General features: G+C 42.2%; 1 protein-coding gene across 1 annotated transcript; it reads right to left on the bottom strand.

Annotated features, from left to right (window-relative positions):
* Window positions 1-2,675: 2,675 nt before the first annotated feature.
* Window positions 2,676-67,759, bottom strand: SDC2 (syndecan 2). The gene is made up of 5 exons (XM_067290337.1): window positions 67,585-67,759; window positions 14,606-14,717; window positions 6,792-6,925; window positions 5,250-5,385; window positions 2,676-3,887 (listed from the first exon to the last, which is right to left on the bottom strand). The coding sequence occupies exons 1-5, from the start codon at window positions 67,642-67,644 to the stop codon at window positions 3,724-3,726; spliced, it is 606 nt and encodes a 201-aa protein (XP_067146438.1). The 5' UTR covers window positions 67,645-67,759; the 3' UTR covers window positions 2,676-3,723.
* Window positions 67,760-121,896: the final 54,137 nt, after the last annotated feature.

Below are 121,896 nucleotides of genomic sequence, written 5' to 3'. Positions count from 1 at the left end.
TTGCTCTATTATTTCTCTGTAAAAATAAGCTTTCTATCTTAGAGAAGTTTTTTCCTCTCATTTTCCTTTTCCTTTCTCCCCGTTTGCTTACTTGAACAGAGGATATAATACTAAGTATACTGTTGTCATCCCCTTCACAGCAATACTTTAGATTTTATATTTATCTGGATACTTTCTTTCCTTACACAAAGGTTTCCTCTATTCCATATGTTGCTTAAAAATAGTTTTTGACATTTAAGACTGCACTCCTTAATCATTTCAATACACCAGTCTAGGGAAAAAAGGAACAAAATATAGCCAAAGTTATGAATGTACTATTCTCTTGTTAGGAAATCAGTTACTAACAAAAGGACAATTTACAGGGTTTTGTTCTTAATTTATCCAATTTCAATGAAGTGTAATGCTCAAAGAGAGAAAAACGAAGCTATGCAGCCTGTAAACATAGCTAATTTTAAAGCCAGAAAGCAGAAGAACCAGGATGTCAACTTCTGAAATTATTTTTCCATGAATAAAACAAAGGTGAGAGAGTTCTTTTAACATAAACTTTAGGTAACTTGCATTGGGCTTCATTTACAAAGAATCTAAAAGGAAGTAACCATTTATAACCCAGAGTAAATCAAAGCAAATGGCATTTAGATAACTACTGTAGCGTATCAGTCACAAGGAAATGCCGTATCGGGTTGCTCAGGAGTTTCACAGTTGCTCCAGCAGCTCCAGTGGAGAACAGCCAACAGTCTTTAGGAAAAGCCATCCCAAAGATGCAGATGCCGCTGCAGGCATGAGGGGGAGCACCCACCGCTTGGCACTGGGATTCACAGCTGCCCAGCAACATCTATTAGTAGCCAGAGTATTGCTAGAAACACATCCAGGAAGGCAACAACAAAGGGGAGCAAAACTGAAGCCCAACTAATGCTAGGAAGTCTCAGCGCAAGAGAAGGGCATTCAGCTGCTGCTTTCTTTTGAATAACATTGCTAGAAGATGGATATCTGCATCAGCCTGTTTTTCAAATTGATGAAAACTGAACCGATTGTTTATAATCAAGATGATAGCTCTGTTAGAATTTTACTCTAATAGTGTAGTTTGGCATTGAAAACAGAAAGGAAAAGAGATCAAAAGATAATGAATGTTATTAGCATGCCTACTGCATGTTAAAAATGTTTCAAGTTTCTGTTTGGGAGGGTGGGAGGAAGGGGAGGACTGAGATGCTTTGTGAAGTATGTGTACATAGCTGAAGTGTTACACCTCTTCTGCATATAACAGAGAAGGTAATGGATGTGTAGGGGAAAAAAACAATAACAGAGGTGAAATAGAGCTGAAACACTTTACCGTTGCTGCTTGTAAGCAGATGCAGGAGGAACCAGAAAAGCATAGTATTTGATAGCCAGGATAATTAGAACAGATGTCTATGGAGGGTAAAATGGCCTGTACATTAGGTATAGAGACAGTGTAAAATTCATAAAGAAAAAAGATCTTAATGTCAATTTGCTTTATGAAGGAGGAGGAGATAATTTATCTGGTATTTAATATTTATAACTATACTTACAGTGATATTCATTATACCCTTAAAGAAAATTCAGATCTACCTTAAGCAAAGTGGGCTTCAAAAAACTGGATGTCAGACTATACAAATAAAGTATTAGTTTAGGCATGGTAGACTTTATTTTGGCACTTTAACAAATGCTTTATTTTACAGCAGTGGCACAGCATTTGCCAGAAATTTTCTTTTCTTGGCACAGTTATTTCAAGCAGTTATTTTACTAATTGAATTTCACTAAATATTGCACAATAAGATATACCTGTTAAATTCTTACCCTGTTTTTACTTGTTGAACTTGTATGGCTCTGAAAAACTGCCAGTAAATGTAAGTAATTTAAAAAGCAATATATTAAATATTTTAGCGCAGGATAGCTTTCATTTTTCCTAAATGACCACTGAACTTGGGACAGCAACAAATACAAGTTATGCAACTTTTATCCAAAGAGCTACCAGATCTTATTTACAGTACATTGCTATTTCTGAGAACCAGTTCAATTCGACATTCTGAACAGCTATTCTGGAAATTTCAAAATCAGAAAAGTGAGAGTTAACAGACCAGAAGACGAAGCCATTTGTCTTACGAAGCATAATATAGGGAGGCAGACTATCGTCTTCTCCACATGTCCCTCTATCCAATACCTATCTGTGGTCTAAGCAACAGAGCCTTTTCTCTTCTACTTGGAATATTTCTTTCTTCTCTTATGAAGATACTCCACTTGTTTCAATTCTTCTGCTGGAGTCCGAGCAGAATAAAACAAAATTCTCCAAAAGGTAGGGGAAAACAAACCCAAACAACAAAATCAAGAACTGATATACATAATAAATGAAACTGGGTACTCCTTTGAATTTTACAGTACTGAAAACAACTTGCAGGAAGAACAGGTCTGTGTCAGTTCTGCCATTAAATATAATGCAAAGGTTGAATGACTCATAATTCATACACCAGATGTAACACTTAAACATCCCAGGTTTTCCCTGCCATTTCAGCAATAAATCTGGTCCAAGAATCAGCCTTATCAACAGCTTTTTTCTTTCTTTTGGTCTTGATTTCTAAGATCTAATAGATGTAATTTGTGACATTAAAACATAACCAAGTAGTCATAAAATGAAAAATGTACAAAAGTATATCACAATGGAATTCTCAGAATTAGGCCACATGATTTATTCAGTAGTGTTTATGTTCCCAAATTACAATTATGTCTATCCATGTAAGACTACAAAAGTTACCATTAGAATTGTCTGTGCTTATAAAATACCAACATTTTCTTTTACTGTTATATATTCATTAACACCAGTCTGCGACAAGTTACATATAATCATAGGCACTTCAAAGGCTTTAAAAGACGTTTACAACTTAAATGCATTTTTAAAGAACAAAAATTTAAACCCCTACTTGTACCTTCAAATTGCAAATAATTAACAAATACAGTGGCCATAGAAATCTGCAGCAACTTCTCAAAATACTGTTAGAGTCTTTGGGTTTGCTTAGGTTTGTCAGTAGCTTACTTCAAATCTTCCTTACAGAAGATTTGTTTAGTAAGAATACGACTATACAGTTTGTAGTAATAATCCAATTTTACACATTAATTTGCTGTTACAAATCTCACTGAAGCTACAGGTACGCTGAGGAACAATGCAAAGTGTAAAATTGATATTCTGACACTTAAATTCATACAAAGTGGAGGTTAAAGTTTACATAGCTGAAAAATTACATTTACACTAAAAGTTACTGTTATCTGAATTATCTGAAGACAAATTGCACCATGACAACTACAAAAGGCATTTTTTTTTGGAAACAGATAAATTAATGAAATAAAAACTAACTTGTAAGATCAATTTGAGACATGCTGACAAAAATTAAACAACTTTCATTGAACCATAGGATAAAACAATCATTTTCATTATTTTATATTTATGCATAAAGTTTTAAAAATGATTCAGTGAACATCAATGGTTTTATAAAATAATGCTTTGCCACTGTTATTCACAGAACACTGCAAATGTTAAGTCTTAATTTTACATTTTTAAAGGAATACATGAAAAGTTTTAAATACAATGGGATTTTTATCATAAAGGTGCCATAATGGCTCTTGAATGAAAAAACAAAAAAATCTTCATTATTCTATGCAAAAGCTTTATTTAAAAAAGTTCAGTGATCTCATAAATAGAGACACTAAATAGGAATTTTATGCATAAAACTCCTTAGTAGGTGCCTTTTGATAGGCAGCACTAGATGGTTTACGTTCACCAAGATCGTAGCTGCCTTCATCCTTCTTTCTCATGCGATATACCAGCAGCAGGATAAGGAAGATTGCAAAAAGAAAACCGATAACTCCACCAGCAATAACAGCTGTAATGAAAGAAACAGAGATTCACAATATGCCAGAAGAACAGGTTCAGCACCATGTTTCTTCAACTCACACAATGAGTTTACCATTATTTCCGAATTACAGAAAATGGCACCCATTGAGCAACTGTCTCGATTATTAGTACCCTGAAGTATGTTCTCAGAATGTCTGTTTGTTTTTCTGAAGGAAAACATTTAAAAGGACATTCCACCTAAGAGTTAGCAGTCCAGCAACCCACAGTTCTAAGAAAATAACAGGAACAGTTCAAAAACCTCAATTAATAGAGCTAACAATATTGCCAGAGCATGAAGTAGTCTTCATTTATAATAAAACCTAACTTCCTTTCAAACTGCTTTTTCAACAGTTAAGATGTAACCTTCTCAGCCTTAAGAGGACTATTTTGTTACACTAGCTAAAAAATGGATTATCCCATTTCTCCATCAGTTTTTACTCTGTGACTGTAGGCTAAAATGAATTTCCTAATGATGAGTAATAGGAGAGAACATTTCATGTAACTCTAGAAATAGAAGCAATACATTCATCACGTACTTGCTAGTAGAAAGTAACAACTCCAACTAAACTTCAAAAGCAAACCTGCATGCTTTCACTGATGTGGCTATTAATGCTATTTTTATCTCAACATTTCCATGCTCAGAGAAAGATCAGGTCCAAAACTGTGTGGCCTTTATTCCCTTTCTTGGTTCCCAACACCCCCTCCTGGGACAAAAGGGGAAAGTATGCCTATAAACACAGTTCTTAGGCCAAAAAAAATAAAAATAAATAAATAACATTTAGAAAAACCCACTGGAAAACAGAAAGAAAAAAAAAGCTACTGGCACACTCACTCAAGCCCAAGTGCTCTCTGTGAAACTGGTGGCCAGCCTGTGCCTGGGTTATGTATGGAAATGCATCCTCCGTATCCTGATGACAGTGATCTCCCTGCCGCTCCATCCCCTTGTCTCCCTCTCTGTCCATCGCTTCCTTTCCTCCCTCCCTCCCTGCAGTCGGCTCCTCCCAGGCAGTGCCCCTCTGTGCTCTTGGGAGTGGGAAACACATTTCTGCACCACAGGTATCAATCCAAATTGCAACTCCCTTTCTGAGCTGTGGAAGGTCCAGATACTCAGTAGGCAGTATTCAGCTTCCAGGTGTCAAAACAATTAGCTACCGACTTAGCTATTAAATAACTCCAAAAGATGCCCATCTCATTCTCCTCAAATAAACCACTGGCTACTCCACAGAAATGTTTGATGCTTTAAGAACCTACCAGCAAAACATAAATATTGACATTTGCATTATTTGATATGGATCACCACTCTATTTTCTGTCATTTCTGGTAAAAGGGACCTTGGCAAAGTACGCCTTACCTGCCAGAACTTCTGTTCTCTGAAAAAGGTTTTCTGAATGCTTCTCAGTGAACACATCAGTGTCATCTCCTGGCTCATCACTATTTTTCTTGGCATCTGTCTCAGACCTTTCCTCTTTATCAATTTCTTCAGGTGACTGTGGTATGAAAAGGAAAACAAGCATGTTTTATAGACCAAAAGCACCGCAAGTCTGCACAGTCACCACTAGCCATGGGCAGCCAGAAAGCTATGGCTCTACACGCATACTCCACCATATCAATGAACACAGCAAATGGGATGTTTTTTGACAGCAGAAAGCTGTACTAAACATTGTAAATGGATCCAGTGGTCATCATGATGTCAGAATGAAAATTTTCACCTTTGAGTTTTGTCTTTTAGGTTCTTTCCCCTGCCTTTTTTCTGTGTATATAAAACTGTGCTGGATTAAGTCCCAAGTCAATGCTCTGGGTAAGCAGAGTGACTGACTGTAAAGCTCCATGTGCATTTTGAACAACCATCAGCTCAGTGGACAAACCTTTAGGAAGGCATCACTTGGGAAACAACTTTTCTTCCCTAACTTTGAGTATCAACAACATTAGAGAATAATCTAATCTACACTATTTTAAGTATCTACTTTACAATCAATAAAAAGACATGACATGTCATTGTAAAGGGGATTAGGCCATCTACAATGCAAGTATGTAAACTTAAGTGAGATGACTCCCACTCTGAAATGCTACAATTCTCCTGCATCTTTCCTGTTCAAGTTAGTGCTAACAGACCCAATAAAAAATCCCATAGTTTTACCATAAACACAGTTGGAGGACACAACTGGCAGAGATATGAGGATTGGCAGAGATAATGCAGAGGTTAACAAAAAGTACAGTTTAATGTTAAAAAAAAAACAAAAACAGCAACCCCCCCCCCCAAACCACACTTTACGTGGGGAAAGAACACTATCTAACAGCTTAAAACCCCCCAAAGTATATTTAGCAAATAGCTGTTAAATGCTGCTAGTGTTTATAAGTATAATGGCCTTTAAATGAAATAACAATGCTGAAATTAACACATCAGAAACATTACGCTCAGAACACCCACGAGGGTAACTTAGAAATTGGTGGTAGAAGAAAATTCTGAAATATTACATGGAACCTGGGAAGTATTCAAAATACAGTTAAACCAAATAAAGTTTTCCTTTGAGAGGGAAAGTTTCACATAGAATTTTAGATTACCTCTTTGAGAGCTGTTAAAAAAAAAAAAAAGGTACATCGCTACAAGTTGAGGCAAAGGCAGCAGAAGTTGCTAATATAAACTGAAGAACAGCAAGAATAAATGTTTTCTTGTTTATGTATCTCTTTTTGTGCACGTGAAATCCAGATGTCACTATCCAGACTTTCTACTGGGAATGAAAGTGTCTGAGCAGCTCTGCATTCATTTAACTGGCTGTAATAACATTAAGTGAGGGCTTTTTTTTATAGATGTAAATCAAATACAGTTAACATCAAATCAACAACAGGGCACTGTAGAACCATTTTAAACGGTGTTGCTGCTTTACCCCCGCACCTTTGTTTGTGCTGGCATCTTAGTTTGCATTTTCATTGTGGTCGTCTCAGCTTTCGATGCATCACTAATTGTTGGTATCTTTGGAAGCGTTCTGGATGTTGTTATCACTGCACTTTCCTCCTCTTCTTCAGCACCTGAAGACAAAAAGGTTGACATGTCATTGAAGTTCAAAATTCTTCTGCAGCTATTATATTTTTTATTATAATATTGTTGTAGGAGTGCTTGCACAGCCCTTCTTTGGCAAATGGCCTAGATAACCACACCTATTAAGATGAAAATAGGAGTGCAAACTGTGTGCCCCAAACTGTCAGGAGGATTTGCTCTAACTGATCATATTGAAGAGGAAGATGACCATCAGCTGGTTTAAGCAGCAGCCAGGAAATTACAAAGATGCTTCTGAAATGAAAAATGAATCCGACTAAAAGAAGTATAAAAGAAATATGAAAATCTGCAATGAGGAGAGAGACTCTGGAAAGGAAACAGCAGCAGTCGGGGCTGGCATAACCCAGTCGGAAGGGGCCCCACAGCATCAGGGCTCTGCCTTGGCCCAGCAGTGCAGTGCCTGCAGGGTGCCACGGGCCACCACATCCAGCTCGCCCACGGACAGCATGGGCACACCGAGAGGACCCGTGCTCCCATGCGCAGGGACACCCCAGGGGCTCACTCACCAGTGTCCAGGGTGGCGTGGGATGGCACAGAGTGGGGCACCCGCATCTCCCATGGGAGGGGTGTGCAGGCAGGGGGTCCCACACACTCAGACAAGGGGTGCCTGTAACCCTCATGGCCTGCAAGGGGGATGTGCGTGTGCACATTAGTCCATGCACACACTCATGTTGAACTTGCTGGGATTAGCTACAGAAGCGAGTTTAGAAATGTGTAGTTCTATATTACCATTTTTTAAGTGGCTAGTATTGTGCTTTTTTGCTGTACTCCTGAGATTGATCCTGAACAACGTAGTTCAATGATTACCTCTTAATTACATATCATTAATAAAACCAATAAACCGCTGCAGTCCTGATTTGGTTTAAACTATGTGAACTGAACAGTTTTTCCCTTCAATACACTGCTTCAACAACAGTAACAACAAAAACTCTTCTGCCTGTTTATAGCAAACCTATTTTGCCTCTGAACATAAAAAGACAAGTAGTTGCTATCTACTACTCCTACAGAAAGATTGCTATTACTTTATGCTTTGGTCACTAGGAATTCACATCTTTTTTTTAAATTGCACATAATTCAAAAGCCTTTTTCTTTTGAAATAAAGGGTAAGGGGACAAAAAATTCCCTAAAGATGACCTTTAATTTAATTTCCTCCATGCTCAAAGCCCTCCTCAAGCATTAAGGCTCCTTTAGAATAAGATAATGGACATGACTAATAAATATCCTTTAGTGATATAAGAGGGAACGAGAGGCAGACAATAGACAAAATTATTGCAAGGGCTGAAAGAGGAAAAGATCTATTGGACCATTCCTCAGGAATCTCAATATCTGTTCTGTTCATTGCAGACACTGGTTACCCAAATAACTATTGGGTAATATGTCTAGCAAATACTCATGTAAGTAATTCCTAACAAATAAAAATATAGCCTCTTACAACAGAGTAGTGTGACTCAGTCATTCCAAATTGACTTTTATCTTATTTTCACATGAAAATAAAACAGGCTGAAAACCCAAATGTAATAACAAAATCTGGAACTCATGATTAAGAATTATACATGTTTGGCTTTGAAAGAAGGGGTGTTAACAAGAAAATAACTAAGACAACTCCTGCACTGTAGAAAAGCTCATTTGGAAGAATTAAGAAGGTAGTATATTAAAGCTACTAATACTGAATAATAGTAGAAGAGCCTTAAAAAATACTGAAATTACATGCAACCTTACATAATAAAGACCTCACACAACATGAATCAGACATCTTCTGAAATACTACTCAAAGATCGAAAAACAACATCCTGCTTCAAAACATAGATGGGGAAAGGCATCCAGTAGGAAAATTTTCCTGGCTATGCCTCAGTATTTTTCTTTGAGAAGCATGGGCCCAGTGCATAGCTCAGCCTACTTTACCTTCCAAAGTTCCTCCAAGTTACATCAGACTTTCACAGTCAAGGAAATTAAAACTGATAATCAGATCAGACCTGATAAAATACTCTTTGAGAGGAGAGAACTTTTTTTTTCCTTTCTACAGAATGATAAAATCCATTTAATCACAACCGATCCCTCAAATCCTTAAACGCCACCTCCAGTTTTGCCAATAGTTGTGTCTGCCACGTAAACCATTTTTTGTACTCAAAAAAAGGAAAATTACTTAAGAAAAAGCCATATTTTTCTGTGTTTTATGCTAAAGTACACAGGCAAGTTACAATGGGACCTTCATAGCAATGTATCTGCATAGGTGAGGATCTGGTTCCTCTTCTAAAAATAGGGATCCAAAATAAGACAGGTCTATTTTCTTCCCTATATAATATGAGATGCTATAAATTCTTCATCTTTCACATGGTACTGCTGCACAAACAAGTCTGGACTCTGGTCCCTGCTGCAGGGACTTTTTATACATTTTGCATCACAGATTCATTGACCAGGACCAGAGCTGGGACCAGAATTTGGGACTCTCAGCATCCTAGTAGCTGCCTACATTCAGTCTCCCCTGTGCTTGTTCCTCTTCCTCCTTCCATAAATCTTGCACTCCTGGGAAATGCAGCCTGTACAGAGGAGACAAGACATAGCCTCATCCCAGCCTGTTGCTTGGAACATTCTTCCAGACAGTGAGAGTTATAGGTCTGAACCTCCGGCTAAGGAGGATACAGATCTCAAGTCTCAACATTTGGGTGACTAATCTAACCCCTGGACTAGTCACTGGACTTCCAGCAAAGGTACCAAACTCTTCCATACGGCTTCAGAGGAGGTCTGACAACCCAAAGAACACTGAGGCACCTATCATTTAGATGTGCCTAAGGTATCTGCTCAGACACATCCCTACAGCTACTGCTTCTAATTAGCTTTATCTAGATAGGTTTCTGCTTGGCATGAAGTAGGTCTAATAGGAGAAAGCCATTTCCCTTCCTAAAGGGATGGGAATCTTCTCAGAATTGTCCATAAATAGGACTGAGGGATCAGAAAAAGCTCTCTAGCTCTCCCTATAACATAGCAATAGAATTTTACACAGTATCATGTTCTCTACAAGGTAAAAACAAAACCAAAAAACCCTGTGTCCAAAGTATGAGAGGAAAGATAAAAATTCTGCAGAGTGGTATGGACATAGCTTCTAACTAGGTTGTTAGGAGGAATACTAGGAAATGGTCAGAGTTCATTCCATCCTTTTGAAAATGCTGTTACATTTTTAGAAGGCTTCTGGAACCGGCCAGCTTGGCTGATGTTGCTGGGTATTAACTGCCTCCATCCTCTCTAAAAATAGATACTTCCCTCTTAGGGAGAACACCACAAGAACCCTGCAGCAAGTAGGTTCATATCCATCTTTGAGGTAAAGAGTTGAGAGTGCTCAACCATCACACATCTGTTTTCTATCTGCCACAGTTTCTTTAGGATGACCAGATACTATCTTCATGGTGGTCAAAATTACTCTAGATTGTGCTGCACTGTTGGAAATACCTAATACATCCCTCAGTGATGCGTCCTATTATCAGCTACCCCTTGGATAACAGGAACTCAAATCCTTCGTCAAACTCTTGCTGCTTGAGGAAACTTGTCAGCAAATCAAGACTGTGTGCCAGTTTAAATAACTGTACACTAACTACAAAGACAATTTAAGAAATTTTACACTACCAACTATGGTGGTAGTTAGCACTCTTACTTGCAAGGCAGCTAGTGAATAACTCTTCTTGCCAAACAAATCCAATCATTTCACCCTATCTTTTGTGTTTGGCATCACGTTTGCTTGCTATTGCATATCTCACTCTGGGAGAACTGCCACCACAAGAAAGCTTGTCATAAGGTGGGCACACAGTTACTCAGCATTTCTTTCATACCTTCCATCTCTAATCATCAATGTGACATGTACCAGAATGTGCTAGATATTTTCAGCTGGCTTACCTCACCCTCATTCCCACCAAAATCTTCCAACCCAACCCTTAGTCAGCGTAGTGTTAGTCAACCAGGGATAACACTGTGAACATACTACTAGTGTCCTATCAGAGAACTGAAGCTGAAAGGAATGGGGACTGTGCAAGGATGTTGTCTCTCTTGATATTCTCACTTGAGGAGAAAAAAAATCCTTGAAGAAATAAATAAAAGGATGAGCCCTAACTCTACTTAAGTATAGGATTCCGTCCAACACAATAAAAACAATTAAAACAGGATCATGATAGGTTTTTATGTTAAAGAAGCTGGAGAACTAGGCAGTCATATCATGAAGCATGGTTGGGGCTGGCATAGCAGGTGGACAGAAGAAGCCCTTGCTCCAAGCCAATCCGAAAGGCACACATGACTGAGGCTTTGGGAAGCAGAGAAATTAATATTTGCTCTGCTGCCTGCATTAAGTGAGGGAAAGTTAATGAGGAGAGCTGGTGTCCCCTGTGCAGGGCCTGGCAGCGCACACTCCTACCACGCCAGAAGCCCCAAGGTCCACTGCCTGCGGCTGCCCCCAGACCAGCGTTCAGCACCGTGGAGAGCACTGGGGCCAGGCCCCAGGGCCAGCCACCACCAGGGACCAGTGGCTCCCCCGCAGGGCCCAGGTGTCCCCCCCCAGTTCTGCACCGCACCACCCCTGGGAGCCAAAACACCCTTTCTGCTTTAGGACATGACTTTGGTTTCTGGTTAGGCCAGGAGACTTGCTTTTGCATTTCTTGGAGTTCTTCCCCTGTCATCATAACTTTCCTCAGATTTCTAAGTTTCCAATTACAACATCAGTCTAGACCTACTTTGTCCTAAGGTAACCAAGATAGTTCTGAACTTAGGCTCCAACTGACTGAGAAATAGTTGTTTTGGGGAACAGAAGAAGGGGAAGGAAAATCTTCACGGGATTCTGATATTTATTGCATAGACTTGTCTACCAGGAATAATTTAATATAAGATCCAAAAATTGGATACATTTCCAAGACACTTGTACATAAATCTAGTAGAGATGGTGCCTTTGCTGAACATAAGAGTAGTCATGCTGCTCAGCGGTTACTTCCCAAGTATCTGCAAGACCAGGGTTCCATTAAGATCTTTTATGACGGGGGAAAAAAAGTTAGTTATAAAAGCATTTCAAGTTGCCTATAGATAGGAAAACTTATGCTAACTCTTTTATTGTGCTATATACAAACTTCTACACTAAAAATAGTAACGACATGGAGACTGAGGAGTCTCTGCAGGGATAAAGGCTGTTAGACAGAAAAAAATGGACTAATAAATTCACTACAGCCTTTCTGCTGTCAATACAGGACAGTCAGGAAGCAGTCTTGACTTCTTCAAAAACTGTTGACCAAAGGATTCTGACTGAACACTTGGGCAAGTGAGCATCAGTAGATGAATGTACATGAAGGATAAAGAGACTATGAAAGAAAAGAGCACCTTTTTTGATCTTGAAAAAAGTCCTTGGCCAATTTTTAGCTTGAAATGTGTCATGCTTACAGTGACATTTGTCCCCGTTAATGCTGCTTGCAAACCTGCAAGGGCATTAATGGTGATCCTGAAAATCTGTGTTTATCTCCATAGGTCTGGTGGCAGCTAACAACTTCCACACCAGGGAAGGGAGTCTGCATGTTGTCATCTTGGATCTGTTCGCTTGGAGTGGAATTACATAGCAAGAAAACCACTCTTGAGTGAGAAGTCTCTTCCAGCTAGGAATATTGCATCCCTGAGCATCAAGCAGAGAGACAGACATTCAACACGATATGAGGGGAAAAAATAGCACTAGTACATGTGCAGGACATCTTCTGGATCATAAAATGAGAGAGCAGTAAATATATCTCGTCCCATCCTCACAGACAAATTCTGTGATGATGAGTATGGGGGAAGGGGATGACAATTTTCTTCCCTCTAGAAATTTGTCCTCAGGAGAATAAAACTGGGTTCACAGATTGCTCAGAAGATTATTTGAAGCTGGACTTCTTCCATTGTTCAAAAGGATTAGATTTTGGTACTGTCACAGGAGCCTCTCTCTAGAGTGGCATACAGGGAGCCTCAGTCTACAACAAGAATCCTCATAAGAAAGGAACAGAGGTTGCCAGAGGTAACACGAGGATGCCAGAGCACACAATTTCCTTAGTGCATGTTAGACACTCAAACTTCCATCTATGGCTCATGGCTGACCACAGGGAAAGAGAGAAGAGGAAGCCAAGATGTTACTGTTGGTCAGGTCTAAAGGCACTTTTTTGTCCTTCTGGTTCCACTTTTACAACTAAGATGGGTTAAGAAAGACTGATGCCAGTTCTTGTATAATGCTTTCCACTTAAAAGAATGGCTGCATTTTGAATCATCTGTATTAGAAAAAGTCAATTTCTGAAGAGAGAGGAAAAAAGAAAAGAGATCATTTTCCATACCTCTCTTTATTGTCAGCCTGTCTCCTTTCCTGAAGTTTACAAAGTCACCAGCCTCTGAAGACATGACAGAATGGGATGCTGACTAAAAGGGCAATTTTCTCAGAGATCAGAATTTTCCTTGGACAGTGCTGGGAACTGGACCAAATTACTGAATTGTTAAATTAAATTTTTTCATGTGAAATTTCCCTCAGAGAAGTCTAGGGGTCCAGCAAAGGGGTCCAGTCAAGCCACTGATAACACTGACATGTCAAATTCACACTCAGAGGATTCCAAAATGCAAGATATCACTCAGGTGCCAGTGCCCAGTGGGCCTGAATCTGCCCAGCAGCAGAATCAGACATCTGCAGAATTAATTTTAACATACCTTTGAATCTTTGCAAAAAGGAAAAGCCAAAATCCATACAAGAAATCTCAGTCATGGCTTACAAGAGTAACAAAGCTAAGGCCCTGCAAGAAGGACTTATACTTAAAAATTCACAAGTAGCTATAAACATCAAAAGACAGATTACAAAAAGTGCAATAACAAACAAATAAATAGTACACTTGGAAGATAAATGGGATTTCCACAACCACTCAGCAAATACTAACAGCAATAAGGAAATTTCTCTTTCAAAACTACAATAAAATCCCATACTTAACTTCTAATGATTGTAGTCTCCCAGCTACTCTAGAAGACATTTCGCAAAGAGGCTGTCAGAGAAATGACTGATGAGGTTTCACTGACAGATTTTTGAAAAATTATGAGCTAGCTACAAGCCTCTAATGAATGTTTAAATTTGAGAACTCAGTATGTTATGTTTATGAATTTCTTTATCCACGATACTGATGTAATTAACTCAGAGAAAACTCTCATGTTGTGGCAATATCTAGAATTCTAAATTTAAAAGAATAACAACAGCAGAGAAATCGACACTGACTATATTTATCTGAACCTGAATGCATATAAGAGAGAAGAAGATTGCTGCTGCAATGTTTTCATAAAGACTGCTAAATTAGGATTATGCTATGGGAGAAGTAAGCCTTCTATAATCCTTACTTCTAAACTCCAGGGAGAGCTGCACAGAAACAAGGAGGGGCAGCAGAAAGAAAATAACTGGGGGGAGGAGGGAAAGAGTGAAATGACGCAACTAAGGAGTAACAGAAAAGAGCAGAAAGCTAATATTTAAAAGCCAGCCCGCAGAGGTGCTTAGCAGTCTGTAAATGCAGAGCCAAGTACTCCAGATTCTCACCAAAAGAATCACCTCCAACTCATAAGGGAAAACCGCAGAGCTTTTACCCAAATTTTTAAATTACTTCTTACACTTTTTAAAATCAAATTGTGACATGTTGTCTCACCTGAACCTGACCCAGAAGAATAATCATCATCATCAATTGGATAGACGCCTGATGCTTCTTCAACAGAGCTGTTGTCAAGGTATAAATCTTTATCAGAGGTCAAATCTGCTCTCTGGAAAACAGATGAGAGTGAATGGTTAAAAAGATAACGGTTCTCCAGTCTAGCAGTCTCTTAATCTTCACTCCTATTTCAAAAGTTAATGTTGGCACACTGAACAGTTTATAGTTTCAGTTTATGCAACACATTTGTCTAAGGTGTTAAAGAATTTCATAAAAATTATAGCTTTAAGAAAAAAACCCAATCTGCACAATGAAAACTCAGGAACCACCCAATATGTAGGAAGCAATGCCCTTTCAAATCACACTTCATCTCATTAAATGCATGAATGAATAAATAGGATTTGCAATATACTTTGAAGAGCTTTTGTGACAAGAAAGAAGCAAATCCCAAGACTGAAACCCTTCTGTCAATATATCAAACATACAAAACTAAGGACTGCCATCTGAAGTCAGTCATTTGATCTCAAATGAGAAGCAACAGGAGTACATATCAAAAACCATCTTTGACGTACACCAGGCCAAACCTCAGTAAACTCTTTGTTAGTTACAATGAACAACTGGGACTATAGATTACAAATATTTAAAAGACAATGTTGTTGATTAAAGATTATGGCATTTCCAGCTGGATCAGAAAGCATGACTCTAAAATTATGCTCAGACAAGATGCTACAATTCTTAAGTTAATGTACCTCTCAAAAATTAGCTATAGCTTCAATAAGCTAAGAAGTTTGATTCTTCTGACCTGCACCACCTTTTTTAATGTCCAGAAGTATTCCCTCACTGAAGAGAGTTTCTGCTAAAATGAGCTGATAATAGAACAAAGTATCGGTAATTATTTTAGGCTGACTAAACACTTCAGGCTTTGAAAGACTAGAAACTATCTTTCTCCATAGCAACTTGCGCTTTCTCTACAGAGTATAAGCAACCTTATGGCAGCCATGTATCTTTGATTCTTTCGTAATAGAAGGAGTAGGGGCAGGTACTTTCGTTTACCAGCATTTCTGTGAAAGCCTGTTTGCCATGACTTGTTAAAAAAATGGAAAAGTGTGCCAATTGTAAATGGAGTTTTAAGTCAAAGAGCAGTACTATGCCAAAATGTGTCTACCGAATTCAATATAATCTCCAGAATCTCCTGCTCCATTCTGAGTCCCAAGGTTTCCCATCTGTGGTTTCTTTTTACTACAAGACATTGATTGGCCATTTTGTTCTACAGAACATTTGCTATTGCTTTCCTAAAGGGGCACCAAACTGTGGAGGGGGTAACACTTCTATGCAAAGACCCAAACCTGACTTTCTAAGGTAATTTTTTTTCCCCCAGAGGTCCTAAAAAATTGAGGACATTTGCATTTGTGACTTTTTTTTTTCAAGTAGACTTTTGATAACTGATTACTCTTCCAGCCTCCTAGAGTTCCTGTTGGCTGTCTCTATAGCAGAAAAGCATTCTTCAGTTTGATTTAAAATATAAAAATCTTCTTCTCAAGGAAAGCAGATAGGTCATCCTGATTAACAAATATATTTTAGAATAAGAGACTTTCGCACTGGAGATACCTAACACTTTTCTGAACAGCTCTGAAGTAAAGCAGCATTATCCTACTTTTCTTCTAAAGAGGAAAAAAAACCCAACATAATACTTGATCAAAGTCTGCTCTTGGTACTGCAACTTTTACCTGTGGGATATGTTGAAAAGAACTGCTGTTTTTAGTGGGGGGAACTGTTTGTTTTTGGCTTTGTTTTTGTTTTTTTTAAGACAGGTTAACAAAAATCTTGCTTTCAGCTGCTGCTTCTGGTTCACACGGTCTGTCTGAAACTGGCAATAGTCCAAAGCAGAAATTCAAGATGATGTCTGGCCACGACCAAATGACTTAATTCCTTTGCAAGATGTCTCCAAAGGAAGCACTGAAGTGCCTTGGTAGGTGCATAGTTGGTATTGTAATTAAGACTCGGCAGAGACTGTTTCCTTGTAGGAAAACAACTCCCTTTCACAAGACAAATATCCTGCTATTGATCACATTGCAACAATGGAACAGGCAGCTTCACCCTGTTTTAATTTCAGCTGCAATCATGATACAAAATAGCCCACTCCTCAATATCAGGAAGGAAAAAAATGAAACACATTTAAAAGGAAATGCAGGTGGCTGTCAGTGAGTATAGACAAGGCATACAATATTCAAAAGGTATCAGAGGTAGTAAATATTACCAAAAGCAAACTGGCAAAAATGCTTAAGATCTACCTGTAGAATTTACATAACAACAGAAATTGCCAGTAGAATTTGACATGTTCATAGAATGGCGACAGCTGAGAAACAGTCCAAGTTTGCAAACAAGTGTTAGAGGATGAAAATTAGTTTGTATGAGAATAGAAGCATCACAAATCTGTGGCCAGAATTTCTAGCGTTGAAGAAAAATATGAATTTACCAATCAATTTATTCCCTAGGCCATTTCTTAGTTCTATCTATATCAGAAGCAAACTTACTAGGAATCAAAAAAAAAAAAAAACCCACAACAACAACAAAAACACCCAAATCCTCCTCCCCCTCACCGAAAAAAACCAAAACAATGTTTTGTTGCTTTTTCCAAACTCACAGAATCAGAGACGACTGTGGTGATTCCTGCCAGTTCTTCCAAAGTTTCAATTTCTATAAGACAGCCGAGCAGCTACCCAGTCCAAACCAAGCTTCAAGTGCCCAGTCAGCCAGGCTCCCCACCATTCACATTTACTCCTTTCTTTCAATGAATTATGGCTTACTGGCTGCCAAAAGCTTTCATTTCTAGCTATGCTGAAATGTTCTCAAGATTTAAACCAGCTGAAAACAGAGGAAACAAAAATGGAGGAAAAATCTGGGTAGTTTTCAGCAGCAAATTTAGCTTTTGTTGCATTTTATTCTGGGGATGCAAAGGATACAATGTAAAACACATTATTTAGTATCTAGTATTGTGGATGGCACAACTACATCAGAATGAGAAAACTATTCCCTACAGAAAGAGTCTTATAAATCTAATATAATGTTTACTATATGGGGAACTATATGGTTCAGTGAACCCCAAATACATTCAGATTAGACATCCAGCTCCATCTGATGAACAAGTCCTGCAGCTTCTCTGGACAGAGAGCCTCTTCCTTCAGCCACTGTTTCCAGTACAAACAATTCTTATCTAGCAGAGCTTGGGCAAAACATGAGCCCACTCTCAAACTGGAGACACAAAGAAGCATGCCTTGACTCAAAAACCCACACACATTTGCACAGACAAGTGCATTGCACTGTTCCCAGATGGACTCTCTGGGAAAGCTGGCTAGTAGAATTGGGAAAGGAGCACCCACAATATACCCACAGCTCCTATCTCCTTTCCTAGTTGCTCAGAAGCATTTAGCTGTCTCAGTCCACTTGAAATAATAATTAAGTTTAAAAAAAAAATCCAACAGTTAACAAAAAGTGCACAGCCATTAAAAATAATTCTGTGAAGATTAAGCTTAGAAAAATCAGAGCCAGTTAATGAAAATAAAAGAATATTTCATGGTACTTAAGTGAGTATCAAGCACTGAGGCTTTTCTTTGCAATTTTATGCCACACAAGAATGCATTTGATTTAATGTTTGCTCTAGCAATGTTTTCTAGCTTGTCAGTTGGAAATCCATGGGGGCCCATGGACAACTTCCAAGGTATCCACAAAAGGTAAGTAGGAAAAACAAGTCTACTGCCAGCAAGCTTGTATAAAGGTCTACACTACCATTTTAAAATGTTTAGGAAGGAAAAAGAAGTTTGCAAACTCCAGCTCCGTAAGTCTTTTTTTTAGTTATTATGAAGGCCAAGTATCTAAGGGACTATTTCCCTTGGTTAACAATCGAACTGATGGTCCTCATGTCACTTTTATGTAACAGCATTATTTTCAGATCTGTTAAAACGGCAGGAACACCAGGCAAGGATGTCTCTGTTATCAGTCCTTTAATCTGGCCCTGAAGCCACAAAAACTGCTTATTACCTCTTGACAGAGACTGCATTCTCGTCCATCATTGTTACCCCACTTAGGTTTTTATTCCAAGAATATAATGCTGCAAAATCCTGTGACCTAAATACTTCACATACTACACACCAATGATCACTGATTCCTGTCTGGATATTGACTACACTGGCATAAGTCTAAATCTCATGGATGTACTGTAGATTAGCACCCATTAAGTACTAGCTAAAAGATATTCCCATACATGCTGAATTTGGAAATCTCCAAGCTTTTATTTTATTCAAGCTTACATTTTTAATGATTTGTAATTTAATAAAGTCTGATCATCCAGGACATATTTAATAAACTCTCAGTTTGACACAAAATGAGAGAAGGAAAAAAGAAACCCAAACCCTTTTTGTGATTCATCATTTCATGAAAGGCATAAATCATTGATCAAAATTAGGATGGCAAAAAATTGAAAACAAGATCTTCAGACAATAGGAGGTCTGGGAAAGGATGGAGCACTTCATAAAAAATAATAATTAAAAAATGTGTCCTGTAACAGCCATTCTGTTGTTACAGTCAGTCTTCCCATAATCTTTAATATCTTTCTCCTAAATCATCCACAGATATTTATGCCATTTGGGTAACCAAGAAGGCTGATGTGAGAAGAAGTGGAGAAGAAAGAGCAGGAAGTAATATGTACCATGCATGTAATGGCTGTTTGAAACTCAAATGGAATAGCGATGAGTAACCGACATATGGAAGGAAACATTTTATTACTTACAGATGCACTCAAATTTTGGTTCTCTGCCTTTTTTGGTATATCTACGGGACATAGAATTTGAGGTTTGCAGCAGAGTTATTAATGGTACATTGCTGCTCTTTTTTCCCAGCTGGAACTCTTTTATATGTAACTCGTTTAGAACGCACAGAACCAGAGACTAATATTTTTAAAGTGATGTTATATCACAAATCTCTAAGCCAGAAGGCTCTAAAAATTTGCAAGCATTACAGCTGTTGATTAGTCAGAGATCTTATACATAAGAAAGAGAAAGGAAAACAGATTTTCTTCTTCTATTAACAGATACTGCTGTTCTATTAGTGCTTGTAAAAAAGCATGTTTGGCAGGTGATTTTGAGTTCATAAAAGTGATGTTTTGTTCACATAAACTACATTTTGGGAAAGTTAGTCCTTGAATATATTCATCTAAAGCCCAAGGGGCATTGAAGAGATTCCCAGAGAAGACTGGAGAAAAGGCAGCTGTGTGAGCAAGAAACTGTATTTCTTTCGAGGCCTGCAGAAGGGATGATGATCTGCCACCAAATTAGAGCTAGGCCTAGCAGCCCTCAGTCACAGCACTGTAGATCCTCAAGCCAAGAAATGTCCTGCTAATACTGTTCACAATTTCATTGCCTTCCCTCATCCCACCAGGAAAGCTATTTCACTGGTGAGACTGTCTCCTTAGGAGTTCACTAACCTTGTCCACCTTCAAAGGACTGAGTCTCTTGATTTTATACAAACAAAATCCCGAAGTGCAGAGCCTGAAAATCAGATTTACATCACAAAGCATTAGGTTTTGTCCAGGTAAATACGCTGCCCAGAGAGGGCACTCCATCTGAAGTTTCCCATAATGTTAATTGTTCCCTGGGATGAGCTTCTGCTGGCCCTGACAGAGCTTTTCAATCTGCTTCAGTTTGTGGATCCCTAAACTGTTTGCATGTACCCTGAGACAAACATGTAATTTGGAAGGAGGATTGCATGTTATGAGGTATTACTCTTCAAGGCAGGTTTTCCACTAGATTTTGATAGATGCCTTTCTTGCCTTTCATTGATAGGTACTATAACCAGGAACAGAAGAAAAGGGAAGGAAACAGGCAGTCCCTACTACTTCTCTCAAGTTTGTGGTGGCCACTTCTAAGTGCTCACAGGCTAAACTCTGCCTGACAAAACCCCCCTCTGCAGTGGGCCGACCGCAATGGTGCCTTTAGCAGAAGTGGTGGCAGAAGGCACAGTGGAAGGCTCTTGTGGGATTTTTTGAAATAGATGTTAATAATTGGCAATGTAATTTAACTGCATCACTCCAAGGACTCCTCTGTTTTTTATCTTGGAGAAGTACTACTGTGTGCACAATTGTGATGTTAGTGGAGTGGATAACAGCCACAGGAAAGCTGCTCTATGTCATAGTCTGGATAATTGTAATCACAGCAAAAATATTCTTCCCATGACAACAGGCACAAGAGTGAATTTTGCTAGTCTTACAGCAATAGTTTCATACAGAAGCTAACATCTGCATTGCTCGTTTCCCCTGAATCATTTCTGACATGGTTACTATTCCCTAGTTTTACCTCATAACTGCATAAAACCCTTTAAGCATTCTCCAAGGCTTACTGACCTTCAGTGCCAGTCCTACTAGTTATCCGTATACACAATGTGAAAAACAGTCTTGTGATGGGAACTGCCTGTACTGAACTTATTACAACCACTGCTTCCCCTGTCATTGTTTTTGGCCAATTAAATGCCAAATTTTGATTTCAGTGACCAACCCTGAAGAGTTCATTTCAAAAGGTATCTCTAAAATCTTAGAGGATATTTGCTGCCCTTCTTCAGGTAGGAGTGAAACAATAAGTCAGCTTTGTACAAGCATGTATACTAAAATAGTAACTCTGGTATTTGCCTGCGGCAATGTACGCACTGCCCTGGTGCTGACAGCAGCGTGGCAGGCTGAAACCCTGTCTGGTGGAGTGCAGTGTTACTATAACATCTGGAGTACATGCCAGAAAGATTATTCACGTTCCTTGTATCTCATGTAGAAGAACTTCCTGATGTTGCACAAAACTATAGCTTTAGGCCTCGAATCTCTCATGACAGATAAAGAAAGGATTTGACTGTTTGTGGCTGCTGAGGAAAAGCGTAGAGCTCAAAACAAACACAAGTACTGAAAACTGCTTCTACCACAGCTAGCATACAACAATACAGGAGTCTACTGAAAGAGCTGATTTATAGAGATTGTCTAATGTCGAAGCCAAGAGTCAAAAATATGCTTGGTTTTAAGATGCACACAGTCTGTTATGCCAGGCTAATTACCAAAACAGAGGCATATTTAACAGCAACAGAATTAATAAAAACACTCTCACTGGTGTCAGACATTTCAGCAGCCTCATAGCTCACACTAAAGAAAATATACCACACGCTCAGTGCTTACAGGGAAATATTGAAAGTCAAAGAATACCCCAGGGTAAGGAGACAAGAACAAGCCACCACAAAGTGAGCTACTGTTCACTTATGGGTATACACCAGAGTAATTACTGTGCTGTAGTTGATAGATTTAAGTTCACACTCTAACAAAGTCACAAAAACTTGTGTGTCTGCTTCCTAACAGTCATCTGTGCCTTTAGAAATAGTCCCCAATGTGTAATTACATGCTGTATGGTACATTATGTGATAGTAGAACTTAAAACAGTAACAGGAGAACTTCTTCAAGCTTACTTGAAAATGTTGTTCTTCCCATTATAAAAGTTCATGGATCTGTATAGTGGGCCTTTGGCCTGCTTTCTGGTTTGGAGCCAAAACTTGTCCTGCCTTGAGGAGAAAGATAAAATAAAAAATCCTCTAAAGTTCTGACCTGTTTGAGATAAATTTCAATGGAAAAAGCTACTGTCTTTCCACTTCATTTCAGAGTTTGATCTCCAGTTGTGCATCATTTTGTTGTCTATTAAGATAATCTCTCACCCAAAAACTATGTTGCCTAGGGAGGCACAGAGGTTGCTGCATGAAGATGCAAGGCAGAGAAAAGTAAGCACTGCAGCAAGAGCAGGCAATTTTTCTATTCTTACACACAAATACCAACAAATTTGATTTGTGACAAAGGACAGATCAAAGAACTTGCTCCATTCTCTCCAGCTGCCACAGATATTTAGGAGATGAATAATAAGAGAGCCTCATCAGTTAACAAATGTGCATCCTAGTCCATCCAACTAGGTTCCAGCCCACGTGACGTGGTATTAAAGAGCCACTAGCTGAGTGAGACTGTAGGCAGGTCTGCCCAAAATGATGCCTTCATCTCCTATCCGCAGGAGATACCTCCATCTTCACAGACACATGCAGTTATGCAGAGTTTTCTGGAACAGCAAACCCCAACTCAGTGCACACAAACTACCAGCATTACAGCCTATGAAAACACAGCATTTTATTTTCTTACCACAGCAGTGAGAGTCTCCTGCTGTTCTACAGCAACTTATCCCAAAAGCCCATGCTCTGGAAGTGACCAAAACCAGTTGGTCCTTCCCAAGACCTGCAGGTGGGGAGCTGCAGGGGAGACATAGGTCTGATCACCTTCCCCAGGCTACCAGTTAAAACCAGTGACCCTCCTCATCCAATAACTGCATAAATCTACTCCGACCCAAAAAGGTTGCTTAGGAAGGATACAGGCATAAGGCAAATCTGATATTTAAACTCAAATGAACAGGGCTGCTGTGCTGTTTACATGAAGCGCCTGATTGCACATTCTTGCACGTTCCCTGACTCTGCACTGACAGGCCTTTCTCTTTGTACTTGTATCCTAGAATTGAGTACTACAGTCTAGTTGCCTCCTTCACCTTGAATATTTCAAGGCTGCTTAACAGTCAAGGTACACGGCAATTCTAGTTTTCCACATAAAAGCAAATGTTTAATATTAAAGTTTCTCTGGGAATCCCAAAATTAAAACATTCAAAGCCCTTGCAGCTTTCACGCCAAGGCATCAATCAGGGCAAAGAACAGCTTATTCTTCAACTCTGCCTTTGACGTAGGTGCGGTAGAACAGGGAAACTACTTTAGACGGGCTACAGCTGAATCAGCTTCCAAAGCCCTACTCTAGACTGAAATATTAAAGGGCAATGTGCAGGCAAACCAGCACCAGAAGCCAACCAGCCAGACAGCAATATTCATCACAGATTGATTTACCTCAATTAGCATAGCAATTTTCTGCACATTTTTCAAAAAGCACCAATCAGTTTCACCATAAATAGGATCAAAAATGCCACGCAAATTGTAATCACAGCTCAAAAATGCTAATCAGTTTCTTAAGGACGCATCAGTCCATGTGCAGACAGGTTAAATTTAAAGCATGGCCATGATCAAGAAGCTAAATGTGTTCATTTTAAAATGCTGAATGAAGAGGTTAGCATGTCTTTAATTGCCAACCATGAGCCTGACACTAACAAGAAATGCAGGTAACTTTTGCTCTGCAGGTCATAACTACACACACCTGCCTCAGTCAATGCTTTTAAATCTAACATGCACCAGCTTTTCCATGCACACCTCCCCTCTCCTTTTATGCTTTACTGATCCTGTTTTCTAATCAATCAGAAGAACTAACACATATTTTCCTCCCTCCTCTTGAGAACAGCAATGAATGATTAAAGCTGCCAGGGTAACCTCTTTGGCATGCATGCCAATAACTCCCCACCTAATAGCCTTTCCTCTGCCTCACTGCCCTGGCCCACTGGTGATTACTAAAATCCCTTGAAGTGGTCAAATTTCAGGGCAGCCCCCATGGAAACCTATTTGGAACTGTTCAAGCTCATACCAAAGAATGATGTTTTTAATACAGATTGTTCTTTTTAAAGCCTTACAAAAGCAGCTGTAATCAATCGTAGTGGGAGCACTGCAAACCTCCACCAGTTTCAAAAGCCCATATTGATTTCTTTCCAGTCCATGACTTCAACAAAATAACCCCATGTGACGAACCCAGAATCAACTAACATGAAATCATTTAAATTAAGATATTTTTGCAATTAGTAATAACAATTTGCAATAAATTATCTCAATCAATTACATTTCTTTAGCATAAGTAGGAAAATTACATATGAAACAAATATATTGAAGTAACATTGAACACCAATTAAGTATAACTATTCTCTGTTAAGGTTTTGTATGGCAACCTAAGTTTGTCAAAGGTGGAGGGGAATCAGGCTTCCAGTTTAAGACTGAGCATTTCCAATACTTGAATGCAGCACAGTAAGAAAGAAAATCTGTTCTTCAGTACACATATTCTTTGAACAACAAGGTCCACAAATTTTTTAGTGGACACTTCTGTCTGCCACCTGCAGTCAGCAGACCCTGGTAACCTCCCCCTAAAGCTCCTAGCAGGTGAAAAACATCCACTGGAATATCTGAATTCTGTCTGATCTTTCTTAAATTGTGTTACTGTAGTAATATGCTGAGGGAACCCCCCTCCCTCTAACACACACAACATACTTCAGAAGTTGGTCATAATCTGCTCTAAATAAAGAGAAATCCTAGGTCCTTGAGAACAGACATGCATGTTGGTGATAATACATTCATATCCCAGGTTCCCTAGATTCTTACTCAAGGAAAGTAAAGCTTGTGTAAGCTTTAAGAATGCTTAAATGAAGCATCTTTGTGCTAGGACTCACAGTTTTATTAGAATAGGATACACATGCCGTGTCTTCAACAGGCGACTCACTTCTCTCCCTTTAAGCAAATAGCTTAAAAAGCAAACAAACAAACAAACAACAAAAAACATGCAAATTACCATTTTTATACTACTTCTGGGTACTGACACACTTCTGCTCAAAAATGAAACTAAAGACTTAAAACATTAATTCAGCGGGGGTTCAATGCGAACTTTGCATTAACCAGCAGAACACGCAGTACAGGCTGATTTTCTCCTAGAGTCTGTGAGAATGATCATGACCTCATTCGGTCAGGTAACTACTTTGAACTTTTCTGGCGGTGGCTGAAAGCACAGAGCTAGGTGATCCAGGTGATCAGTTTGTTCTGTGGCAGAAAAAGTACTGGGAGGTCCAAAACTGGCTTAAGTTAGGCCAAAAGCCACAATCTCTGCAAAAAGATAAATGGTATCACTGTTACTCTTTCCAGTGGTACTGTCTTCCCAGAGAGACACAGCAAGCATAGGAAGCATGGAGAGACTAGGTATATCTTTGTGAGATACCACTTCAAATTCCCAAACAGTAAGAAAACAAAGATAATTTTCCTGCTGTTACTAGGTGCCAAGGAGTCTAACACTCACTCGTCCTGCCGGTCTGTGAGATTAAGTTGTTGGATTCTGCACTCTGATCCCATTTTACCTAACTGAATTTCTGCTACAAAGGCTTGGTGTTCATATTCCCTTTGATGCACACAAAGATAAGAAATGAGTTTACTTCAGATGGGATAAAACATCACTCTAATAACATCAATAAAAGCAGCCGAGTGAAATCAGAGATATGGTAGCTCATACAGGCCACACGGCTTCGGGTGCAGTTTTTTGTCTGGTATGTTGCCCTTCAGGCATGACTCCTCTTCTACAAAGAGAGAGAAGGAAACAGTTCGTCACTGATGCAAGCCTGCTTGACTCCTCCTCAACCGAAGATGACAGACAGCAAGGTTATCGTGTCCGGCCTGGGCTGTGAGAGGACACGACGTCCTGGAGCACCAGCCAGGCTCCCAGCCAGTTGGGGCTGGCTAAGAAAGGGGCTTCTTGCATCTCACTCCCTGTCCTCAACCTCCTTGGCCACCGTGTTGCCTGAGGCTTGCAGGGCAGCAGCAGACTGGGAAAGGGAACCAACAGCAAGTTTCTTCCAAAGTCAAACACAGCTCTGAGTTATATCTGGAAATTAGGCAGATGTACCAAGCAGAATTGCTAATAGAGAAGTTGAACTATATTGATAAGAGTTTTTCCAGCTCAGAGGCTGACCCCTTATCAACCACAGAACAAGAGAAAATCAGGCAACACCTCAGAGGAGTTACTCTGGCAGGAGCTTATGTACCTACTTTAAGACACTTCCAGACACGGTAACAATTAACATGCATTCATATTCCTAGGAAGGATGATCTATCCCATGTCTGCTCTTAAAAATATAGATATATCTAAAGCATCAAACCGAGACAGCATAGTGTAAGGTACACCAAAATAAAAGTTATTCCATGAGCGGTGGAACAGCTCACACCTAATTTCCTACCAAGCAACACCAGCTCCACTATGCCTAATTTCCCCTATGCTATTCCCTCCCTATGAACTTGCAGATGGAGGTGTCAGAACGTGACCAAGAAATTCTGAAGATGAATATATAGGAATTTCTCAAAGTAAAAGTTTTGACTGGAATTACATAGAGGGACCACCCTTCAAACAGTTTGCCACAAATTTTTGTTTTAAAGCATGGTCCAGAAAGCTGGTGCTTTAACTCAAGGATTAGTGAACTAATAGCAAAATTCTTTCCAGTTACTGTGACTGGCTACCATTAAGGAACACTTGCTCAGATAAGCTTATTCATATTGATTATCTTCACCTGATGTTTTAAAAATAATGCTACTTAAAACTAGAACAAAAAGAATCACATTCACTCATTGAAATAATAAAGGCAGGGATAAATTATGCTGCATTTGATAAATTGATTTTCCTTTATTTAAAGTAAAGCAAGCCAGGTAAGTTGTTTGACAGCTTTTTTGACAGTCATAGATCTGTCTGAAGAGTAAAACACAATAAATATTTTTAATTGTATCAAATATCTGTTAACAAAGACTAAAAACAATTCTCTAGCATTCATATTTTAAATCAGAGTTCTGCTGAAGTGAAGAAAGATTTCAGTAGTTCTACAGCCAAACTCTGAATCCTCATAAAAGTGTCTCAGCACCACCAACACAAAGTTAGTAGCATTCTACAATCCACACTACCTGATCAATGGTCTAATGCTTTTAAAAATCCATATGCCTACAAAACCTCCTGAAGCTGTTACACACGGAGGATTTCACAGCATTATTGACCCGGGCAGCCTCTTTATCCTCAGTAAGTTATTTTAAGCAACTTTCTGCTAGCAAGGAAATCTCTTTGTTAGACTTTGTCCATATTATTGCTAAAGCATTGCTTACAATGCAGCACAAAATGGGGAGGTATTAAGCAGAAACCAGAAAAAGGTCTGTCAAGTTTCATTTTCTTTCTTCTTTTTTCCTCATATGCTTCTAGTATCCTGCAGATCACTGTGCTGCTCTTAGGAATCTGGCTAACCACCCAAGCAGCCGCCTGCTCAGGGCCCAATTTTCTATGTATAGACAACATGAATGCACAATAGAAGAAACAGACCAAATCCACATATTTTCTTGGCCATACTATTTAATCTGCAGACTTTCTTTTATCTTTTGGACTGTTTTTAAATTTATATATTGTAGAGAAGCAGAAGCAATAGCTAGTAAATGCATTTACCCACTCAGTAAGAAAATATGTCACCTGGCCTGGGAGGCGAGGAAGGGAAGAGGAAGAGGAAAGGTAAATTTCTTGTACTTCAAACTCAAAAAATAAACACTACGCTTTATTCTTAAATCTCTTATCGGATAAAGGTCTCCCATTTGAGGAATATATTTCTGTGGAAAAGCAAACCCCAACCTGACACACATCAGCACGTGTCAAAAAGCAATCTCATGACCTTCTGCAGGCTTGTGCCTAGAGGTATCACCTCTAGGTGATACCAAGTGCTAGCACAGTATTCTTCCTTGAGTTGTAACCTATAAACAGGCACAATCAAGCAGGCCAGGCTCCTAGTCTATGCTTATCTAGTCTAGGCATGCCTTAAGAGCTTCTCTCTCTCTCCTCCCATCCCAGATTAGCCAGGCATATCCATGCTTCTTCCACCTTCCTACTTGTCAAAAATATTTACATGGTGTTTCTACTTGGGGAAGCAATTCTGGGCTCTAGATCACGATCACAGTGTGATCAAATGAATATTCTTCCCATGTGTCTGCCCACCAACCCCCTGCTGGAGGTTACACCCCACAGCCGAGACCGCCGAGCAGGACGTATGTCCACTGTGCCATGGCTGCAGCTTGCACGTGGCTGTACCAATGTAAACAGAAACCAACGGCACTTCACAGCATGGGATAATCATGCAAATTGTGATGGCTAAGGAGCACTTCTTGCTCTGTGACACCAATGTCCTCCAGCAAACATAGGAGTGGGGAAATGCCTGCAAAAAGAATAGCTGTAGTTGCCATGGCTTATTCTGCCTATTAGTCAGAGTGCTATCTACAAAAACCCACCCTTTTACTTAGAAGTTTCAGATGTTGAAAGCTCATGTGGCCAGTGACCCATACTACTTCTTGTCATCAGAACTGCATAAGACCTAGCTTGTTTTTATCAAAGGGCATATTTAAAAATGTACTCAGTTGACAGTCTAGCCTACGCAGGCACAGAGCGCTTTAGATTTGCTACCAACTTCTGTACCAGACTTGATAACTAGACTCTCAGCTGCAGGCCAGGACATACAGAGGAAGCTGCGCAGGGTGAAGGGTAACAGAAAAATTTAAAGTGAGTTAAATTTTGTCCACAAAATCCCTGCTAGTGATTTCTTTCAGGATTTTAGATCAAGTTCCATATTTCCTCATTAAATTTGTATCTTGCTGAGTGAAGGGAAGGAACAAATGTCTTCTAATTTGGTAAAGCTTGATAAAGTACCAGAAGAGCACCTTTTTGGCAATGTTTTAAGGAAAAACTGATTCAGCACTGGCATCTTTCTGCTACTTTACATAGCTAAGTGTCGGCAAAATAGTGGACATAACGGATAAGTAACCTGTCTGTCTTGGGTTACTCTAGATACAGCACGAATGTATTCCAGTTACCTGCACCTTCTTTTCTTTCCAACAGTCTTGCTTCAAAAATACAGCACATAATCTGTTCCTAATAGCTGTCAAACAAACGGGCAAGTTCTCTTAAGGATTCATTGTAGGTATGTCCAAAGCAATTGTGCTTTACAAGGCTATCCCTAGGTTTATAACAGAAATCTAATTCAAAACACGGGTTTCTCTCCACAAACAATAAAAAGGCTGCTACATGGATGGCATTAGAAAGCTTCTTAGTGCCTGTTTCTGTTTGCTCCAGTAAAAGGGTCACTTAGCACTTTGAAATGGAACCAACAATAAGGGGTTTCATTAGCCTAAGTGTTAAGGATGTCAGCTACTTAATAGACCTGCCCTCATGCAAACCTGTTCTCTCCTCTGGAGTCTGAAAGGTTAAAAAAAATCTGAGGACAAACAGTACAGAAATAAAGACTGCTTGGAGAAACAGTCTAGCAAGATATTCAGATCTGACCGAGCAAGACAACACAGAATAGTTTTGCGCAGACACTATATCACCAGTACACCTGCATAAGTATATCTGAGAGAATAAGACAGCCCAGGTACTGTGTTTCAAATGAAAGCAATACAATGTAAAGTACCATATTTTAACATATACATCCAACATCTCTAGATAGATAGAAAAATGCACCTATAGCATATTTTTACTAGAAGCTGTAGAGGAGAGTAATTTTCCATCATACAATAATATTGTATTTAAGTTCGTCTCAAATTAGACACCTCGACTTTCATCAAGAATAAATTTCCCCACAGAGCAAGTTTTCAAATCAGGTTTTTGATAAACATATATCAGCAAACTAGATCAAAACCTTGTTGAGAAATACAACAATTGTGCAAATAACAAAAATGGAGTGTTTTTTTACAGTATTTTGGGGAAGTTAACTGCAACAAGGCAATTGTAGTAAGTTATATCATGGCAAGCAGCATTTGTTTATTCACACTGAACAGGTACAGGAGATTAGAAAGATATTTTCATATGTCATTTTCAAGAATAATAACTGAATGAAGACAGAAGATAAGCAACAAGCATTTGAGACAGCAAATGAAGAATATTTTTTTGCTGAAAACAACTCATGTTAGTAGCTGAGTCTTTTCTTACAAGTCACTCAGTTCATTCAACTTCCTAATTACACGGTAAACAAAGATGATTAGACAGAAGAATGGAGGAGTCACAGACCTTTTGATAAAGCAGACTCATCAACTCAATTCATTTTTTTAAAAAAGAAATGAGTCCTCACTGAACTCATCCTATAAAAATTTGTGACACTAGTCTGATGAGATACATAGCTGCACTTCACTTACAGAGAAGTTAAGTTGGCTTGTCAAAATAAACTGACACCCTAAGAGCTTGCACTGCTGAGCCTGTTCATTTAACAGACAGAGAGAGCACTATCCCCTCTGGAGAATAAGGGTCCTCGTTCAACTCCTGGCAGTGATTTTCTTTTCTCCATTAATTACGTGTGCACACACATACACTCACGCTACAATCCCCAGGGGTAACGTGTGATGGTCTCAGGGAACAGATTACTGGCTTATGGCTCAAATACAGAAGGTTATGTAACCAAAAGGCTTAACAAGCTTCTATTTCATTTTTTTTCAAAATTAGTTTGAAGGGGAAAAAATGAACAGTTATGAGGAAGAACACTAAAAAGTAACATAAATCCAAAAAAGAATGCAGGAGAAAACAAGCTGCGGTATAATGCTTCAGTTTTCAATTAACGGAGTGAGGCAAGAGTCACAAGACTCTGTCAACAGTCCCATCTGCTCAGACTCTAAGTCTGTTGTGAAGTAAGAACTTGCTCTTTATTTTCTGCCCAAATACAATTTTCTTCATTAGATTGTTTACAATTTTAAAAAGAAAGAAAAGGCAATGTTCTGCAAGTCTAATATACTTCTCAGCTTGAAATCTGCCATGAAAGCTATTTCTGCTTCCAACACAGACCATGAAACAGTAGGGAAAAAGGTTAGGTGTAGTCAATCTGCTATGAAAACTAATGTTACAGGAGCCACCTGTCACCCTGGCAGAGCAAGGGCAGAGACTGCTGCTACCAACACCCCCAGGTCAGCAGCAACCAGCTTTAGGCAGGCAGCAAAATCACACTGGGATCCCAACACGATCCCCTGGGCAAGCCACGGCCTGCCTTTACAACACCGACAAATAATTCCTTCTCCTCATTTCTCTCCTACTAGAGCTGGTTTGAAGTCGTATACAATTTACATTCACAGCAAAAACCTCATTTTGCCATTAGAGAGCTGATGAGAATTTTCCAGCTAACTGTTCCTGTACACCCACGCGTGGGAAGTCGACTTCTCCTAATCCAGTTTATGTTGGCTGTGGAACAAGTCTAGCAAGCAGCCCAGCAAACGGGTCCCAAATTTTAGAAAACCCATTTTGTGGAGATGAAAAGGGGTTCCACTACTGCACTCTTTGCAGCTTTATTTTGCTTATTGCAGCTGCAATTCAAAGGTAACCAAAAAAAGGGAAGTGTTTTGGTTTGTAACAGCCAAGTGCAGTTCTTCAGTATTTGCTACGTAAATGTCTCAGCAAAGTATAAAAGCATCACTTAGAATTTGACCATCGAATCTCAGCATCTATATGCTAATGGCACATGCTGCAGTAGTATTGTTTTTTTTCTCTTTTTCTTTCTTTCTTTTTTTTTTTTTAATACACAAGGTTCAAGCAAAGGGATAAGTCTAGGACACCTCGCATCATTTCTCTACCTTTTACTGCCTTCGGAAATTGACTTCCTGTCCCATTACTGATTTACAATCAGCCCTATCATCATCATCATCTCTGAACTTGTCTTAAAGGAAAACTCACATTCATCAAGAGAGTCTCTAAGAAGGACAATCTTCTCATTCACTTCCAAACGTACTCCACCAGAACATGCAGCTGAAGGTTTCCATTTTACTGGAGTATGTTGTCAGTCGTGACATTATGCAGCACTGAAGGAGCCAAATGGATTAAATGGACATCTGCCTTCCTAGTCTGCTATAAAAAGTGGTTTAATAGCAAGTAGTGTTTAAATAGTAAAACTGTCTGCAATTGCTGCTCTATAATCTGTGAGTAATCAATCAATCTTGAAGCTGAATTTTCATTACTGCTTCTCTGCAAGCGGCTGGAAAAATTTCCAGGGCACGTATTCCCTTTTTATACTCTAACACTAGAGATGAATTAAATGCAGATCCACTTTGCATTCACAGTAATCCCAGCAAACATCAAGTCACAGGGTTATATTTTCAAAGCAAAGTGTAGAAGATACCATGAAAACCCCAGTTATGACAGCTATTTTCCATGTTATTTCCCTTTTGAATATATTATTCAAATAAATACACATTAGGTTTGCCAACGGAAAACAGAATCTTTTCTCAGAGGTCTCATCCTCCCTCCTTTTAAAACCTCAGCCCTTAGAAGAGAATGCAGAATAAGGCTGTGGTCTCCTGCTGTCTACAGAGCTAGGCTGCTCAAGCTTGAAGCAATCCCATGCAGTCGCATGGGATTCAAAATCTTTTTCAGACTTGTTGCTTGATGTTGTAATGACTCTGGGATTAAGACTGTCATGTTCCGGATTCAAAGGCTTTCTTTTTATTTCTTTTCTTTTAACAACCTAATCTGCGTTGACATGTTTTTGTTAAGATGTAAATGTCTCTCACTCTCAGAGCTATAGAGACATTTTTCGTCCCTGTTAGCAAAAGCTACACATACAAGCAGTTAATGTCTGTGCTGAAGAAAGCAAAAGGAGTTTTCCTTTAAGTGGGTTAAGGCCAAGGATGAGACATGCATGTTCTGGCCAAGTCATGGGATTCGGGTTGAAATCAGACCAGAGCTAAAGACAGGTAGGTCCCAGAGGACTTGAGGGACCTTGTGATGGGAGGCTGGACCTCGATTACCCTACTTCTGCAGCTGAACTTTGACACTGGTCCAAGCCAACCTTCTTACACAAGAGATGGCTTCTAGAGTGGATTAATACTGAACCTTTTAATATTTTTTATTCTGTTGTGCATAGGTTGTTACACAATGCTCTGATACAGTATCTGTCACGTATTTGTTCCTTCAGCCTCTTCCCAGAGGAAGAATTTAGTGTGGCAGAGCCCTTTGCTTTAGTTGGTTTTGGTAGACAGGTTGTCTTACAAATGCACAAAGTTATACCATTTAATTTAGATACAGCAAAAAAAATGAAATCAGTTCTCTATAACAGCGTTACCATTGGCTGATTTTACATATCTCAGTTGACAACTCCATTTAAAGACAGCTCCTGCCCCACAATATTTATTCATCAATGAATTCTGAGCTTCTGGAAAATGCTAGACATAGTGGCTGATCAGTACGAAGAGCCAAGCAGAAGGACAGCACTTCTCACAGAACCTGGTGCTCAGCTGAGCTGAAGACTGTGGCCACCCAAGCAGAATGGATGGTTTCAGTTGGCCTGGTGAAAATTGCTGCAGCTTAAAACAGAGCATCAGCATTGGATGGAATCTAATGAATTTTTCAGATCTTATCTGCATCTGCTCCTACTCTTTGTTCCCCTCTCTGTTAGGCATAGGGAGGCACAGGATCAAAGTGGATCTCCATAGAGGGGTTGTCTAATCCAAGGTCTGTGCTGGCTGCCACATGTCCTATGGCGTGCCATGGTAGAGACACACTGGCAATGTACTTATATAACTGGATTTCATAAACAAAGGTATTTTCATAAAGTCATTACTGTAAGTCTTACAGCCAGACCATGGTTTTACTGAAAGCCCGTGGCCACTCACAAAGTATAGCTGATATCTGAGCACAGCAGATTGACAGGTAAAATCCCACATCTTCTGTCCCCCCAAAGAGAGACTTTGGACAAGTTTCCGTGATTCTAGAAGTGCTTATAGTGCCCAGAATATACCACTACTCAGGCAGCTATATAGAATAGAGACACATGCACACTCCTTCCCCTCTCAATACCACTACCCAATCAGCAGCATCACTACTGATAGATTTTACTTGCAATTTTAAACTCACTGGCCTTGAGCTGGATCATCCAGTTCAGGGCTTTAATACAGTAACACTCTCAGATGAGACTAAGGAGATGGGGAGACAGAAAGTCACTATGTACTTCAGGCATCTAACTTCAATTTAGTGTAGCTAAGCTTAGGACCAAAAGCTCATTCCACAGATCAATGGAGAAAGGTGCACTTCTGCAGAGGGTCATTCAGAGTACTGATTTTAGATGTCTGAACTTAGACACTCCTCCTCCAACAAATACCAAACTATTCATGATAATGTCTAGAGGGAACATGTGCCCTCCTAAATTTCTAGCATCTTAGGAGGTACTTAATTAGACTTTTGGGGGTGGGAGGGGGGAAGTCTTTCTGAGCCACAGGGCACAAACAACAAAATTTCTGTTGTTTGCAAGATGCAAACCCAACAGGTTAACAGCTGAGCAGTCACTCCAACATGCATTAAGCAAGGCAGTCAATCTCCAAATGAAGAGATATGACCCATAAAGTCAGGTTTCACAGATCCAAATGAGTTTTGAAATAAAACAGTATATAGACACTTTGCAAAGTCAGCAAAGCTTCTGCATTTTCCAAGGGAACAATTACTGTGACAACAGTACATATAGAAGACTCAGAAAGAAACCTCAGAATCTCAGCGCTGACATAAGCTGCACTAGAAAAAACCCAAACCCTACAACTTCAGACTGCAGACCCATACTTTTGTAACTGATGGTTACAATAAGAGATCTCTGTTTATCTGTAATAACACAGTACAACCCAACTGAGTAGGTGACTTGTCCCAGGACTTGGAGAGCAGGTACTCATTTCTCTGGATGCTTTATAAGCAAGGGAAAAAAAGCAATCGCAGCATTATTCCTAACTGCAGAGCTCCTTCAGCAACAGAAAGTGGTAGCATTTGTGGTTCTCTGACCATGCACAGCAGCAGTTGTTTCTGCAGTACACAAGCGTACAGGCATCACTGTCTTACAACTCAGTGTGCAGACCTGGCTGTATAGAAAACCAAATTTTCTGGCTAATTAGCATAGTAGTATGTGCAAAAAAATTCTTATAGTTAAACTTTTAACCTCTTCCTATACTGCATGTAGTCTCTTGATGACCTCTATGCACCCCATGCACCAGTACAGGTTGGGGGTTGACCTGCTGGAAAGCAGCTCTGCGGAGAAGGACCTGGGAGCGCTGGTGGACACCAAGTTAAGCATGAGGCAGCAATGTGCCCTTGTGGCCAAGAAGGCCAATGGTATGCTGGGCTGCATCAGGAAGAGTGTTGCCAGCAGGTCGAGGGAGGTGATCCTCCCCCTCTACTCAGCCCTGGGGAGGCCACATCTGGAGTACTGCGTCCAGTTCTGGGCTCCCCAGTACAAGAGGGATGTGGCACTACTGGAGCAAGTCCAGCGAAGGGCTACAAAGATGATTAGGGGACTGGAGCATCTCTCTTATGAGGAAAGGCTGAGAGAGCTGGGCCTGTTCAGCCTGGAGAAGAGAAGGCTGAGAGGAGATCTTATCAACGTGTACAAGTATCTGAAGGGAGGGTGTCGAGAGGATGGAGCCAGACTCTTTTCAGTGGTGCCGAGCGACAGGACGTGAGGCAATGGGCACAAACTGAAACACAGACAGTTCCATCTGAACATGAGGAAAAACTCTTTCACTGTGAGGGTGACAGAGCACTGGAACAAGTTGCCCAGAGAGGTTGTGGAGTCTCCTTCTCTGGAGATATTCAAAACCCACCTGGATGCGATCCCGTGCAACGTGCTCTAGGTGACCCTGCTTGAGCAGGGGGGTTGGACTAGATGATCTCCAGAGGTTCCTTCCAACCTCAGTGATTCTGTGATTCTGTGATTCTATGAAAACTATACTGTACCACGCTTGGAGCATTACTACTATCTTCCAGTTGTTAAACCTACCTGGTGTGGCCATTAAATGAATGACTAACATACATCAGATCCTTCTGAATAGCATCCAGTGTGCACAGGAGAATGCACACCAAACAATGCCTTAGAAATAAGATTTTCCACATGCTGCTTTGAGCATAAGAAAAGAACAGAAACAAAATGAGTAGCTGCATTATGCTAATAGTAATCAAAATCCAAAAGATACACAAGTATTTAGACTTGTACTACCTTGGAAGGATGTAATATTGTATAAAACTTGGAGACTGCATAAACAAATTTTGCTTTCTCATGCACAATGAGAATGAAGTGTAATCTATTAAAGGTGAAAATTAAACATCCCATATGTATCATGAAATGAGACAGAAGCCAGTCAATCATTCAGAATTCAGTTTTCTTTTCCATGTAAATTTAGCTTCATTCTAGAAATCAACAGAGGCAATAACCCTGGCTTTTAAATGAAGTTAGACAGCCTCCCGAAATTCTGCAACACAGTTAGCATCAGAAATCTCCCAGGTGTGAAATGAGAAACTAATGGAGTTTGCTAGTGGTAAAAAGAATTGAACCAGAATTGCATGTCAGGAAACTGCCGCAGTTAAACATGCTGATTATTATTTTAGCTACATCTCACCTACAGAATCTTTCACGGACCATAAATACACATAATGCTCTTCAATAAGAGCATTGTGTACCTATCAATTACAGAATAGCAGAAAAAATGACCAAGGGCCAACCTTTAAATGTGAGATGCGCTTCTGTTAAAAATGCTTTAAATTTCTGGTAATTATACACCTATTCTACCTCCAGACAATAAGGAACTATTCCCTCAGCATAAGACAGCACTCCAATTCCTATTCCTGTTTCAACAACTTCTCTTTTGAGTAAGGCTATTGACAAATGCCCACACAGTATGCAAAATCCCTAAGGATACCTACATGTAATACTCAAACAATGGTGTCCTGGTCAGCAAGATGAAATTACCTTACAGTGGCTTAGAAAACCTTCCAAGAGGGACATATTGTCCTAATGTAATAGGAGGCTGTGGGAACAAACAAGCTGAGAACAAAACAATACAATTAAACAAAAGCAACTTCCCAGTTAAGGTCTGAGAGGCAATTACAGGATATCAGCGTGTTTCCTGGCCCCAAGCTCAAGTACCATCGCTGTTGTTCAGTGATGGGGAAAAAGGAAAGAAAAAAGGCACAAACAAGCATGGAGAATTTAAAATGCATTCCCGGGGAGCCCCAACTGCCAGGAGGTGTCCAGAGGGCCAGGCACAAAGCAGGGGACTCAATGCCAGGCCTTGAGCTCACCATCTAAAATCCTGTTTTGATCAGTGGAAATACAGACACTGCAGTCGGTGGAGCCTGAGGTCCAGTTCAGTTGCCTAAACATGGGCATGTAGTTTTGCCTGAGATGCCCCAGGTATCCTGCCTCGTCTCTAGCTCTTGCTTCAGAAGGACACATGCTTCCTGCAGGTCCTGTCACACCTTCCAGGGTCATTCACTTCTCCAACACTTAAGGTATCCCAAATGGCACAAAAAGCTTAAAATTAGGCAACTGAATCAATACAGAATCACTGTTCATGCCTGTTGGCTGTATTGACTAAACCTCTGCTGCTGAAATGCAAACCTAGATATGAAGCTCATGCACAGGCTCACACACAGATGCCTAAATACAGGTGTCCTAATTTCAAACAGAAAAACTTGCAGTGAAAACTGGAACAGCAAGGCCTTTCCAGGGCAAAAATGAAAAGCCTCTTGGTAAAACAACCAAATTTACATGCCAAGCTACTTGCTTAAGGTCTGCATTTCCAGAAGTGCGTTGATTCTCATGAGATGACATTTTCGTCTAAGCTAATAGAAGGGTCCTAGGTCCTGCTGTTAAAGCACCCAGAAGCAAATAAATTGCATGTCCCACACTGAAAAGCGTAAATCCCATTGACGTCAGCAGCAGCAAGTACTCTGCGCTTCTACTTGGATCTGAGGGTCTCAAGTCAGGAACCCAGGAGGACAGAAATACACAGTTACTGACAGTCAGTGAAAGGTCTAATCTAATTTAATATCCTTTCAATACTTGCATCCCATGTCTCATTCTCCAGGCATTTTCCAACCTTCATAACAAACGTGGCAAGTACAGCACAGTGTGTATTTTTCTTCTCCATCCCATGCACAGAGGGCAGGAGTTGCAGGCATAAGCAGCAGGCTGTCTTTCAGTCAGGGACGATCTGCGCCATACAAGACAAAGGACCCTGAAGGAAGGTTGTACAGATGTTTGAAACGCTTTCAGAGTGCTTGGCTTCATAACCTCAATACATGTTCCCTAAACACAGATATTGAACATAATGTGAACAAAGCATGGTTTATCAGTCTTCACTCTCAGTGCGTCACTCCTACACAGCAGGGCAAGTTTTGGATTACACACCAAGAGGTCCCCAACAAGTCTTCCAGAATCCACTTAAACCACTAAGAAACTCCTCATGCAGACAGCACCGCAAGAGCTGGGTCAAACCCAGCATTTTTCATAACAGCAGGTATAAATGCAACCTTTAATCCACATGCGGAATAAGATTATATGGGATACAAGAAATAAAATCATAACTTTTTATCTCAAGCTGCCTTTTAACTAAAAATGCCAAGCACAGAAAGTTTCCAGACCTTCCGAGCTCATTCAAATAACCTGTTGTTTACAGACAGTGAAAAGAAACCAAAGTCTTGTAATACAAATCTCCTAGACAATTTTTCTAATAACTGAAAAATCAACAACACCAATCTTTCCCTTCCTCACCACAGCTTACAGTTGCTTTAACTTGTTCCCTTTGATGCTGTGGGAAAGCCCCTGAGAAACCGGGATAGCTACAACACCGGAGAGGGAGCACGTCCAGCTGTGTGGCACCTCGTTACAGCCTCTCAGACACGGGCAGCGGTGGCAGCGGTGCTTCCCACTGGCCGCCTGCAAAAGCAGCAGGCACATTTTTTTCCTGACAGTCTCAGGAGGCAAACCCAACCGTCCCCGAATCCCCTTCTTCCTCCAACACATCCATGTCACGGAGGCCATGGGAGCGCAGGGTGCTGCGGGAGCCGCTGCTGTCGAGGGTGGCAGAAACAGCCTAGTTGCCAAGGCGGATGGGAATCTTCAACAGAGCAGGGATCAAACCTTACTCGTTCTGGAAGGCACAATCCTGTGCCATGGAGAGGGCACCAGAGGAAAAAGGAGGGCATCCTTCGCACCAGGCTTGAGTTTTCCTCTCCTGACTCTGGAGCAAGATCAGCGTTTTCATCAGCCTTGTGCTCCACAACTACGTCGAAAATCATTTTCAGTTTTATGTGTGTAGATGCAGGCATGGCACTAGAAGATGTTGCATCGGTGATACTTAATGGCATATCATTGAGAGTTTGCCTCTCGGTTGGATTAAGCCACACTTTGGCCAGGAAGGGGGGGTTGATGGTAGCTCTCCCCTCCTCAACAAGGTACTGATGATCTCAAAAGTTTTCAAAATAAATGCCATTAAGACATGTTTAGGCTGTAAACACATCTCAAAACTCATAATCCAAGAAGAGGGCTTTTGTTCTCTCGATGAGAAGCCAAACTTTTCAGAGCCTTGCTGCATGAAAACTAACAAGAAAGGTTACCCATTTCCTTCCTTCCCAAGTTCTTGAAAACACCTAGCAATGGCATTTTTCTTCAAGCACAAATCAGATTGCCTACTAACCTACTGCAACATGATATGTGCAATATAACTTGTACAAGCAGTAAAAAAACTGATGCAAAACTACTCCATATTGCCCTCACTTCTATTAAAAATAGCTGTTTTGCTTCATTATAATGATTCTAAAGAGGATAAGAGGACAATTTTAGAAAAAAATAAAGCTCTATACATAGTACATGAAAAAGAATTCAAACCTCCAAACACCACCAAGGAAGGACAAGTCCTAGATTTTAATTGCTTTATACTCTTGAGGTCTGTGATTAAGTAAAACATAAGAGCAATTAACTTCTGCGCAAGTTAAGACATAAGCTTTACTGCATACACAACTAGAAAGCTCTGACAGCTTTCAACAGAATGGGCATTCCCACAGGGGTTTTTAATTTGTTTTTAATACAAGTACCTCTTGTGAGGAACAGAAGACAATACACAAACTCCTCATGACAGCTTGAGGATCGGAACACGGGGTGTGGGGGAAGTTTTTTTTTTTTTTAATCCAGTTTAGAAAACTGCATGTACTTTGAAATTACCATGGTTTTCATGTGAAGTGTTGTAGCTGCTACAGTAACAACAGTAATAGATAACTAGAAGTCATTAGCAAACTGCATATTCTATGCATGTTCTGTCCTTTTAAAGCAAAAACTGTGTTCTCAAATTAAAGCTTGCTTAATGAACTATTTTCTCAGCCTAAAATTCTTCCTGTGTAAAGTGAGGCATCATCTAAATGCTTCTACTTCTTTTAGATACACAGGCAGGATTTGGTCTGCATCTTGCCGATAAAGACAATACATCTTGAATCACTAGCATTAAATTGAACTCATCTATCTTTAGGAATAAATGGATATCATTTTCAAAACTGATACAGCATAAACACTAAGTGTAAATTCATACTTACTCATTTTGCAGTAACTTTCCCTGATATAAAAATCCTAAGACTGCTTCTGACCAAAAAAAAACAAAACAAAAAAAACTTTTGTTTTGTTGGAACTACTGATTGCAAAATGTCCCCCCCTTGGGCATCGGTAACGAAACCTGCCATGCATAGGTTGGATCCATACCACAGAGTTCAGGTAATATTATTGCCCTTGTAAGAAGCAGCCTTAAATTATGAAAACCTGTTCATGATCAATACTGATGAGAGAGGAAGAAGATGATCAAGTTCAGCAAAATTCAGACTTTAACATATTCCTGTAAGTTTACAGGTTGCTGAAACCTTGAAGCCAAACCTGAGAGCTGCCTCCCAGCCCCTGAAATAGTTAAATCACATGGAGGGGGGGGGAGAGAGAGAGAACAGAGGTAGCCTAAAAACCTATCTTTTTTATTGGACGCTAATTGAAAAAGATACAAAACCAAATAAGTTTAGGAAAACATTAACCTTAATTATACTGTGAAAATCCATGGCAGTTAAACAATCATCCACCTCTGACACTTGCCTTATTATGTGGCTTAAGTAAAACTGGATATATAGCTCAAGGGAGTACTTGCTTAAAAATTAAACATAAGTAAACTGAAGCACAATAAGCCGCCATGATTTAAAGGCAATACTCTTAAGTATGGTAGTAAAACAAAAGTAGTACTATAGCATATCATTTGAGATTCCATTTATAAAGATACACCATTAGAGGATCTAATCTATTAGCAGAGTATGCAGCAATTCCTGCCAAGCTGTTTGATAGGAACCAGGCACTGATATAACCTAATCTGTATAACTTCCCATTAATAATACCGCTTCCTAAAAGGAAGGCATTAAGGTTGAAGGGCTCTCACAGCAGCTACTGCAATTCACTATGCAGAGCAGAGCAAACATAACAAAATTACTTTTCTAAAGGTAACATGATCATGATATCTTTCCAAATCAAAATCATTTAACACTCCCTGCCAGAAATGGACTTGTAGCATACTATAGAATTTGCCAGTAATTAATTTATTTACTTTCTGCAAGAGCTCAAATGAGATTTGTTATCCAATCACCCTTCTTCTGCATTAGTCTGTGGCCATGCTAAAGATAACACTGTCACTTTTTTTTTTCTTTTTTTTTTAAATAAAGAGAACTCAGTGTTCACTTAATGCTGTGGCAAGAAATATTCTGACACAGCACAGATTTGTACTTTTATCTCTGCACAATCTCATTGAAGACTACAGCTTTCTTTTATACAGCTAAGATATTAAGTTTTAGCAAGGAGACCATAACATTGAGCTCTTAGTACTCACATTTCTTGAAACTCAAATTACCAGGAAAAAAATGCTCCTCTTACTAGCCCTTTATTATGAAATAGCTATTCATAGATTCCTAAAATACCTATGATTCTTTTCATTCACTACCAAGTAACTCTTATAAAGCTCAATGAATTGCAGAAACATTATATGCTAACAAAGGCAAGATGCTTCAAGAAACAGGAGGAATTTTAGTATCTTACAACACTGAAAAAAATAACACAAAGTTAACTACATCAAAAAGGTGTATTTGTATAAAAACTTCTGACAGGATATACCTAAAGGATGTACAAACAGCAAAAACTTTATAGTGTATATACTATTTCTAAAAGTGGACAGTCTAAGCTAAGTTACAGAAAAAGAGTGAAAAATATGGGTCTACAGTAAAATACTCTTGTTTCCATATAAATATTTCATTGACTATTTTATACTAACCCTGTTAAGTTCTCCAAAGGCTGGTGAAGGAGGGTGAGGTCACATACTAGTGGAAATTCTACAGATCATACTGTGTTTTCAAATAAACCTCAAAGCAAGCATTGTGTGAACTGCCTTGACATATATGAGAAGAGAGAGGTACAACAGCTGAAACTTTACTTGGAAAAGGGGGGGAAAAGGTTCCCTTGCATATCTTGCTTTTACAAGCATTACACATGCACAGGTCACACACCTCGAGGGACAGAGGCAGGTCACACTGACTGCTGATATCGGCTGAGTTGCCACATTAATATTTGGAAATCGGTTTCCCCAAGGGTCATGCATGAAGCACGCCTGTTGGGGAAACCCAGCCAAACAGACCAGCTACCAAAAAGGAAACCCACTCTGCCATCCAGCCCGTATCGTTTTCTTTCAAATTTCCAGGATGCCGCCACTCTCCTTGCCCGCTAGTGAAGCAGTTTCAGCCGGAGATGAGACCCGCATCGCTGAGGACAGACCCACTGAGGACACGTACCACTCTGAGCATCTCACGCGCTGAGGCCCAGGGTTCGCAGCGCGAGTCGTGAGCACACAGGTGCCGTTCCCCGCAGCCAGCTGGCTGACCCTCCTCAGCCAGGAGGGAGGGCAAAGATGGTCTCACCACCCTGCTTCTGGAGCTCAACCGGCATAAGGAGCGCAGAGCAGGGAAGAAAGGAAGGAAAAGACACGCTCCGGGATGTACAATAAAGGCACAATCGGCCAATCTAGCTTCTCTTCAATAGAGGACCTCAAATTTTACAGTAGCCTACTAGGAAAGACGAGTGACATAAAGACTGAGCCACTGCAGAAACAAAACTTAATGAATAAAACTGTGATTGCAGAAAGGTGTCTTTTCATTGCTAATACACCCCAAGTGGATGAATTATGGTGAAAGTCTTACTACATGGAAATTCAGCCACCTGGGGATTCAAACAGTTAGCAGCCAGATCTATTTTTAATCACATTCATCTGCCAGGCCTAAAGGCAGAGAGGGAAGGTTTTGGCAAAGTTCAAAGTCGTTTTGCAAATCCTCTGGAATGGAACAGAACTTGCTATTGGCTTTGGAGGTACGACCTTACTGCATTCACAGAGAAGCATGCACCTAAAAATCCTGCTGGCTTTCCAGTTCAGGGGCAGCAAAACAGCTTTGGAGAGACAGCTTTGGGAGCAAACAAAATTACCCACTTCCATGGCTCAAAGCACAAGAATGGCAGCAAGCTACTGCTGGTCAGACTGCAATGGCCACTACTGTTTCCACCTAGCCTCACCGATCAACAAAAGCACATACACCACCACACAGCATCGTCTAACGCAGGGTTAGTACTGGCTTTTCGTTACAGCTGATAGTCACATACGAAAAAGAAATAAGGGGTAAGGGAGCATTTAAGTCAACAAGCACTAATACACACACACACGACACCACCCCAACACGGCACAGAATAATCAGTAAAGAGACATCTGTAAACCCTCAGGTTTCCCTCAGGTACCAAAATTGGTATCAACTCAAGGCTCTAACAGTTACAATCATGAGGAAATCCTTGATAATGTCATCAGAAAGCATAACTCATGCAGCAATACCTGCTTCAGGTTGCAGACCACCTACACCAGCAGCTCAAAGAGGTGAACCACAACTCAAGTGATAAATTTTAAGCATTGTTCAATATTTCTTAAGTATTTTATTGTTCAAAGCATATAAATAGAATTTTATAAAGTTCTATACAAACTTCTCAATGTTTTAAGTTTTTGTTGGTTTGGTTTTAGATCACCTAGTGGGTTGAAGGAAGAGGAATGATGTAATCATTTTCCTGACCAACTTTTACAATTTAAACCCACAATACGTTGTCATGTATTCCAATGTATTGGGGAGGTTCTTAATCTTAGCAAAGAAATCAAAGTGTCATTCTCTTACAAGTTTTTAAAACAATTAATGTATCTAGATAACAGGAACATAAACTTTTTGTTACTAACAGTCTTGCTTGACATTACATCATTGCACTTTGCTATGTCTGCCTATATTCAATGGACACGTGGTCATAAAATGCACCACAGCTCCTGGCATATGGAAAGGAAGGCATCCACGGGGATGACTTCAGAAGGCATCTGCAGGGGCAACTTTCAGGTCAGTCCTCACTTTTGTGTCTGAACTTCCCAGCGACAGATGACTAATGTAAAACCCAGCATGCACATGCACAGGGAAGCCATCGGGGCTGGATCCTGCAATGCACTGACCAAGCTCTGCTTCTGCCAACTACAGCAACGTTGGAGATCTCACGCAAGTCAGAGACTCACAGCAAAATTGTTTTCCAGTTTGAAAAGAAAGGGGAGTGGAGGAAAGGGGAGGAGTTAGAAACCCCCCAAAACAACAAACCCTGCACAAACCTGAAATTTTTAAATACAATGCATTTAACAGATGATACCAAGCTGTTTATCTACAGCTGAAAAAATCAAGGAATTCTAACCTAATTACAACCATCCCCACAAGACTAAACCCCACCTGTGTCTGATCTATGCAGGACACCACCAGTGCTGGTCTGTTTGTCAAAAAACACAGAACAGAGTCAGAAATACAAATGGCCATGATGGAAGGTGTGTACGTAAGACAAAAGCTAAGGGTGAAGGCTCAGTGCAGGCGTTAGAAGTGGATTACTTAGGAGGACCCAACTCTGCAACATAAAATTCACATCTGGAATTCCCATGCCCAACACCTGCACTGCTAGGCCAGTACCCACACCTGCAACGAGCTGGCCTTCTCAATGCTAGACCAAAACCTACACATGCAGACACTTGCTGTTGCCTGTACAAGGCACTACAGTGCGATCCCAGCCCCAGCAAACCTTCATTCGCCTTGGTGCGCAGATGTTCACAAGCACGGCCAACAGAGCGAGGCAGTGGAGTCCAGCAGCTTGGAGCCCAGGCAGACCTGAGCTGCAGGGGCTTAGTTCTACCACACTTGTTAGTTTGAGTTTGGGGGTGGATTTAGGAGGAGAGAAGAGTGGGAAACTGCTCTACTTATCAAAGGCCATCTGCAAGTAAGAAAAACAAGTGCCTCACAAATAAGTCTGCGAGAAGAGCTTAGAATGGAAAGTATTATGTAACCCAAATACAGGCACATTACACACGCACAGAGTATAAAGGCACTAAATATGCTTTGCTTTAGTCATGCTGAAGAACGATGTGCAACAGAATTATACAGGCAATGACAACTATTGGTTTCCTTTGCACAAGGCACAGAAGAAGCACCCTTTTTCCAGCTAGTGAGGTGAAAACTTGTCAAAACTTACGCATTTCTTTTATTTGAATTCCCCATCTGAATGACTGACAAAAATAAGAGAACAGCTTGTATGGGAGTCTCTTCTGGAGTTGCTCATTTTTTCCATTGAGAGCGCTCCATGCTTGTCTGCAGTTATTCTGCATCCCTCCCTCTGAGCGGCATTCATAATTTTAATTGCCAAAATGCAGCACATCAATTGACTTGGGTTTATATAATTTGATTCATATTTTTATCCCCCCCTCCCTCTTTTTTCTTTTTTTAAGAAGCAACAGTTAGTAGGACAAATTTACAAGGCAGCCAGCTGCCTCTTCTCTGCATTTGTCAGTTCTTCCTCCTCAACAGGAAGACATCTCAGTTTGTGCTAAGCAGGCTGCTCCTTCTAATGCAACATTTGGTGGGTCTTGCTTCCTTCACAATCTTTTCGCTAAGACACAATACTGAATAAAGCAACCTGGGCAGCATTACCGGATGTGTTTATAATGAATTTTGTACTGTTCTCTCCTCTCTGTGGAGCAATAAAATTGCCTAGATTATTTTGTGAAGAAAAAAAAAATTAATTTAAACTTTTCACATAAAAGTTAAGAGGGATGAGAGGAGGGCTGATTATTCCTTGCAGGTAGCTGAATTTCTTTAAGTAAAGAGATGCAGATCTTCAGATCTGCTCATGAGAAAGAGGAAATATGAAATATTTGGGGAGGGAGGGGGGAGACTGAATGGACATAGATTCCCACCACAACCCAGTACAGCTCTACCTAAAGAATGACACTACCACCACTTTTGGCTCCATAGGAAAATGCTCTCAAAAAAAACAGGGCCAAGCATAAACCGAAGTGTGGTCTTCTCAAGACTATATATGGTCTTAAACAATAGCTTAAAGACAAAAACTGACATGTTTCTCTCATCAGAAAGAATGCTCTGAAGCATCTCCCAAAATAGTGCTTTGCCATCACTGGGGACACTTGTGATGACTTCTTGAGGAGAATAAAGTTCTCCTCACTCAAAAATGAATATCTGAAGTAAAAAAAAAACAAAAACAAAAACATTTGTCTTATTTATAAAGTAATCTACAAGAACTGTAACTCACTGTTTTTATTTCCTAGAGCACATTCAAAGCGTGCGTATGCAATTTCATGCAAAATGGTCTTCTACCAACCAATTGCTGGCACACAAGAGCATGCTTGGGCCCTTCTTGGAGCAATCCCCAACCATGCGGCCACCTCCATGAAGCGCTGAGCCAGAGTTGCAAAACCCTGTCAGGAACACATTGGGTCAGTGTTCACTTGCCCACAGCCTATGACTCTGAGCCTGCATCTCCATCAGATATCCCTGATGATGCCTCGCTTTATGCACAAGGAGTCCCACTAGAGGACCCATGTGGGCTTCCTCAACATGCTTAACACAAAGCGTGTGCTCAAGGTTTTAGAAGCATGGCCTAGGTCTGATTTTTTTTTAATTGATGATGTGAAGGACTACTCAGAAAATACAAGTTCTCTTCATTATTTATTTTCTTTAATACTCCTCTTACTTATTTGCAACTCTAAAATACTTTAAGATACTATACAAATATGTGCTTGTGCTTTCAACTCCTGGGATATTCTTATTTAGCACCCACTTATAATTAAGAAGTCCTGGAAAATGACATAGTTGTAAGTGTAACAGGTGGGATGCATCTAACCTGAACATCATTATCTGCCTCCTTGGCCTCCCCAGACAACATCTCCTGCACATATCTAACACATCAAGCCCAGCTGGAACGCAGCTTATATCTGTCACAACACTTACACTGTATCACCATCACACAAACTTTTATTTAACAGTCAGTAATCACAGGAAGCTGAAGAGAGCTAACTGACAAGATGGGTCAACTGCTATTTATTGTCTTGCAACCAAAACTCTTTCTTTCTTTTACAGCATCTACCACAGGTATGGTAAAATGAAGTGAGACTTGGGCCATCCTAAATCTCAGCAAAATAAAGATTGTGATCACCCAGAGCTAAGCAAACACACTAGCTGATATTGAGTCCCTCAGGAAGAAATCACTGCTCAACCTCTCTCCCTTGATGATTAAAATCCTCAAACCTCCTAATTAGCCTGGCTTTGAAAGAAGGGAGAAGAGAAATCTTGACCAAGTAAAGAACAGGTGTTTAAGAATCATTTTGGTGAGGCCTATCTAAAAAAAAAAACAAACATTTTTGAAATGCATACTAATGAATGAAAAGTCATTTGCCTGCCTGTCACTGTAACTACACAAGATACACTTCAAAGCATTTCCTCTCTTTGCTGAAAAGCTACCTAAACTGCATTCTCTGATATACCATGTTTACTTCCATCATTTGATGTTTATCCCTCTAGGAAAAAAAAAAAGTAGAGGAAGAGATGTGTGTGTATCTATTACCAAATTAAAAAACAAAAACCAAAAATCAGGTCAGTTATCTTTTTCATGTTTTCACTCTGAAAGGAAAAAAATCCTTTCTGTATTCCCCTTTATACTTGAACATTTCATCCTTCAGTGTCTCCAAAGCTACAGTTTTTTATAGGCTGGAGTAAGATCTCTGTCCGCTACCACACAAACTTCACTCAATTCACTGACATTTGCTCAGATACAATGGAGAGCAGAAGTGAGAGCATCCCAAATTTCTTAACGGAAACTACGAAATTCTCTTCCTCTAGCAGATTTTGCTCAGAATCAGGCAGAGAGAGGTTTACCAGCAACGTAATCTACTTTGTGCCAATCATCTTGGATATTCAACAGTGAAAGCAATCTTGATGCCTACTCTCCATTTCTGGTTGCAGTAATTAGCAGTGCTGGTGCGGCAGAGGGGCTGAAGCAAGCGGTACTGTTTCCAGGAGAAGAGGAAGGGGAGAAGAGAACATCACGCCCCAGCAGCTCTTATACAGCTTGCAACGCTGCTTCTTCATGTACAAATTTAGAACATGCCCATTCTCTGTACAGCTTGAAGCAATAGGCTTTCACCCAAGGAACACCAGCCATGCTGAGTTCTGCTGTTTCACACAACTCGCTTTGCTGCGCAAATTCAACAAGGAGACCAGGGTGCACTTTCCCATGACTTAAGTGGATGCAAGGCCAATTTTTACTTCAACAGAAGCGGTGGGGCCACTGTGTGCCACAGCCAGGCTGCCCACGCTGTCCCCAAGGCACGGGAGGCACGGGCACATCAGGCACCGCCGGCAGAGCCCACGTACATGGCACGCTGAAGGAATCCATCACATCTACTGTATTCCACGAATGCCCGTTAACACTGAGATGAATTATGCATTTGGGATAGCGTTGGTTTCTATTTTTGCTGTGCCGAGACAGTCACACACAGCTGAAGGACTGAACTCTATTTTCCTCAGAGTAAGAGGCTTGAAATAAGTTGGATGCCTGAGGGAGGGAAAGAGGCTCATACTATAAAACAAGAACCTTTTCACTCTGTTACTGTAGTTTCTAATTTAATGTAACTGGGGTAATGGGTAGCCAACTTTAAGACGGTGCTTTGGTTTAAATATTAACCCTTGTGGTACATAAGGCTTCATTCAAAGTGTAAATTCAGCTGCATAGCAACAGTTTACAAAACAAGCATAACAACAGAGAGCCAAGTTGCAACTCTACCCTTCGAAGTTGCTTTTAATCCTCAAAGTTTCATATTTTGTCATTTGTTTAAAAAAAAAACCTCATACAGAACATAACAATAGAAAAGGAAATTACTATAGTATCTAATGACCCTTATTTAAAATTGTTAAAGTGTTGACTTTTAAAATTGTGAAAGTATATAATTAAAAATCTCACCATAATCTGCGCACATCAGGCCCATGGCAAGGAAATCCCTGAACTGCTATGCAAAAGAAACTTTACACTTGAAAAAGTAAAGTCACTAACTTGTTTTGATTCCAAAAGGCAATTCACAGCAGCTGATCATGGTAAAACCAGTTAGACTTTGGGGAAGATTTTTCATTTGGTGAGTTCTTACCTGGTTGGTTGTTTTTTAAACAAACAAAAGGATCTCAAGTCTGGCCAACTCTTTAGCTTCCTTCCCACCTCCCCGCCCCATAACTTATGATGCTTTCATATATAGATATAGTTTTGCCCTTCCCATCAAACTACTATAATGCAAACAGTTGAATTACTACTGATTTTCCTGTTCTGTTTTGTAGAAATCCCTGCCCCCTTCCCTCCAAAGCAAAGATAGTAACCCACAACTCTACATGCCCATGGCACATGTTGTTCTGCAAAATGGCATTTGTAGTACTCCCAGACTTGTCCTCCACTGATACTAAAGCTTAACCAGCAATCCCAAGCAGCCTAATCCTTTATTTTAGTACTGCCTTCCTACTTTCCTCTCCTCAAAAAGAGTCTAGTTCTGGGGGGAAAAAAAAAAAGCTGTCAATTCTGGATGCTTTAGAGATGAGTATACCGACATTTAAAAGCGGATTTTAAGAAGAAAAATGTGTTCAGAAACTCAGCTTTGCGACATCCATAACATCTATCCAAATCCCAGAGAAGGAATCACAGCACGGGTTGGAATAGATGATCCATTTCCATCCTCCCTGCGAGGCAAATGGGTTCATGTCTCCTAAGAGGATTTGTCCTGGAGAACTACCCCCTTTCTGGCTGCTAGGAAAATGCAGGACGCCCCCATCTCCGTCTGAACACAGTGACCAGCCATGAAAAGGGGAAATTCCAACCTCAGGCAAAAAGCAGCAGGTGGGAAATACTTCTCTTAATGTAAAACTGCACAGAGGGAGAAGGGGGAGGGGGGGTGCTTCTCAGCTGAAGCCGCCTCCTGGAGAATCTCATTTATCTGACATTAATGACTAATATTAGCAGTTAATAAATATTTATTAGGTAAAAGCTAAATAAGTTTTAATAGCTCACAATTATAAAACTCACCAATTTTCATCATACATATATGAAAAAACATAACTATAAGCACTGTAACACATAAGCAAAACTATATTCAGAAATACAAACTTTAACTTAGTTGCTAATTCATATACCAAAAGCACTGGATCACACAGAGATTTACAAAGATGAACCAGTAAAATACAGGTCTTTGCTTCCTACATGCGCACAACAACAAGGCAGTAATGCCACCTGACTGATTTGCCCGTGTTGCAATCAGAGCTAGAAATTTCTTACACTACGCAGTATTGACACAGCTGCCTTGTCCTTTTGTGTATTTTCACATCAGTTCAAATACTCCCAGTGGTATTATTTGTTCTTTTTCCACCCAAACAGCCTGTTGCGACCTGCCGCCCTGTCCCACTGCCCCTAGTGGAAGCAGCCCTCTGATCTCAGGAGCGCGGGGTCATCTTCTGGAGCCCCACAACTAAACCCAGCGTTACTCTGCTCTGCTCTTCCACGGCGTTACTTGCGACACTCAGGCTAAAGTTTTCCTAGGGCTGCCGTGATGCTGCCACTGCTCGAAGGACGCGAGCGGTTCTGCGGACGGGTAACCCCCAGCGCGGACTTCTCTCCCGCGCAGCGGCCACCATGGCCAGGGACCTGCATGCTCCCCACTGCCTTGCTTATTGCGAGCTCCTGCTTCAGCCTGCCTCTGCGGTGTGGACCTGACTGATGTCCTCTGAACAGCAGAAAGAAAACAAAATAACAAAATAAAAAAGCAGAAGGAATCAGAAGTTAAGAGTTACAGCAAATGGATTTTTTTGGCCTCTTCAGGGAAAGTCGCCTGACCCCAGTCTACAGCTGCAGCCTCACCCAAGGCTTACACAGCTTTTCTGGAATGACGTGATTACATCGTGAGCAGTTACAGCACAATTTTCATCATGGGAAGTCACGCTGTGGCTCCTCTCTCTTCTTTCCCTGTGTCTCGCATCTCGCAGTTAGACTTTCTTGATGCCCTCCATACCCGTGGGAGATAAACAACAGCAGCAGCATTTTTCCATCCCCTCTACCAAATTTTCAGCAGAAAAAAAACAAAAAACAAAAAAACAGACTTTTGTTAGTTCAGGGTGGATCCCTCCACATCGGAAATGCAAACCTCAAATAAACTCTGCTAATGACGGTTTCATTCACAATGTCAAAAATTAACATAGTAGGTACCAAGCTATCTTTTCCTCCATAGAAAGTGCTGAGAAATCACTAATGGCTTTCTGGGCTACTTAATCCCTAACTTGTGTTAATTGTACTATGAATCCAGTGCATTTACAGGGCAACAATAAGTAACAGAACTAAAAATAATTTTTAAAATCATGAAACATGAAAAAAATTACAAAACATTTGACCTGACGTTTGTGGTATTTCAAACACACTAAGACTGTACGATGGGACAGATCCATAAATGTTTTCAAAATTAGGCTCCTTACCAAAACACATATTTACTTGCTTGACCACGATGCTGCCAAAAAAGACATGCTGTTCTTTTGTAAAATGTCACCCATTTCACAACTTTCCTGAAAATATACTTTCTTATACTTATTGTGAACACTTTACAGTACAACAGACACAAGCACCAAAAATACATGAAATCAAACAAGAGTCACAAAACACCATTTTTTTTTAATCATGGGGTTCTTTTCCTAACCATCAGAAAAAATAAATCCTGTTCTGCTTGGCATGCTGACATATTATTTTAAATAAGTAGGAGGGCTGAAAGAACATCCCCCTTCACCTCCCAAAACCCAAGGAAAAAATAAAGGAGTCAGTTCCAGAGCCTGTACTCAATGACTGTCCAACGATGCCTACTCATTTTGGTTAGGTTGCACAAGTCCTGCACCACACCTAATGAACATGCTGCATTCAGATTCCTCTAACCACCAGCATGAGAAAATTAAAAATATATAGAAAAAAAGAAAGCAAAACATCCCTCAAATATTCTTATATGAGTATCTCTCCCTTAAATTTCCTTGATGTTTGTTCCTTCTCCCTTGGAAGAAGTTGTCACCTCACACAAGAGGTCAGCCTCACAGTTTCAGGATCTACTTGTATTGTAAGGGGGGGGGGAGAAAAAAAAAAAGAGTTTTCAAAACAGGAATGTGCAGGATATTTCCTTCATGAATAAGGACTTAATGCACCTCATTCAATTTTCCTAGAAGAGCTGTATTTAACCATTCCCAACACAAAAGCCTGGACAAAACTGTCAGTGTTTAGGCTTATGGCTTAGTCTTCTGCTCACAGGGTATTTGCTGCTTGTGTACCTATTTCTCCAGACATTGTAAGAGTAAAAATCTTTAGGTACAAAAGCTCTTTGTCAGATGTTCATGTTTCCCCACTGCTGAGCAGCCTTCTCCACATCAATAAGCACATCTTTCAGTACCGACTCTGCATAGCACAGCCTTGGCCCAAGATAGATGCAATTGAGAAAGGCTAAAGTAGGCAGTTAGAAATGACCAAATGGTTGAAAGCCAGGAAATATGGAGCTTGTGCTCTACCAACACCTTAACTTTCCTCCTGTTTCTTTTGCCCTGATGGGAGTATCAGAGCTACTCCACAAGTATTCACAACTCTGGAAACATTTCACATCATCGACCACAAATGAAGTGAGATGCAGATGTGCTTTTCCATAGCTGGCTGGGGAAGGATCGGTGGCCAGAGCAAGGCACTGGGTCCAAGTTGCTGCTAGAAATGCTGCTGCAATGCAAGAGCTGTGATGAGGGGAGCTGCTGGTGCCCAAGGAGCCTCCTGCAAAACTTCTTGGAATTTGCCCGTCTTCCCTCACTTCACAGCTCAGCCTTCCTCACGTTTTTAAGTTAGCATTTTAAATTACCATCTTTTCAAATGCACCCTGTGAAACTCCTGGTGCATTTCATCATACCTCTGTGTGTCAAGTTTAATCAAGCTGATTTTTTCCACATCCTTTCACTCCTAGTTCTTGCCTATCCTAACAAGAAAGGGAAGTGGTAGACGGCTCATAACAGGCAGAGTTACACTTTCAGTACAGTGAGGCTCAGCAAGTAGAAAATTACACTTGCCTCTTCCACAATTTTTAAATCTCTCATCCCTGTTGTCTTACATATTCAAGCTTCCCAGGTGAACCTCCCTTTTTCTACTGTTGTCTGTTGCAACAGACCCTTCTGCAGAGGCCTGGGAAAAGACCCCTTTACCTTGTAGGAAACCAAAGCTTATGACCCTGGGACTATCCTGGGAGCAAGGCTCTGGCAATCAAAAACAGCTAGAGACTAGTTTTCTCTGAAAAAGAGCCTCTTAAGAAAAGGCTTTGTATAGAAGGCTGATTCCTAAAACGTTGGTCACAACCCCACAATAAAGCTAGAAACTAATGTTTTAAGGTCTTCATCTATCTTACTCTTTCACATAAACCTCTTCCCCACTCATGTTTGTCCTTCATCACTGGAAACAAAATTGCACCCAAAACCTGGCAGGTCATTTTTGTATTTTCCTGCGAGTACTATACCCACAGGAGATTTTTAAAACCAACAGGTATTATTAGACAGGAAACATAAACAGAGCTCAGGGAGGATTCTTATAGCCTGTTCCTCAAATAAGCCTCTCCAGGGCAGCACATCAATGCTATTTCAAGCAGCGCCTCCCATTTTTCACTCCTGAATTGCTGATGAAGCGTGTCAGGTTAAGCATCCAAAGCAAGAAATGGTTACTTAAGGGCAAGCGGAAGGGGTGGGGGCAGAGGGGGCTGTGTTCGCAGGTTGCTCCCGCTGCAGGGTGCGTAGGAGTGGGTGCGCAGGAGTGGGTGCGCGGGCAGCCACGGCTGAGCCCAGCTAATCCTCCGTGCCCTCCCGGCGCCCACCCTGCCGCTCACTTGCTGTCCCGGCGAAACTGCCACGCGGGAGGCTGGAGCCAGCAGCCCCCAGGCACACGACACCTACCCCCTCGCAGGGTAACCGGCTCCCTCCCAGCACCACCTGCCTTTAACGCTGTTCATTAACGTACACGTGTGCCCACACATGCAGTCTCAGGACAGTAATATTCACAGATTTTCCCCTCTGGTATCCATGGAAAAAGGTTACTACTCCAATATTTCATTAGCGAACAGGACTAAGTATTCCACCAACTTGTGGAAAGAATAAAAGCACTGAGGTTGATATATTTGGTGAGGCTTTGTCTAACGGTTTGGAATATTTTGTTTCAATAGAGCATAAGGAAAGCAGCTGTCACCTTGATTGAAGTGCCCTCAGTAACCTGATATTTCTCAAATTAATCCTAACTTTTGCATGCGCTCCCTCTATTTGAGCAAGCACAATTACTAATCACTTAAACAGTCAAATGTTGATTTGTACAAAAATAAGTTCTGATGCGATATCGTAAGCTGCAGGAAGAGCACCAGCTTCATCAGAATTTTGCATCTGTCTTTCCTGTCCTTTCCCAATCCCAGGAGGGGAATAAAAAGGGTTCCAAGAAAGCCTGGAGAGCAAAGATAAATGCCAAGCTGCAAAGCTTGGCTATACACACTCACTTTCCAGAAAGCAAAAGGGATGAGGGATACAGTGCTCAAACCATCCACATCTGCTTAAACACTTGATTCACGTGCTCCAGTGCTGTCAAAACAGACACAGCTGACAAGGAAAAGGTGGAACCAGTATCTCTGATATAGCAGGTCTTTTCCATCCCAGCACATTAGACCAGTCACCTCCAGGTTCTTCCCTCAATTACAGTCAGGCCAAGATTTGCCAGCAGTTCAGAACTGCCTCTTCTCGAAGAGCTTTGCCAGTACTCCAATCACGCCGTCCCCAACCCTCCCCTTGCTGCTCCCCCTTTTTATTACCTAAAACCACTGTGAGCTGAGCAAGATCCCTGATGGTGGGCAAAAGACCAGAACAGGCCAAATTTTTCATTTACCTTTTCTTCTGCTCTTGGATCTTGTACTCGCAACATGAGTGTTAAGAGCGTTGCCAATACTAACAGTTACCTGGCTTGCTTGACAGCACAAAAGCAGCAGGGAGAGGAAAAAAATAAAATAATAATGCAGTCAAAGGAGACTGGAAGCACAAGGGATTGTAGAGAAAGAGAGCAAATAAAGAACTTAAGATACTAATTACAATTAATTGTACTATAGTTATTGTGTAGTGTGCAGTATTGCTCAGAATTACCAGCAGCACAAGCCAAAGAAACACACTGAACTAAAAGCTACATTTCTGGTAGGAAACCAGTAGTCTTGCAACAACACTACAGTGATGATGGCATGAGAAAATGTACAAACGACAGGGTAGACAGAATTTAAAAGCCCTTAGTTCAGGTTGCTTTGCTTGTTTTTATCTTATGATAAAACAGTCTACACCCACACAGAAAGTAACAAGCAACACTTGCGCAGTAGCCATCACTACAGTATGCAGTCTTGCATAACTGTTGAAAAATGGACTTTTTTTCCCCCCATTTTCTTTCAAAGACAAAAGCCCGTTAAGACATATTTGCATTACATCTGCTTTGATTTATCCAAAGGAAAGTTAGAGCATTTATGCTATATGCTTTAACAGAAAAATGTACATAGCTCAGTGGACAATGTTTTATAATTTAATGATTAACTTCCCTGGAAAAGAAAGCAAACTGTTAAGTTACTTCACATTTTTGAGATGTTCACTGGAATAAGAGTTCAGAGTAAGCAGGAAGTCTTTTCTCTTACACACATAGCTAGCACTGCACTTCAGGCTTTGCAACTATTCACAAAAAGAGCCAGCAGAGAAGTCTTAAAGAAAGCTAATTGACAATGGCACAGCGCAGTAGAAGGGACTGCCTCTGCTTAATTGAAGGTCATTTCTGTTAAGCTGTGTGCTATATTTACCACCTGGCTTGTAATGGCTGCTTTTATTCAAATGATCTGCAGTAAAATATATGCATGTGTAGGGTATGAAGACTTTATCACTGAAACCTTCTGCAAGAAATTAGCAGAATAAGGAAGGCTTGCACACTTTCTCAGCAAAATTAGGTCAGGACTCCTTTGAACGCTTCCATTTGAAGGTTGTGCCAGACTTCAGATCAAATAGTTTTTAGTGCATTAGAACTAACAGCTTAAGAGATGAACTTACACACTACTGGTAATTACTACTAACAGTGTATTGCTGCCTCCCTCTCCACCTGTGGATAATTATAAATAGCCTATATTTTCCAGTCCCTGATGTATACCATGAGGTTAAGAGCACTTTCAAAAAACATCCTTTATAAGCATTGGTGACGCATTTCAGATATGACAAGCACATAAGTCCACATAATTTGGGAAACCATTTCTCTATCCACCCTCTCTTTACCAAATGCTCCCCAAATATAGCTAGTATAGCTAGATGGTATTAACATCACAGTAATGAATGACATGAAATTGGGAAGTGCCAAGCTAGAGATTCAAATGCAAACCTGTCTCTGCCCTCTGGTGCTTATGCGCAGCCTTGAATCACAAGGTCAGGGAGCAGCAGTGCTGCGGTTGGGAGGGCAAAGGCCAAAGAGCCATCCCCAGGTATATGAAGCAGCTAATTATGCATCATCCTAACTCAGTTTTACTGCTCACCCCAGCCACTTCAAGGAACGGGCAACAGAGCGCACCCTACTGCTGCCCACGTCCAGGCTTGGTTTTGTAAAATTTCATTTATGAGTCAACCTGTAAAACATCAACAATGCCCAAACCCCAGAACTGAAAGCTTCAAAGATTAAAATGGGGGGATTATTAGCAAAACAGTAACTTTGGGGTCAAACGCACCCTTGGGGAGCTTACCAATGTAACAAAACTGATGGTAAGAAAAATCAAGGTATTCAGAACTTAAGCCTTTAAAAGTTCAGCCTTTTCCTTTTTTCAGTTCTTAAAATTCACAGGGGAGTTCGCTCTAGCCAGCCTGGCTTTTTGGGAGTGTTGTGAAGACGCACAGAAACATCGATCCCTGGTTTCCTTATCGTTCCTTGTTTTGCTTTCAACTTCTCTCCCATCAGGTGACACTACTAACTGTACAGATGTTACATCTATCTGCCAGAGAATGTTCTAAGGAGGTTTTCCAATTACAGCTAAATTAAATAAAAAGAGAGAGAGGGAGTGAAGAGAGAATTGGCTTTTCCTGTGCATCTCCAGAAAGCCACAGAGAAATCCATAGAAATACCCTTGCTAATCCTTTCTCAGGACGCTTTCATCTCTGACCACAAACAAATATATGTACTTCATGTGAGCTACTACAGCAGTTGTGCCAGCTCTGACCTTCTTTACAGCCACAATCTTCATAAAGATGGATACTACCTATTCTTGATGAGACTGGCCGTATTTACTGGAAAAATTATTCCCCTCAGTCTTCCTGAAGTTCCCAGAGCCAAATACCCTTATAAGTTTAAGCCCTCAGATTTTGTGTGAAACAGCAACAAGCAGCCTGGTAAAGAAGCATCACACAGACTCCTATCAGTACATTATAGGAGTACAACATTTTATTCCCAGACTAGTTTTTTTTAAGCCAACCCAAAACTGCCTAATTCTTGAAGTGCATGTAGAGAAGCTCGGAAAAACAAAAAATAAAATAGTAGCATGACTACAGTAGACCTACTATATTAGGTCCACAAGCCCAGCAGACTTCTTTAGCCCATAGAAGAGATTCTTGATTCTCCAAAAATGTATTGAGAAAACTACATCACTATTAAGTATATCTGGCCTTTGGTGTACAGTACCAATTTATGCCACCAGCCAGAAGACTAATTACAGCTATCCACCAGGAGAGACCTGTATCAAGAAAACAGGTCACAAACTGCTGGTTAAATAGGAGACTGACAGTCAGGAAAGTAGCATTAGAGAAGTCACAAAACCCCACAACAGCCAAGGATAGAAGATTTTAAAGGTTTTGAATCACAGTAAGAATAGGAGCAAAAAGCAAGAAAGGTCATTTCCCCTAATGCCTTACAGTTACAAAGCATACAATAAATGACATTTTCAGTGCAGCAATGCTATAATGATTACTGTCTCAAACTATTTTAGACCTGATGCTCCTGTGCGATTAGTAGCTCAGCCTTTTTCCTCATTTCAGCAAGCTCCAGCATGGTTTCATGAGCTTGCTGCTCCCTCCCCACCCAGCAAAAGGCTATTCCTGAGCCTGAGCCTGGGCAAAGACACTCTGAGGAGCGATGATAGCATGGATGCCGTCCCATTTGGTTTTAACTGGTAGCCATTGTACACACCTTTCTCATCCTGAAACCCTGCAGGGAGGTTTCCAAGCATTATGCAACACGTTGGAGATAAGGTTGTTAAGTGATATCAGTGTATCTTTTTATAGGAAAGTTTCATATTTGTCTCTTCTTCCGCACCTGCATGTCCTGCCTTCCCTCTGCATCCCAACAGATGCTCCATGCCATCCTGCAGGAAGCACCCTGGCTGCTGCCAGAAGAGCAGAAACCAGCCCATGGCTTGACACAGCTTCCTCAAACCCCTCCTGTTCACCCCCAAGGTCTCTGCAAACTTCTGGAGACCTCTGCTGTGTTTTCACGCAGCAAACAGAGGTCTCCAGCAGAGGTTTCTGGTCAGAAGGGAAGAAAAAGAGGCAAGTCTGACAAATTCAAATCAACTCAAGCTGCAACATGGCTAGACAATTTCAACAGAACGAGGAGTACATTCAGACTGAGACGGTTTGGTCACTATCTTCCAACCAGGACAGGTCAGTCCAGACTTCTGCATTTACCCTCCTGCCATTATTCTGAGCTTTTCCATTCAGGAAAGACTCTCTCCAACTCATTCATGTTTCACAGTGCTGAACACAGTGCCCATCCCATTACCAGCACTCTGATGGCAGAGGGAAGGCTGCGCTGGAGAGAGGGAAAAATATATATATATAGCTATCTATAGATATATATCTCTATATAGATATCAAAAGAACCTGTGGGAACTATGGAGGATCAAATTGTATTTAGGGAGGAAAGCTGTTACAGAACTGTTGTAACAAATCAAAAGTAAAGAAACAAGAGGAAAAAAATATTTATGCAAATCACCTTCTGTTCTAGGCTTTCTTCCTGGTAAATTAGGTCAGAGAAGATGCTCTTCCCATTCTAATTCCAGGCCAAGAGAATTACAAAGAAAGACAATTTTGAGAGCAATTTTGTTCTGTTTATTTAACTACTTAACATTCTGCAGGGCATTTCTTTTCCTGACACTTGAAAGACATTTTGCCTTTCATAAAAGAAAATACACACACACAAACAAATAAAAAATAGATATAAAATAAAAAATATATACATAAAATAAAGATTTATATAAAAATCACACACATGCACACACACAAAGTTTCAAAGAACTTCCAAGTTAGAACTGCAACAGCTACAGAGAGCCAAAAAGCTCTCTGGAATACAGTCTCCACAGACACTTAATTTCAAACGTACTCCAAGAAGTTTCATCTCAAACCATGTTAGATGTTACAGTCAAAAAGCCAGCCTTCACAGACGAGAAATAATCAAAGAGAACATGACTGGAAAATTATAAGTAACCCCAAAGACAAGAAATTAGAAGCTGTATACAGCACTGCTGTAACTTTTCACATCCATCTCCATTACTAGTCATCTTTATTGTACTACCATGGAGAAAGATTTATGAGTACCACATGCTACAGATGCTTAAATCACTAATAATCCTACAGTATTAATTTTCTAACATTATATGCTGCTACAGCAGTTCTTGAGAACATCTCACCCCCTTAAAATGAGACTTATGCAAGCAACTTATAACCAATTTCACATACTCTACTCGTGGATGTTCCTTCCCCCTGCTGCACAGAAACTTGCATTAACTGCACTTGCCACTGCCACCAGTGGCACGTACAAGTACCGAGCATCTGTGAACTCCCGTCTGAAAGGAGATACAGTCCAACAGCCAGGATAGGAATCAGATGTTCTGCAGTGCCTTTATAACCAAAAGCTCAGAATCTTGTTCCTCAGCAACATTATTTTATGCACATCTTTGCTCCAGGAGGAATATATTATTATTATTTATAGGGCTAAGCCATACCTATTTTTATGTATGCAATGTCAAAAATTTATATTCAATAGAAGCTTAAATTTTGTATGCCTCAACAATGCATTTACTTTAATTCGAGCTGGCTTCACCTTACCCCTTTGTTTCCCTTGCAGGTTTTTATTTTAAATAATAAAAACAATATATATGCCAAACCTCTGTGACTGCATATTTGAATGTGGAGTTGAACAGTCTTTTCAAATCACTTAAATCTTTTTCTTTTTTTTTTTTTTTTGGCGGAGGTTTTTGCCTGGTAATAAGTTTAAATGATGCACTGATTCTGGGATCTCCACATCCAGAACAAGCGAGAGTAATTAACCAAGCAAAGGAAGTATCCGTCTTCTGGAGAGCTCTCCTCTCCGAGGCCCTATAAGAAACATCAGTACCCAAACTCTCATATCTTCAAACTCATTTTTAGTCTTCCCCTGCAGATCCCAGTCTGAATACTGAACATGCCTCAGCTTTTCAAGTCAAAAGAGACCAAGCACGGGGAGAACATAGCTACCAGCTGTGACCTTCAGGTGCTCTGCTCAGCCAGATGTTCAGGCAGGTACTGCACTTTCACCAGTAACGATCAGGCACAGCTGGAATTCATGCAGCTCAGCTCAGAGAAAGAGGAAGGCTCACGCATGCTTGTATATCTAACAGAAGGACACAAACAGACACACCAAAGAGGACCTTGGGAAAGGTAGGAGAGATGAAAGACCTAGTGAGGTTATTAGCTCACATGGCAGTAAGCACATGAAATATTTTCTTCTCTCAGAACATGGCCTTCTTCTCTGGCCTTGAGGCCAGACCAGTCACGCATCCATCTGCTTTCTGAGAAGTACTCCAGCTCCCAGACTGAATTGCTTTAGCAGCACTGTTTCCCACAGCGCTGAGACCATTAGTGTCACACTTCCGAAATACTGTTCAAAAAATAAGGATGGGCCACTTCACACTGATCTGAAAGGTGACAAGCAGGCTCCATTAATGTGGAAGCGCCTCTAGAGAAAATTACACTTCATTATGGTTAATCAAGAAGAAGCAACACATGTCTGACAACATAATATTTAAATACAGACAATACTAGCATTGTGATTGGCAACTAGAACATATCTGAACATTTTGATTCTGCTCCTGGGTATACCACAGGCTGTTTGACCTTCTGCAAGTCCCTTCATCTCCTTACCTTTAATAAGAGTACAAAGTATGTATTTATCTTCATGCTCACAACTCAGACATAGTCAAACAGGTTTTTATTTGAACTTTCCCAAATCCATTCACCTTTGGAACAAAACAATTTAGCTCAGATGGGACATTTCTGAGGAAGTTGTTTATATATAAACTAAAAATAGTGATTTCAGATTGGAGGTCCAGTTCACGCTTTAGTTAAGCATGGCTTATGTGACACAGTAATAGCCTATCTACAGACAGGGCCAACTTCTGCAGATTCATCACTGCATTGTTAGCCATTATTTCACTTCAAATGAACCCCCTACTAGAGACTTAGACAAAAATAATTTGTTCAGCGCAAAAGTACTTGTCATGAATGGTTGTTTCATGCTATTTTTTCCTTCGACTGCAATCAGTTTTCCAATACCTTTGAGGATTACATATATTTTGTATTTCTGCCTAAATATCTGGTTTTCTTTTGATAGTATCCCTCAGGGTTGAGCTAATCAAGAAAACAACACACACAGAAAGAACTGTCATTATTATAGGGTCAAACACTAATGCAGTCTTTACTCAAGAGATTGCAAATTATCCTTCAATATGAGCAAGAGAAATCTTGTTCCCAAATCACTGAACAGTGCAGTATAACCTGTGAATAAATTACCACTCCTGAAAAGATTATAGATAGCAGTTTATTATTTTCTTGTAAGCATGAACTGAAGGTAATCAAACAATCTGTTCACAGAACAGCCTAAAGTAATTCTCTCATGCTTGCAGCAGCATGAAAAGTAAAGCAACTTGAATCCACACTAAATCGCTTGCTCATTACTTGCGCATCTTCTCTTAACTGCAGCGACACAGAAGGCATCTTTATGACTTAGATTCAAGTAAGGTCTTACACAGGGCCTAGAATAAGCTTCCCATTCTCAAACACAACATTTCTGTTAAAAAACACAGTCAAATCTACTAAGATGACAAAAAAGTACTTCTCCTTAACCAGACAAGACTCCTTTGTTCAGACTCTGAGCCTTACTAAAGTCTGTAATTCTTTGCCATAAGGAAAATGTTTAAACTGGTCAATGGCAAAAGTCAGTTTTGGTGAGATAATGTAATTAATAAATGTTATCCATATGCCTCTGCTTGACAAAGACAACTGGCTGTGAAGAGCAGGGCAAACAAAAAGCTCTCCATAATACTGGCTGCTTCTTGGAGGTTCCCGCTGCAGCCCTGAGGAGCTCCTCTAGGAGCTCAGGATTTCTCATTGAAATGCCACGTCCTTCACCAAGGACAGCAGGTAGGTCCCCCCCCCCCCATCCTCTTTGGAAGGATTAGATCATAGTTGGGCTTTTTATAACTTGCACCTTTGCTAGCCAAAAATTACATCTTGATCTGGTCATCCTGAGATTACATTTAAGATTAGGACCACAGAGGCTTAGATCCCCCAAAACTTCAAATAAACTCAAGGCAGACAACTTATGGCTAATTCTCTGAAGTCCACCATCTTTAACCCATCAGCTGCAGCAATAACATCAAACCTACCACAGAGGTACCATCTGCCCAAGAACTACAATCCCCGTATCAGACTTCAAACTCCAAGAAATCTGTCCTGACTTGTCCTTGAAGACTAGGCTCTCATCTACTTCCTCGATAAGGATCCAGAAAAAAAAAATTTTTTTAGAGAACACATCTCTGCACTTTAGGCCTGAATATTAAGTCAGATCCAATGCAGACCTCAGGGCTAAGATATTAAAAAGAGAAACCACTAAGTGTTTGATCTCACATCAAGAATCATCTGTTGTTTAATTTTTAAAAGATAAGCTAACCTGGGAGGGAAACCTATTCCCAGAAAGAGGTTCCTGAGAACATCCAGATAAGGGGAGAGTTCCTGCAGCGAGTTCAGTTCAGCGCTACAATCATAATCGCCAAAACTGGAGGCAGAAGCCAGGGCTTAACCAAATTTTCAGCGTATGAGACTGCAAGGAGCTGCTGAGCGGGTGCACCCCAATGCTTCGCTAGAACAAAGAGCATCAGCCATGTAGAGGATGCTGCCAGATTCCAGATGCTGCCAAGCCACAAAAGGAATGGACAGCTATTTATTAAGTTTACAGCAAGAAGAAAAAGTTAATGGAAGTTGAGGAAGGGTGGGAATAAATCAAGATGAAATAAGTTTCCTATCTTTCTTTAGAACTCACTTGGCAACGCAGATTTAACACACTTAAGAGAGATACTCATGGTGCACAAACCTGAAATTCTACTCATCTCTTCAGCGCTTCTCCTCCTCTAATACCTATCTCCAAAGGCTAGCTGCATATTTCAGAAAAACATTCCTCCTCTCCAACACAAAACAAATTTTCCAAAATTCAAAAGCAATGTAGCTATTAGAAACAAATGTAGGAAAATTAAAGCATCACATTTCCAAAAGATGAAATATTTCTCAAAACAATAGCAAATATTACCCTACAGTCATCCTTTAATAACTATATTTATGTCAACAAATCAGTCTCAGACGCTTACAGAGGAAACAGGACTGATCAGTTGATGTTGACACTTTAGTTGCTCCAGTGCTATGTTTTACTGAAAGCTTAAAACCCAACCACATGCATTGCTGGGGTGGTATGAAGCAAAGTCCAGTGAATATCAAGAGCAACTATTAGTCATCTCTTTGTGAGAACACTATTCTGATGCAGTAGGCAGAAGAACCTAGTAGCCAGCAGTTTCATCCACACCTGCACCAGCCTCGCTGGGGGGATTACCTGATCACAAAAATCCCAGGAAACTATTAGTCCCACTCATGTGAAACCAGAAGAAATAGAAACGTATTTTAGCTTCTTCAAAATGGGACTTGACCAGTATAACTCAGATACTTGACACCAAACCCTGCTACTGTTAAAATCAGCAGGGGCTGACTCTTCTATCAGCAGGACTGGACCAAATTTTTAAAAAGACCCATCAGACCTGTAACTTACAGAGTATGCTGTTTCTTTTCAGCAGTTTTATGTTGCTCTTTCCCTCTCCTAAAAGCAACCCAGAAAACCATCATGGTACCTAAAAAGCACATTTCTTTCGTTCATCCAAGCCTGGGTGAGCCCACAACATTCTTGCAGGCCTGAAGGGGATTACTGGATCCCACTTTAATCTGATGTCACACCACACACTGCACTGATGGCAACAACTCAACCAGTGAGCCCTGGCTACAATCCACCGGTTTTGAAGAGGGCAACGCTTCCCACCACATGCACTTTAGCAAGAACATGACCAGCTCATCCTCCCCCTTCAATAGCCCAACGCCAGCCCCAACGAGGCAATCTGTGGCTGCACAGTCCACTTCAGGACACAGCAATGTGCACCCTACACACACAAACTGACCTCAAGTTCAGTGGTGGGTTTCAGTTCCAGTACGTCTTTAACATGGTTCTGACATCTACTTGGTCCACCCCGCTGAACAGCAGGGTTTGTTACTAACATGAAGCAAACACAGTGAACTCACTGCTTTAGGAATGCTTTAGGAAACAATCTCCTTATTTCCTTTTCTTTCCAAAAAACAACCTCTTGGACCCCTACTTCTTCAGAAAGGAGAGAGTTTTGTCTTGCCTAAATAAAAATAATAATAAATAGCAGAATCAAAAAAAGCAGGAGAAATTCAGAGATGAAACCACTTGACAGTGCTCTGGGGAACTAGCAGATTTTTTTAAGCATCTATATAAAATTCCTTTTACTACAAGGACAGCATTCTGCAAAGGCTACACATTTAGCATATATCTTCTCCCAAAGCCAGGTCTATAAAATCCTATCTTGAGAGACCATACAGCTGCAGCCAGGCCCAGTGAAAGAAAAGAAAAAAAAAAATTAACCTCCCTTTACTTTTCCAGTCTTTCCACAACTTTCTCCCAGCCGCGAGGGCGCTGCATCAGAGCCAGGCAGCCTGGCTCCCTGCCTCGCTCTCTCCCCCTTACCCCATAAACTACACTGCACCAGTGCATCCCGACAACCCGCCTCATGGCTCACGCTGCATGAGCATGTTCGTCCTAAGGCAAAAAACATAAAACCTAATACTTTACTAATTACTGTGGCAGTTTAACAGTTACTACACCATCAGAGAACTTCATAATAACAACATTTCTATAAAATTAAAATATATTGTACCTCATTAGCAAATGGGTGCTTCTGCAGTGTAGCTATAGTTAGCAGAATCTGGAGTTAGTGCTTTACACAACCTATTTTCATTAGTCCTTAAGAAAAGTATTTTGCAATTGTATCCTTAGGAATCATTAATGATGAGCCAGATTTCATGAAGTCTGTGACTGGGCTAACTTGTACAAGAACTAGACAACTTCAAAAGTTAACTGAAGCTAGTGACATTATTTAGTTCAGTGGAGCAGCTCATTTTAATTGGATTAAATTGCCACAGTATTTTAATGTCATATTGAAACCTCAATTTATTATTTCTTAACATTTGCCAAAACACTGCAACTGTGTCATTTGCCCGCCCCCTTCTCTCACGACAATCTCAAAGCACCTCACAGTCACTGATAGAAAGGACTAAGCCACTACGGCAAGGCTTTGCTGTCCCCATGCCGGGGGTGGGAACGCTTCGCCGAGACTGGCTTTTCGAGAGCGACAAATCCGAGCAACTGAGTTAATTGCATTAAGCGGAGGTCCCCGCTTAGCAAATACACTTGTGGCTTTGAAAAGGGTAAACAGCAGCATTATCCCGAGCACCGCGGAGCATAACCATATGGGAAGGGTTAGCCGCGCAAGGGCCGCCCTCGCGGCTCGCCGTGCCGCGGGAGCCTCCCCGGGGCGCTGCGCACAGAGGAGCCCTTGTTCCGCGGCCGCCCGCGAGGAGCCGCGCAGCCCGCGCCGGGAAACGCGCCTGCCGAGCCGAGCGCGGCCGCCCCCGCGGGCGCGGAGAGGGGCCGCCTGTGGCGGCGGGGGGGAGCGGGGCGCGCCGGGCGTGCGGAGCGGAGCGAGCACGCCAGCAAGGGGAGAGGCCGGGCGGCTATTTTGCAAGGAAACGTTTACTTCTCACTGCCCAGGAACCAGCGGGGAAGAGGCGGGAGGAAGGGTTTTCCTTGGCTGGCAATTCAAATAAAGTGCGGTCAGCCGAGTCCCACCTCCGGGTGGGAAGGGTACAGACCCCCGGAGGGGCACAGCGCCGCAGAGCTCCGGGAGCCAGCCTCCCACCCAACCCCGAAGTGCCGCCGCGCATCGGGGCGCATCGGGGCGCCCCGAAGCCCCCGGCCCGAACGCCGGGCAGCTTCCCCGGGGCGGGCACGGTCCCCTCCGCAGCCCCGGTCCTCCGGGTCGCCGCGGCCACGGCCCCGCAGGGCCCGGGGAAGAGGCGCCGGGGGGGTCCGCATCCCCCGGCCGCAGCCGGGAGGCGGTTGGGCCCGGGCGGGGGCCGGCGCCGTCCCCTGCCGCGGCGGGCATCGCGGCAAACTTCGGGATGAAGCTCGCCGGAGGGACGGTGCTCCCCCGGCTCCACCTTCTCGGGAGAGAGGGGGGCTCTCTTCTGCTTCTTTTTATTTCTTCCCGTGCTCCGTCCCTGAGGAGTGCTCCGCTATCAACAGATGCCTCCGCGAGTGAGCGCGCTCCTCCCCGCGGGGCAAACGCGAGCCGGGCCGGGGCTGCGCGCTCCCGGCTCGGCACACGGAGCGCAGCCGGGCCGTCCCGTCCCGTCCCGTCCCGTCCCGTCCCGTCGGCGGAGCCCCGCGGCCGGGCCGGGCCGGGCCGGGCCGGGCCGCCCTCCGCGCACCGCGGGGCGCCCCCCGCCCGCGGCCACTCACCGGCTGCCCGGAGGCGCAGGCCACGAAGCTGAAGGTGAGCGCTAGCCACACGCCCCGCATTATTCCCGCGGTGCCGGCCGGGCGGCGCCCGCCGGGGCCGAGCACAAAGGAGCAAGCGGCGCTGCGCCGCTCGGCAGCGCCCAGGTGGGCGCCCTGCGGCCCGCCGCTCCCTCCCGCCCGCCCGTCTGTCTGTCCGGCCGGCCGGCCGGCCGCGCCGCGCCGCGCCGCTCCCCCCGCCGGCCGAGGCTTGCGCGGCGCTGCGGGCGCCCGGGCTGCTGCTGCGCGCTGCCGGCTCCGCCGCCGCCGTCCCTCCGCCCCGAGTGCGGGGCGGCAGCGGCGCGGCTCGCAGTTAAACCCAGCAGAAATTCCTGCAGGATTACAACACAGATTGGCAGCTCCCCCAGCCAGTGGAAGGAGGCGGCTCGCCGCCGCCGGCGCTCGCCCGCTCCCCTCGCAAATTCAAGCAACTTTCCCCCCCGCCCCGGGCTGCCCTGGCTAATCCCCCCCCCCCCCCCCCCCCAGTGGAAAACGTGAGCAGCGCCGCGGGCCGACCGAGCGAGGGCTGGCCCCGCGGAAAAGCAGGAACCTGGAAAGCCTCTCTCGCTTTAAGCAAAATCTGGCCTCTGCCGGGTGTTTTTACCGTTCTGCCGCCGGATTTCGCGTCTTTGCTCCTTCCCACCCTCCTGAGTTAGCCTGGAAGGCAGTATCAAGTGTTGGAAAAACAGGAGGGGGGAGGTTAAAAACGGTACGGGGAGGGGGGCAATTTGGGATCCTCGATTGGCTTTCTGCCCCCAGTTCAGTTTTTTGGACTTTTCTCTGTCACCATGAGGAATAGGAACTTTTAGAGATGAGGGGGTGGTGAGCAAAGGAGAGCTGAGATTTGCACCTAGTTATATGGATCCAGCAGCTATGTCTTCAAGATAAATATTGCAAGAATTGACAGCACCAAGAATGTGTGCTCCAGAAACCAAAACAAGAAGTCTTGCTATGACTAGTCCATGGTATTTCTCTACTGGGGAAAATGGTGGTATTGCAGTCCTCAGAAGTCTCAGCCTGACACACTCGGCTATGCCAGCGTGTTTCCACCGCTCAGTGTGTCCATATATTACATCAGTCATTGGATATGTGAAAGCAATAACTGGGAAAGCAAAGTGTATCTATCAGTCGCACTCACAAATTACCACTTGTCTTTTAATTCAGAAAGCTGCCGGCTGCATTTTGTAGCCTGAGTCAAATGGTCACAGTGACCATAATGGTCTCTTTTGTTTTAACAAAGCCCATCCATCTTAGCGGACCACCTCCAGAGGAAGCAAGAAAAGCCCCAGGAGATTCCCCGTGCAGATGTTTGCACAACCCTAGCCTTGCTTGCCCCATGTTTTGCAGAGTGCTTCAGTCTACAGATAATCTTGGGATCCCATCCACCTTCAGTTCCCACTCTAGTTGCCTTCTTATCAAAAAAGGCATGCTGTATAAAAAAAAATAATAATAATTAAAAAAATTAATTCAGCATACGCAATCTCTCGCCCCACTCATCGCCTTCCCAGTCCGTCCCAGTCAGCATGCATCCCTGGAGATCCCTGCACAGTCCCGACACAGGCGCAGCAGCTCTGCACTGTGACATGGCAGGGCCCCTTTCCCCAAAGGGTGGTGGCAGGGACTGGAGCATTCTCACTGTGTGCGACCCGGTCCCGGGAACATGATACCTCTCAACAGTTACCATGTTGCCATTTCCACATCCACCTTCCGGACATGCCCTGTCAATGATTTTTAGGCTGCATTCCCTGCTGAAATCTTACCAGATTTTCAATGATCTGCTTCTCGTGAGTGTTACGTGATGATCAGGGAGTTCTCCCCAGAAATGGACTGTTTAATATATTTGTTCTCCTTAAAGTGCACTTTAGGAGTTTAGCCCATATTTAGGACACAGTTTTGCATATCTTCTACCTTGGCAGGTGGCTGGATTGCAATCTGACTGAGCAATAATTTCAGCACTGTTTGATGCGGGTGGGTAAAATGCAGTGAAGTAAAGGGAGGAAAACTCCAGTTGGGCCATATCCATGGACATCTCATTGGCAAGAAGTCTGACAGGCGTTTGTGGGGTTAGGGGAGTTAAAGAGTGCTGCAACTTGCTCAAAGTCAAAGCAGAAACCAGAAATAGCATTCATTATGCTGGCAGGATTCTTAATAGCAGAAAAACAGAATGCAACATCAGAAACAAATAATATAGAAGAGCAAATGGAAAGACAGAAAAGCTAAGTACCAGAAGTATCTTAAGCTTTGTCAGAGACCATGGGGTAGGTGATTTACTATAGAGGGAATTTTTTTAGCATTCAGACCTTGCAGGCACATGCCTTCAATAAATAAACTAAGCTCACTTCTTCATTCTTGTTAAAATCCATGATTACCAGGGATTTATGCACTCAGTGAAATCTGTCACAGACCAAAACATAACCCACCACCAGCTAAGGCAAAGCGTTCCTCAGGTAAAGACAACCTCTGCTAATGGACTTCTCGCAGACTCCTGGTGCCCATACAGGCAACGCCCATTAAGGACTCAGGGCTAAGTCCAGCCAAAGCTGCAAATGCCTACCTGTATCCTTACATCTACTTAGGTGCAATCCCTCCTACGCCAAGCATGAATCTCTACACGCGCTAACACTAGGAGAATCAGGACTGAAGACCAGAAGCCAGATAGATGATATGGAAAGGTAAAAATGAGTATGAGGGGTGAAGACAAGAAAAGAAATAGTTCTCATAGGTCACAAGAATGACAAAAGATTGTGCCAGGACCTATTTGCTGCCTCCACACACTCCTGATGCCCTCCAGCCAGGAGCACCACACTGCAGTAGGAGCCTTCCCATGCATGGCCCCATAGAGAGCAGCTGTTCTACACCTGCTCCTCTTGTCACCCTGATTTTATAGGAATGGAGGCAAGTGGGAGGCCCAGCACGAAACTGAAACAAAGTGTTTTTCACCCAGAGGAATTACATGATAAGAACTACAATCAGAGGGTAATCAGAGACTGGCGATGTGACAAAGCTGCCAGGAGAAAGCTGCAGGTGTGGGATCAGACTGTCAGGCAGGAATCACCACACTGCCTCTGTGCCCGACCAAGCCCCCAGTCCTCCGACAGGCACCAGCCATCCCATCACAGCCCCAGGGTCCCCACGGATCAGGCTGGAGTGGGATTAAGATGGCCAGTGCACAAAGGGCTGAACTTCACCAAAGGCCTTTTTTTAAAAAATGTGCTGTAACCTGGAAGGACTAGGGAGGACCTTGAGTGTAGGATGCGTGATCTGGTTATTAACTGCAGAAAAGCCCAAACTAGAACCCAAATGTCCATCAAATCTGAAAGTCCTGCTCTGGGTCTCTCTTAAGGGGGCAATTAACCTCCTGGATTTGAAGCCTGCTCCTGGCTCTACCTCACCGGCACTGGCACAGCACAACTTCACATAAATGCAAATATTTCTAAACCAAGCAGGCAGAGCTTTGAAGGACCCTTTCAGTGGGATGTGCCATAGAGTTACAGGCATTTTGGGGAAGAGTCGTAGTCAGAAAGAGGTGGGAGCTATACAAAAGACAGAAAAGTTTGGAAGTCTTGGCAAAAAGACCTAAGACAATGGCTGTTAAGTTGCGGTTAAGGATAAATGTGCTTAACAAGTTCCCAAGCACTTCCCTAGCATTCATTTTTATGTGGCCAAGTCCTGCAGGTGTCTTGCACAATCGCAAGGGATAAGGCAAGAGATCAACACAAGGAGGAGAGCTCCTAATAATGCAGTTTCTCCATTAAGATTTGGCCAATAATTCAAGGTGAGATTAAGAGCACTTGGCCCAAGGCATCTGTGAACACGGCAGAACTGTACACCTCATGCCGCAGTCAAGTGGGTGGTGAGATGGTGTTGGCTGCAGCTGACATTTGCTGTATAAGTGATCAGTGACTGTATTTGTGCCCAGTTTGGGATAGCCTTGGCATCGCATTCAGAAGTAATAAGAGATGATAAAGTTTCCTCAATAACTTGTTCAAAGAAGAGCAGAACCTGTGAAAAAAAATAAAGTAGCTGACGTTGAATCTGTTTGAAAACATGCAGGTGATGATCTGAAATAAACTTGTTGAAATATGTTGGTAGGATGGTTCAGTGCTAGTATTATTACTACATCCTCAAACTACTGGTGTTTATGCTTCTAACCTAACAACAATAAAACTACCCATCTCTTCTAAAAAAAATCTTGCTAAATATTTGCAAGTACAGTCATGTTCATTTCCATATTCTAACCTGAATTCCGGGATGTGGTAGGATGGGATTGTTGTTCCTGGGACCATTTAAACAGCAGTCTTCTGAAACGTGGGAGATGTGGCATAAATTTTTGGTAACATGTCACTGAAAGATTCTTTTTTGGGTCTGTTCTTAACAGTGAAATTGTATAAACAGGCAACTTTATCCAAAAGCCTATGCCCTGGGACATCTTTGTTTCTTTTTGCTTCAAAGGCTACTTCTGCTACACAGCTTCTGATCATAGACTTATGTAGGTTACTTATTTTTCATTTTACCTATGTATTTTGGCTAGTTAAAATATATAGAATTTGTCTGTCCAGAACGGGATCCTCCCCAATAGCTGAAATGATGGCATGTCAGAAGTTGGTAACACCATCAAGCATCAAGTGCTTGTGCTTGTTGTGGTGGGTGGCACTGGGGTCGTAGGACTGAGTGCTCTGCTTTACACAAACACAGCAGAGCGTCTGAGCTTGGCCTGTGTCTTAGCTATGCCACCAATGCAGCAGGGGAATATAGTAAACAGAGATGGAGGGTGCAAGACAACAAAGAATTAAAATTTGATAGCATGGAAAGCAATGCTAGGACAAACCAGCTGCCTAACCATTGCCTCCCACTCTCTCTTTCACAGGCTCCCTGGAAAAGAGGAGTTGTAAGGAGGGAACTGAGGGAGGACAGCAAAGAGCACGCTTTCCTCCACTGGATGAGGAGTAGCACGGGAGAAAATAGGTGATAAAGGCTGTCATTGCTGGCAGAGCACAAGCAGCGATCTCAGTGCTGCATACAAGATGATGGACAGGATAAAACCAGGCCAGGAGCAGCCAGAAAATGAAACTAATTTGTTTGTTGTTTTAGAACAGAAGGAGCAAGTAGTAATACAAAGAGATGCAAAGATAAACATAGGCTTTTGGGCTTTGCTATCAGGAAGAAAAAAGTTGGAGGGTTGAATGCTTCAGGTGAGATTGCTGAGATTTTGAAATAATGTCCGACATGGCATAAATTGCATTAATAGGTTTTCCAGAAGGTTTACATTCAGAGAGTTGTGAGACCTATGTAGAGGGGGACATCTGAACCATTCACGCATCCAGATTTGAAGATCGCATTAAAATCCTGATTTGGCAGTGCTTCTAGTGCAGGTCTAATTCCCTGCCATTCAGCAAGTCACTGAAATGTTTAAATATAAAATAAATATGTGCTTAAAGTGCCTTGCTTATTGGAGGTCTCTTTTCCAGGTGGGATTCCTACCAAACAAGAAAAGCAAAGCAGATTGGCCAGTGACACAATGCTGACAGCTAAGGACACCAAAAAATTATGAAACTTTGAAAAGAAATTTTATATTCCTGACTGTGGCTCTGATTATTAACTTTTGTAGGAACTTAAGTGTGTCAGTTTGTGCTGGCCTTCTGAATATTGTATAATTTACCTACGTTCTGCCTAAATTCTGCCATTCTAGCCATGGCCATTACACTGTCTTTCTTATTAGCACAAAAAAATGTACCTTTAAAATACAAAAGATAAAGAATTATCTCTGCAAGTTTCATTTAGAGCCATAGCTCAATATTTGCCTGAGAAATTTGCATACCTGGAACCGTCTCATACATGACAATCCCTGCAAATGAAATGCATCGTTGATTTAGTTTATTATCCCAAAAGATAGTATCATGGTTAAGGTTTGTATGCAGTACATCAGGAGAAAAATACAGAAGGGCTGAACTGGAATAGATTTTAATTCTGCCAGCTATACTGTTGAAGTTAATGAAAGTCGGTTAGACCTACATTTGGCTGCTGCTGCTAACTGAATAATACAAGTAATAACAGAGGCATCTATTCAATTCCTGATGAACATGAGTAATTTCCATTATCTTAAAATGTGTAGGAGTTATGAATTATGGGTGCAGAGATTGCCCAACACTTTTTCATTATTATATCTTGTTGTCAGTTGCTTATACATTTGCCAAAGTTTAATGCATCAAGCTGAAATTTCCTATGCTGGGTATCAGCCTTGGGCTGACTTTGTTTTTGTTTTGTTTTATTTTTGTTTTGCAAGTTTAATCTAAATGGTGCATCTCTGTCCAAGAGCAAGGTTAGGGGAAAGTATGTTATTTTGTCTACAGTAAGCCAAATTCTTTAAAACATTTCTTTGAGAAGATGTAGGACCTCCATGCACAGAAGCAAAGAATAAAAATTTGGCAAAAGGAGCCAACCAAACACCAGAAATTTACTTTTCAACACACTTGTGAAATTACTCCCAAATCTGGACCATGTATAAGCACTGCTGTCTTTGCAGTTTGTACATGCTCGGTAGAGACTTGTTAAATTCTGACATCTAAAAATCCCGTCAACGTCGGGCATGTTCCAGCTCAGAGCCGCAGAAATTTCTCTGTGGTTGGTCTCCAAATACAAGGGCTTGTTGCAGATTTCCTCTCAGCGCTTGCAAGACAAGGTCTGCTGTGTGTGCCTATGCAGTGAGGAGGGAGAGAAGGGAATTCAATTTAAATATAGAGGAATAAAGAGAGCAACAGTGGTAAGAAGAGTTGAGTAAGGAGGAATAAATGGATCAGGGTACAGGAGAGCATTGGCACAGGTGGAGCAAGCACGAGGGCTGTGGGGCTGCACAGGAGGAGGAGGGCGCAGGGGATGGAGACGGTGGAGGCAGAGCCATGGCAGGTGGGAGCCCTGGGCGCAGGAGGAGAGGAAAGCGGAGCAGCGCAGCGGCTCGGGCACCAAGGGCCGAGAGGCAGCCTTGCCAAGGATGGGGCCGAAGAGCCCATTGTTGTACAGCTGCCCTCCCTGCTAGACCTCCAACGTACCTCCCCGGCCCTCAGACTCCACGTTCCTCCGCTGCCAGCAAAGCGCTGTGGGAAGATATCTGTCTCAACAGTCTGCCCTGGTTGATCAGCATAAGTAATAGGCTGCGTAGTGAAAGATAATGCTGTCAGTGAGATCCAGGCAGCATTTTGTTGCAGAAGTTGAAAGCTATGGAGACAAAGACATAGAAGATTGTAATTAAAGATGGTATCATAAGGCATTAGCTTCAAGGACAACCTTAACTCCGATGCTTCTCAACGCTGAGCACTTTGCTTTGTAGCTTAAATGTTCTTTCAGCAAAGGTCTTCTTAATGCTACTGTTTAAATATAATGCACAATATGTCACACGTCAGGTAACAGATTTCTATTACCTGGCCCCGGAAATCTTTACCTATATGAGTAGTGCTTGCTCTATGAAAAATTTACTGGAATTAATTGACGCCACTTATCACCTGCTAACATATGTGAGTAAATAGATATTGCAGGATTTTGCCCATATAATATACCAGGCATGCTGAAGTTAGTCTAGATTTGTGTATAATTAATGAAAGCATTTTAATATGGAATCCGCTACCTGTTGCCTGCTCATACTTGGTGATGTTTATTGTTCAGATATAAATATATAAATATATTGAAAATAAACATATATTCCAACAGCAACTGGACATCTGTCTATGTCAAGCCTCATCGCAGCTATTTTAGGTTTTTGCATTTCTGTTTTTATGTCTGTTGACATTGTTTTGACCTTCTCATGATGGAACTGGATCCAGAGCCAAAAGAATAAAATAAAAAATGTATACATGTTTCAGTATATTTATTCCAGTCTCAAGATATACATACTGTGAGCATCAAAACAAATTAGTCTGCTGTACAGGGAGAGTCAGTGGTCTGATGATTTCTAAGCAAAACTGAAGCTAGACTTTTCATGCTAAAAAAGAAGTTTCCTTTTCACTCTTCAAGCTTTTCTTTTTTGTATGTGTAATTGCAAATTCATCAGGTACATAGAAGAGGTTGCTTATTAGGGGTGAGATGAAATACTCATATTACCAATGTATTTAAGTGTTTGTGGAGGCAGTCCCTGAGGGAAGTCTGACGCCCAGAAGAGATGAAGAGCCACCACCTACTGCCACGAGACACTGTGGTGTGGGGCATCCTCTTACCAGGTGCCATGGGAGACTGGAGCATTTCTGATTTGGGGTTTCTGAAATCAAAGGATAGCACACACATCTCGATAATGACCAACTTTCTAATGATAGTAAAATGGAAATTATGTGGTACTGCAAGCAAAGGACAAATTCTGAATGAGAGAAAATGAGTTCAAAGCATGTGATTAAATAGTGGTAGGCTTAAGGTCTTAATTCTCCTCTCACACTATGCAGAGCAGGAGTAACTCATTTGTAGTCAGTGAAGCTACAGAGATGTAAAATGGCATTGGAGGAGAATCAGAACATTGTTCTCAGCAAAACTCACTGATAAGACATTAATTACCAAAGAGAAAATGCCATCAAAAGGATTTTAAATGCTTTGCAGAGCTCAGGAGACAAACTCGTTAAATACTATGTCGTACAGGGAATTAGTTTCAAATTTGTGAATGCAGAGAAGGCAAATGCTGAACTACAGATAAATGGATGATCATTTTGAAAGCCTATTTGGGAAGGCCTACTTTCTTTAGGAAAGGGAGCCAACCCCACACATTACATCCAGAGATGTGAAAGTTCCAGAAAAAATAAATCACCCTGAACCTTGGTCCATCTTACTGAATCCTAGCCAACTGCAGTTGTTTAAGGTTTGTAAAAGTTCACTGGACTCTATTTCCTGCCCAGCCTGTCCCCCCTTCCTCCTCTCCACTCCCAACTCTTGTCTTAGGTCAAACTGGGCTTGGAAACAGAAAAACTAAAACACCACTACAACAGCCTCACATGCAGTCTTCCTAACTGGACATGTAATTAAAGTGCTAGAAATCTTACTGAAAAAACGGGACAAAATCCCAGCTTCAGGCAAGCCAATGATAAAACTCTCATTTGACCTTTCCAACGGCAGGATTTAACCCTCATTGTCAGGATAATCCCTGGCTAGTTTTGCAGACCCCAGTTACTGAGATAGGATGACCAAGTATTATTTGAAGCATGTGCTATCTTTTTGAACAAAAGCTGAAGAGCCCCTTCATTAACCCTTCATTAAATCCAGCGTGGGGGAGATGAAGCGTATTAATAGGCAAGAAAGATGCAATATGCAGAGGAGCTATCAGTGAGCAAAGGATACTATCAGCATTGCTCCAGGCTGGGAGGGTGCCATGGTCTGTGGAAGAAACCCTAGCCTGCGATCCCTTTTCCATTTCGTCCTGCTCATGCTCCCCTATGGACTTCCCACTGTTTCTCATTCACACTTTCTCTCTCACGCTTATGCCTGTTGAACAGCTTCCCTGGAGTCTGAACAGCCCCTTTCAGGTAGCCTGCTCGATGCTCAGGTTTTTTTGGGTTATTAGGGGCCAGGTACCTCACTGAGAACTGAAAGCACAATGCCATTGTGTGGGCGTTCACAAGGGAGGTACTGCTGCCACAGGACCCGCTGCGTGGTGTGTTTGCACCATACCGCTGACTGTGGGGCATGTCCAACCATGACATGTCCATGTGTCTTCCTAGGTGACCCTCATGCATGTGGGGGGCCAAGGAGAGGGAGCCTCTAATACACCTCCTCTTCTGCAGCTCTGTGGAGTTGCAGCCGGGTCAGCCTCACCTCACAAAAACAAAGAGTTGGCAATATCTATTTTCCTTCAAATCCTGGAAGAGTCTGACCAGGCTCTTCCTCCCCCATCGGAATCTCTTAGCAAGTCAACTGTAAACAGGTACGTCAGATCACTAGTTTCCCACTCTTTTGCCACATTGCTTTGCTTGTGGGAGCATGTTCAGGGAGACGAGGTGGTTCTGCCTCATGTGTCGCCTGGTTTCCACCTGATGGGCACAGACAAAAGCACTGTGGCAAGACAGCGTGAGACAGGGCTCTCAGATCTGATGTCTGTATCCGTTATGTGTTGTAACATGCAAAGCAGGACAAGAAGATGCTCTTGTCACATAAGCCATCAAATAGCCTGTGTGCATATCACTTGACTTAGAGCAGAAGCAAGGTGGGGCACATATCCCTCTCATGTGACCAGGACAATATGTCCCTGACATACAACCTGTGTGCAACACTATCCTGTGATCTGATGGGGTGACTACGTTCCTGTCACAGGATATGGTGTGAAGAGGAATGTCCTTTCGAATGCCCCCTACATCCTAGTTTTTTTCTTTTGTTGAAACCTGGCTACTTGAAGCAGGAGAAGGTTCAGACTATGGTATTGACATTATCAGATACTGATCACACTTTGGGAATGGTGACAGAAGCTCAAAAGAATTATTCATATTCTCTTGAGCTGCCAAAGGGGAGGTCCGCTGCAGAAGGGCAGGAATGGTTCCCTGACTCATGAGAGGATGGGTCTGCCAGGACAGCAATGGACTCAGCTGAAGGACTTGCCTTGTCATCCCTGTCAAGCCCTGGGCACCTGCAGTTTGGATTCCTAGGTGTCAGGAAGCTTAACATGTACATATCACTAGTTGTGATAACAGTTTCACTCCTCAAAATAGGGACAACTTGTGCATAGGCCAGACACTGTCCTGATTATGTCTCTCAATGGATGGTGCCATAGCCTCATGGACATCACTTCTAACTTGAGTGGCACAGCAAGGCTGTCACCTTCCCATTGCACATTGGCCTGGATCCTCTCCTGCTATCAGATACTTAGAAGACTTCAGGACTCTCTTGTCCTATGTAGTCTTTGCTTTTCTACAGTTTGGATATACTTGTTTGGAGAGTTGTGGCTGTCAATCCTGTAGTATAATTCTGGACAATAGTGCGGATGATACAACCAGCAATTCTTTGGATCTGTTCTCCAACCGAGGAGATCAAGCCAAATCAGCTCTTTGTGACCACAGAGACTGTGTGTGCAGAATCATCAAAGGTGCAAAATCTTAGACACAAAACAGAGAATGACCTACAGGGTGACCAGCAGCACAATTTGAGGAGGACAGAAGATTTGGTTGTTCAGTTACAATGGTAAGGTTAAGTGTGACTGTCCCTATGTCAGACTATGTTGCTCACAGAGGTGGCACCTTACCAGGTTTACCAACCACAGTTGGTTAAGACTGTAGGTGGTTGCGAAGTGCATGCCATTAGCCAGAGAGCTGCACAGCAGGAGGTCTTTTAATGCAGGGGACCTTTGACAACCTGGGGTATGTGCTGACCTGACCTGTGCTATGTGTGATTCCACTGGAGGCAGCAAGAATGCACAATTACAGATTGGGGATGAATCCAGAGAAAGTATAAGTCAGAGGATCAGCCCAACAGTTCTGGGCAAGGTCAGAAGTCAAGACACATAATCAAAGGTCAGGAGAAGGCTTAGAAAGAGTAGCAATGGATTTATATCATTAAAAGTTGGATTAATTGCAAACACTGCCTGGAGTGGTCAGTCATCGTGCTAACCCTACTCTCCAAGGCTAGCTGAGAGAACTTCCTTAGCTGGCAACAGGGCTCAGATGGGGAGAGCACTGGTGGAAGGAACATTTTTTCTGTGAGCAGTATTCTTTCATTTCAATTCTACATGGGCTTTTTTAGTAATAAATTTATACTAAATCCAGGAAAATCTCAGAGATTTGCTTTCACACTATTTGCAAAGACATCTTTTCAAAACAGGCTGAAAAGTGGATTAGCAGTATAGAATAAAAAAGAATTAAAACAGCCAACATCAATGTCATGGCTGCGCTTCTGCAGTGTCCCATCGCTGGGCATCAGCTTGCTGGAATTGTGTCCGTTCCAGTGTTTTGTTAAAATACTGCATTGGGAACAGTAATTAAACAGATTCTGATGATGGTTTTTAACACATGCCAGCTGGCTCCCATCCAGTGTCAAAGCAGAAACATTGTGCAAACTCATGGTCAGTGATGACTTTGATCTTTGAAGGGCTTTGTAGTAGCAGAAGGAGATGGGAGGATAGGAGGGAGGGAGAAGGGTGCAGGCAGTGAGGAGAAAAAAGAGTAACATGCAGTAGAGTGGAAATTATCTTCTACACCTTGAAAAAGGCAGTGGGTGCTTTCTTCCTTCCCCTCTTTCTTCTTGTGGGGCAGTAGACACAATCATAAATATTGTCATAAAGGCCTAGTTTTGTTAATGGGAACCCACATGAGTAACAGAAACTCCTTGAGCATTCCCATGTGTGTGCCATTGGGATCGCTCTGTGAGTGACTTTCCTTGCAAGCTTGCTTGTAGGATCAGGCCCTGCCAGCATATTAATGTGCAATAGACACAGAACCATGTCGGAGTCCTTCAGGACAGAATGCAGGACCATGGCGAAGAAGCAGCCTTATGAGGCTGAGAAACATGAACACGTGTACTATCACAAATATCTGCTTAGATATTGTCTGAAATGTTAGAACAGCTCTTTAGGCACAAAAAAAGATGTTGCTTCTGTCCCTTAAGATTCTCAGTTTAGATATCAAGGACTAGGGACAATGGACAACCAAGACTGGCATGAACGAGCAGTGGGGAATGTTTCTATAGTTCTGAACGTAGTTAGTTTAAATTCAGTATGAATTTTCCATGTTAAAAGTTAGCAACAGGCATGAGGAAGGAGAATAGCATTGCCTTTTTTAAGCCCTAGAGATATCCACATGGTTTAGGTAGATGACTTTGCTGATATTCCCAGGTGGAATCCTAGCTGCCTCTTGGTTGGCAATGAAGAAACATTCCCATCTTGTGCTGGAAGACCCTGGACCACTGATGCATGATCTTTCAAGTGAAGCTCACTTCAGAGAGCTCAGCTAGTTTTAATCTTTAATATTCTGATGAAATTCTTCACAAAAGTAGGATTGGCTTGGCAGTACAAGCTACAATGCTTCTGTAGTAGCATAGGAAAGCTGGAAAATGTCTTCACGTTAAAAAAAATCTTTATTTCCTTTCCAAATTCTTCACTAATGTGAGGTGGTGACACTTCTGATTTTTCCCTCTTTTGTCTTTTGTGTAATAAACAACATTTTAAATTCATTAACTTCCAGCTCAAAGAAGGACACATTTAGCAGCCCAGGGGTTTTGGTGTGACTCCTAAGAATTTCAGAGAAGAATGAAGTCCTTAATGAGTTTTCTTGTGCTTTTGCATACACAAAAGTTGCTGTCAGTGAGAATAACCTTTATTTCAGTTCAAGGGCTCCAGCACACAACTCAGTTAAGTAACTAACCTTGCATCAGCTGAGCTGCCATAGATGTCAATAATCATCTATGTGCACTCCTCACCTGCCCTAATTGCAAGGTAAAGCAACTCAACATGAACTCTAATGAGACAGTTTCAAGCTAAAGCATTTTATTCCAGAACTGAATGCCAGTAGCTCAGTTTTATATCTGAGCCACAAGAAAACAATAAGCTTGAAAAGATAAGTGTAATGTTTACAAGATATCACCTACCTGCTCTGAGAAGAGACCTTGTCCGCACAAAACTAGAATGTAGCTACAAGCAGTTTGTGAATCAGTCTTGTGATTCCTGTCAGTCAGAGCCTGTGTGGACGTATTTGTTTTACAACTGCCTAATAGCAAATAAATTGACACAGATCAGCTGTAAAGCAATTTAAGTGTGTGCAGCATAGTTCATCTGTTTAATTAAAATCATATTAATTAATGCAATTTTTATGTTTATGCAAACATATTACAAAGCTCTTCTGATAGTCCACCTTGAGCTCTGGCAGTAAAAATTGCCATGGAATTGAATCCCCCAGTAACAGTTGGAAACACAAGAAGTGCCATGCACAGAAAAAGGATCCTGGCAGCTACCTCCACCATGGGTTTATTGTAGGATAATTTCCCATGCACTTCTCTGATGTGCCTCACATACTCTAGAATACCCTTGCTTCTCGAATTTGTTTGGATGCAGAGATACACAAGAAGTGCCATGCACAGAAAAAGGATCCTGGCAGCTACCTCCACCATGGGTTTATTGTAGGATAATTTCCCATGCACTTCTCTGATGTGCCTCACATACTCTAGAATACCCTTGCTTCTCGAATTTGTTTGGATGCAGAGATTCACAGAAGTGCTAAAGGGAAGACAACAGGAAATCAGAACTTTTTCTTCAGAATAACAGAGATCCTCCCACACATTCCCACTTGGTCTCCTTGTTGGCTTGCAAGAAAGAGGCCTGAAAGCTCAGCAAGCCTAACTAAACACACACGCCCTCCGTTGTTATTGCAGTTCTATGACAAAATCCTTGTTCATAAAATCTGGAAGCAAAGAACAACCATCTGCTCAACTTCAATCAGCTACCATGTCTGGTCATTAGTATACCAGCAGAGCTAGCTTGAGCACAGGCAAAGTTAGCGGCTGCCTTGGAAGTCAGGCTGCGGGGCCAGCAAAAGGCTCATTTTGCTGGTGCTGGAGGAGGAGGGAGTTGGCTGTGCAAGCTGAGGTCAAGCAGGGCTTCCCGCAGAGCCGACTCCTGCTGCCGCAGGAAGAGTCAAAGTGGGTCAGGCAGGCACTGCTGGAAGAGCAGCCTCTTCGCCCAGCGCTCCCAATGCCCGCCCTGCTCTTGCTCCAGCAGCAGCAGGAGCTGACTGGCTCCAGGCACAGGACAGAGCCATCAAATTGTGCCCACCTCCACAGGGAGCCGGGAGCCAGGTGTGCAGCCCAGACAAAGGAGCAGTTCTGCTGCAGGCAGTCCCTCACTGCCTCCCAGGTGGCTGTCCTGGCACAGCGTCTCCCCACGTGGTCCCAGGATGCTGCTTCCAACACTGTGGAAAACTACCAATGCTGCAAGGTTGCACTGTAGCTAAGATATTTGTCTCCTGCATTTTTAATTGGATTTCTCCCAGGTGAATAGACACATGGACACACACAGCGTAATGTTAAATAACTACTTTACAAGTCATGGATTAACCACATCTTTCACAGACATGTGCAGAATTTACAGCTTTTACAATAACAACAGGAGCTGATGATAAATATTACATCCTATGATGGGCTTCTGCTCTAATTACAGTAACATGGCTGCCATCATTGGCACTTTCTGAACATGTTCTTTTATGAATGACCCTCCACCTAAAAATAAAGTGATCTCATCCTACATCTAGAGACACCAATGGTAGCTTCCATTAACTTGAATGAGTGTGGGGCTGCAAGCTGCTAAGTTCATAACAGCTGCATGGGAAGGCATTTATAGTCATTTATCCATCCAGAGCTGTTTTACTACAGCAAAATGTATTTTTGTTAGGTAAAGATAACAAAGCAGAAGATCTTGGTTGGGAACAAGGACCTATTTACTGTAAGTGCAAAAAGGAAACGAGGTCAAGATTACTTTTTTACAGTCATGTGAAGTGAAGTCAGTTTGCTCCTGGCCAGGTGTGGTAGAGGAAGGGGGGAAGGGCCATTTATTGAACAGGGGTGCGAAGTCAGCTGTGCTGCTCTCAGCCGAGGTGAAATGCCACCCATGAGAGCATGGAAAGCTTGCATGGGGTGTCAGAGACTGCACAGAGCGCAAGGCAGAAGTAGGGGAGCAACAGGTACACATACTTAAAAACACTTTTGCCTCAAGACCCTGGCAGCAGACTGGGAGCCCCAGCCTCCAGCCTCTGCTTGATCACAAGTCTCTAGTGTAAGGCTGGGCCTTTGGCTGCACATGGAGAAAGCACTGAACTCAACCACTGAAGAGGGAGAGGCTACCATCTAGTAGGAGCAATTCAAGCACACAGTAGATGTAGCCATGCTCAGGCTTTGCTGTAGGCCTGGATACTCAGGGCACTTAAAAATGTTGTCAAGGATACCTAGGGACTTGCCTTTGCATCCCAACAGACATTAGGCCAGAGCAAGACAAAACCCAATGGGAGTAAGATGTCATTACAATCTTTCCTTACTTAAGCATTATTTTCCGAAAGATGCCTACATGACATGATGAAACCAGAGTCTGTGTTTTCCTTGGAAACATGGATACCCAGATTACTGCAACCCTTATTCTGCTGAAGTGCTTCTCTGTCCATGTAAATGATGAAAGAGAGTTCCTAAGAGATTTTTCAGTCAAAGCTTAAACAGATTTTGCTCTTTTGGTTGAGTTTGGTGGCTTGCAAGAAGTTATTCCTCCCTTAATGAGCCCCTGGGGATCCAGTTGTGTATTTTTTCAAGATCTGTGATGCACATATGTATCTACCTGGCATCCACCCAAATCTTTTCAAAGATAAAATGTGAGATGAACATCTGGTTCGCACTATTACAATCTTTATTAAACCCTAATTTCTTCTCCAGAATAGCACCATCTGCCACAGCTCAAGCCCCTGTTTTCTAACATGAATTTTTCTCCAGGAGTACACAAGGAAATAAATCTTAAACAGTTACAGTGTCCAGAATTTCCTGAGATGAAAAAGAACAGTGACAGTAGTAGACCCAAGAGCTTATTTGCTTCAAGAATCCTACATTATTATTTAACTCAGGAAGAATCTGTATTATGAAGGATACTAGGAATATCCCTTCACTTTCAGAAGAATTCACTTAAGCATTTTGATAAATCCATTGCTGAAGGGTTTGATGCCTTTTCAGCAGCTTAGAGCACTATGTCTTCAAGTCTTGGTAATCATGGTGCAGATTTTGTAAAATATCCCTTGCTACACACAAAATTTTCAGAGAAAAGAGAGAGCTTGTCATAGATACATAGAAAGATAATTTAATCTTCGCTCTAGTTCAGTCCCTGTCTTTATGATGTCTGTTCTTATGCCCATTAGTATCCAAAAGTCAGAAGAGAAAATACCTCTAAGTCAGCCACATGCAGGAAGGATGGAGTCCTTTCAGGGAAACTGATTCCCAGCCTTTTGCATGGTCTGTGCACAGTCCTGAGTAACTCATTTCTTTTACATGACATTTGGAGATTCACCCCACTCTACTCAGGAGCTTGAGTGTCTAAAAGAATTATAGTCTCTTGGTCTCTAAGGTCCTTATTCCTACCCGTTACTAAAGCAAATCTAAATAAATGCTATTAAGAGACTAATTTAAATTTACTGTCTCTTGGTGTTCTCCCATCACATCAGTACAAAGCTCTGTGAACATTACCCTCTGCCTGAGAAACACCTTATAACTATTGCCTACATAGGGCTTTGTAAAGTGCAGAGTCCTTAATATTCCTATTTAAAGAAGGGGCTACTTGACCCAAGTCTAGTTGCAGCGTTCAGTGGCAGAGTTGCATGACTGCAAGCTCCTTGCAGTTAGTCATGCCTGTAGAAGGTAGGGCTGAATGAACACATTTAGCCTAATTTCAAACCCCCTCAGGTAGTGGCAGCTGAAAAGCCTTACGCAGAATGTGCTGTTGCTTGGCTCAATGTTGTTCTTAGGCTACAAGAGAAGAAGGAAGACAAAGACGCTTCTCACAAATCAGCGACTGCAGTGAACCAGTTCCCTGCTTCGTGGCTGGTGCGGGCTGGTTGCTGCAGCATGCTGGCCAGGTCCGAATTGCTATACTGCACTCACGTCTGGGCCAGGCGAGCTGCTGAGGGGCAGTCTCTCTCCATGGCAGGGAGTACAGGCTCTTTTCATCTGAAAAAACCTCCAAACCCTGAATTTATACCAGCCGAATGGCTGGTGTAGATGGCAGGAGAGAAAACCAATGAACTCTGTGACCACCACACAATGACGTTTTCCTCTGCGGCGATGTCAGAGAGCAGCATCCTCCTGCCCCCAGCTCTCTGCAATGGCAAAATGTAGCTGCATTCACATTCATAAATTCTTGCTGTAAAATGTATTTTTCTGCCTCTGAATTGTGCTATTGATAGTGTGACAGCCCAGGCATCGTTCGGACTGTGGAGTAGCACCACATGAAAATACAGCCACTGAGGCTGGGCCTCATGCCATTCTTGATGAACCTGCTCTTTTGAGGTGCCCTCCACATACTGTGAGTGATGCGATGAGGCCTGTAATCTGGCACTGCCTTCATATATCTTACAAGAATTTTCTGGGGTTTATGATCATGACAACAACCAAAAGGAATAAAGAAAAAATACCCCTCCAGGATACAACTCCCCAGTGAAACTGTTAGAGAATATTCTACATACTATACTTCAAAAGTTATGCATTTCTAGTCCAGGCCTACTCTTTGAAGAACATTAGAAAAATGTACCAAATAGTGGCAACCTACTGGATGAGCAGTATGCCTTTTTAATGGAAATCAGATTAATCCCAAATGTTCTGTATCCAACATAACCATGCTTTAAAAAGTGCTGGAGAGAGAGAAATTGTTCAGAGGATTTTCATTAAAGCTATGACCTAGTGAGTGGAGGTTCTCATCTGTATTAGCTTTGCAATAAATTTCCAAAGAATGAGGGATAAGCAGGTAGTGACTGAGATTAGAGAGAGTGGTCTGACATAAGGGAGCCATAAGTGTCTGCTCACCCCACTGTGGCCTTGGGAAGGTACCTGTGACGCAGCTCTGACCTTAGGGAAGCTGGAGGTTTTCCTGCAGAAGTTCCCCAAATCTATGCACCTGGAAAGAGGAATGGATGAACATCCCATAGAAATGGATGCCGGCAAGGAGGATCCAAAGGAGACTCAGGCGGTCCATGGCCCAGCAAAGAATGACCTTTTCTTAGAGATTTATGGATTTCAGAAGTGTTTGCTTATGCAATCTTCACTTCCCCTCTCTAGCACCAACACCAGACCTTGAATGTCTTTAAGAGAGACACCAGGTAGCTCCTCTCCTGACAGACAAGGGAGGAAGATGTACAGACACCATAGAGAAATAGAGGCTTCAGGCTCATTTTTCCCATTCCTCTGACCTTGGTGCTGCTTCTCCACACAACTGGTTCCTCTGTGTAGGTACAGAGCATTCCTACCAGTGGTTTTAGTTACACCATCTGGAAATGGGGCCAAAACTACTGTGGGCACAATGCTGGGGTATCTTCTCCAGCCGTGCCTATTGCATAAAAGTCCTGCTGCTGCTGCGGAGAAGCATCCTTGCAGAGCAGCTGAGGGCTTCTGGCAGTACAGGCCAAAAGAGCTGGGTTGCAACATTATATCTGGTGTTAAAACTGAAAAAAGAGGGAGTGGGAAAATTTGCTTCAAGATGGCAGGAGATTACTGAAGACCAGCTTGGTCGTTAGCTTTCTTGCCAAAGGCAGTGGCGTCCAGTCTTACGGCTGGCCTTGTGCTTGGTGGCAGCTGTCCCAGGGAGCCCCGGACTAGGCAGCTACTGCTCTGACAATTGCTCAGCTGGGTGCTTTGCAGAGAGGGAGGTCAGAGGTGGAGGTCACCTCTGTGTCACCCTCCAGGTCAGAGATCAATCCCATGGCATTACTTAGAAAAGAAGAGTGAATATGTAACCCCAGTGATGCAGCCAAAATTCCTTCTGTCCATTAAACAAGCTGAAATAGGCATCCAAAGCCATCTGAGCCGCTGTGTCTAAGAACTGCCTGCACAATATGGTTGTGTGGCTACTACCATCTGATGAATTTGCACCACAGTTTTAGATACCCCAAGTGTGAAAAATGCAATACAAAGCCAAAGTCCTCAGGATTTATTTCACAGCAATCTTAACATTATGTGGCTCCTGCATTCAGGCAAGACAGGTGCTAGAAGGTGAAATCAAGGTGCGGGGCGTTTTGTCACATGAACAACACTTTCAGCTAGAAGCATTTTTTTCAGAACCTATGGCCAAACACATGCACAGACTGATGAAACCTGAAGTGACAAACTGTAAATGTGTTCACTGAGTCATTTGTGCGAGCCACTTCCATATACAGAGCCAGGAGATTAGGGGAACTTGCTGCACTGTATAATTCCAAAGGGGTATGAGAAGTTTTAGCCTATTGCCTCAGGATGATTCGGTTACTCTATAAAGCGTGTAGCAATTCTAAATCAAAATTTTTCACTAGGTGCAGCATGCTGCATGGGAACATCTGGCAATTTACAGAAGAAAACCTTGTGGCATTCAATGCACAAGTATCTCTTTTCTACAATCTATTTATTTTCATTTTATGGAAGAGAGACCCTATTTCCTGAATTTTTAGACTGTCTTCCTAACATGACTGAATTACCACGATTGCCAGACAACAATGTCAAAAGGTCCTAAAAGCACTTTCTAAAAGCATGTTCTGATTTTATAGTGAATTCCTGTTGCATGTTGAAGATTTTGTAAACACTTTAAATAACATGCTTTTAATCTAATCAGAAAAGTAAACAGAGTTTGCTTTTAGCTATTCAATGTATTTGAGCCACAAGCATTTTTCCAAATGAGAGGCTATGGGGGTTTGTAATGCAACTCAATCCAAACACCGAGAATATAAAATCACACTTGTTCAAACAGGGTTAGAAAGTTTATTCTAGCAGAGTTTCCAAGGATTTCAAAGAGAAAATAGCATTTTTTTTTTCATTTAGGGAGGTGGAAAATATGTGATACATGGACAGTGATTGTACTGCATAAGATCCCAAAGGTACCATGCAGTCCACATTCACGCTGTGTAGCAGGTCAGACATGCCATTCATTTTTCACAATCTCTCAGCCTTCTGCTGCTCTCTCTAGTTCTGCCTTTGCTCAACAATCACTTTCACTGTATTTTATTAATACAGACTGGAAGCCAACAAGGAAATAAAGCCTATTTCTGGCGTACAATATTTGATGAAAAACATAACTACTCCTTGCTTCCTCATGTAGGCTTTTTGCAGGCAGTATATAACAAATGATGATAAGGAGAGGTTTCTTTATTCTGAAATTTGGTTTATAGCCACACAGTAAGGCACAAAACCTCAGCCCTTACTTGAGCAATAGTTCTTGCTCCCATGGATGTGCCACTGAGAAGAAGGACGCTTTCCACCCAAACTCTTCCTGCACTTTTTTTTCCTTGCTGGCCCTCCCAATGCCTTCTGCAAATCTCTCAAGCATCTTCCTTTTGCCAGGATTTGCCAGCAAAACTTCCTACCCAGTCCTGGAAACATCCAAAAGCATGGGGCAACAACCACCCTTCAGCTGCTTTCAGCTGCATGGCAATCCAGGGTCGCAGCCGTCCTCTCCCCTGCCGTGGCGTGGAGACCAAGCCAGCGTGGTGCTCATCCTGCGGCCAGGGACTCTCACTGTGAACTTGAGGGAGGTATCAGAGTGTCACGGAAAAGGACAGCGAAAACCTACGAGGACTCAAAATACTAGGCAACCCAGAGAAGTCACCGCAGCCTCCCCTAAAATTATTTTCTAGGTAACGTGGTCTGAGTTTTCTTTAATAATAAAGCCAGAGTTGTTGCTAGGAGCTGTTAATATTTAGACCCAGTCTGTGGTTAGCAGATCAGTTTGTGAGCACGCACCAATTTCTTAAAATGTAGTTGTTATTCATAAGTATTCATTGAATTGCTTGGACAGATGATTTTCAGATTACGGGTTGTGCACAAATTTTTTTGTTTCAGCTACTCACTATTCATTACTCGCTTTGTGTGATTGGCAATTTAAGTGACACAGTGTCATTTCTGATCCCGGATTAGATGGCTGAAGTATTCTAAAGAGAAGAGGAGAGAATGGCATATAGAAAACAATGCATTTCTGCTGTGAAGACACATTTGTTCTACAGTTCATGAAACTTCCAAAAGATTTTTCTAGGCATCAACAATTGTCCAAATACTGTCAAAATGTCAGTAATATAATTCTGCAGTTCATAGCAAACTGAATTCAGGGTATTAAAAAAGTATCAAAAAAGTAGATTTCTTGTACCATTTAACTAGCTTTATGTGAGTCCATATATGTGTGTGTTTGTTTAGGGGGTGCGTGCAGATGCACAAATACAAAAAGAAAATATTTACCTTGTGCAAATACTGTATGCACTAACAGTTTCTAGGCTTCTGCTGTGAAAATGCTTCATTTTGCAACCCTTTTGCAGAGTTTGAAGAAATGTTCAGTGTCACCAACTACCATAAAAAATCTCTGAATGCGCCCTTGATTTAGTGTTCTGTTAGTGGCCAAAACTCCTCCTAGTCATAATAAGTCAGAAAGCTGGATTTTTATTTGTCATTGATTTCCTTAATGTCTGCATTCAAAATCAAATAACGTTCAGGCATTGTGATGGTACCTAATTCCTTCTTTCTGCTTTAGTTCAGGATATTGTGGTGCTCAAGGAAGTTTGGATAATAAGAGTGAAAATTTATGTTCTCATTTAAAGTTATTACTGTCAACAGAAACCCTAAAAGAAAATAAAAATATCCATTCACACAGGTATTTCCAAAAACAGTGATACTGACACCAGACATTTGAGTTCAGTGCTGCAATTTATGAGTATTTCCAGGGTTATCCCTGCCCGCTGGCCGCTCCTCGGCTCTTCCCCATGAGTGCTGGGCAGTGGTGGCCCCAGGCAGCTTTGCCGGTGCTGAAAAAGCAAAATTTGCCGATGAGTCTTCGTGCCAGCCCGTCCCAACAGCGCTGCCCTGAGCGCTTTGGGGTGGCCCAGGCCATTGGCTCAAACTCGCGCGGGAGGGAAGGGGGCCGGTGAGCCGAGGAGCGCTGAGCTGCGGAGCCAGCCCCCGAGCACCCTGGCCTCGGCGGGACGTCGCCCCGACTTCGTTCCCGCGCTGCTCTGCCCACCCACTGAAAGCAGTTGTGCTACCTCGCTGCTGTCACATTAACAGGAATAAAAGTTGAAATAAACAACGCGGCCACAAAACAAAGTTAGGTTTTGGGTGTGCTTGCTTCTGAGGGTTCCTTTTCCCCTTCTTTGATGATTTAATAATCACATTCATCTGATCAAACGTGGAAGAGTTTGTTTAAAAGCGGCAGGGAAAATGAATGACTCCACAGGAAAATTTCAATACGGAAGAGTTATTGAATATTTTTGTCAGAGGGCTGGAAAGATTGCCCCATATGACTTGCAAGATTATATTGCGAGAACACTACATATAAGGGTAATATTAGGCAATAATCGTATTTTTAGCAACCTTTTAAGCAATTTAGCAGCTGGAAGTGAGGAAGGGGAATCGATACCATGTGACTCACTGTAGGATTTGCTTTGTAGGCCACAGTTTGGGATGCTCTCTGTCACCAGTAGCTATTTCTGCACCACCCTCCAGTGCCACACCATGAATCATTTGGCAGCAACGCGTAGTACATGCTCATCAGTGCCTATCATTATCACAACCTCCTTAGAAATCTAGCTGTAATGGTAAAGCTTTTGCAATAGCATTCTGAGATTGCATCTCAACCTAGAAAATAGCCTTGTCTGTAAATCTAATGACAAGGACTTTCTTAAAGAGAACTATTTCTCATTTGGCATGGCATCCTAATGATGCTGGGGGTGACGCCATTGAAGTCTGTGGCCCCAAACAATGATGATGGAGTGAATTAAACCAGGTAAGTTCTCCTGCTGTAAGCCCTCTTGCAGCTTTTAAATCCTTCTTGCTTGGTTACTTTTATTCAAGTAAGAGCAATCTAAACTCACGAAAAAATTACTGAGCATTTTGGAAACAGATTTCCAAACCTTACAGCCAGCTGATACAGCCAGTTATTTACAAAATATTGAAGCAATGCGATTCTCACTGTTTTTGTTGAGAAATGGAGGCCTTGGATAATTATGGAATTTATTTTTATCTTACCCAAACCATCAGCACTCAATGCCCAGTTGCTAACAGTGCTGCCAGTGAAGCCAGCCCTGCTGTGGGGGCCTGCAACCAAGAGCTGCAGACAAGTCCAGGAGCCAAATTCATCTCTTCTCCCCTCAAACCCATCATGCCAGCCTCCTCCAGCTCCTGTTTCTGCTGTGCCCCCTCCCACGCATGTCCCCCATCATATATCCGGCCAGACACCCTTGCACAGCAGCGGGGGTCTTTGCCAGCTTTGGGGAAGCCCTGGTGAGAGGAGGGGCAATGCAGGAGCTACGTCCCGCCGCCCGCCCCAGCATCGCCTGCGCACCCACAGCCTGCATGTGCCTCTAGTCACGGCAGAGCAGCTGTCATACAGTAAATTGACGTGATGACAGGAAAGGAGGGCCAGTGGAGACAGGGCTTTCGGGCTCCAGCAGATGTTCAGGCTGCTTATGCACAAGGTCCAGCCTGCTACCATGACATGACAAATTACCACTCTGGCTCGTTTTTTATAGTCTGCAAATATTATACCCCTTACATTCAGCTATTGCTCATGTATTTTTTAGATGAAAGCCCTGGTATGGTAGGGATTGTACCACAGTGAGAGCAATTAAAATGAATGAAATTCTCCTCTTTTGCAGCTAGATATTACGATATATATGGTACACACCACTGTGGCCTCCAACCAAGCCCTGACACAATAGATCAGTTGTGGACAGCGACAGCTAGTTAGGAACAGCGTGAAAGCTTTTAATTCCTGCCTTTTATCATTTTATTTCATTGCCTTGTCATTATTGAAGCATCATTTTATTGGTAAATTTTGGAAAGCAGTAAATAACACTGTATTAAAGTGGTATGAGTTAAACATTGATAATGTGGGTGGGCTACAATCTTAAATACCTCTGCAGACAATAGACAGAGGCAGGCAATGGGCACTGTGATGTTTGCATTTTTTTGTTTAAACTGCTGCAGGTTGTGTAGTTCATTTGCAATTAAAATAGCAAAGACAAAACGGCCCCAGGAATACAATGATTTTTGACTGTGGCAGTGAAAGACAAGAATGTTGTAATTTCAGCGAGTGTTACTCACAATCTCTTAGTTATCAAATGAACCACGCTATTTAAGGGTAACTAATGAATAAAATACGAATAAAGATTAAACTACAAAGGCTAAAAAGGATTATTTAGAGCATTTCCATTATGCAGAGTCCTGCCATTAATATATAGACACCCATGAACACTTACATAACTACAGCTTATTTTTAATGGTCTTCCGTCTCACTTTGTTAACAGGCTGACAAAATGTAATTTAGAACTGTAAGCTGTGAGCCCCACATGGAGAAGAAAAGCCTATAATTCACATCGTGCTCTGGCTTTTAAGGCTTAGGAGATGCTGGTGATTGTATGGCAGAATGCAGTTTGCAGGGCAATATCCATTTACATGCCATTCTAAACCTTCAGGCTACGAGAAGCACTGCAGAGTGCATCATCAAAAAAGAAAAAAAAAGCCACTTTAGTCACAATTGAACTGACATGATGGCAAATTAATTCATAAGGTAAGAGGAAGACAAGAAACCCTGGTTCCATCAGAGGGGCTATATACCCACTGACTTTGGCAGGTCTCAGACTTCACTTCACATCACTGAATGGTCATTCCAGGATTTCTACTTGTTCCATCATTATAAAACTGCAGTAAGGGGGCAAAGGATCAGATCCAGTGTTTCCCAGACACAGAGAAAGGCAAGCAGAGCAGACATTAAAAAAAAATAACTGTTTTGTGACTATTAGCAAATCAAGGTTATTAGTTAAAGTTTGTTTTCTCCTCACCCAGCCTGAGGTTAATAATTATTAAGCCTGTTTTGAGAAAGGTAGGGCTAGGGCTTGACCTATGTTAAGCATGCATGTCATAAGTAATTAGCCAGAATTGTATCTGATGTGCTCCCTAGGGACTCAGTTTGGGTGGCAAGCCATTGAGGTGCAGCTGGAACACCATAGTGATTTTATACACCTCTAATTTGCATTACTGCAGCTATTTTCTGGTCGGAGGCACTTCTTGTCCATTAACATTGTTAGCTGTTCCCTGAGGGAACCCTTCATACCACGTGTGCTCTTAGGCTCTAAGTGAGTCTGCAGCCTAACGGCAGGACCCAGGGCAGGTCGCAAACAGAAACAGCCACAAAGACTTCTTCTGAAGTTTAACAAACAGCAAAGGCCTCGATAAGGGTATTTAGTGCTCCAATTCCTTCCCTCCACAGCTGATCCCCATGGCTGCCTCCGTAATCACATTTCTCTTTTATGCTGTTTCCAGGCGAAGGACTCCACAGAAATCCAGTAATTGATATGAAAGACAGTCCAAGACCCAGAGGAGAGTGGGATGGGACTGCAGACATCACCTTCCCACGCACTTCACCCCAAATGCATGACACCCTCAAAGAAATCCAGTATAATGCCAAGCTTTGCTCTCGCTCCTCTAGCTCCGGTTTGAGGAGGTTTCCATAGCGGCAGTGAGCTGGGAGCAGTAGGTTGAGGACATCAGGACAAGGCGGCTGCCAGCAAGGAGAAGAGCCTGCCCCCACCCAAGGGTGAGGGCTAACACTGCTGCTGAGACTGGGGAGCACAACTGGAGAGTGGCTGGAGTGTCTTGTCATCTCCCTCTCAGTTAGTCCCTTCACGAGTGATTTCTCTCTGAGACTATAGTGGGGCCTTGGCTCCTTGCTTGCAACAGTTTGTTGCATTCATCTCCAATTTCGCAGCCACACTTCTTTTCTCTGAATTTCTGTATATAAAAATATGTCTTTCTATTCCAGGTTTTGCAAATGTTGGTTTTATTCAAGGATTGTAAGGAAAAGTGAGTGAATATAAAAGTAAGATGAAGGCAGAAGAGATGACCACACTTTATGCACAGTCAACATCATCTGCCATCAGAGGTAGAGCTGCTGCACTGCATCCTAATATCCAGCCTCCTCAGCTAAGCTGTCAATGGAGACCCATAGCGGCATGTAAGTCTGGGTCTTGATGTTGTCTCTGGGGAAGATCTCAGACATTGTCCCCCTTGTCCACTTCCTGAATCTCCTAAGGAACAGAGCAGGCCTCTGGCTCAAAACAAGCCCTTTCTTTACCAAAAATCCAGAGCCTGGGCTGCTGGGACATCCTTTGCTTTATGGACCATCAGCACTGGCCAGCACCTGACTGGTGAAAGATCAAGATGGTGCAGGGCCCACCTTGAGGCAGGACCCCTTCCTCCCTCTTCAGCCCGCTTCACAGGCGTTCTCAGATGGGCAGTTTGTTTTATGCAGACTTGGTAGTGACTGCTTTAGTCAACATCTTCCTCCTGTCCACTGTGACTGTTTCCTGGGAGGTCATAGGCATGATTATAGGCCCTTTGTTTGATCTCCCAGGCCTGCCTACCACCTAGTGATTCTCAAGCAGGCATAGGTGACCCATGCATGCCTGAGGCTTGGCTGCATCTCTAACTGCAGCCAAGTGCAGCTATCACTGATGCGCTGTGATGGAGACATTAGATATACCTCATTGGTTCATACTGCTGAGGTGGTGAGGGCAGTACATAGGTCTCCTTTGCTGGAGTCTTTCTTAGAGAAACAGCCATTTAGAAGATACTTGGTGATCCCACAGCTTTGCCAAATCAATAACTAAGAAAGTATAGCCCATCTCTGCAGGTAAATATTTGAAAAGGCCTGCTAACTGTGGTAGTAGGCTAAAGAGAGAGAGTAACAGCCTTAGGGTATGGGCAAATTGCTAGAGTATTCAGAAGAATCTTGGTGGATTAGTGTGGAAGAGGGATGGGCACCCACACTACCTACAGGGGCTTCTGGAGCTCCAGGAGCTCTGAGTATTCTGACTACTCCAGGAGTACTCTTCACCTGAAGATATACTCAAGATTTTCCTAGGAGTGCATTACTTGGGTCATCCTAAACCTTGTCTAGTTCATTCAGGGAGCCAACTCAGGGGTTTGCTCTTAAGAGATGATGTGAGAGTTGCCGAGCTGACTCTTCCTGCGTTCCTGCTGCCAGTGGGTAACATGGGGATCTCTACAGGACTGACCCTCCCTTTGATCCACCATTGCTAGAGAGAAGACAGTAGGCTGATGGCTCTTTAGTGTTGTTAATGCAATAGTATGTTGTTGTATCTATGTGGATCACAACCATCATTCTGTTACTAAGATACAGTGTATGAAAAAGTGGCTGTGAGAACAAGCCACTTCAGCTGTGACCATTGCTGACTTCATTCTTCAGTCTTTGCTATAAAGGATAAAGCCTACCTATCCCAGCTTTTTCTGATCCTCAGCTTATCATCTTTACTGAGGGGAGTTGAGTCTTGAAGACATTTGTAATAGAGAGTGTTGTGTAGAGCCTTACCTTTCAGTTTTGGGGTCTCAATCTCTGACTAGAAGCTGAAGATCTTGATGGAGATGGGTGAAAAAAAAAACATTCCTAGTGGAAAGACTGGAAGCCCCAGATTTAAACCATGACAAGCAAAGGAAATAATTCACTGCAGACTTAAACTTAAAGAGGCCGGGCAGTGTTCTGGTACTGCAGTTCCACTGCAGACAATTCAAAGGGCTCTGTTAGGAAAGAGACATCAGGCAAAAAAAGTCCAGGGAACCTGAAGTCACATTTTACTCAGAAATGGCACCAAATTGCATTCATTGGGATAAGCCATACTGGCTGACATGAAGCTTGTCATTTGGAAGCTCAGGGAACACAACAGAGTAAACACGTATCAAGAGCATTACAAAGGGCATGATGCCAACCGCGTAGGCTGCTGGTGTGCACCAGCTCTGAGGACTGCTGGCTTGAAGAAATGGAGGATGATGCAAGACAGGTTGAATGAACTACTGGCCTTAAAGAAAATGGAACACCTCTTGTACTGAAGCTGGAAGAAAGTGCATGACGGCCTTGCTCAGACTGTGTAAGGATGTCACCTTGGGTGGGCATGTTTGCTGGGAAATGGTGTCAGCTTCTCCAAATCCAGAGAGAGAGGGAGGAAACACTGCTGAGACAGCTATTCTGCCTGAGATTTCAGACACAGCCGTAGCCAGTTGATAGCATTGTGCCTGAGAACATGACATGACATGACATTACATAACAGCTAATGAACTTACTCCCAGATGACAACAGGGAAAAGTTGCAGGTCCAAGCAATAATGGGAGACTGCACATAGCAGCAGCACTTGGGCAGCTGCTCCCTGCCATTTGACTAGGGGCATGGATCATATGAGAAATGCAAATTCTCAAGGGGAGGATGAGACAAGAAATTCCTTAGCGCACTGATAATTCCAGGGCATCTCAGTGAAACATGGTGAATTACAAGGTTGTTGTATGTGCTTGGACTTCTGTTGTGCTAATAAAAACGTTAGTGGCTTTTCACTTAAGTTGGGCTGGGAAAGGAAGATGATCATATGGCTACAAGATTCATGCAGGAGGTAATTGCTGTGGTGTGCAATGGGTCATGCTACACAATGATAAGTAGTTAAGCCTCAGACTCAACAGAAGCAGATTTCTGCTGATTCTGTTGCTTTAAGTGGTTTCTAAGCAACACTTCTACAAACTGCCTATATTTTTATATATGTATATATAAATACATATACATATCAACACTTCTGCAATCTGCCTATATTTTTATATATATAAAAATACATATATGCATCACTCCAGCACAGGATGACAAACTGTGCAAAAGTCACAGGTAGAGTGGCTGTGGCCTAGGCACTTCAACAGAGAGTGATTGGACAAGGCAAAGCAAAAGGAACATGCCAAGAGATGCTGGGGACTCCACTCATTTTAAAAGGGCTCTTAGGAAGGTGATTGTCAGTGTTGTTTGTGAAAACAAGCTTGCTCATTAAAAGTTTGATGCTGCTGTTAATGGGTAAAACTAAAATTTCTTTCCTGTCTATTGAAGTTTGTAGAAGTAACATGGGTTAGCTGATGTAGGGAGGTCATCCTCGTAATATGGTAATACCCTACCCTTGTTAGATAAATTCAGTTTAGGGATTGTCTAAGCAACACGCTACAAAGGGACACATATTCTTGTTATTGAACATTTCTGTTGTTTGGGTAGTACTAAACAGGAAAATTGTTTAGATTTTCTAAGCAAAAAGTTGCGAAGAAAATCAGAAAACTTGTTGCTGCTTTTAGATTTTCCTGTGGCTCTTAGAAACTCTTGAAAGTCATAGAAAATCATAATATTAATTAGTAATATTTAATATTTACCAGCTGATAAAGAATAGCAATGCATTAAGCATGCTGTTCAATAGTGTTCTGCTGCTGCTTTGAATTCTCTTAATATAACATGCCCGTAGAGTTTTGAAGTAAACTGATCTTAAAGAAATGTCTCTTGGTGCCCTGCAGTGGATGGAGCTTTTGCTATGAAGGCTTGATCCAAAGCCCAGAGATACCAATGGAAACAACCCTGTATGCTGTTAATGAATTTTGGAACTGCCAAGGCACTGACTGGAACAGGCATCTTTATTCAGAACAAGAATAATTCTGCTGTGGTAGGACCTACTGGACAGTGTCATTCATTTAATTTCACTTTTGTCTCATTATTTTTAATGGGAGAGTGCTCTATTAAATATCAGATGACAGATCAATGATTTGTAAATTCTGTGTGCAGCAGAGAGCCTTCTGCTCATTTCTTGCATGAAGCATTTGTCGAAGCTTCAACTGTTTATTTATTTCCTACAAAACCTGTAGACTGGAAATTCAGATTTTTAAATTGAACATAACTCTTCCAAAACAGCAGGATAGCCACAATATTCCACACAAAACCATCTGTAGCAATAAAAATGCAACATAAGACCCAGTCCTTTTCATTTTCTAAACCCTCAGCTTTGCAATAGGGATATTCTTCACTAACCTCTTGCTTACTGGAATTGTGAGTCCAGATGGGTCAGTCACACTGGTTTAATTTGCTTCTTAGAATATGAAAAAAACTCCACTACAGGAGATACCTAGTCATCAAGCTGTCAAAGAAGGACTTTTCCATGGCATGACAGCCGCTGCTTTGTTCTGTCAATCTGGATTTTTAACCTCTTTTCTTATTACAGGCTGGATACCAAAGAATGGGGATTATTTTGGTGCTCTACAGACAAACAGGTTTCGAGGATATTTGGTTTTAAATTTCCCTTTCCTTCATGTCTTCTTATTTCTCAGAGGCCACAGGCAGTGAGGGCTTGGTGACTTGCTCTCCGGTGCCAGACCTCACAAACGAGAGCAAGCTCAGGCTGTCCTAGGCAGCCAGAACGTGTGAGATGTCTCCTCTTGTAAGGTCTGGACCCCAGCTGAGGTGTCCTCATAGCACACGCTTGAAGCTTCACAGAGTGTAGATGGCAAGTGAGTCTCCTTTTGGGAACAGACTTGGACTTGAGTCCATGAACATACCCCGAGTCCAGTTCTTTAGGCTTCCAGTAGGCAATTCTACCTTGGATTTCATCAGGGATTTGTCCTGAGCCTCTGCAGGGTCATTTCCTTGGTCATTTCCTTGAATTTATACATGCTAGTGTCAGGACTGTGGCTAGAGGCAAATAATTGATTCTTTGATGTCCTTACAAGCTAACAAAAAAAATCATTGCAAATGCAGTTGAAAAAGAATTTTCTATCTCCTGTCAGCTTCCACCTTTTTATGCTAGATGATTCTGGCTTCAAATCTTTTTCCTGAAAATGCTCCAAAAAAACTTATCCCTTAAAATCAGGTAACTTGGTAAGAAATGAATGCGTAGTTGCAGCTTAAAATAAATGATTGTTTTAATAATGGAAATCTTAGCATTAGCTCATTTTTTATTTCCAAAAAAACAAGTTAAATCAAAGAAGGGAATACAGTCACTTTTCTAACACACAAAATACAGGAACTGATTTCTCTCTCCTTCTTACCCAGGTGGTGTTCTCCTGGATGAGTACAGTATCAATAAGCAGAAGACCTAACTTACAGGTTCTGATGCAACCAGGTCCGGAACTGTTGCTGTCAGTAGGAACGCTGCCATTCACTTCAGTGTGCCTAGGATCTGACTTTTAGACGTGTATTTTCCTTTAAAGTAATTGCACGACAGTTAATTGTTTGTGTGTGTAGGTATGGGTATGTGGACCAGATGCACAGATTTGCGGACCCAAGAGAATTTCATTGCTTTCAAAGGATGTGATGTAAAATTCAGTATGCTAAATTTATTTCTTCCCATGCAACTGTGTACAATCAGTTCTAATAGGAACTAGACACTTCCTGCACGTCTGTTTTTTAATGGAATCTAGTTTTATAAGGGCCATATTTAGCTTTGCATTCTCTTAACTGTTAACTCTATTATCCTTTTAAGGAAGTCATTAACTGTTCACTAAACACTCTTCCTATAGTGGTTTTACAACACATGCATGTTGAAATGGGGTTCTCTGTGGACTAAACAGCCCTTCATAGTAAAAGAATTAGTGTGTGCATATGTAACTAGAATAAATGAGGAGAACCTCTAAAAATATATGGCACAATTAGCAAATTATTTCTGCTTGTCAGCCTTCCAACAGCTCCTAACACAAATTCATATATTTAAACAATTTCCTTTGTACAATTGATCCTGGGATTATTGCTCATGCCTCCCAGAAATTATATTTTCAGTTACATTTTCATTTCAGTTTGAAGGAGAGAGATGATTTTTGTATTGTGACAGGTTTAGCATTTGCAGCTGAAGCAGTTTTCTTCGTTGCATCATTCTGGACTAGCTCCTACATTTCACCTCACCCTGTTCTGTTGTGTTTTCCATATACAAAATGGAACCATCAACTTTCAGCTCAAACGGTCGCTTTTAAGATTAAGGGGAAATAAGGAAGATGATAGGTGAAGTCTCCATGAAGAAACTCACTGCACTTCCTCTTCTGAAAACAAACTGGAGGCTGCCTCTGGCAAACAGGAGTTTTGTTTAAAGGTAAGTGTACAGCAAAGACCATAATCCTTGTACCTGCCACAGTCCTGTTCTATGAAGTCTGCATAGGGTTTACATGGTAGTTTTAAATCCAAAAAATATACTACAGAAATGAACAGTCTGTACCTCCTATTAGATAATGGTATTGTTCTGTGCTAAACTGCAGGTTAGCTTTTTGCTGTACTTCTTACGCACTTATCACCATTACATTCTTCATTTACCTACATTCACTTTCTTTGCAAAATCCAAAAAGGAGCAATTATTATTTTCCAAAGTATATATTTTCTTCCTGTGGTTTGTGGTCCTTCCTCCCTCCAGTTTAGATTCCTGGAAGTATGTTAGTGCTCATCCAAATGATTTCAGGCATTCCAAAGTCAGAAAAACTTCCCTTTCCTACTCTGCAGGACTCAGCCATTTGAGGTGGATGAGTATTAGCAAGAACTGCACACAAGCTCAGATAATCCATCTATTCTATTGGCCTTTTCTGTGGGCTTCTCCTCAAAGCTTAGTGATATATCAGTGACAAAGGTAAACTGCAGAAATGAGAAATCCAGTGAGGAAAAGAATTCTTCACTTTATGCTCTTGAGAATGTTGCCGTTTGGGCTGGGTTTTTTGTTTGATTCTGTCACATGGAAGGCAAGAATGGATAGGGTCATATCCAGATTTTGTGCAGTAGCACAATGCTGAGATGTCGGCACATAAATAAGACTCAATATTCCAGTTGGCTGGCAGCATGTATTTCAAAGAAAGAAATAATGGGATGGGTGGAGGGGGTGAAACCTTGAAAATGTGTATACTTAAAACACACTAGTAATGAGCCTTGTGCAGGTATTCACAGGAAGTGTTTGTTAGAACGTGTGTCTACATATGGAGCAGGAAAGGAAGGAGAAAAAGAAGAGAAACATGAGCAAACACATAAACTGAGGAGAGCAGCTCACCAGGACCAAGTTTTAACAGTACTTACAGTCAGCACCAGGGTCTCCCAGTTCATCCCGGAATGCTCAAGGCACTATGACCTCAGTCTGGCTGCTCCCCCACGCTGTGCCCAGCAAAAAGTTTTGGGGCAGTGAAAAGGAGGTGACAAGTCTGGTCTTTAGTCTGGCCAAAGGACACCTCATGAATTCCCAGGCTGCGTGAAACCAAGGGGTCACACCACATCCTTCCTCCGAAAAGGGCAGATCCCAGGAGGCTGATAACTAGGAAAATACAGAGCAAAACATGTAGAAACTTTCTAGAGACTTTTTCCTTCATCTGCATTTTCAGGAAGCGTGACAAATTCTCAAGGTTTTTAGCCTAACATTTGGCATCCATTTAAAAAATATTTATTTTCAACATCTACATAAACAAGATCATGTTTTTTTCCCCTTCTGAGAGGAAAAAAAAAAGGCTGATGTATTTCCAGGAACCTAACAAAGAGTAAGAGTGCTCACAAACCTTTTTGAGTAATTTGGCCCCTCTCCAGCAAATATGTGTCTGTTGCCCATAAAGTTTTGGCTGTGCTCAGGTGCTTGTAGGATTTGTGCCTTTATGAGTGAAAACAAGAGTAATTATTTGATCCCAACATGCCTCAAAACAAATATTCCTGGAGGATTAATGTAAGAACAATGAAAAGGAAGTTCCTCAATTATTACAGAAAGTAATGGAAAAACTGCCTTTCAAAAAAATCCCATCTACGTTTTTGGAAATAGTCAGGGCTTAATTTTTCAAAAATTCAAATACATTTTCTTTTGCTGCTTAGCAAATACATCCCCCTTATGTAGCAAGTAAAATTTCAGAAATGGAAATGTGTGCTCCAGACATTTGATCTAACTCGCACAGAAAGGCCGTTGTCTGTACATTAGTCTTTTAGTGACATCCATGGAGACCTCATTCACAGCTAGGACTCCGCTGAACATGGCCTTGCATAAACTCACTGAAACACACAGAGCCAATTTACTTTTAAGAGCAGAAGTATACAAGTAGTTATTATTATATATCACAAAAAGGATGTAGAAAGTACCATATTGATTAAGGAGCAGTTTACCTCTATTACGTGCAGGAATAAATGACTACTCAGAGTACAGGGCAAGGGCAACCTGAAACTAGTTTTCTTGATGAAGAATTTTGAGTATAAACCCCAAAGTCTGGTGTCTGGGGTGAAGGTCCCTGTCCTGAAGAGGAAGCTCTGTGCACTGACATGGCAATAGATGCAGAAAATCAGACTGTCTTGTCAGGGCTCCTGGAGAGATTCATCGGACCACAGGGACAAAAGTGCTGTTAAATAACTTTTACACACTGGAAAGTGCGTGCGTCACGTGGCAGAGCTGGCATGCACCACTTGAATTTCCAAAAGAAATGTGACAAAACTCCTCACGACAGCCTTAAGGAAACTAAATAATTGGTTATAAGAAAAGAAACAAAATACAACTTTTTGCAACAGAGGAAGGTCACCTATGGACTTTTGCAGTTTGTGCTGGGACCTGCATTGTTAAATATACTCATAATGGCCTAGACAAGGAGGTGAGCAGCAAGGTGAGAACATTTTCTGATGATAATAAGTTATTCAGGACAGTAAGGACAAGGGCCAACTGTGAAGGACAGCAGAAGGATCTCACAAGACTGGGTGATGATGGCAATAAAATGGTGGATGAAATTCAATAGAGATAAAAATAAAGCAATGAACAAGGGATGAAAAATCTTAACCTCTTTAAAAAAAGATGGGCTCTGAGCTAATGACACTACACAGGAACTGGCTGCTTTGGGGTTATGACAGCCAGTTCTGTGAAAATTTCAGTTCAATTTTCAGTAGTGGTCTGAAAGTAATTAAGGAATTAAGGAAGGAAGGAATTAAGAACAAGACAGAAAACATCGCTGTAGAACTCCCTGTTTTGCCCAAATGCTGCACCCTGGCGCAGTCCTTGCCCCTTCATTGCCAGAAGGCCCCAGGGAACCAGCAGAGGTCCAGGGGAGCCCAGTCCAGGGGAGGGAAGACGAGGAGCAGAGTTCTTGCAGGGGACAGCCCTGTGGTGTCCTCAGAGGGGACAGTCCCAGCCAAGCAGCCTGAGCCTCCTCAGTGTGCCAAGCGGTGTGGAAGGGCTAGCCAGGGATCACCGCAACCAGGGGGATACAAGCAAAGCGCACAAGGCCGCCCTGCAGGCACACAGGAGAAGGGAGTTCACCATGCAGCAAGGACGTGCCTGTGGGACTCCCGGCCAGAGAGCGTGTGGGCGTGAAAAGCCTCCCTCTCTCACAAGGAGGCTGGACAAGTTAATGGGGTAGAGGTCCTCAGAGAACAACTAAATCCACAGCAACCACATCCCACTCAGGAGGTTTCTGACAAAATAGCAGGATGCTGGGAGAGGCTGACTGCAGGTTAGCACCATATATGCCTGCCCTGTTCTTTTCTTCTCTAGGCTTATACTTACGGCCACTGGCAGGGATGGTTAGATGAACCTTCTGTTCTTATGTTCTGTAAGGTGCTGTGAACCCAAAGATTACAGAAAAAGACACTCCACATACACCAGGGTAGAGCTTTAAATTTCAGCCTGGTGCATAAAGCACATGATATAAGCTCTTGAACGTAAATCTCCTAGTAGTAATGCTGGTAGCTTTGGATTGCCAATGGAGTGAAGAACACTGCTGTCTTATGTATAGCTACATTCTAAATGGATTTATTTCAGTTTATCTTTTAATTAAATTAGTATATGTAAGCTACAAAAATAAACACTTCCTGGGGACTCAAAAGAGCTGCGCTGGATGGAATGACATTCTTTGGTTTTGAATCAGATCTCACAGTTAGTGAGAAAGTATGATTAAGAAAGACTAAAACATCTGGAAAACAGCTGATGATGATGTCCCCTCAAGGGACATAATCAAAATATCCTGAAAGAATATTTTTGTTGCAGAAGCAAGGCCAATATTGCGCACAGAGAGAAAAGTGAACTTTCTTGGGAAAATTTTAAAAAAAAATTCCTTATCCAAAAGGCTTTTTTTATCCCTCTCCATTAAAAAAAATAAATGGAAGCAGGAATTCCTCCTTTTTCGGACAATGAAAATAAATGCTTACTAATATGTCCATATTTAGACAGGCCAGCATACTTGGTGGATAGAGTCACTCATTTGGCATCAAAGGCTCCTTTGTTTGCAGAGGCAAAAATAGAATTCAAACAACCCTCATGGACACTTCTGCCTTCAAGCGTAACATGGTTGTAATACAAAATCATGAGTGATTCAAAAGCCCTTTGAAGTCAATGGCAAGAACCGGCTCTTTAAAAAGTCACTGGAGACACTGATTCTAGAATGGGTTGCAGGGTCTTTGTCAGCCAAGTCCTTCTGGGTTCAGCCCCAGAACTTTGCTTCTGGGTTGTGCAGGAGCTCAAACTATAGTCAACAGCTTTGTGGCGGGAGGGTGTTCATTAGCGTTGCTTTTTAATTGGACAGAGAGATAGCTGCACAGCAAGGCTGTAGCTCCTGTTCATGAAGGATGAGTGACCTGCCATTGTTGTCTTTAAGGCCTGAACTCATTTCCTGCCTGGCAGAGCCAGAGACTTATTTTTGTTAGGCAGTTCAGTGATATCGGCTGTTCCTAATACAGGGCTTGGCTCTGCCTCTCACAGCCACGTGCTGAATGAAGACAGCGTAGACAGTGTGCCTGGGCTGAAGGAAGGACCCAAGGCAGCACCATCCCCCCAACACCTTTCCTCTTGCAGACAACTGTCCTACCTGCAGGTCCCATATCTGGCAGTGCCTCTGCTGTGCTGCTTCCTATCTTTTTGGACAATGCACACTCCCAGGGAAGAGCTGGGGGTAGGGGTGAGAAGCTGCAGATGTCATTGGTTCTTCTGTGGAGTATGGAAGAGCATTCAGGTGGCAGAAAGTAGCATTGGTTTCTAGCACAGTTGAGCCCAGAATGAGGAACAGAATTAATCATTGCTTGAGGTCAGTCCGAGGCAGGAAGAGCTGGCCAGGGCAGGGCAGGGCAGAAATAGGACTTGAGGTCTCAGGAACCATGTCAGCATCACGTTGTGCTCAGAAAGGCTTCTTGGAAAAGAAAAGCTTCTCAGCAAGACCTGCTTGTCAGCAGCAATGACATGGGTCTGCTGACCCTGTGCTACCCTGACATGGTTGTGCCATTTCCCACTTGCTCTGTCAGTACTACCTCAGGTATTTGTGCGTTATCTGCTCTCTGTAGGGTATAGACGTCCCCTCAAAGTTTTGATCCCAGATTTTCTGTCAATCCACCTTTTGCATCATTTCAGCCATCTGCATTATCATCTGATATTGAGATGTCAGAGAGAGAAGCAATACTCAAAGAGCTATTTGTGCTCAAGTTCTCCTCCAAGACCTGTTCTGTAAAGCACAGATTTGATAGTACTGACTTGTAGAAAATCTCTCAGATCAGGGATGATGCTGGACAGCTTAACAATGAAGAGAATGAAAACCCTATATTTAGAAAGAGAGCCGAAAGGAAAACAATCTAGGTAATTTGAAAACTACCCCCCCCACAAAGTCTGGTTTTGGAATGGTGTGTACAATTTAAAATTCATTTGCAGGGAAAGGTAATTACAAGCATGGAAGTACTGGGAAAATGGAATAAAATGCTAGATGTGCAGATTTTTATTTAATAAGTAGTTGATCACATGGACGATGGAAATTTTGTGGATGACAGATCTCATCTATCTAGACTTCAGTGAAGCAACCAATGTGAGGACACAAGGGGAATTATTTGTTGAAATGGAGAAGACGGGGATCTCAATAAGAATTGCAAAGAAAATGAAACAGGTAATGGAAAAGCATGAATGGTAAATTATGAGATTAGAGGATAATTTTAGTAGAATTCCACAAGGGTCAAACTGAGGACTGATTTTTTGGGGGAGGGGGGTTGGGGGGATATCTTGGTTAATGGTCTTGACAGAAAACATAAAAGTGGCTTAAAAAGGTCTACTTGTGACATACAGCTACAGAACATTGTCAGGTTGGAAAGGAATATTGCACGGGAAGAACAAAGTCACTTTGAAGACCACAGGTGAAAGATGGGAATTACAGAAATCAAAAGGAAAGGTGGAAATTCAGGCATTTAGGGTCAGAAATGAGGATTCCTACAATAAACTAGGAATTAGAGGAACAGAGGAAGGAAAAGATGCAGGTGTCTCAGTTATAGACAGGCTATAAATCCCAATGCAATACGCCAAACAATGCAGTAAATACTGAGGTATTTCCAGTAGAAATGAGAATTCTTGGTACCATCTTTCAAGGCACAGGTAAGATGCAACCTAGAGATACATGTTCAGTTCTGGCTACCAAAGGATAAACTGAGGCTGGAAAAAGGGCAAAGGGCAACAAGCCATGTCTAACCTGTCAGAGCTGGGAGGACTTCCAGTTCCTGGGCTTAGATTCGTGTGCCAGTCACATCCCGCCCCCTCAGCGAGGCAGAAGCTGGCAGCACACACTGCTCCTGCCTCTGCCTTGGATTTTGGCGCAGTGAAACCGCGGAGCGTAGTCAGTGAGAGATGCGGCACAGCTGGGCAGCTCCTTCATCTGGGTGATGAGAGGAGTTACACCTCAAGAGTATCTTGCAGAGCATTCCCACCTCTCCAGCTTTCTGGCTGCCTCAGTCTCTTCTTATGAGACAGGACCAAATTGGCCTGGCCTCTCAAGCCTACCAAAGCAGAGCCTGAGTGAGTGCTGTCTACAAACTGCTTTCCAGACATCCAAAGGCAGTGAGGTTCTGGTGCAGCTCCCTAGTCACAGGAATGGGGACAAAAGGAGCTGATGATTTCTAAGACAGAGCTTGATTCTTTTAATAAAGGAGTTTAATGAGTTGGTAGACCACATCTTAGTGACCTGGGAGCCCCATGCCCCTAGGAAGCTGTAGTCTTCACATTTTCCCATCAGTACAGAACCAGTCGTGTTCCCAGAGGACTGCTGGCAGCATTAAACAGCCAGTTCCTGGAGTGTTCTGCAGAGATACACAAATGCTAGCCAGTGCTATTATCAGATATTTATCTTTGATAAATATCAACATCTTTGATGACGTTTAGTCAATCATTCCTCACATTATGGCAGCAAAAGATTCTTTTTTTTATTCTTGAACTTGAGTACGGCCTAGTTCTGCTCTATTTCTAGGATATTTTTCTCCACTTCTTTTACATTTTCAAGAAGGAAACCAATGAATCAAACGGCTTTAAAAAAACATTTTTTTAGCATGATATTTTTCTAGTATGTCTTGTGGGCAGTAGTTCCTATTACCAGCCTCTTGTGCTTGTCTCTGGGGCATATTTTTCCCCTCATAGCTATATTAAGTTAATACAATCATACCATTACTTGCAGTGTTTCCCAGGTGAGTCAGGTAGTTTCAGTGGGATCTCACAAGCAGGCATGCTCAGCTGCCACAATTTCTGGCACATTAAAAATACCACATTCCAAAGCATTGGGAGCAATTAGCTCCACAGTGTGAAGTTAGCCTTGGTAACGAGGTAAGGGAAGTGAGAAAATGGCAAGAAAATAGGAGACTTGCGATTCAGAATTTAATGTAGTCAGGGCCATCTGAAATCCCATGCTGTGAAAGTTGAGAGAGATGTCTATTAGTAATACCATATGACTCAGTGCTCTGGTCCTTCTGCAGGATCGGAGTCTTCATGTCCTCGTGCAGCCATGCTGAAGTTGGGTACAATCCACATGGCTTCATCTATTTAGGTTTTCAGGATCTTTGCCTGAGTTTTAAATAGTTACTAGAATGTAATGGGAAATGTGATCACAAGGAGTCCAGTCTTGATAGATTTCCTATTTAGTTAATAATCCCATTTTTTTAGACTTAGCAATTTCCTGTGGTCTAGAGAGCATTTCCAAAGAGGAAACTCAAGTGCTGCTGTATAAATGCTGTCTATAACTACCACCAAAGAAAGAAAATATACAAGCCACTTTCATTTATTTTGAGATTCGGAAGTAATCACACTTCTTGGTAGTCATATGCCATTTACTCAGAGCTCTGCATGTACTTCCCCTTCCATAAGGTCACTTTCTGTTGCTAAAATTAATGCTTCCTAGATACAGCCCTCCGCCAGAAGAGCTGGTGACATCACCACTGTAACACTACTGCCCATACATTGCTTTCCCCATCAGCACCTCGTGGGACGGAGCCAGGCCCCCCAGCCTGGCCTCTGGCCTGCCCCAGGTGAAAGCACGAGGCTGCCCTGGAGGGGATATCCTGCTCCTGCCCAGCCCACTGCCACGTGGCCCCTGGGGGGGGGGAGAGCCATGGTGTTTCCAGGGCAAAGGAATCCAGCTCATAGGCCAGAGTGGGCAACTGGGTTGCCAGTGGACTTTTTTTGGTATAACCGGGCGAATCATTTCACTTTTGGGGAGACACAGTGGAAACATGCTGTGAGAAATGGGTCTCTGAAGGATTTTCTAAATGACACGGGAGGGCCAAGAGTTCGACCAAGTCTATGTGACACAGTGTCATGCAGTGAGATCCCAGTGAGACTGGGTACCAGAAACAATCGTGGTGGCAGCACAGGGTTCCCTCCCCTCCCAAGCTACTGCACCCAACACTCTTCCTAATGACCCACTTTGCTTTCACTCCCTTAGCACCGTGCTGGTAATGTCTTATTCTGCACAGAGGTACCAGAAAGGACAACTGCATTACAGCCTGTCCCACTGAGCTGGGCACAGAACTGATGGCCGCCTCATTTCCAAACCAACACATTGTGAGCTAAATTCCCATCTAGCACTACAGTGACATTTATTAAAAACAGTAATGAAAACTCTCAAAACCATGTAGTTTCCTGTTGCTGTCCAAAAACAATCCACTTATGAAGAAGAGCATCATCTCTCAATGCTACAAAAATAAATAGAAAAGGAAAATTAAGTGGGGTATGTTACAACTGGTTGCCAGCTCCAGAAAGTTCACATTATTCAGTCAGAATCTCTAAGAGTTCATCTCTATAACATTGATTAAATCAGTTGTCAGTAATCAAGCTAAAGATGGCCTATGGGGTTGAGTTAGAACAGAGAAAAGAAAATCACAGCAATAAGGGTAAGTGAACCCAAGTTAATTTACAAAACAAGAATAAACCTGACTCCCCTCTTCAGCAGCATTAGCAGTTATTAAATTTCTATAGGATTATTGCAGGTATGTGTGCAGGACACATCAAATAGTTATAACAAGTTTTTGCAGAAGGTTCCAGCTGTTAATGCAGGGACATATGAGTGAAGCTGAAAATGCTCTGCTGTTCCCCACACGCCGCTGGCTACATGTGAGCCTACGCCCTCAAAAGTACCAGTTGGTTTGGAATGGGTAAGTCTGGGAAGGGATCTGGAAAATGATATATGTGTTCCCAAAGATGTTATTTAAGGGACAGAAATTCTGACCAGCAAATTTGTGGTCAGATTTTATTGTAACATGTGTATTTATTGTTTACTCAGAAAATTGACTAATTAACAGTTCTTCTTATAGCCACAGCAGCTGAAAGAATTTGTCCCACCCATGGTATACATGGTGACTTGGAAGCCAAGCTATAGTTCGCATTTATAAATTGAGACTCTTTGCTGAGCCCTTTGCCAATGCAGGTTTCAGAGTGAAACAACCTGTTGCCCTTCCTTTGGAAAGACTCTTTCCTAAGGCCTCAAAATCCCATCTCCTATTCCATTTCTCCTCCTTTTCCCACAGCCTCTCTGCTCAACCTCCACCCCGATGGATGCCTCGTGCCCACAATGAGCCCAACCTTGGCAGAGGGCAGCAGGGAGCACACGGAGCAGTCTGGAGCTGCAGCCTCGCACAGGAATGAGCTGCTGGGATTAAGCCATGCAACAGCAACTGACCCCGCATGGACTCCTGCCTGTGCGTGGCAGTCACCACCAAACTGATGAGGGCAAATGTTGGATGGGCCAGGCCTGCAGAGGTCCACAAACCCTTGGGGCTCCAGCAAGGATCAAGACCAAGTGCCTGCAGCCAGCCCCACATACGACTTACCTTTATAAATAAACAAGATGCTTTGTTTGGACCAATTAGCAGCTTTTGGAGCAGTTTAGTCACCTAGCAGTTTCAGCAGGCAAGTGGGGAGGGCACGCCGCCCACCAAGTACTGCCCTCCTCCTATCTGGGCAGCGGTGAACATTTGCACTCCCCTCTGCCAGCTAATGTGGCCCAGAGCCTCAGTTAAGTAAGCACACAGATGGCCTAAAAATCCTACGGGCAAAATTGGAGAAATATTGACAAATGGGTGGACTTTAATTTGTGAAGACAAACTCTCATGCCAGTGTGTAGAGAGTGATTGTGTACTGTTCCCGCTTTTCCAGTTAGACTGAGGACATTTCACTGGAAAGCACGTGTTTTCTCATGTGCAGGTTTTGGGGGGTTTTCTTTGAAGCACAGCCTGAGGGGCACTTGTAACTTGCTGTTACACCAGGTCAACTGGAAGTGTGCAGGCTGTCTCAAAGGGATATCCATGGGAGGAGAGTCCAAAGGCATTCTGTGGATGCGTGATGTTAGCAATGCTGTCCCATTACGTATGACAAAGCAGACTGTCCTTCCTCCAGCTTTCCACTGCATCACTAACAGTGGCATTTTGTTTGTGTTTTCAGCCGGGGAAAAGAATGGCATCGTTTCTCCTGGGAGCACCAATGGGCCTGGAGGCTGAGCTACAGTTTTAAAGTTAAAGCTTCACTTGGGGCAGAAGTCCATCTAAAAGGAAAGTGCAACTAGAAGAAACTTCTCCGATACTATCTTTGCAGTCTCCTTTTCCTTCTAGTCTGAGGTTTTGTATTTAAGCCAATTGTCAAATTTTTAATGGCTTTTGGATCTAATTGATTGGCAAGGGGGGAAAAATCTGCTGAAAACTGTTTCCTTAAAAAAAAAAAAAACAACTCTGGAGGAAACTGTTTTACAAACAAAAAATAATTTCCAGTGAAAATTTGCCAGGAGAACAACCCATCTAGTCCCAGTTTCACACTGATTTCTGGAGTAGTAACTCATACACATAGAAATATGGGCATAAAATGCTGTAGACAATCTGGTTTGAGGACTGTTAATCTAAAATATGTCATAAGAAGCAGGTTTATATGAGGAATGCTAAAACAGAAAAATTCATCAGATTTTCAGGCCATCATTTAATGCCCAGAATATTAAAAGGCAGCTCATTGTGTCCACTTTATGCAACAGAAAAAGAAAAAAAGCAACCAGTGATTGCTACCAGCTTCATCACACTTAAGACTGAAATCACCTCTACTCTGAACGTTGCTGTTTGCTAATGCCTTGGGACACATTACTTGCAAAGAGAAGGCGTGAAACAAAACTCTGCTTGTAAGATGTTTGCACGTATTAGCTCCAGAAGAGAAACTACAATGACAATTAGATTTTGCCATTGACAACAGAACAGCTAATCATTGAAGCTAAAATCAGATTACATGAAATGAAAGTCTGTTGCCTGGCTGCAGTCGAGTTTCAGATGTTCTTATTATAAATGTACCAAGAGGAATTGCAATCCTGTTATCCAAACAAGAACCAAAAGCCCAAATCAAAAGCCAGAAAGATTAAACAGTTACTTCCCACTTCCCCTCTGCCACACCCGCACGTTTCTCTGTTTGAGCTCAGCTCTTTGGCCAGGTTCCTGCACTCCGAGTGCTCCTGCTGGCGGGCAGTTGTATTCCCGTAACATCTCCATGCTCCACGCTCTGACTCTGTGCAACCCCAGCAACAGGCTCCAAGTCGATTCCCAACACCCAACCTTCCTTGCCTTTCATTTAAAAGAAGATGTAGATGTAAACTGTCATGATCTCAGTATTTTCTGTTGTTGGTCTCTCTTTCAAGCTTTTCCACTTTCTTTTTGTTCGCATATTGGCTGCAGAATTACAGATAAACTCAACAAGTTTTATCCTCTGCTAGACACCTGAACCATGGTCAGAGGCAGCGCAATGTAACACTGGCAAACATTTCAGCTGCTTGATTTTCTTGCAGATTTGCTAATATTCTGTCAAAGTTTGCAGAAGGGTTTAACTGAAAGGTCAATGAAAGAATATTTGCATATTGTAAATCTAATAATCAGGATAGATGTAATTTGTTTAAATTTAGGAAAAAGCCAAAGTAAACTCTTTAAAGAAATTGCTCATATATTTGAGGCTAGCAGTGTGGTAACAAAAATAGAAATTATGTACATAGGACCTATAGTGGTATAGAAACTTAACCTCCTCATATTGTTTGAGGCAGCTCTTGTGCCTGAATTAATATACGACTACCACTGACTATTTATCTTAGGAAAGTTAAATAGAAAGGCCATGAATAAATATAAAAGCTGAGATGAAATAGCCATCTGGACTACATTAGACCAAAATATGTAATTGAAGCAAAGAGAGCGTACATCCTTTGATCCAGTCATGCACAATTGAAATGAAAGTAAATGGGCAATTCCTATTATCTAATCATCACAGAAGAGTTTGTAACACATGTAAGTGAGAAGGATCACTGAAGGACTGCATCGTGGGGGCCACCGCTGCAGCGTAGGGACCACAAGCATGCTGGCCACAGGCGTCCCTGTGTCAGGCGCAATGGCGGGGCACAACGTTGGCCTAAGCCCTCGTTGGCTTGTGTTTATACTACTAAAACCACAGGCCAGGCCCCAGCTCTTCTGCTGTGTCCATGGGATTAGCAGCAGAGCCATGTAGCAGGGCAAGCCTGAACTCAGCTCTGTGCAGCTGGTGAGACTGGCCGGGGCAGTTTCATGGTGCCCCGCTTGTGGCTGCTCGCACCCTGCATCCTGCCCCGAGCCAGTGCAATCGCTGAGACAGCGCACAGTGAGCCAGCCGGGAGCTGATCACAGCTAAAGGCAATCCAGAAAAACACTGGTTCTTTGAAATCCAGATCAGCTTTGCAAGCAACAGCACAGAAGAGTGAGGAGAACAGGGACACCACATATCATGTCTCCATAAAGAAAACAAGGCCGCAGTGTTGTCCTGCTGCCTTGAAATGTCCTCCATTTGATTAGAAGTGAGGATGTGGGGAAGGGACTCCCAGAAACAGCTAAAGGGAACTAAGGCCCATATTTCAAGACCTGAATTTTACTTCATCTTTGAGCACAGGGCTGCCTGTTGGCAGGCTCTGGTGTTCAGAGCAGCTTAGCCACACTGAACGCCAAGATGAAGGAGTGGTTAGACCCGAGGTCTCCTGAGTAGGTGTCCTAAGCACCTGGATTTTTCTCTTGGTCAAAAATGTCAGCCAGCCACGACTGTGTTGGCCAGGTCTGCAAAGACCCCTGGTCCGAGATGAATAATGATGTGTTAGCAGTCTAGCGATTTAACTGAGGAACATCAGAAACATTTCCATGGTGTGGCTGATTTGGTTCATGTTTGTGTTGCTAGCCTAGTACACCACCAGGCTTCCCCAGTACAGCTCTACCCATATCAGGAGAGTTTCCCTGACTGAATAAATGTACTCCCAGAGAGTCACTCGCAGATTAGACTTCTCCTCTGGCTTACCAACTAAGTGCCTCACTTCTGTGACGCTTTCAAAAATGGTGCCCTAACCCTGGCATGCAACCGAAACATGCTCACCTGCAATTGAACCACCAGGAGTGACAGATGTTTGGTCACAACTATCTTAAAGTGCTGATACAAAAACCCCAGCATCCAGTGATTGCCCCATCTCAAATGGGACTCATTAAACTAGTAAGTGCAATTCTACCAGTGTCCCTGTAAGATACCTGCACTCAGGGACAATGACATCTGGAGGCATAGGTGCACTATGGGGCTGTACAACCAGGGCATTGCGTGAGGCCAGGAGACAGACACCTGCTTGAGGCCATAGCAGAAATAAACTACCTGTAGGTTGGATTAAAGGCAGCATATTGCCTGAATGAGGAGTCAGCACTGCTCAGGAAAGCAGAGCTTGCTGAAGGCAGTTTCTAATTAGTTTTTAGCTCATTCAGGAACTGGCTGGGATGTCAACAGCTGGTTCAACCACACTGGACCAAACTGTCTCCTAACAGAGCCTTGTCTGGAGTGGAAGAAGAAGAAATTGTTGGATCAAATCAAATCATTTTTCAAGATCCCATTGTCAACTGCCAACTTCCTGAATAGCTTTTCCATTTCTCCTGTGCTTCTCAGTTCTGAGTATGTGGCTTAGTCCTGTGTTTAACATGATGAGCTTTGGAATGGGCAGAGTGTAAAGTTAGCTCTTCTGTACAGAGGGCAGCAGAGAATATTATTCTGGATAATCCCAAAACAGTTCTGTGGCCAACACCATAATATTATCCAGTAACTTTTCTTCATTATTTTCCCAGCTCACAGAGCTAGGAAAATGATTTGCAAATGTTCATTAATAAGTATATGCATTTTCTGACACGACAACATAAAATATTCACATGGAGAATTTTACTATTTCCCAAGCTCAAGCAGAAATGTCTAAGAACAGTTTGTCTGACTGACATTATGCAGGTCATTTCACAATGTTTACAAAAAAGGGATGATAATTCCATAAGAAGTGGGTGCCAGAGTCTGCCTATTTGTGTGTTGGGGAGCTTTCAAAAGTGAAATTTTCAATACTTAAAAAATTCTTCATAGAGCGACTTCCAGAGTGAGACAGATGCATTTAAACTAGCTCTTTTGTGCAGTGGCAAAGCTGGCTGAGTAACTGAGCGCAAATGTTCATGTATGTCTGATATGCTTCCCCTATAGGCTACCAAAAACTGTAAGATTAGTTCTGTGACATGCTGGTCATGATAGATGCTCTTTGGTAACTGCCAGCAGTGCAGTGAAGCAGGGTGCTTCTCTTAGTTGAGTTGAGAAAGTCTGCATGCCAAGCCCTCACACCCACAACAAGGACAAGGCGACACAGGGAGGGCAACTGAAAAAATATGCTACACCTTTGAATAACAGCTCGGAGTCATGACTTCTCCCATATTTGAATCAAATCTCCAAGCTGGAAAAGGGCTTCAAACAAGTTTTCTGTCACTGGCTGAATCCACCACTGTCCTGTTTACCTTCTCACTAGAGGATATTTTCCCTTTGCTTTTAACAGATTGGAAGAACAATTTTTTTATGGTTTGTATTTCACCAAAACATGAAGTTTCACAAGAATTCAGAGGAAAGAAGATACCTCGATATCCTGGGCACTTTCTCAGTCTCATGCAGCCTGACCACCCTTCTGTGCTATCCATCCACCAGGCAAAATTCCACATCTCAGAGACATGGGGCAGGGGGAAAGATTTTGCCTGAGAAACAGTGAATTTTCAGAACAAATACCAAATTCATATTTGTCAGGAACAAAAGGTAGAATTTACAGCCATGTGCAGCTGAATATAAATTAGTTTGCACAGATGAGTTAACCTTTATCCTTGCCTGTGAGAAAGAGATTTAGTTTAAACGGGAAACCACTGGTTAGATTTTTTCAGACATAGCCTCCGACTCACCATTTTATGTGCATGCACTTTCTGCGTGGTTTCGATCATATGCCAGTGGAACCTGTTATGGACCAACTGCATAATTATGGGTTTTGTTAAGAAAAGGCTGTACTCCAGAACTAGGGGAAAAAAATATGGTTTATGTCTTTTTTCACCAGGTTGTTCTCCAGAACTGAATTCAAGTCCACCCGTACTTTGGAAAGCTACCAAGAGCCCTCTGTGCTCTTACTTACCCAGACTTCATCTTGGTTCCATGAAATCCAAAAATATTGTCTGAAAATTAGGTCAAGGCAACCAAACTACTATAGGAAGGGTGTAGTCAGAGGGTGAGGCAGATCTTTAAAATGATAAATAAACACAATTGCTACCTTCTGTCTCATTTCCCAGTCAGTCTCCAAGCTCTGCAGTTTCTGGTCTGGAGATGTGACTTGAAGTTCCTGCTCTGAATTGACTTTTCACATGGGTATTACTCCCTTGATCTAATGTCATCCTTGACTCCTCTCGGCTGTAGATATCCAATACTTGAGTATTATTGCCAGTGCCTGGAAGTAGCTGGCTTTGTGCTCTGTTTCTTTCCTGCAGCCTCTGAGAGGCTTGGGGAATAATTACAACCTGCTCTTTGGGGTCCCTGTCCCTACGACACTGCCCTGCAGGGGTGGGCACAGCCCTGGTCTGATGAAGGGCGTGCATACTGCTGACCTGGAAACTCACCTGGAAGTGCACGTTGGAGAGGATGAAACTCACGGACTTGCCTTTACCTCTGTGACTCCAGCAAGTCTCACTGAGGTTTGTTCTCCTTTTCACAAAGGACAGCATGTATGCTGAACTACCACTCTAAAAGTCTTCAGACATGAGCTGCAGGGTTCCAGCATCCCACAAATCAAACAGCAGCAAATCCTTTCACAGGATCCTTTCCATTACTCACTTGTTGCTGTGTGCACCAGGGTTTGAACAGCTGTAATGGAGAAGTGCACAAACCCCAGATGATCCCAGTCCACTTAGGCAGTGCAGAAAGGAGTGTCGGGGAGAGCCTGTCTGCCAGGGACACTGGGCACCTGAGAAGCAGCTGCACATGCAGCTTGCACCCTCTCTGCATGAGGAAGCCAGGGGAGACCAGGGGTTTCTCCCATAAGGCCCAAGCTCTGCAACCTCCTTCACTGCTTGGTGAGGACCAGCTGGAGCCAGAGACACTCTGGGCACACTGCGAGAGCTGATTAGCTGATGTGGACTTGCTAAAGGTCATGCATGGGCTGCCAGGGGAATGATTAGAGGATAGGAAAGAGGGGGAATACCATATGTCTGGGATTTGTCCTCTTTCCACCCCTGTAAATGTTGCTGGAGGCGAGCTGGAGAGTCCCATATGCTTGTCTGGCCACCAGCTGAGAGCAGGAGCGGCAGCCGGGCAGCGACATCCCCAAATCCCAGCTGTGCACTGACTCCGCACCCATGCTTGCAGAGCAGGGCCATGCTCTCCTTGCATGCTCAGTGTGTGCTCCTGCACACCCCTCTCTTGGACAGGGGCAGAAAGGCTGGCAGCTGCCCTGCAAGGGAAAAGCTTTTATGTAGCTGTAGGCTGGGGGAGCTGATTTAGCTGTCCCCATTGAACCTGTAATTTTGATATTGTTGGAGACACTTTGCTGTGATATGGGTTAAGTTTCACAGGGCCCGGGTGCCAATATGTATTAGACGACTTGCTCCCAATGAGAACCTGGTGTTTAAAAATCATCTGCAGCACAGGCAGTTTTTTAGTTCATTATTCAAATCAAGCCTAGTAAATTATGTGCCTAAAGAGGTAACTTGAGTGACTTGGCCTTAGAGTCATTTAATGGACAGATCCATCTTCAGCACAGTTCCACCAGCTTTGGTGACCTCCTGCTAGATTGGCAGTTGTCTGCATATTATTCCAGCTGCGTGACCATTGGAAGGAAGGCGGATTCAGGCTGTGACCAAGGAGAGCTTTGGGGATCTTTGGTCTGTCAAAGCCCACTGGAACATCAACTGGTCACTGCAAGTACATGCAGTTTCTGGAAAGAAGGTGGAGTTCTGGGTTTGGCAGAGAGAAGCTTGCACAGGGGGTTTTATTCCTCAGTCGCTAAGCAAGAGAGTGAAGAGGGGAAGAAAAAGTTTTTCACAGCAAAAAAAAAAGTGAACTTGCACACATGATTTTTATATTGAGATGCACTTGTCAGGAGCCATGAAACCAACACTTCTCCAAGAAAGCAAAAGCAATGAGGGGGCTCATTTGCTGACAGGCTCAGACTCCTGTGGCCATTGAACTCAAGACCTACAGGGAAGTATAGTCATTTATACTGTGCAAAAAAACTAGGTTTATCAATGCCTGCCATGGGAATACAGACTCCTACAAAATTGGGGGTGTAGCTCAGATCAGCAGGCAAGACTAGAAAGGCAGGAATACCTCCCTAGGGGGAAAGGTATTTCAGCTGAAAGCAAAACAACCCCAAACCTTCAAAGACAGCCTAGCAAGAGAAACAGATTCCATGAACTGATTTCTGTAGGCACTGATTATCATTGCAAGTGCTGGAGGTTTCACACTTTAAAGGCTCACTTCCTTTACATCATTCACAAAAACGTCAGTAAAATAATAAACGATACTTTATCTTCCTCTCCCTTGTCAGTCATTATCTTCCAGTCTCCCATATGCCTTATTCAGATCATAAATGCTAACTGTTTGTGGGCTCTTCTGCAGAGTCACTCATTCACACATAACATCAGAACAATAAAAAATGCAAATGATTCCCCAAGGTCTATTTTCCAAGTGCTGTCAGGTTTTTTTTTCAACACCTTATAAGAAACAAGTAAAATGAATGTCCTGACCCATGTGCAGTGCTTCCTATAACTCAAAGTGAGCAAGCTGTTAACTACAGCCTGTGCCTATCATTCTCTCTCCTACTGCCTCTCCCCATCCACCCGCTGAGGTCTCTGGAGGAGACAGTCTGTCCTGCTGTAGTTTGTCAGCCTCCATCCTCTGCCCTTCAGGCAGTCTGTAGATTGTCCGAAGGTGGCATATGAAACCATGCAAAAATCCCTCTGTTTATGCCTCCACACATATTTCCATTCGTGTGGGCAAAAAAATGGGAGCAAATACAAATAGTAAGTGAAGCCTCATAATATAAGGCTAGTTTGGTGGTACGTGTATAGCACTACACAAAATGGCTTGTTCCCTCTTTTCAAAATGATCATGTGGTCTGGGAGTGCCCAGTTTTGCATGTGTTTAAATCATCCTTCCATTAAAGAAAGATGAAAAACACTGCTTTATATGTTATGTGCAAAGGCAGGCAGAGAAGACTGGGCCCTCTGTATAAGAAAAACAACCTAAGAAAAATAGTAACATAGTTAAATGGAGTGATTCTACCCAACCTATTAAGAAATACAGTCATGACAAAAAATAAACTGCCAGCATCTGCAGATGGCATAACAAAGAGGACCTGAATTCCCTATATTAGCGTGTATGTTGGCTCAGTAAATTACCATTTTTCTATTTTTTATCTTTGGTTCCTGCCTATTCCACTACATTACCTTATGCAACAACAAAATGTATTCTAAATAAAGCTCCAAACCCAAAGACCCCACCCTGGATAAATTAACTGAAGAAAACAAGTGAGCAGATAACTGGAGCTAATTATATATCTGCCAGCAGCCTTGCTTTTAAGCATCTTAAAGGTGAACATTTTAATTACTTAATGTGCTCTATTGTTCTCAAATTAGATATGAGAAAAATAACAGTGATCCAATCCTTTTTTATTTTTAGGCACTGGAGTTGGAAGGCAAGTAGCTTTGTAAGGGGATTATGTGTGCATTAATCCTACTTTGTTTTGATAAAAGTTCTCTGCTTCCTAGTGTGATTGTTTAACTCTCTTCTAACAGCTGTAGCTAGCTCCTGAAGAAAGAAACTGGGGAATATGAATTACATCTTGAGAGAGTTCAGAGAAGAAAGAAAAGTTTGTCTCATATCTTTTCCTATGCTGAATACAGCTTATCATACTAGTGGGAAAACAGTCCCCAGCCTAGCAGGTACGGTAAGAAAGCAGGTGAATGATAACTTCATTCTGACCACAGGTCCATTATTTTCCCTTTTGATCCTTTAAGAGGCTCAGACTACTAACAGCATCCTACATGCAGACAGTGCCACACTGAAGAGGGGTGACTGAAACAGCATTAGTGTAGCACTGGTTACACACCAACCTGTCAGACAGGAATTATCCGTCATTAAAGTACAGCATTTCTGCTTGCTCCGGTACCCACTCCAGACTGACACACCAATCCAAGTGTGCGCTCTGGGTTTCACGGTTGAGAGCTGGGTGGTTATACACAGCTGCAATGCTTTGCATTGGTTGCCAGAAGGGTATGAGTAGAAAGACGGCTCTAACACGTGACAGGCTCTTTAGAGCATTTGGAAAACAGCATCACACTGAGAGGACTAACCAGGAAAAGAGATGGATAGCTCAGGTCAATGGAGCAAGTCGGGACAAAGGACTAGACTCATCCCTTCTAATTTAGGCATTTCAGGAGGCACTTAGACGAGAAGCCTGGTGTACCTACGCTCCTGCTGTTACCAGTGGAGGCTCCTTCTGGAGTCAGCTGCAACTCCAGAGTATGATTTAACCCATCTATCTGCCTAGCTCTTTGAAGGTGCCTACTGAATATTGCCCATTATTGACAAATAAGCCTACAGTGACTCTGCACCTAATTTAGGCACTTCTGTCAGTTGTCTCAAGTTGACATGAATCCGGGCCTCCAGTGGCTGTAAGGAGAGATGCTGGCTGCTGAGAAAGATGAATAAGAAATAATTGTGAGTGGAACAGGAGAACAGAGGCTGAACCAGACTCTCTGGGCTACCACTTTCCTCTGTCACCACTGAAAGGTGAGACCCTGTAGGATCACTTTAGTCCACTGATGGAAGGATAGAGATTAGCCAGCAACCCTGTTCAGAAACAAAAGGAATATGTTTTGGTTTCTTTCTTAAAGTGGTTGCCATCCTTTTATGAAGTACAAAAAGTAATAAGTACTTGATGAAAGATCTCTCCCCGTCAAGTCAGAAGAACGTGCCTGATGGAACCAAACATCAGGGCCCGACAGGTTCCAGAATAGTATTTAAAGAACAGAAGTTTAAACTTTTTCACCTGGTACAAACTCACTTGGGTTTTTAATCTTATTTACTCTTGCTTTAACGTAACAGGAAGAACAGTATGATGCACAGGACATCACCCTGCCCAGCAATTTTAATAAACAGAAAACCAAAGACATGAGGGGCTTAAAGTCCTGGTGGTGGTGGCAGGACAGGCTATGCCAAATTGCCTGCTTCTGCAAATTACAAAGTTTACTCATGCAGGTGCAAGAAGGCAATGCATGCCTGGGCATGCAAACCCATATGAAACAGGTTTCTCTGCAACACCATGGGGTTGCTCATTAAAAACAAAAAAAAGAAGAAAGAAAAAAAATTTAAATTTATGTGGTGGCCAGAAGCCTGCCTGATCTCAGCTTTGGGCTCTGCAGACATCAGTGTCTTAAGAGAGGCAATTGCTTGGCACTGCAGTTTATTTATAGCACTATGTTTTTGAGTCAGCAGTTGCTTGGAAATACTACAGTTATCTGGTGTGGACTCATGGCCCATGTACTTAGTATGGTTTACATGCCAGCTTTGACAACCAGTGGCACACAAGGAGAATTCATAGCCATCTGTTTTTAAGTCCTTAGGCAGCATTCATGGACAACTGGGATGGTGTTCACTAGAGCCCTACACAAATTCATGCCTCTGGAGCTATAGCCTTAGCTAGATTCATAATTGTACTGAAAATGCTAATATTCACACCTCCTTTCCCTCTGTAACCAAATAGGCATCAGTGGCTGAGAACTAAATCTGAAAGCTTTGCTGCACAGACAGATACAGGAGGGTTGTACTATCAGTTAATCACAGCAGCTTTTCTCAGAAAGGTTCACTGGAAACTTTTTAGGATAGAAGTCTGATGGTCAAATAAGCAAGAAAATAATTGCTATGGAGGTCCACAGTGAGAAAACTTTGCAGTAAGCAAGATGAGAGACAAAAGTGATTCTGGCTTTATGAAAAATATAAGGTCCTGACGGATGTAAAAGGTCTGAAATAATCTCTCACCTCAAGACAGATATAGAACATCTCAACAGAGTACATGGCTCTGTGCAGTGAGAATGGGTACAGCACATCGTGTGCCCAAACAAACAGCAAGGAACCCAAAAGACCAAGACACAGTTTCTCATATTGTTTATTTTAAAACAGTTCCAAATACTATTATTTATGTAGGTGGGGGCTAACAATGGGCATTAGTCTTCCTAAGCGCTAAGATTTCCCTACGGAA

The sequence above is a fragment of the Apteryx mantelli genome, chromosome 2 (genome assembly GCF_036417845.1).
Source record: "Apteryx mantelli isolate bAptMan1 chromosome 2, bAptMan1.hap1, whole genome shotgun sequence".
Lineage (NCBI taxonomy): Eukaryota > Metazoa > Chordata > Aves > Apterygiformes > Apterygidae > Apteryx > Apteryx mantelli.
This window is presented reverse-complemented; position numbering and strand designations above follow the sequence as displayed.

Bases quoted from the DNA above. Each gene is read 5' to 3' on its own strand.
- SDC2 (XM_067290337.1), bottom strand. From the start codon at position 67,644: ATGCGGGGCGTGTGGCTAGCGCTCACCTTCAGCTTCGTGGCCTGCGCC. The intron at 6,926-14,605 runs GTGAGACAACAT...TTTTGTCTTCAG, and splicing joins TTCTTCTGGGTCAGGTTCAG to GTGCTGAAGAAGAGGAGGAA. The intron at 5,386-6,791 runs GTGCGGGGGTAA...TTCATACCACAG, and splicing joins AGATGCCAGCACAAACAAAG to TCACCTGAAGAAATTGATAA.